The sequence below is a fragment of the Saccopteryx bilineata genome, chromosome 4 (genome assembly GCF_036850765.1).
Source record: "Saccopteryx bilineata isolate mSacBil1 chromosome 4, mSacBil1_pri_phased_curated, whole genome shotgun sequence".
In the NCBI taxonomy this organism is placed as follows: Eukaryota; Metazoa; Chordata; class Mammalia; order Chiroptera; family Emballonuridae; genus Saccopteryx; species Saccopteryx bilineata.
Window position 1 is genome coordinate 48,949,264 of NC_089493.1, and position 104,566 is coordinate 49,053,829.

The 104,566-nt window shown below is 43.8% G+C and overlaps 2 protein-coding genes across 3 annotated transcripts; one reads left to right on the top strand and one right to left on the bottom strand.

Moving 5' to 3' along the window:
* Positions 1-993: 993 nt before the first annotated feature.
* Positions 994-47,274, top strand: PYGL (glycogen phosphorylase L). 2 transcript variants are annotated; one of them, XR_010731479.1, is made up of 22 exons: positions 994-1,452; positions 5,911-6,012; positions 9,324-9,402; positions 13,438-13,541; positions 20,195-20,326; positions 23,701-23,812; positions 24,250-24,332; positions 28,926-29,069; positions 29,295-29,387; positions 30,168-30,314; positions 30,638-30,801; positions 31,273-31,387; positions 31,961-32,062; positions 32,730-32,877; positions 32,980-33,038; positions 33,144-33,285; positions 34,720-34,927; positions 36,732-36,866; positions 38,391-38,457; positions 40,994-41,166; positions 44,231-44,751; positions 44,805-47,274. XR_010731479.1 is itself a non-coding variant. In XM_066278435.1 (21 exons), the coding sequence occupies exons 1-21, from the start codon at positions 1,210-1,212 to the stop codon at positions 44,244-44,246; spliced, it is 2,568 nt and encodes an 855-aa protein (XP_066134532.1). In that variant the 5' UTR covers positions 994-1,209; the 3' UTR covers positions 44,247-47,274. The 2 variants fall into 2 exon arrangements, 1 of the variants encoding a protein (XP_066134532.1); XM_066278435.1 differs by having other exon boundaries at positions 44,231-47,274.
* Positions 41,186-68,083, bottom strand: ABHD12B (abhydrolase domain containing 12B). Its single transcript, XM_066278436.1, has 13 exons — positions 67,913-68,083; positions 63,157-63,284; positions 62,197-62,299; positions 60,058-60,177; positions 58,103-58,133; positions 53,719-53,764; positions 53,486-53,615; positions 53,016-53,053; positions 49,440-49,519; positions 43,977-44,059; positions 42,700-42,778; positions 41,980-42,098; positions 41,186-41,866 (listed from the first exon to the last, which is right to left on the bottom strand). Exons 1-13 carry the CDS (start codon positions 67,972-67,974, stop codon positions 41,839-41,841), a joined length of 1,047 nt encoding a protein of 348 aa, XP_066134533.1. The 5' UTR covers positions 67,975-68,083; the 3' UTR covers positions 41,186-41,838.
* Between the last annotated feature and the right edge of the window lie 36,483 nt (positions 68,084-104,566).

Sequence of the window (104,566 nt, forward strand, 5' to 3'; positions counted from 1 at the left end):
TCCCAGTCATCCTGAAGATCCCGCTCTACTAACCAGTCTCTACAGATGCTCATTAAAGTGCTTTGGACAAGGCAAATGTGAGTCTGAGGAGCCGGGGAACCGAATGTTTGAGTCCTCAAAAAATAAATGAAAGGAGAGTCAGCGCAGGGGAATTCCTTTCTGAGGGCTGAGATCCAACCTGTGCCAATGTCAAGGGCTGACAAGGGCGGCAGGACAAATAGGTAAAAGTGTACTGACACTCCAAGATCCCTTCCGATGCTTTTATAAACCCCTCCCAGGTGAGAAATAACAATAATAATGGCACAGCAAACAAACAGCTGTACAATAAACGTTTGCCAGTAAGGTAACCAACTTTTTTACAATGAAAAGGACAAAAATAAATTGAAGAAAACAATATCATAAATAAAAGAAACATTTTATTCATTGCAACAATAATACACTATAATATGATAAATGCATAATAAAACATTTATAATATTTTATATTATAATTATGCTTACATGCTTGTTAATTTTTAATAATAATTATAAGAAAAAAGTACTCATTTAGATACAAATACGTCACATCACACGCAATGGATCAACTCTGCATTGATCAAATATGGACATTTACAAATTAGTCTTCCAATAGCAAAAAGGAGGACATGTAGGAGGACACTTGGAGGGAGGACGGAACTTACAAAAGAAGGACTGTCCTCCCTAAAGGAGGACGACTGGTCACCTTACAGTAACGTGCTTTCACACAGAGACATCCTCCTAGAAACCAAAAGCCTAGAGTTAGGAGTGGGGACTAGGACAATTGCTGCCCTCCCAGGTTCCACAGATCCCCAAGGGACCCTCTGAATGGCTACGTGACTTGCCTAAGATGCCACCTTCAACCGCCAGGGGGGCTCAGCCCGGGCCCTGGGCCGCTCCCGCCCCGCCCCGCCACGCTCCATCCGGGCGCGTTGGGTGCGCACACTCGCCGGCAGGGGTCTCCCTGCGCGCACGCCCGCTCCGTGGCCCCAGGTCCGGGGAGGAGCCTGGTCGGACCTTCGCCACCCCGGCCAGTAGCCCCGAGCCGGGGTGGCGCCGCGTCCAGGGGCGGACCCTGAACTTCCCTTCAACTCAAAAGCGGCAGTGGCGAAAGCTGTGGAGCCTCCTCCAGCCGTGTCCTGCCGCCGGGCTCCTCGGGCCTCAAGTCCCGCTCGCTGCGCCGCCCGCCGCCGCCATGGCCAAGCCCCTGACCGACCAGGAGAAGCGGCGGCAGATCAGCATCCGCGGCATCGTGGGCGTGGAGAACGTGGCCGAGCTGAAGAAGGGCTTCAACCGACACCTGCACTTCACGCTGGTCAAGGACCGCAACGTGGCCACCCCCCGCGACTACTTCTTCGCGCTGGCGCACACGGTGCGCGACCACCTGGTGGGGCGCTGGATCCGCACGCAGCAGTACTACTACGAGAAGTGCCCCAAGGTACCGGCCCGGCTCCTCCAGCTGCCGCGCGGGGGGAGCCCCCGTGGTGACCCTCCCCCACCCGGTTCCTGCCCCGCGTGAGGGGCGCTCCCCGAAATCCGGGGAGGCGTGTCCGGGCGGTGGACGGGCCCGCCCGGCCCACCAGCCCCTCCCAAAGCAGACCGCCCCTGGGGACCGCCTGGTGAGCACAGGCTCGGGCCTCCCTCGCCTGACCACTTATTTCACAATTTTTGGAGCATTGACCCTCAACTTGTAATCAAGAGCTGTCCGGCGCCTACTGTCTGTATGCCAAGCACAGCTCTGGGGCCCTGGTAGTCGGCCCTGAGCAAAACGGACTAAAGCCTCCGAGAAGCTTAATATTTAGGGAAGGGAGACAAGGATATAGAGTACGCCAAATGATAATAGGTCGGGGCGGGGGGAGGGAGTTGGAGGAGCATCACTGCCTGTAGAGCCTTTGGAGGCCTAGACTAGAGGATGCTCGACCGTCTGGGGCTTCTAGGGAACTGTCTGAATATGGTGGAAAGGTGGATAGAGGTCCCACTCCGAGGACCGAGCTCTGCCCGCCCCTCCCTGGCTGCGATGAACAGGGTGTGGCGCTCCTGGACTTCCTGATTCCTGTGGGATGGAGGCCTTCTCCCAGGGCATTCTTTGAACTCTAGGATCTACCTGAGAGCTGCTGAAGAAGGGCTCTTCACAGAGCAGCCCTGTCCACTGCGCAGGGGCTGATGGAGGGTTTCTTAGGGGGCTTTTGGGCACACAGAGGGACACTGCCTCCCCCTGCCAGTCTGGGAAGGTGGGTCGGAGAGAATTGAAGAGGACAGCAGGGAGAGGGGTTGTGTTGTGCAGTGAGGGTGAGAGCAGCTCTGGCTGCTGCAGAGAGGTGGGTGTGAGTCTGTATCGGGAGAGGAAAGCTGGTTGGAGGCTATTGGAAAAGGTGAAAGATTGATATATCATGTAGGCAGTGAGAAATACATTAGGAATTTTTTAATATGTAAAGGCATGAAAAAGAAAAGGATAGTCCACAGTCACAATGCGCCCCCCCCCAAAAAAAGAAAAACCTGAGCAAAAGAAAGTAAGTTCTCAGTAATAAAGGAAACTGTAACAAAGCTTTCAAATGGAAAGTAACTTCCTCACTCCAGAGGCCTAGGCCTCTATCCCGAGGTAGCAACTGCTGAAAGATATCCTCAGAAAAGACTTTGTGTATAAATATATTTACTATATCTTTTTTAATTTGCATGAGGGGACTGCCCCTTGCATTGGAAATTATTTTTTTAAGTTGTTAAACTGGAGAGTGAGATGATGAGCCATATTTTAGGACCTGACCTCCTCCTCAAACCTCCCCCTCCTTACACACACTCATCTGTAGCATTTATCGCCAAGCGTCACAGAACACACTCGCCTGTATGTTTCTCTGGCTAGTTTCTTCCCTGGGCTCTCCATCCCTGCTTGAACGCTGGTGTAAACCAGGTTTACACTGCACTGGGGTTACAACAGTGAACAAGATTCAGTCCACACGTTAATAAAATAATCTCTGTGACAGCCGTTCACCTAAACAAGAGGGCCCTGCTCCCCAGAGCATGGTCTAGATACAGTTGATGTATCTAAGCTCTCTAGTAAAAGTGCGGATGAATCCCAAATCTGGATCTCTAGTCTGAATTCTTTTTCAAACAACATCCCTGCACTTCTGAATGCTTTGTGAACAGGCCTAGATCTCCTGTTTCCTCAAACTCAAATCATTATCTCTCCCAGTCCTGCCCCAACTTCTGTGTTTCCCATTCTAATGGCCTTGCAACCCTGACAGTCACCGAGACACAAAACTTCCGTCTCACCTTTGACTTCCTCCTGTAGTCCCCACTCAACAGGTTGCGAGATGCCAATGATTTCTTCAGGTTCTATTGAAATTACTCTCCTGCTGTCTCACTTCTCTGCCTAATTGAAGCCCTGGCTACTAGTCTATCCCAGAATTGGTACAACTGGCAGCATGTAGCCAAATATGTTTATGGCTAGCAGACATATTTTGTTCAGCAAGCAAGACATCTTTAAGCAATTTTTAGTGCCTTTGGGCACAACCTGTACACTCCAGTGTACAGGAGTACTGTACTTGGCTGAGTACTCCTCATTGTTTTATGTGACTTCCATTACAGAGGTGTTTTCTCTGCCTGGCTCCTGAAGGTATCTGAGTCAGCAATCCCGGCTCATTCTGTGCATTTTAGTTCCATTAAGTTGACAAAAAATCTTGCCTTTTGCTCAGGTATCATTGGCTCCCATTGCCTGCCACCATCCTTAATCAAGCACTTAAAGTCCTTCTCAGTGCAGGTGAACCTGTCTTTCCCATCTTCCATTACCCTCCTGGACTACCTTGCTGTCCTGCCAAACCAATGTGCTATCCCATCCATGCCTCTCTCCACATTTCTAGGCTTCTTCCCGCCCTGCACCCTACACCTGGGATGACCTTCTTGCTACTGTCTCTGCTCAACTCTTGCCTCTCCTGCAAATCTCAGTTTTGTCAACTGTTCCCTGTGTCTTCCCAGAAGTACCCAAGTCCTGTGGTTAATGCCAGGAATAAAATTTAAATTATTTTTAAAATCTTTGTTATTGGTATCTCATTTATCTTTGCATGCTTTTTGAAAATGTCCACTTCCTCTAAAATATATATAATTATTAGTGATAGCAATGCACGCATATAATTTTTAAGGTTTTTTGGAGATGCTGTATATTTTACTACTAGGAGTGTGTAATAAATGTTTAGAGACCACTAACTAAGAGGATGAGGGAGATCTATTTTTCAAGGTCTTATACATCCTCAAATATAAAGTGAAGTCCCTCCAACTATTACTTTTATGAGGAAATAGGAAATACACCTTACATACATGTCTTTGTAAAGTCAGTTGTGAAGTCTCTAAATTATCTTAAACAGCAACATTTTCTAGAGACCTTGAAATGTCTTAAAATATCTTAAGTCCATTTTAGCTTGGAATCATTAAAGGAGAGGCAAAGAAATTTGACAGATACAGTCATTACTCCTGGGGGTGTAACTTCTCAACTGCCAAGTGTGGGATTTATATACTGTATTTATAAGCAATCTTTTTATACATCACTAGTAAGTAAACAAGCAATACGTAGTGGTTATATTGAGATCATGATAATACAGAGAAAAATGAAGAGAAAAAAACTGCCCCCGATGTTATGCAGATGGATATCTGGCTTGAGATACTCTTTCCCGTGACAGTGGCCTCATGTACAAGGGCATCAGCCATGTGAGCCGTACCCTGCACTGCTCTGGCCTCTATCTGCCCAGAAAAGATACCTTCCCCAACTCTGGAACATAGTGTGCAATGAACAACCCACTAACTGTGGATGTTGACTATTCACATGAAGGCTTAGAATTCAGTTGTTTCATAAAACACAAGTGGGGAAAAGTAAAATTTCTACATTGACATTTTCATATATTTTAAATATATGTATAACTAATGAGTTACATATTGTAATAGACATTGTTGTATTGAACTATATAACTTATTTATATTTTTGGATTGATCGGATACTTTTTAGGGTTTTTTTATTGAGAAATGGGGGGGGTGTCCCTAAAATTTTAGGTGACTTTATATTGATGCATTTACATATTTTTGTTGTTTTGTGTTTGGTGAGAAAAAAAGGAACTGATAGGGAGAAAAAGATATTTTAAAAAGGGATGATGAAGTTACTCACTGATCTGTTCATTAGAAAGAAATCAGTAAACTGAACTTGTATTTTAAAAGGTAAGTCTGACCTTTGCCCCTTTCACTCAACTCTGATAGCATTTACCTGGCTTGTACTATGTCACAGTCAGTTTCTAAGTTGCTAGAGAAATTTCCCATTTCATCAAGAACAAACACCAATAAACCTGAGGTAATCTTTTGTTATTGGCAGTTCATGACTTTCTAGAATAATTTAATTCTAAAATAATTAATTGTAATATTATTTACAGTAATCAGTCAAGGAAGAATACTTTCTAGTCACTGGGTATATCTGGAAGGAGTTATTCTCTATTTCTTGGATGACTTGGTCACAGCCAACCCTATCTGACTCTCATCTCAAAAATTTTACAAATGAATGATGAGCTATGGCAGTCTGACTTCTGTTTGTCCAAAACATATACTTAATTTATGAGGCTCATGAACAGGAAGAAAAAAAAACCCCATAGAATCTGATGTGTAGGATGAGTTTATTTTTTTTCTCCCTGGGGGTAAAAGACTCTGAACTACTTTGCCATAAATAGGCTATAAAATGGTTTTCTTGGCCAAAGCCACTTGTCAGTAATGCTTTTATTTAGAATTCTGTACATCTATAGGAGTTTTATTTGAACCTGTGCCAAAGTAGTTCTGTCTGTTTGCTTTTTATTGTTGACCAGATGTGTTTATGTTGACCAGTAAGGTTGGCCTCACAGAATTAGCATAACCTCTCTTTTCTTTGTTTCAGAGGGTTTATTACCTTTCTTTGGAATTTTACATGGGCCGAACATTACAGAACACCATGATCAACCTTGGCCTGCAAAATGCCTGTGATGAGGCCATTTACCAGGTACATTGTCTCTGTATTTCTCTCATTCTCTCCCCTTATAATTCAAGTTCAACTGAGGAACCTTGGGGATGTAGCACTTCCCCACCCCCAAAAAAGGTGAAAAGTTACTTCTATAGACATGGCTATTACAAACTATTAAAAATATAAACTGAATATATGTATCCTGATTTATTGATGTCGCCCCATTAAAAAAATAAAATTATTTAAAAATATATATATATATAAACTACTGGTGATTGCTGACTCAAGAGAAACAAAGCTAGAGAACTAGTTTTGCCTAATGAGAATTTTCTTTTGTAATCAAAGCTCCTGACAGCATTCCCCAGCAAATTACATCTTACAAATTAGCATCTGAGCATGCCTTTTATTCTTTTTTTTTTTTTAATTTTTTGTATTTTGCTTAAGTTGGAAACGGGGAGGCAGTCAGACAGACTCCCACATGCGCCTGACCGGGATCCACCCGGCATGCCCACCAGGGGGTGATGCTCCTCTGCCCATCTGGGGCATCGCTTTGCCGCAATCAGAGCCATTCTAGCTCCTGAGGCAGAGGCCACAGAGCCATCCTCAGCGCCTGGGCACACTTTGCTCCAATGGAGCCTTGGCTGCAGGAGGGGAAGAGATAGAGAGGAGGAAGGAGAGGGGGAGGGGTGGAGAAGCAAATGGGTGCTTCTCCTGTGTGCCCTGGCCGGGAATCGAACCCGGGACTCCCGCACGCCAGGCCAACGCTCTACCACTGAGCCAACCGGCCAGGGCCTTGAGCATGCCTTTTAAAAGTGCATGAATCCCTGCTGTCAAAATCACAAGCTTTACTTTAGGCTCCTATTTATCTTTTAAAAATGATCAAAGTTTGACTATTATTTGTATTTCAAGGCAACGTGAAAATAATAAGCTTTTAAAATTTCATAATCATACTTTATCTATTGCTAAATGAGATGTAAAATATACCTCCTCCTTAAATGAGGAGCTGAGGTCTTAAACCTAATATGCTAATTTGTTTTTATGAAGCTCTATAACTGTTTCTCCCCTGAGCTTGCAGGATCCCCATACCAAGAGCAAGTAGTCCTTGACCTTGGACGTGGTTGAAAGGAGGAATGGGGAGTTGCCGTGGCACATGCTAAATGGGAGGCTATTCAAACGGCTCCTTTCCCTTGGTGTGGGCTTGACCCCTCTCGTGGTCAGCTGCTTGTCACTAAGGGCTGCTTTGCTTCACCTGAGTTAGGTAGAGTATTATCTGTGGAAGAACCATTGCGGCTCCCCTTCACTGCCTTTTCTTGCTTTCCCCTTGACAGTAGCTGAAATAATATACCTCCCAGGGCCTAGCGTATAACCAGGTGGGATGAAGTGACCCCTGTCTATTTGGTCAAAATATATATCCTACTTTAGACTTACTTTTTTAGAATTTAAAAAATCCTCAATGTTAGCATTAGCAGTTAACTTGTACAAGGACCCCAGTAAACTGCTCACACCAGGGAGCAAATTTGAAAGTCCCTTCAACAATGAACAGAAGCAAAGCCATTTTTGAACGTGTGTGACAAAGCAATTTTTGGTGTAAGGGTAGGGATCCAAGTAGGTGGCCATGGAAACGGGCATCAGTTTCAAGCATGGTTGGTTCTTCTGCATATATTTTCAAACTATGTTTCCATCTTAAACATCTCATGTCATGGATTGCCTCACTTTCAGATGAGAATGCACTCATTTTACAACAGGCCATCATTAGCCAATCCTGGGCTGAATTTTTATCTGGTCAGCATAGGACAGGTCATATACTGTATCTGCCATCAGTTTCCTCACTGTGAGATGACCAGTGCAAAGTGGTCTCGAGGGTTCAGCAGTGCTAATGGCCTCTGGCTGTGCGAATCCCAGCACTTTGGGGGCGGGAGCTGACTGGCAGTCCCCAAGGTCACCAATGCTTCCAGGACCCCACAGCCTTTTATTCAACCCAGAGAGAAGTAGAGGATTTTAGCTCCACACAGCTAGACCAGCTATTTTTAACCAGTGTGCCACAAGAATTTTTAAAGTATGTGATACCTGACTCTTTTCCCTTATATTGTGAAATAAAAAAAATAACAATAGCCAACAGAACAATAACTGGCATAAGTCAATCAAAATTATACCTATTTTTTTTGTCAGATCAGCAAAAAGTATATTTTTCGGTGTGCTTCAGAATTTTAATAATTAGTTTTATATATGCCATGAGATGAAAAAGGTTGAAAATCGTTGAGCTAGTCTGCAGGGCTGAGGTTTCCGTGTCGGTGTCTGGCCCAGGTCTCATGAGCAGTGACTCACTAACTGGTTTGGGGTTAACAGCCACTGACCCTACTGAGTAAATATGCTGTGGTCCTGAAAGGATGAACTTTACTCCATCCTGGAAAGTTTGACCTCATACCTTTTGATAGTTTTTAAAATCCTTCAGCCTGGTTAGTGTCAGCTTGGTACTGGACTGTTTCTTAGGTTTTTACCCTGACAGCACACACAGACACACACACAAAAAAAAAAAATCAAAAAATAATAATAGGTTAACATTTAGTGAAGAACATCTGCCCAGGAATAATCTAAATGGTTTGTTTGTATAATCTCATTTAATTCACAACAATCCTATATGTGGTACATATTGTCGTCCAATGAGGACTTATCTTTTAAATAAGAGAAGTGAGGCATAGAGAGATTTTTTTTTAATTTATTTTTATTTTTACAGAGACAGAGAGAGTCAGAGAGAGGGATAGACAGGGACAGACAGACAGGAATGGAGAGATGAGAAGTATCAATCATTAGTTTTTCGTTGCTCATTGTGACATCTTAGTTGTTCATTGATTGCTTTCTCATATGTGCCTTGACCATGGGCCTTCAGCAGACCAAGTAACCCCTTGCTTGAGGCAGCGACCTTGGGTCCAAGCTGATGAATTTTTGCTCAAACCAGATGAGCCCATGCTCAAGCTGGCGACCTCAGGGTCTCGAACCTGGGTCTTCTGCATCCCAATCTGACGCTCTATCCACTGCACCACCGGCTGGTCAGGACATAGAGAGATTTATTAGCTTGCCCAGAGTCATATAGCTAGGAAATGACAGAGGCAATAATGGACACTGAGAGCCCACAGTTCTCTACCAGCTGCTGCTACGCCATCTCGTCGGTTCACACTGCAGTCACCAGCATCTGCAGTGGGCATCCAGTGCCAGAACAAGTTGCGGGAAGGTGGTAGGATTGAGTACACAGATAAACCTGGATACCTGACCCAGAGCTTTAGGAAATGATCATTCTCTGCAATGGCCTGCATCTGTATCCACATCCAGTGATGTTCCCCTTTCCTCACCAGCTTGGCTTGGATATGGAGGAGTTAGAAGAAATCGAAGAAGATGCTGGGCTTGGCAATGGTGGTCTTGGGAGGCTCGCTGGTAAGTGACATGGTTGGTATGTCATAGTGTCTGGCCAGTTGATGCCTTCTCAGGTGCCACATGGCCACACTGCTAAGAACCAAACAGGCTTCCTAGAAGTGCAAGATGTGACCTGGTTATAGATGTACTTGTTTTTGAGTTTGCACTGTGGTTTGATCAGTTCTACACAAACAGTAGAGAAGGGAACTTAAACAAAAGAGACATTGCTTAAAACTCTTAGAGACATTGCTTAAAGCCTTAAGGTTAACCAGATCCTTCCTGCACACATAAGGGTTTCCCAAGTGGCCCCTTTACTTCACTGTTATGTTCACAGCTACTCAGTTCACATACCTGTGTGGTGTGACCTAAGTTTTTTTTGTTTTTTTGATTTTTTTACAGAGACAGAGAGTGAGTCAGAGAGAGGGAATGACAGGACAGACAGACAGAAACGGAGAGATGAGAAGCATCAATCATTAGTTTCTCGTTGCGTATTGCAACACCTTAGTTGTTCATTGATTGCTTTCTCATATGTGCCTTGACCACGGTCCTTCAGCAGACAGTAGCCCCTTGCTGGAGCCAGCGACCTTGGGTTCAAGCTGGTGGGCTTTTGCTCAAACCAGATGAGCCCGCACTCAAACTGGCAACCTCAGGGGTCTCGAACCTGGGTCCTCTGCATCCCAGTCTGACACTCTATCCACTGCGCCACCGCCTGGTCAGGCAGACCTAAGTTATTTAACTGTTGTGGTGTTGTCTTGTGTACTTGACAGTTTGCTTTTTGATTGACTGGTAAGTAATGATACACTTGTTATAGTATTAATATAATCTAGTTCATTAATATTCTTTTCTGTAGGGATGCTATTTGAGTTCTTTGCTTCATTCAGGAAATGGTTTTTCAACAAATATAGAGGAAAACATTAAAAATATAATATCAGCTCCACTAAGTTAAAAATATACATCCCTCTGAGCGACAGTTCTACTTCCTGTTATCTGCTGTAAAAAAAACAACACTCAACCATGTATGTGTACAAGAAGGCATGTGAAAAGAAATTGTTACAGTATTGTTTTTAAAAGCAAACTGTTAGAAATAACCTAATGTCCCTCAATAGGAAAATATGAAATAAGTAGTGGAACAATCCATATTATAGAATAATATGCAGCAATCAAAAAAATAAAAGAAAATTGATCTATAGGGTAATGCCCTGGTTAGACCTCTGGGAGCAGGGGGAGAAGCAATTTGCATTAAAAGCCATATAGCATGCTACTATTTGTTTTTTAAAAACTAATATTTTTCATACAATACAATATACAAATGATGTATTATAGAATTGTACACCTGAAACCTATATAATTTATTAACCAATGTTGCCTCCAATAAACTCAGTTTTAAAAACTAAAATTAAAAGATAATTTTAAAAAACTAGTATTTCTGTGTACATTTTTATGTAAATTCATAGTCTGGAATTTGAAACACTAAATTCCTTATGATCTTCCATAGAGAGGAAGTCAGAATTAGGGGTGGCAATCAAGGTCGATGCTAGTCCAGTTTGTAACATTTTAATTTTTGTTTTTACAAGGAGGATTATTCATTTATTTCTTGTGAAACTTAAATTTAACAATAAAAGTGTGCTACCATATATGTATGGATCAGATTGTACTCTCTGAAAAATAAATATCTATTTTCTCTTTTTTTAGAAATGGTTCCAAAATCTCTTCATTTTACACAAATCTCCAACTTACTGGAAATCCACTTGCATGTGTTTCATATTGTTTCATCCTTACTATGTTAGTTGCAGTGTGCTTTTTTTTTTAATTTTTATTTTTTTACAGAGACAGAGAGAGAGTCAGAGGGATAGACAGGGACAGACAGACAGGAATGGAGACAGATGAGAAGCATCAATCATTAGTTTTTCGTTGCGCGTTACGACTTCTTAGTTGTTCATTGATTGCTTTCTCATATGTGCCTTGACTGCGGGCCTTCAGCAGATTGAGTAACCCCTTACTGGAGCCAGCAACCCTGGGTCCAAGCTGGTGAGCTTTTGATCAAGCCAGAAGAGCTCGTGCTCAAGCTGGCGACCTCAGGGTCTCGAACATGGGTCTTCCGCATCCCAGTCTGACGCTCTATCCACTGTGCCACCGCCTGGTCAGGCTAGTTGCAGTGTGCTTTAATGTTGCCCTTAATAATAGAAAAAAAATGCCTTTGGGATACTTGCTACCTGGTGAAGTCATTTGTCAGCTAGTTTAGGAGGCTTTCCATGGGCTGTAGGAAGACCAGCAGAGCCAATGGCATGCACTTCTAAGAATGACAACCAGCCAGCCTTTTTTTAAATGTATAGCCCCAGACCTTCAATATTTGTTGACTGGGTTAACCCCACTCTACGCCTGACGTCACTTCTTCACTGGCTGGTAAGGTCAAAGAGTAAAGTGGCTAATGAGGTGGAGTCATTCTCATTAGATGGGCTCATCTCTTACCTGACTGAAGATGGTGGGACCCCATTCTGGTCAGGCTCTAAGGATAATTTGATGAAGACCCCGGAAAAGACAGCTAGCCACAGCTCGAAGAGAGCAGGAGCCGGAACAGAGCCAGGCCACATGACAGGGGCAGGAAAACCATTGTGCTGTTGCCGTAACCCGAAGGATTGGCCATTGACCTTTGCTGATCTCTGTTTCATGGCTCCACCATGAACCTAACTCAGTCCCTTCCTGGTTGATCTGCAATTCAGTGTTCTTTTCCATTTTAGATCCTACTGTCCATATCCTCATTCTCTGTATATTTCTCAGTTCAAATTCCTAAAGGAAAATCTGGTTCACGTAAGCCCTCAGGTTACACCTGGCCGCCAGGTAGATCCCTGCCCGGCCTGTAGATCGCCTGCTCTGGGTGAGGTGCTCTGTCATTAATGCTCTTGACAACAAGTGACAGAAAACTTAGCAAAAAAAAAAAAAAAAAAAAGGATTCTACCAACAAGGACATGTGTTATCACAGAACAAGAAGTCCAGAGTTCGGGCCATTCCAGGATTAGTCTATTCCGCAGGATAGTTCTGTCAGGACTGTGGATCTCTGGTTCTTTTGGTTTTCCCCCACGGAAAAACAATGGCAGCAGCAAGGAAAATCTTTCGCTGCACCCAGAAGACTTCCTGGTACCTCTCATTGAGAGTACCTCTCACAGTTGTGCCAAAAGCAGTGACTGGGGAAGGAAATACACGCACTCTGCTTGGCTTAGAGGCTTAGACTAGTCGAGCAGGATTCACTTCTAGTCCAGCCTCCCCATAGCGTAAGGCCACCTGATATCTGAACAGCATTGGAATTCCTTCACCCAGAAAGAGAAGCTGCCACAGATGTCCAGCTAGTCAGTCAGGTGGCCACGGGTAAATTATACTCTCTTGGGGCTGTCTTTTCAAGTGGGGAGCTACGGAGACAGCCTCCCTCAGAAAGGGCAGAGTGAGTGACAGGCACAATAATGGACATTTCTAATGCAGGCCAGCTTCCTTATCTGGTCTCAAATGAAATGCCAACAGGCATACAGTGGTTATTCCTAAATGGTGAGGTAATAAATGATACTTGTTTTCTTTATACATTTTTGTATTTTCTAACTTTTCTATTTTATAATTTAAAATGTTACTTTAAAAATTAATATTCAGCCTGACCTGTGGTGGCACAGTGGGTAAAGTGTGGACCTGGAATACTGAGGTCACCAGTTAGAGACCCCAGGCTTGCCTGGTCAAGGCACATATGGGAGTTGATGCTTCTTGCTCCTTCTGCCTCTCTCTCTCTCTCTCTCTCTTTCTTCTTCCTAAAATAAATAAAGTCTTTAAAAAAAGTAAACTGAAAAACATTAATATTTGTTTTATAATTTAAAATATTACTTTAAAAGTGAATACCCATTATGCAATAGTCTCTGCACTTTAAAAATATAAATGTGAAAAAAATAAATAAAATAAAATATAAATGTGGTTTCTCACAGAAAAATGTTTCATGGCTGTCATGTTTTTTAGTGAAAGACCTAAAAATTTAACTGACCTCGATGGCTCTGCCTCTTGCTTGTGTTTTGATTAATGCAGCCTGCTTCTTGGATTCCATGGCAACCCTGGGCCTTGCAGCCTATGGATATGGCATTCGATATGAATATGGAATCTTCAATCAGAAAATCCGAGATGGGTGGCAGGTATGTGAGCCATCTTTCTCAATTTTGTCGTTAAAATACTTCTCCTTTAGAGTGTTCTGGATTATTTATAAATTACAGGCATTTAACATAGAACTTCACTAATCTCCCTTGCACTTGATTGACGTCAGTGAACATTGTCAGTCTACCCCTTTTGGGAGGTACATTCCCTAATGGCAGAGAGCCTGCCAGTATCATTCACCACCGGCTCCATAGCATCTTCTGCAGTGCCTGACTCACCAGCTGCTCCAAAAACATTTATCAGTGACTGTCTGAATGTGGACCGCCTACAATGTGTGACATTCGTTCTCTGCAGCATGCAAAATGGAGATACTTATCATTTGATTTATGATCTCCCCCAGTACTCTACCATGGTAGGAAGCATGTGGCTGTTTTATAGGTGAGAAAACTGAGGCTCTTAAGAAATGGAGTCACCTCAGATCACACTGCTGGCAAACATGGGTCCATCCCCAGGTTTCCAGGGCCAGGTTTAGTATTCTTTTCTGAGTTCAGTCTTATCTTCTTTAACATGCCTATCCTACAAGATACATAAGCTCCGGACTCTAATTTTTTTAATAAGATAAAAGCATGCAATCCTGTTAGTTGTTACATCAAGTAAATCGGGCACATTTAATAGGTATCATTATAGTGCTGGGTAGATTTCCACAAGTAGTAATCACTCCACACAAATGACTCTAATTTTACTTTTCTATAACCAAACCAGATTCTTAGGAACTTGCTTCTTATATCTTTGAGAACTCTTTGAATCTACAATTTGCCCTAGTGTGGACAGTTTTCCCTGATGCTAAGTATGATTTAGGCTTTCTCTCTCTCTGCCTTTGTCTCACATACATACACCATTGACAAAAAGATGCTGGATTAGTTTTCCAAAAAGCCCGAGTTCTCTAAGCCCTTCCCATTGTTCCAAGAGTCAGTCTGAGGGAAGCATGCTCAGGGACTGAATGGGGGATGGAGGCTGGAGCTAACCCCAGGGGAGAGGAAGAATAATGAGCCGAGACTTCCCACTGCCACCCGCTTGCCCTTCTCTCGGTATTTGGACGCTGTCTGGGCCGAGCAAGGAAGGAACTAGAAGATAGGGGATGGTGAGAGACTGCACCAAGGAAAAAGGCTCAGAAGGACAATACTGGGAACCTGTTAAAGGATAAACTTCCGAATTTTGCCAAGGACCAGTGTACCCTCATCTACTTCTAAATAAATTAGGAGGCAGCACTGTATAGGAAAACGGGTCAGAGCCCTAATTTGAGATTTCATTTCTAATTGCAACTCATTACCCTGACGAGGTGTGCCACCTCGATGAGGTCACCGAACTTTTCTGAGCCTCAGTTTTCTCATCTGCATAACAGAGATACCAGCTTCACTGAATTATTATGAAAATATGCAAAATGTCCAGCACACAAACAAGCATTGGATAAAATGTTAAGTTTGCTTAAGGAAAGGAGGATGATTTAATAAGTTGTGGTCTTACATAATAAAATATTAATGTAGCCATTAATATTATATTTTTATTAATTTTAATGAAATGGGAAATTATGTTAAAAAAAAGGAGGTATAGAATCATGTGGATGGTATGAACTCAACTATCCAAAAGCAGCCAGAAAGATTAAGTGCTAGAAAAAAAATACATTAACACTTCAACAGTCATTATTTTGGGGAGGTAAAATTACAGGTGACTTTTACTATCTTATATTTATACTTCTATATGTCTCATTCCATGAGAAGTATGAATTTTAGAGTCATAAAGAGCTGTAAAAATGAAATAATTGGTTTTCTTTCCCAGTAAAATAATGTAGCATTCCATGGAGAGAAGCTTAGCTAACTAAACAGGCATTTCCAGTATAACCAACATTTTGATGCAACTCACCAAGCAATACAAGGTATCCATTCTCTTTGAAAGTATCTTACATGGTATTCATTATACCCCAGAATGTTTAAGGATTTCATTTCTTATCTTTTAACTACTCTCGTGTAAAGATTTAAAAGAAACTCAGCAAATCAATTTTTTTTTAATCTTTTTCAGTTTATTTACCCCAGAATTTTACAAAGGGTCACTTACACCTACTACCTTTGTTACTTTGAAATGGTTTTTTTTTCCAAGAAACCATCCCTTTTTCTACTATCATACCAAGGAAGTATACATCTCTCCTATCAGACCCAGGAATTATATGTTTATTACCCAGTGTTGTTTAAGAAAAGAGACCAAATGGCTTTTGCTAGTCTCCAAAACAAGCCTCACTAGCCACTATCACTTCTTTTAGTATGATTTGAAATTGAGTCAGAAGCACGCAAGATTTCACTTGCCACCTCCTTTATCTACCAGGGTCGGATTTTAGAGAGCGTACATAAAACCCGTCATCCCAAAAAGAAACCGTTTCCATAAAAAACAAAAAGTATTTTCCAGAAAAGCAGCTGCATCTTCAGGGTGTGGTCACATCCACATCAGATATGTCCTTGTTCTTACAACAGCAGATAACAGAGAAGACTGGTGAAAATTATGCAAGCTGAGAAGATTTTTAAAGGTTGATGGGCTTTTAATTTTTAAAGTCTCTTTTCAAGGAAGATTTGCAGTTATAATGTGTTCGTTGTGAAATTTTATTGCTAAAATTCCTGGCTTACCTTCAACTCTAATGGGGATCAGTAGTAGTCCTCTATAAAAATAATTGGTCTCTGGGAGGAAGAGGGGGAAGGATCATTGCAACAACCTCACAGTAAGTTGAACAGCCACATGCCAAAGTTCTGAGTAGAAAGGCACCCGCAGTAGGTATCTTGTAGTTGAACCAAAACTGCTGGACCGTTCTCTCCCTTAGACCCGTGCCAGACCTGCAATAACTAGTCATGCAAACTTGCCATTAACTGGCAATCTTTTGGTTACTATTGTTGAATTCTTGGCGTTCCTAGAAACAGTTTTTCAATTATTTGTACCATCAGACAGCCAAGTTTGTTGACTGCTCCTAGTGTTTGCTCCCTGGATCTTCATGTCCTGTGTATCCCACAGTTGAGGGGGAAGCATTTCCTAGAATTCAGTCACTGACAGCCCCCTGAGCTGACCTCTGCTTCCACACTGGCTGGAACATAGATTGCATTGAGTAATTCCCCGAGGGAGGTGCCAAGTGCTGGCTGCCCCACCCCCGCCACAGACTGGCACACTGCTCCTCACTCCGCAGAGCCGTGCTGGCTTTGTCTCAGCTCTTTCAGCTGGGCTGCTCAGGTCCTGCAGCCCACTTAGCTGTAAATGAAAGCTCTCCTCCTGTCCTGCCCCTCCCTTTGTATGGCTTGGCATGTTAGTGCATTCAGTGATCGCTGGCTTCATGGAAATCTCAATTTACAGACCACTTTGTTGATTCTCTGGGAAAAAAGCAAGGCAGAAAAGAGGTTTATCACCCTCCAGCAGCATCTGTGGATTTAGTGAGGGCAGTGGGGGGTGGGGGGCACTTCTCTCTTCCTCTGATCTGCTCAGGCCAGCTTGTGGTTACGAAATACCTGTTTTTTCAATTTACCTTAAAAACAAGCTTTGTAAAATTGCAGGACTTATTAACTGATTCCTTGCTGAATCAGAAGGAGATTAAAAATACAGAACAGCTAGCTTAGAGCTCTGTTCTCCTACAGAGCTCATTAACCTAGTGAAATTAAAATCAGCCATTATTTGGCAGGGAAAAATAAGACCTACATTGGAGGGCATTAGGAGTAATCAGCTGACTGATTACTGATCACCCTGTCACAGAGTGAGAGCAACCTCAGACTCCATAGGAGTCTGGAGGGGGCTGGCGGTGGGACAGTGGGAGCCCGTCCTCGCTTCTGGGAGCCCGTCCTCGCTTCTGGAAGCCCGTCCTCGCTTCTGGAAGCCCGTCCTCACTTCTGGAAGCATGTCAGGCAGCTTCAGGGCAGGCAGGACAGCGTGATCCTGCTGCAGTTCTCAGCAGAAAATATGTCGTTGGTTCTCTTAGGCACTTGATTTTTCATTGGACAACTGTTCCTGCCTCATCATCTTCCTGTTTTCTATAAAACCTTTAGGTGTGTTTTACAACAGTCCTGAGTGCTGAAATGAGGCAAACGGGCCTTACAGTTCTTTCCTGTTACAGGAAGCAGTGTACCCATTGCCCAGAATTTAAAAACCCCAGACCTGCCCTTGCCTAAATGCAGCATAGAGTGATTTGTAACTCAGGATGTTTTGATCCTTTCTGGATATCCTCACTTAATTGTCTTAGACTTCTAGTTATTAACACAGTTCCTTAGCAGCAGATAAAATTCAGTTGTGTCCTTATTAAATTTTAATTTTTATCTCTTTATTACTGGAATAGTGGAAGTCTAAATTCTGAATTATAGCTACTGAGTTTACATCACCTTGTATCTCCTGCTGCACCATGTAACCCTTGGGGAAGTGTTAAAAATGCCAAATTTCAGACCCCACCGCAGATTGACTGAGAGTCTGCGTTTGAACAAGGTGCAGTTTGCCCATTAGCTCAGATCTAGCTCCAGCCTCCCCTAGGCTTCAGTCTGCATCTGAAACATCCTCCTGACCCTGCGGCTCTCTAGCCCCCAGACCTTCCACCCAAGAATGTTGTTCATGTGAGTCCCCTTTTCATTCATCATTATGCTCATAGTTAATGGGTGGCTTTCTTGCTATAAAGTCATGAGCAGTGTTTCAATAAATGATTATGTATTTGCTTATCTGGTTGTTGACATTAATATTTTGTGTCATAGCTCAAAAAACAGTAACTGTATTTGCTTCTCTCTCCACGTTGTGCCTGGGACAAGCATTGAATTCATATTTAAGTGATCATGAGGCATCCAGTGATGATGTGTCTTAATTCATAAACAGTATCTTCTTAAACTAAAGCTGAATAAATAACCATATTCTAATCTCATTGCCAAGGATACTTTGTACTAAAAAATAAAAACCTTACTGGCAGAACATAATTCCATTTTTTAAATATATGTTATATATATTTTAAATCTCATAAATTTAAATATATATGTTATAAATATTTAATGTAAATAATATCTTTACATTAAAAATAGACTCCCCCAACTTGTCTTTTGTTCTTGATGTTTTTGTTTATTAAAAAACAAAGTTCATTTGATATTTAGATATCCCAAATACCAATTATGATTTTTAAATTTTTATAAGAATTTTTGTTATAATTAACATAAATAAATGGTAAAATATTGAAATTTTCAAAATAAATTTCTTACCTCTTAGTATATGTTATTTCCAAAATGAACCATAATTAATAATCATTATTCAATCAAAATTATATAAGGATTAAATTAAATAAAGACAACAAAATGTAATAGTCTTCTGTACCTCTACTGAAATCAGCTTTATTAAGGGAGCTTTCTATGAGTAGCATTTCTTAACTGATTCTGTACATAACAGGCGCAGAATCTTGACTGAAACCATCATGTAGGACCCGTCATATCCAGCTCTCCCAACTACGAACATCCCTGGAGGGCTCTCTCTTTCACTAAAGCTGGATACTTGTATTCACCAAAGTTAAGACTTAGGCTCTAGAACACATTCCTAAGGTCACATTTTAGCTGTATCATTTACTATCTGTGCAACTTTGAGCAAGTTACAATTTTCTTGTTTTTAAAAAAGAAATCAGCCCTGGCTGGTTGACTCATCAATAGAGTGTCAACCAGGTATGTGGATGTCCTGAGTTCGATTCCTAGTCAGGGCACACAGGAGAAGTGACCATCTGTTTCTCCCCCCCCCCACACACACCCCTCTTCCTTCTCTCTCTTTCTCTCTCTCTCTCTCTCTCTCTTCCCCTCCTGCAGCCATGGCTCAATTAGTTCGAGTACATCAGCCTGAGTGCTGAGAATGGCTCCATGGAACCTCCACCTCAGGCACTAAAAATAGCTCAGTTGCGAGCCTGGCTCCAGATGGACAGAGCATTGGCCCCATGACGGGGATTGCTGGGTGGATCCCAGTCAGGGCGCATGTGGAAGGAAGGCTGTCTCTGTATCTCCCCTACTCTCACTTGAAAAAAAAGGAATCATAGTGTCCTCCTGTAGGTTTGCTATAAAGATTAAATGAAAAAATTCATATAAAACATTTAGAGTAGTATTAACAAGTACTGTTTTTGTTGATTTTAGTTGTAAGACAGTAACAGCCATGAATTGAGATTGACAGAACCAACACTGTTCTTGCCAACAATATTCTCAAGTTGATTTAGTTAAAGATATCTTTTTTTATATTTTTCTGAAGTGAGAAGCAGGGAGGCAGAGAAACTGAGTCCCGCATGTGCCCAACCAGGATCCACCTGGCAAGCCCACTAGGGGGCGATGCTCTGCCCATCTGGGGCATTTCTCCATTGCAACCTGAGCCATCCTAATACCTGAGTTAGAGACCATGGAGCCATCCTCAGTGCCCAGGCCAACTTTGCTTCACTGGAGCCTTGACTACAGGAGGGGAAGAGAGAGACAGAGAGGGGGAAGGGTGGAGAAGCAGATGGGCACTTCTCCCGTGTGCCATGGCCAGGAATTGAACCTGGAACTTCCACACGCTGGGCTGATGCTTTACTACTGAGCCAACTGGCCAGGGCCCAGTTAAAGATATTTTTAATTTGATATAATGAAAACAGCAAGGTCCCCATCTCCTGAAATATACTTCCTAAAACATATCTTCTTTGCAGGTAGAAGAGGCAGATGATTGGCTCAGGCATGGAAACCCCTGGGAGAAGGCCCGCCCCGAGTTCATGCTGCCTGTGCACTTCTACGGAAGAGTAGAGCACAGCGAGGCTGGAGCCAAGTGGATCGACACCCAGGTATTGAGAGCGTCTGACTCGGAGCATTTTGTATAGTACAGCACAGTGAATATGTAGCTAGAGTATAATGTGTCTATAATATTAAGTATAATGTGTTGTATATTGAATAATATATTTTTATAAATAAATATGTTACTCCTCTTGGTGTAACCCACTCATTTTGGAGACAGGAAGCTGAGGCCAAGAGATGAGTGACTTTCCCAAGGTCGAGTGATTCACCAGGGTCGTTTTACAATCAGCTTTACCAGAGATTAATCAATTCTACAATCGTAGTATGTTCAGCTCTACGGGAAGTTGTTGATACCAAGATTGAATAAATTGAAGAGTACTTCCTCACCCCACCACATAGATACATTTATTTACTTATAACTTCTCAGGGGTAAATATTTTAAAACTAAAGTAATTATTCAAAGAATTTCCAAAGTTCCTATTCATTGAGATGTCAAAGAATAATGCAAAATATTGCAAAATGTTACTTTGTTATTTGTGCCAAATCATTCCTAGAGAAAAATGTTGATGTCAACAGAGTGTACTTACTTCATGACCACTAGATTTGAGTGTTACTCTGTTGCTGAACAATTCAGTTTTCGGCACCCCCAGTGGTGGCTTGTGCTTTGCTGGCTTCATACTTCCTGGTAAATAACTGCTAGGTATACAGGGCTGCACTGTCTACCTCCACATGAGATATTTGTTTAGCAAATATGGCCTTAGACTAGAATAGATTTATCACTGGTCATTCTTTAAAAATTAAAGAAAGTAGTAAAGATCAAGTAAATGTTGTTATTACTGGAAGGGAAATTTAGAATTGTAATGCTGAGTTCAGTTGGTTTGTGGATTAGTCTCCATGAATAAATGCTTCATTTTTGTCTTAGAAGCACTTAAATCCATGTTATAACTAACTGACTTATTAAACCGATGGTCTGTTCTGCTGATTCATGTAACGCTAGTCTCTTTTTAAAAAGTTTTCCTATTAAACTTGAATTTATTCAGCATATGAAGTAACATATTAGAAGCTAAAACTAGGTCATAGTATATTGATAGAATAAACTCATATGGTGATTTCAAGATAGTCTCTCTTTTTTGTTTTGATGAAACAGATTAAAAGTTGCAATTGGTTATAAATATGATCAGGAGAGCTACAAACAAATCAATTGTTAATATGTCCAAAGAATTCATACATGTATTTGGTATTAAACTAACAAGCACTTGGTATAGATTTGATGTCCAAAACTTCCAGTGACTTCTGATCTGTTTAAATATGTGCTCTTGACACGATCAGTCCTGGAAGCATTCTGTCTGCACTGTAGGTCCCAGTGTTAAGCTACCTTGTATTTATAAAACACCTCTAAACATTTTCATAATATGTATATATCCAGAAATTCAATTAGGGAGACTGTGTTTTCTGTGCCCACAAAGGCAAGATTAGGGGGCAGATGTAATAGAAGATGAGTGACCCAAACAGTGCAGAACTTTGTAGACTTATGCAAATCATCACCGATCAGCCCCAGACCTGTAGCAGGTCGGGTCAGAGGACATGAGGTCAGACATGGTGTATGCGTGCTGTGGGCAGCTGCCAGTACACTGAGCAGTTCACGGCACTGTGTCAGGACAGGTCCTCTGGAAGCAGGCCCCAGAGAAGTAGAAGTGCAGGTGATATAGTGGGCAAATTTCTGTGGGAGAGGGAGCCGGAGGAGGTGGGAAGTCTGTCAGACTGCACTGTAGGTGTGACACCTTTGACAAACACAGGGGGAAGGAGGGGGATTCTCAGGAAGAGCCTCAGATAGCAGCGCAGTTCTGAGCAAGCAGCCAGGCTGATGGAACCTGAGAGTCAGGATTGCTCCCGAGAGGCGTGCCAGCTCTCATTCTCCACAATGGTAGCATGGCAGAGAAAGATGGCTTCGGGTGGAGCCCAGAGGCAGCACTTCTGCCTGAAGTTCTCTAAAGGGACTTCCGAGCCATGTGCTTCCCCAGCTGCCTCAGTTATGCTCCAAGAGTCAGAAGGACAAACTGTGTTTGAACCCAGACTCAACCCACTCTGTAAACAACTTTTCCTGATTGATCACAACTTACTTTAAAAATCACCAGAGACCTTTATTGCCTAGTGAAAGATAGTCAAGGAAGACCGATGTATTACTATGAGGTTAATGGCATTCATGAAAGCGTGACTGAGTATGTATGATTGATTGATTGATTGATATAGGCTATAATGTTTCATTCATTCATTACTCAGCAGACTCAATTAAAGAGATTTGTGTTTCAATTTCAACCCTACCATTGACTGTGACCTTGGACAAGTCACTTCTCTCTCAGCCTCATTCCCTTCAAGTCCAAAATGGGTGGGTTGCACTAAATGATCTCCAGCATCCTCCCATGTAATTAACCTGTCGTTCCTCTTTGTTAGAGCTTGACTCTAAGGCAGGGAATAGAAAGGAGTCTTAGGCTTTTCCAGTGTAAATTTTAAACTCACATGAAACACAGTTTATCTTTCTGTTCTCTGTTTCAATGACTGTCACAAAGATTGAGCTAGATTTTTCCAGAGCTTACTTAGACCCATCTCAGCTAATTATCAGCTGATTTATCAGATCACTAAAATCACTCTTCTTCATGCAACTTTGAAAACCTAGCATAGCATTTTATTTTTTTATTAAGTTTATTAGGGTGACACTGGTCAATAAGGTCATATGGGTTTCAGATGTACATTTCTATGATACATGATCTGTATGTTGTATTGTGTGCCCAGCACCCTAAGTCAGATTATCTTCTGTCACCATATATTTGGCCTCCTTTTACTCTTTCCTACTTCCTCACCCCCTTCCCTGTGGTAATCAGCATACTGTTGTCTGTATGAGTGTCAGTTTTATAGCATTTCAAACACCATAAGTAATCTATCTTCATAAATTTTTCGTTCCACTGATTTTTACCATATTTGAAATCAGATCATTTAATAACCTACACTAAACTTATCTTGATTACTGTTTTTTAATGGGTATAGATTCACATTTGTCACTTTGTTTGCACATTATATTTTATTATTCTTCGAACAGTGGTTTGATCTGAAACATAAAAGACCTGCATCCAGATCCAGACAGGGAACACAAGAGAGACGTCCACAGGGAAATGATACAGGGGACCTGCGGTCTGGATGGTTCCAGCCTTCCCGATGGGTCTGATGGGAGGAGGATTCGCAGTGGCCTCTAATACAGCCCGCATGCCTGGCCCAGCCCAGGGATCCTTGTCTTGGTTTAGGCCTCACACAGTTTGAGTTGGTGATAGAGCTAGGAACAGAATTCCAGTTGCTGTCGCCCAGCCCATTGTTCAACCCACATCATCATGCTTGGGAAACAATGAACAGCTGCTTTGGTTCAATCCCACAGGTGGTCCTGGCCCTGCCATATGACACCCCAGTGCCTGGGTACATGAATAACACTGTCAACACCATGCGCCTCTGGTCTGCTCGGGCGCCCAATGACTTTAACCTCCAAGACTGTGAGTATAGCACGGGCTCTTGTTTCTCTGTGTGTGTGCTTAATCTTTTTGATCTCAGAAGCAAGTCAGTACACTGCTCTAGAAAGATGACACAAAGCAAGGATCTTGGGGACTAGGACATAATGGTTTCTTTTTTATTGCTGGTTAGAACCAAACTGAGCTTGAGAAAAAAAGCCTTGAGTTTCTGATCTGAACTTCTCAGTGACTAAGCAGCCATATGAAAGAGCAAGTATGGAGGACATTTTTAAAGCAGTCCTTGAGTCTGGCCTTCTTAGACTCATGTGAATCAAAACATAAAGGTTTATTGAAATCCTTTTGGAGTTTTAGGAATTGTAGGAATCCCACATGGCACGCAGCAAGCAACAGATGTGATCAAGGGGCTTCGATTAACAGCTGCTGGCTTGTCTGTTTATTCATTGTTCTGACGTTCCCCTCAGTTAATGTTGGAGACTACATTCAGGCCGTGCTGGACCGAAATCTGGCCGAGAACATCTCACGAGTCCTCTATCCCAATGATAATGTGAGTGATCAAGCTTGCCTTCTCAGTGGAAACAGAAGCAGCTTATTTTAGAAGCGCCTGTTCAGTAGCCTTATAAAGCACAGCTTTAATATTGATTTTGTTTCTTCAGTGCAAACTAATTTCCATATCTCTTCCTGAATTGTCTAGATTTCCCCTCCCCCTGAGTAAGGAAAACAAATTTGTGCCATTCATGTAATCAAAATTGGCATTTGCCCTTGATTAGTGACCCCCTGACTAACTGAGAAGCTCTGTTCATGTATTTCCAAACAAACCTGGATATAAAAGATGAGTTGAAGCACTACTTACTTTCCAGACAGAAATTTCATTCGTCCCTTCTCAGGGTCCCTGGAGGCTTCCTGCCTGGCCTCTTTCCCGTGATGATGGGGCTCTTCCAGCCCTCTGATCCCCAGTTAGGTGGGGTCATGGACCTCGGTGCTGACCCAAGAGCAAACACTTGTTTCTTCTGCCTCTTATTTATTTCTTTACACCTTTTCTTAATAGGCTATTATTCCTAATTCTACACTAAGAATAACTTTAGCTTAAAAAAAAAAACACTTGGAACTGAATCTCAGATGACTGTATGGGTTTTATTGGGTTTAAATATACCTAGCTCTAACTGTTATATGAGTAAAATCATTTTCTTGAAGCTGTAATGATTTTTTAAAAAATAATACGCCCTGGCCGGTTTCCTCCGTGGTAGAGCATTGGCTGGAAGTGTGGATGTCCCAGGTTCAATTCCTGGTCAGAGCACAGAGCAACAGGAGAAGCGCCCATCTGCTTCTCCACCCTGCCCCTGTTGCCTCTCTCTCTCTCTCTCTCTCTCTCTCTCTCTCTCTCTCTCTCTGTCTTCCCCTCCTGTAGCCATGGCTCGATTGGAGTGAGTTGGGCTCAGGCACTGAGGATGACTCCATGGCCTAAATTTATTGAGTAAGAGGTAGCTTATATTTAAGTACAAATTAAATTGTTTTTGACGAGATTGGGCATGTTCAGGGTGGTATGGCCGTAGAAGCCTATTAAATTGTTTTTGTACTGTAATTACAAGAATAAACTCATTCCTTCTCCCTAACTTGGGAGAATCTGTCCTCCCTCTACAATGAGTTAGATAATTTTTTCTTGCTTAAGGATCTTTAAAGACTTCTGAGCACCTGTAAGAGAAGCACAGAATCTTAGATGTGCTAAGTCTTCATTAACATGGTCATGATCGTGCCCGGCAGTGAGGTCCCAGATGTGCAGGACGGTTTGCTCTGGCCGTTCTTTCTCACCTGGCTGCTTTCCCAGGCTTCCCTGCTTCTGTGCCCATCTGACAAGTTGCTACTCATCTTTCAGGGCTCAGATAAAAAATTACCTGAGGACCCAGGTTCCCAAAGTACTGCGTATATGTACTAAAATATAACATTAACTTTTAAAAAAATCATCACTATTTAAAGCCTTGTTTACACATCTCTGCCCACTAGGTTGAACTTCTTGAGGTCAGCGATTATGTTTAATCATTTTCTTTCTAGGATATTAAAAATTCCCTAACTCAATAAATGTTTAAATTCATTTTGGATGGATTTAGAGTACTTTTAAGAATGATTTCTTTATCATTTTTACCATGACACATGCCTTTAGAAAAAAGTGTAAGCAATATAAAAGAGTGCCAAAAGGAAAGTTAAAAAGATTCCAAATTTCACCTATAAATTCTCATTGGTGATATCAATCCAGTTTCCTATTAATGACTTTACATTTTTTAATTTAGTTTTTAAATTTTGGTCAAAGTTACACACACACATAGTTTAAAGAGAAAACCAGTTCTGTGAGGTTTATATAAAAACATAGTCTCCCATTTTCCACTTCCCAGAAGCAACTCTCTCCCCTTGCTTTTAACTGATTTTCTGGATTCTTACCTCCGTATTTCTAACAGCATGCTGTTGCTTCTTCTTAGTTTGCCTGTTTTTACAGTTCTCGACTCCCACTGTGGAAGATGCGAGTCGAGCTCACTGCCTCGCGTTCACTCCTTCCCTCACCACACAGAGGCCTGTTTCCTGCCCCAGGCCTCTCAACGTGGTACATGTCATCTCCACTAGCTCCGTAGTCCGTGTTTAAATTATTATCATCATGTAAATGCTTCAGGATGCTGATCTGGGCATATGTGTGTCGTCATATAATGACACACTTATCTTTCCTTTGCTTAAAAAGTTTTGTTATTCCTGGAGTTAATAATTTTTATTATTTTGGCTTGGTTTTCTGAGTACTTTTCCCTAATTTACCCTTCACTCTCCCTCAGCTGTAGAAATTTCCTCTCGATATATTCAGACACATTAGGTAGGTGTTTCGTTAGCTCAGTTATTGTAAAAAAGCCTCTTCTGGACCTCTGCTGGCCGACTGCTCCCCAGTCATCTTGGGATCTTCTTTCCCTGTTATTCAGAGGACCCTGTGCTCATTGAATTCCTGGGGTCATCTGTTTTCATGTTTTTCTTTTCCTTTGTTTACTGCCTTGTTTCAGTAGTACACATGCTTCAAGGGCTTCCTGGGAAAGGTTTTAGAAATGGTTAATTTTTTTGAGACCATGCATGTCAGAAAATGTCTTTATTCTGCCCTCACATCAATAGTTTGCCTGAATGTAGAACACTCAGATCTTTTTGTTGATGTTGTCTTCTAGTTTGCAGTATTGCTGAGAAGTACAATGCAATTTTGACTTTTTTTAATTATAAAAAAATTTTAAGTTACAGTCGACACAATTCTAGTTATTGACCTTTTGTTTGAATCCTGCACTTTTTCCCTTTTGAAAGCTTTTAGTCTCCCTCTGTCTGCACCTCCCATCTTCTCTCCATCCCTCCTTCTTTCCTTTTCTCAACCACCTACTTCCAAGTATACTAAATTTGGGAGGATGCTTTGGTATGAGTCTGTTTTTATCTGTCGGGTCTGGGTATCCGTTTTCTCTGGAAGCACTACAGTTCTCTAAGAAATGATCTGGAACTAATGAACATCCTCATCTGGTCCTTTAGATTTTTGGAGTTTTGGGGGTTTTGTTTTATTTAATGGGGGGGCAGAGAGACAGACTCCCGCATGTTCCCCGACTGGGATCCACTCAGCAAGCCCACTGGGGTCAATGCTCTGCCCATCCGGGGCCCTTGCTCCATTGCAACCGGAGCATCTAAGCTGGAGGCCATGGAGCCATCCCAACACCCGAGGCCAACGCTCTCCAATCCAGCCACAGCTACAGGAGGGGAGGAGAAGAGAGAGAGAGAGACATAGAGAAAGAGAGAGAAGCAAGAGGGGAAGGGGTGGAGAATCGGATGCTTCTCCTGTGTGCCCTGGCCCGGACTCAAACCCGGGACCTCCACACACTGGGCCAATGCTCTACCACTGAGCCAACCAGCCAGGGCCTTGGTCCTTTAGTTTCTTTTCCTGTCTTCTTATATTTATCATTCGTTTGTCTTCTTGCCCAACTTTCTGGGTGATCACAACTCTCTCTTCTAGTTCTTCTATTGGGTTTTTCATTTCAGTTATCATGTTTTAATTTCTAATCAATCATTTTTTCTCTAGATATTTTCTTAAAGCATCTTAATCTTCTCCAATATACTATCTTTTCTAATCTATCTGAGGATATTAATAGTATTTTTATAATTTTCTTTTTTCTAATATCTTTGTCCTCTAAGTTGTTTTTGTTTGTTTATTATTTTGACCTCTTTCTTTTACAAAGTTTTCTTAGATGTCTATTGATTCTTAGTTGGCCACTAAAGTTTAAGGGAGTGGGACCCACAACATTGGGGTAGCTCTGTACTTGAGTGGGGTTTGCTGTTAGGGCTTCCCTCTGTTGTGATCTGTTGGGGCTGTTTCCTTGGGAGCACTTCCAGCCAGTGTCTTAGGCCTCCCCTTGGCTATTCAAATTCCCTAGAGAAGCCTCTTATAGCCTTAATATTGACTGCCTGTGTTCTGAAGTTTGTTTAAGAGAGAATGTCTCAGTATTCAGTACGTAAACTTTGACTTGACCCCCTTCTTCCCATTTTCAGTATGGGGTGGTACCCCACGTTCCCCTTGCCTGGTGCCCCCCAATCCAGAGGCTCTGTTCCGCCATCTTTGCAGAAACACCAACAGCTTCTGCTTCCGTTGGGAGAGGAAGTTGCTTAGCTGAGGGAATTGGGGTGAGGTCTGAGGCTCCCGCTTCTTAGGCTCTCAGCTAACCTTTTAGCCCATCTTCACCCCTGCTTCCTTAGGCGACACAGTGCTGTCATCTCCTGAACCTTTGGGGGCTTCGAGGTGAAAATTGAGTTGCTTTTTGGCCCTTTGCCAATACTAAGTCAGGATTCGGCTTTCCTGGGTCTTCTGGCTCAGTTACCACTGAGCCATTTTTCAGCTTCTAAAAAATTGTTGCTATTGTCTTCTCTCCAGTTCCCTTCATTCTTTATCAGTATGCCTTTCTAATGTCCTCCTACTGTCATTTACATGGAGTGTCAGGGAAGAGCAAGGGGTAACGCTTGGTGTCCGACCTGCCATCTTCCACCAGGTGTCCATTGGGCTTTAGCCTTAAAGTTCTCTGGCAGAGGCACCAATCAAGTTGTAGCCACACTTCGTAGTGTGAGCCACTCACTCAGTCTCTCTGGCTTAAAGTTTTTTGAAGGGAAGGAGCTAAGATTGAAGCAGGAGTACTTTGTGGTGGCGGCTACCTTGCAAGATGTCATTCGACGTTTCAAAGCCTCCAAGTTTGGCTCCACGGATAGTGCCGGAACTGCGTTTGATGCCTTTCCGGATCAGGCAAGTATTCGGTCTGTGGACACTGGCAGGGACAAGTGAAGGGACGAGGACTTCCTATCAGATTTACTCCTCTACTTCAGCTAAAAACGTCAAGTAGGTATAGCATGCTCTAGTGCTCTGTGGATGGTGGGCATGTTGCTTGGTCTTTGCCTGGCACGTATGAGGTCAGGGAAGCCAGACCTGAGCCATCAGCTGCCTTCACGTTGGTGCTTCTCCTCCACACAGGTTGCCATCCAGCTGAATGACACGCACCCTGCGCTCGCCATCCCTGAGCTGATGAGGATCTTTGTGGATATTGAAAAATTGCCCTGGTCCAAGGTCTGCATAGTTTGGTTTCCTTTTCCTTCAGTTAGCCAGGGTATTTTTGGTTGGGACATTTTGCCTAAAGCTCCGTTTGTGGTTTTTAGAAATAATTATAGCCCTGGCCAGTAGCTTAGTGGACAGGGGGTCATCCCAGTGTATGGACATCCCAGGGTTCGATTCCTGGTCAGGGCACCCAAGAAAAATGACCATCTGCGTCTCTCCCCCTCCCTCTCCCCTTCTCTTCCCCTCCTCTCCTCCTCCTCCTTCTTAAACTTAACCTTAAACTTGAAGCCAGCAACCTTTGGGCTCAAGCCAGCAACCATGGGGTCATGTCTGTGATCCCCCGCTCAAGCTGACAACTTCAGCCAGATGAGCCCATGCCCAAGCCGGCAACCTTGGGGTTTCAAACCTGGGTCCTCTGTGTCCCAGGCTGGGGCTCTATCCACCATGCCACCATCTGATCAGGCAAATTTTGTTTATTTAATACATAAAAGACATGTTAAATAGTGGGGACAATTTCTCAGCATGCTTTCTTAAGTTTTATCAGTCAGTTTTAGAACCAGCTGCCCTTTTTTGCCCCATAAACATATTCCTGCTCTCTGGAGCAGTCAGGGACCTAACGGAATCAAGTATGTCTCATTGCACACAAGCAGTTAGAATTGTTCTCTTGCAAATGACTTGTCCTGCTACAAATAGGCGGGAATTGAGGGCCTGTTCAGCCCTGTGGGATGAGGTGTGTACCTGTGGGCAGCCTTTCTTGCACAGGAAACCTGCTAAGCCCCGCCTTCTCCTCAGGCATGGGAGATCACGCAGAAGACCTTCGCATACACCAACCACACTGTGCTCCCAGAAGCCCTGGAGCGTTGGCCTGTAGACCTGGTGGAAAAGTTGCTTCCTCGACACTTGCAAATCGTGTATGAGATAAATCAGAAGCATTTAGATGTAAGTCATGTTGAAAGTTTCATGAGAATGAGGTCTTGAGAGGTTTCAAGAGGCTGCAGTGTTCCTCTTACCAAACTTGAGACCTACACTCTTTGCATCGTTGATATGTCAAAAGTATCCAAGTTTGGGTGGGACTCTGGTGAAGACATCTTTGAAAATACTAAAATAGAGGGATGGCATCTCCCTCAGGCTAACCAACCCCTCTCTGTAGACGTGAAGTTTTATGTTTGCTCCATCAAAGATTTTGTTGGGCAAGTGAACATTGTTCCAATGTTGTTTTAAACATTGAGTGATCAGTGCGGCCTTTCTCTTCCTTTGGCTAGAAAATTGCAGCGCTGTTTCCTAAAGACATCGACCGTCTGAGAAGGATGTCTCTCATAGAAGAAGAAGGAGGCAAAAGGATCAACATGGCTCATCTCTGCATTGTGGGCTCCCACGCTGTGAATGGCGTGGCTAAAATCCACTCAGACATCATTAAGACCGAAGTGTGAGCTTCCATTCCTGTGGGAGTGGGTCTGACGTTGCTCCAGTAACGAGACAGTGCTAGTAAACCAGGGTTGCTTTGGATGAGGACAGACCCCATCAGAATGTCTCAGAGTGTTTCTCTCTATACAAAGTGCCCATCTCTTAAACAAGAAAAGGCTTTCGTCTCTGAACCATCCTAATTTGAGACTTAGGAGCCTCCCCCCAAAAAATTATTCTGCTGAAAAATCTGGTTTATATGTCAGTGCCAGGAAATCATATGGCAATGATTAGATTTGGATTTTTTTCTTCTAACTATTTTGAATTGCAAATGGTTTCTATTTAGAATTACAGCCATAGCTGCTGTCAGCCTCTCCCTCCACCCTTGATCTTTCTAAACCTACCCTTGGCTTTCTGACTCTAACTCTGAACTTCATGCTGCATCAGGAGCCTGCTGTTTCAGCCAGATTCAGTGATGTGTCTCTTCTGTCTCCAGATTCAAGGACTTCAGTGAGCTCGAACCAGATAAGTTTCAGAATAAAACCAATGGGATCACTCCAAGGCGCTGGCTCCTGCTCTGCAACCCCGGGCTTGCAGAGCTAATCGCAGAGGTGAGTGGGAAGTGCTGAGACTGAGGGAGGGCTGACCGGAATGCGAGAGGCCTGAGTGCACTTGTCATTTGCAGGTCCAGTCTGTAGCAGCGCCGCTTCCTCCACGTGTGGCCTGTGCAGGCCCACAAGGCTCCGGGTTTGACTCAGTTCTCTGCTGCAGTTATCTTGACATTTTTAATTTTTGAACAAGGGCCCTCGCAAATTATGTACCTGGTCCTGACTAACAGTATTCATATGGCACACAGATGAAAGATTGTAACCCTTTTTTAGTAAAAGAGGATAACAAAGGCTATTTAAATGACTGGTGGAATCTGGGTTCTTCCCCCCCTCCCTCAGGTAGATTTCCTGTTTTTAACACTGAGTGTCACTGACACTACATTTAAGATACTAGCAAAGTGTTCTTCCCACACAGCATTGCTGGCCTCTTCTGTGAGTGAAGCCGTTCAGTGTATTGTGTGGTTGTTGAGCTAGCCAACTGTAGGAGAGTGTGAGCACTCACCTCAGTGACAGAAACTGCTCGTTTGGGCTTGATCACCACTCCTGACTAAAGTCACCTCTTCCTTTAAATGAAAGAAAATTGGGGAAGACTATGTGAAAGACTTGAGCCAGCTGACGAAGCTACACAGCTTCCTGGGCGACGACGTCTTCCTCCGGGAAATTTCCAACGTGAAGCAGGTGAGGCTGCCTGCCTGGTGTGGATTCTTTCCCCAGCACTCACCGGGAGGGTTTACGCTGCACGTTTCAAAGAGAGACCACCTGATGCTTCTAAGTCAGAAGAACCCCTGCAACCTGACCTGTGGTGGCGCAGTGGATAAGGCATCGACCCGGAATGCTGCGGTCACTGGTTTGAAACCCTGGGCTTGCCTGGTCAAGACACATATGGGAGTTGGTGCTTCCTGCTCCTCCCCCTTCTCTCTCTCTCTCTCTCTCTCTCTCTCTCTCTCTCTCTCTCTCTCTCTTTCTCTGGTTAAGGCACATGTGGGAGTTGATGCTTCCTGCTCCTCCCCCCTTCTCTCTCTCTCTCTCTCTCTCTCTCTCTGGTCAAGGCACATATGGGAGTTGGTGCTTCCTGCTCCTCCCCCTTCCCTCTCTCTCTCTCTCTCTCTCTCTCTCTCTCTCTCTCTCTCTCTCTGTCACTGGTTAAGGCACATGTGGGAGTTGATGCTTCCTGCTCCTCCCCCCTTCTCTCTCTCTCTCTCTCTCTCTCTGGTCAAGGCACATATGGGAGTTGATGCTTCCTGCTCCTCCCCTCTTCTCTCTCTCTGTCTCTAAAAATGAATAAATAAAATATTTATAAAAAAGGTGTAAGACAGGACCCCTGCAGTGTGCACTGTCTCCACAGGAAAACAAGCTGAAGTTTTCTCAGTTCCTCAAGAAGGAGTACAAGGTGAAGATCAACCCCTCCTCCTTGTTCGACGTGCAGGTGAAGAGGATCCATGAGTACAAGCGGCAGCTGCTGAACTGCCTGCACGTGGTCACCATGTACAACCGTGAGTCGGCCTGTGCCACCAGGTCCCCAGGAGGGGGACGCCCCGCTCCGTCCAGGTCTCACCATCCGTTCTGTGTTCCACCCACTTCCCCATCTTTTTCAGGCATTAAGAAAGACCCTAAGAAGTTATTCGTGCCCAGAACAGTTATAATTGGTGGCAAAGTAAGTCGGTTCCGTTCACTGGGGTTGTGGGGGCTCTGATCTCTTGCCATTTCTCCACTTCCTCGTGGCTGCATTCTGTCAGCGTGTGCGACCTTCTTCCCCAAGGCTGCCCCAGGATATCACATGGCCAAAATGATCATAAAGCTGATCACATCCGTGGCAGATGTGGTGAACAACGACCCCATGGTTGGAAACAAGTTGAAAGTCATCTTCTTGGAGAACTACAGAGTGTCTCTTGCTGAAAAAGGTAGTGCCTTTGTTGCAAACCATTTGAGCCAGGGCAAATTCTAAGGAAAGAGTGTAAGATATGGAAAAATGGGGCAGCTGAGCTCAGGGAGCCAGTAACTTGGGTTCGAAGATGTCACTCTCGGGCAGAATAGGAGCCTAAGCTAAGAGCTTTTAAAGAGATCCAGCTAACAATGAGATAGCTGTTCCTAGAGTCAATTCACAGTATACCTGTCACAGCATCACAGTATACACTTGCAAGAGCATTTTCCTCCCAGCTGGTCAGAGCTGAGGGGTGGAGGAGGCCCTGAGGTTTTGGTAAAGTGCAGACTGTGCTCTACAAAAGAAAGGAAAGGTCTACAGTTCCCAGCAGCTTTGCAATAGGACACCAGTTCCCCAGTTCCCAGATAATCCTCTGGTCCCTTCCAGGAAGGGCTGTCGTTGGTTCATGTGGCCACAGGGAATGACAGACATCAGGCTCCCAGAGCACAAGGCTTAGATGTGCCCAGATGGGCACTCTGAGATCAAGCCTTGAGCTCCCACGTGGTGATAGCCCTCGTGGCAAGGAGCCAGCATCCCTTTCTCTGCCACCGGGACCTTTGCTTATTTGCATCACGTGCCCACAGAGCACCATCCACATTCAATTGCCAACTGTGTATTCACCCGTTTTCCAAGTTGAAAAGGGATCTTTCTCTTTTTGAGGTGTTTGTGGGTCCTCTGATGTTACTGTTTAAGAAATAGCTACACAAAGCAGAGCCAGGTCCCTCTGGATGCAAATGAGGATTTATCTAATTTGCAAATAAGCTCTCAAACTGCAGCAGAAAATTAGTCCCAACCTTTATAATCAAAGGGGGTGGGGAGGGTAGGCAGCACTAGTTTGTGTATGAATCAGGCTGAAAGGTCAGAGGCGTGGTATCTAGTGCCTGGCCCCAGACGCACCTCAGCTGCCTGTGGCTGATTCCCCTGCAGTGAAGGTGGAAGGAGGTGGGAGAAGAGTGAGAAATGAAGACCATCCAATTTCCTCAGGTTGCAAAAAAAGGGTCAGGAGGGATTCTGAATTTTAAGGCTCAGGAAAGAGAAGTTTCAATATGTTATTTAAAATTATAAAGAAAAACAATAAGAAAACCACAACAAAAATTGAAAGTAAGAAAATGGAGAAATGTGTCACTTTATAACAGTCAGTAGATGCTCTGAAGTTTATAGACCAAGAAACATTAGTATAAGCACATCGTTATTTAGCACTGTGGCTGTAACCACCAAGATAGCACATCATAAATGGACAAAATAGTTGCCCAAGGGGAAGAGTGCTTCTGTCCTTCCCCATTTGAATGTTTATCTTGATGGCAGGAACTCCTTCAGTGATCAGGACAGGCTAGCTGAATACATCCTTGGATATAGTGCAAGTAGATCCAGAGAGACAGAATCGCTCGTTTTAACATGCCTGCTTGGCTTGCAGTCATTCCAGCCACGGATCTGTCCGAGCAGATTTCCACCGCAGGCACTGAGGCTTCAGGGACAGGCAACATGAAGTTCATGCTGAACGGGGCCCTGACCATCGGGACCATGGATGGGGCCAACGTGGAAATGGCAGAGGAAGCCGGGGAAGAGAACATGTTCATCTTTGGCATGAGAGTCGATGATGTGGCTGCTTTGGACAGGAAAGGGTGAGAGAGCAGCTCTCCCAGGAGAGGAGGGGACCTGCCCCCCCTGGTATCCCATTGAGGCCAAGTCACATGAAATGGGCAGCAGACATCTCCCCGGAGTCAGAGGAGCCTCCTGGGCACAGAGTAGTCTTAGGAAACCCAGCAGGTGAACGTAAAGGGGCGTGGGCCCCGGCGCACAGGGCCGTTGCTCTCTGCTATCAGCCATTGCAGAGTTGTCCTGATGAGCTAGTCACTCCTCTGCATACTGTGGGTTTTACTTTGATCAAAAGATGAACCAGCTTTTAGTTGAAGTTTTTGCCTATAATTCAAACCATCTAGTCCTCCTTTAAGATTGCAAAGAAATGATTGAAATGTGGGAGACTGCAGTGGATAAAGCATTGACCTGGAATGCTGAGGTCAAGGTTAAAACCCCAGGCTTGCCCAGTCAAGGCACATGCAGGAAGCAACTACTCTAAGTAGATCCTTCCTGCTCCTCTCCCCCCCTTTCTCTCTCTATATTCTCTCTCTAAAATCAATGAATAAAATCTTTAAAATATGGGAGAGAATAGGTATGGATGTACAGAAGCACCCAGGAATGCTTTTGCCTTTAATATGTGGATAGGTTTAGCCTGACCAGGCAGTGGCACAGTGGATAGAGTGTCAGACTGGGATGCGGAGGACCCAGGTTCAAGACCCTGAGGTCGCCAGCTTGAGCGCGGGCTCATCTGGTTTGAGCAAAGCTCACCAGCTTGAACCCAAGGTCACTGGCTCGAGCAAGGGGTCACTCGGTCTGCTAAAGGCCCACTGTCAAGGCACATATGAGAAAGCAATCAATGAACAGCTAAAGTGTGGCAACGAAAAACTAATGATTGATATTTCTCATTTCTCTCCGTTCCTGTCTTTCTGTCCCTATTTATCCCTCTCTCTGACTCTCTCTCTAAAAAAAAATATGTGGATAGGTTTATTAACTGGATTCAAACAAGAAATCAAGAGTGCTGGACAGGAATCACAAAATTTGGAGGGTGTTGGGTATAGTCCCTGACCCTTGGAAGTAAATTTTAACTCACCAGTAACAAATTTAGGGATCTGTGGGTCCAAAAGCAACTGGGTCGCTTAACACAGTGCTGTTTAGGGCCATATAGTCTGCTTTGAAATGAATCTTAGTTGTATTTTACCAGATTAGAGGATCACTCTATGACTAGAATTTTTTTTTTTTTTTTTTTTTTTTTTGTATTTTTCTGAAGCTAGAAACGGGGAGAGACAGTCAGACAGACTCCCACATGCGCCCGACCGGGATCCATCCGGCACACCCACCAGGGGGCGATGTTGTGCCCCTCCGGGGCGTCGCTCTGTTGCGACCAGAGCCACTCTAGCGCCTGGGGCAGAGGCCAAGGAGCCATCCCCAGCGCCCGGGCCATCTTTGCTCCAATGGAGCCTCGGCTGCAGGAGGAGAAGAGAGAGACAGAGAGGAAGGAGAGGGGGAGGGGTAGAGAAGCAGATGGGCTGCTTCTCCTGTGTGCCCTGGCTGGGAATCGAACCCGGGCTTCTGCATGCCAGGCCAACGCTCTACCACTGAGCCAACCGGCCAGGGCTGACTAGAATATTTTTATGTACTATCAGTGTCTTCCTTTACAAGGAACTAATCAAATTTAAATGGGAAAAATAATGTCAGGATATAGTCAAATATTGATACCCATATTGAACTTTATAATGACTTCTATAAATGCTAGTATTTCTGAATGCATTCTTCATAGCTGATGTGGTATCTAGTGTGTTAACCACAAACACTAACATAACCTTTTTCTATCACACTCTCACCCCACAGGTACAAGGCAAAAGAATATTACGAGGCCCTTCCAGAGCTGAAGCTGGCTATTGACCAGATTGACAATGGCTTCTATTCTCCCAAGCAGCCTGACCTCTTCAAAGACTTGATCAACATGCTCTTTTATCATGACAGGTGAGTTCTCCCAAGAAGATGATGTTATTTGGGCTGTGAAAAGGAAACAAGAACATCTTAAGCTAACTACAACCCAACTCTGTAGATGGGCAGAGATCTGTGATCTGATAAACTAACCTAGGCTTGGAAAGAAAAATTAAATCTGGGCCCTGGCCAGTTGGCTCAGTGGTAGAACATCAGCCTGGTGTGTGGAAGTCCCTGGTTCAATTCCAGCCAGGGCACACAGGAGAAGTGCCCATTTGCTTCTCCACCACTCCCCCTCTCCTTTCTATCTCTCTCTTCCCCTCCTGCAACCAAGGCTCCATTGGAGCAAAGTTGGCCCAGGTGCTGAGGATGGCTCCATGGCCTCTGCCTCAGGCACTAGAATGGCTCCAGTTGCAACGGAGCAACGCCCCAGATGGGCAGAGCATCGCCCCCTGGTGGGCATGCCGGGTGGATCCAGGTCAGGTGCATGCGGGAGTCTGTCTGTCTGCCACCCCACTTCTCACTTCGAAAAAAATACAAAAAAAAAAACCCTGCGCCTGACCTGTGGTGGCGCAGTGGACAAAGCATCGACCTAGAAATGCTGAGGTCGCTGGTTCGAAACCCTGGGCTTGCCTGGTCAAGGCACATATGGGAGTTGATGCTTCCAGCTCCACCCTCCCCCTTCTCTCTCTCTGTCTCTCCCTCTCCTCTCGAAAATGAATAAATAAATAAAATAAAATAAAATAAATGTTAAGGCCCTGGCCGGTTGGCTCAGCGGTAGAGCGTCGGCCTAGCGTGCGGAGGACCCGGGTTCGATTCCCGGCCAGGGCACATAGGAGAAGCGCCCATTTGCTTCTCCACCCCTCCGCCACGCCTTCCTCTCTGTCTCTCTCTTCCCCTCCCGCAGCCAAGGCTCCATTGGAGCAAAGATGGCCCGGGCGCTGGGGATGGCTCTGTGGCCTCTGCCCCAGGCGCTAGAGTGGCTCTGGTCGCAACATGGCGACACCCAGGAGGGTCGCAACATGGCGACGCCCAGGATGGGCAGAGCATCGCCCCCTGGTGGGCAGAGCGTCGCCCCCTGGTGGGCGTGCCGGGTGGATCCCGGTCGGGCGCATGCGGGAGTCTGTCTGACTGTCTCTCCCTGTTTCCAGCTTCAGAAAAATGCAAAAAAAAAATAAAATAAATAAAATAAAATAAAATAAATGTTAAAAAAATATTAAAAACAAAAAAAAAAAACAAAAAAAAAAACCCTGCACTGACAATGCTAGGATTGCTAGGGAACTTTAGGAATAAGACACACAGTCTGGTATTCTGTTTCTCCTTCCACTGGTGTGCACCACTCTCAAATGTATCTATATGATCACATTCATACATGTGGGAAGAACCATAAAAAGATTGAGGGCTGTTTAAAATTCTTCTGACTAGAAATATGAGTTTGGTAAACCAGCCATGCCTGACATTAAGTGAAGGAGGATTTTAAATGGAATCATAACACATATCTGTTAACAAAGCATTGTGTTATTTTGATCTTTCCTTTCAATCAAAAAAAAAACAATCCAGGTTTAAAGTGTTTGCAGACTATGAAGCATACGTCAAGTGTCAAGAAAAAGTCAGTCAGCTATACATGGTGAGTACATTGATAAGACATAAAGCAAACCAGTATACTATGGTTAATTAACATTTTGTTTCTTTGTATTAAATCTTAATAACAGGGCCCCAGTGACCATTCAAAAAAGGGAGTGAGATAACTGTCTAGGCTGTTCAAATCAAAGCTTGACTTTTCCCAAGTTTAGGCAGAGGTTGGGACTTGACGTTTCAGTAGCCATAGTAAATTTTTTAACATCCAAGTAAAAACAAAATCACAAATAATTTCATATTTATTGTGCACCAGCCATGTCCTGGAAACTGAGGATATAAAGACAAATTAATAGTCATTGCACCCACTCATTTATTCAGTGGAGAGGCACTGGGGCCTCCTCCATGGCTGGCACTGCGCTGGGCATGGAGACCCCAGCGTGGACAGTCAAGGCCCCTCCCTGCCTCCCCTCAAGGTTAGTGCATCAGAAGCACCAAGGTGGCTTATTAACTACAGGTGCCAGCCCCCTTCCGAGAGACGCTGACCTAGTAGTGGGAGGGGTCAGCCTCAGTGCTTTAAAACCTGCTTAAACAGTTCTAAGGCTGACTCTTAGTGTATTGAGATAAACACTGACCACCTATTCTTTAAAAATTTCATGTTTGAATTTCTTTTTAAAGTAAGAACAAGAAAAGCTATACTTGTATAAAAGAAGGAAAGGTAGGAAAGGTCAGAGCCATGTACATCTTTATCAAACAGCCCAGACCTCTGGGTGCATTTAGTAAACACATGGAAGATTGATTATTTCTGATAGAAAGGACTTTTTAGTGAATTGCAGACACCACTGAAGAACAGATACAGGAGGGGTTGGCTCTGTGCCAAGACTCTAGGATGGGTCTCTTGAGGTCGATGTTGTTCAGCCTTCTGGGCATGTCCCCATAGTCTATTCTTGCCCTCCAACTTAAAAAAGCATACAGCAGAACAGCGAGGATCCAAAAACTCACCACCTCCTGCCCTTTGGACACATCAGTAACTACATCCAACAGAGACACCCTTCACTAATGTGTCTTTCTATTCCTTTCCCAAAGCAGGTAACAGGGTGGTTCCTCCAGTCATCACAGGTATCCCATTGAGGTTTTCAAATAGGATCATTCAAGGCTCATGCTGCTTCATAGCCCTTATCTTCTGGTACAGTCATAGCCAGTTCCCCAAAAGTGGACCAACCAGAGTAAATTCAAGTTAATGGCCATAAGCAAGCAGGGGCAGTACTAGAGTTACACTTCGTGGCTCCCTCCCTGCTCCCTGAGCACTGGAGAGAGCAGCCACAGGCAGCCTTCAAGAACGCACAGACAGAGAAAGGAAAATGGCCACATCTAGCTCTCTCCTCTTTATTTCAACCCATGCTTGTCTGTAGAGAGACTGCAGGGGGAAAGAAACAGAAATAAAACAGAGCAGGAAAGGAAAATGTGGTCCAGGCCAAGCACAAATGTGAATGTTGAATTTGCACAATGGGTCTCTTCTGTTAAAATGATGGCCCTCATCCAAAGGATGCCCATCTAGAAGCCAAGTATTTGGTTCAGTCATTATTGTTCGTTAGTGCAAATTGCAGTTTTTACTCTTAACAATAATTGTATTGTTGAGGCTTAGTGAGCAGACTTCCCAACTACGTGAGAGTGTCTTCTGAGCCTCAACAATACAAAGAAAGTGAAGAGAGGAAGCTTTTATTCTCATACCACAGTACGTTTCCAGAATGTGAACAAACTAATTTCAGGTTCTTTTCTGCAGTACCATAAGGAATGATGGTAGTTTTAGGGTTTGTTTTTTCTTAAGGGTTACAATGAATGCATTGCTATTGGTTTTGAATAGTGTTCTGGTTGTTTTCAATGAATGCCTAGAGTTCTTTACAAAATCACGAGGCTATAAAATAAATACTTTCTTATATCCTCATTTGTATAAGAAATTATGGGATTTGGTTATTACATATTTTATTAGATGAAGCTTTAATTGATCCTGTTTTGAAGCCCCAACAGAGTATTTGAGGTACAGTATAATGTACTGGGGCACCTACCTTCAGAAAAGAACAGGAAGAGAAGTAGGTCAGTCAAGTCCCTCTTTGGATTGTGTGCCTGAGAGCTAGCATCCTAGTATAGTGCTTTTCAAACTTTGTGAGCCACAGGTTCAATCTCTTGACCTGTTATCTAGCAGATAATGAATGTTAGTGTCCCTTCCTTTCCCCTGTAGTTTAAAGGAAAGTTATCTTTTTCCATATAAAGCACAGGAAATATGATTTCTGTGCCAAGACATTGTAACTATATGCAAAAGTTATCAATTAGGTAATTTATATCCATGGTTTCTCTGAAAATGAAAAATACATCTTTTTCATTCTTAAGAGAAATTGATACTCTAAACAGGAGGAAAGCAGTCTGTCCTATTTAGCTTTCAACTGTGAAACAAATGTATTTATGATTCACAGCAATTTACTCCTGACATTTTCTCCCTGACACGGGCTACACTGTGCTTGGCCTGATGTTTGTTGTAAAGCTCAGGGGGCAGTCAGGCCCTGGGCCATATATGTCTGTGCTGTTTACAGAATCCAAAGGCCTGGAACATGATGGTGCTCAAAAACATAGCTGCCTCGGGGAAGTTCTCCAGTGACCGAACAATTAAGGAATACGCCAGGGACATCTGGAACATGGAGCCTTCAGATATAAAGATTTCCCTGTCCAGTGAATCTAGCAATGGGGTGTACAAGGCCAATGGAAAGTAAGTTGTAAGATGTCTCTAGAAAAAAAATGGCTTCTTATTGGACTTGAGCATTTTTGCAACATTCTTTGATTTTGTTTTGTTTTTGTAAGCTAATAACCCCGTTAAGTATCTCTGGGAATTGGGAGGGAAAGTGTATAACTGTATTAGGGCTAAAAATAAAGTGTGGATTTCCAAGGCTACCTGAGTGACAAAAGGTATTATTTTATAACAAATTCATTAGCACACTAGGACTCTTCCTGGCCTAATCAGAAATCCAGAAAGCTGCTTGGGACTTTTTAATGCCATTTAAATTAAACTAAATTACAAATTATTTAACAACACTGGGATACCTTTCTTACACTGCTATCTAAGACCAAACCAAAGATCACCTTATTTACAAATAGCCCAGGATGTTTGATAACTACACAATTTTGTAGGGGGCCCAGTTTTTACCAAATTCTGATCCTCCACAGTGATGTTTCAGCATGTCCCACACTGTAGATTATGATAAGCTAAATGGGAACATGCCATATTGCCCAGCTTCTGTGCTTTATAGATGGCAGTGACTTGTAGAAATGCCGATGACTTTAGCTCATCCAAGCAGCCCAGTACAATTTTACACAAAAAAATACACATCACAGGTGGTGTTTGGACCAAATCTTCACTGAAGATTTCTGCTGCCCTCAGACCTCATGCCCACTGCTGGCTCAGGAAATCTCTGTAGGAAAAGAACATAGATCAGGTCACATGCTTCCCCCAGCTCGTGGTCCAAAGGCAATTCCCTAATTGCCTTTAAGAAAAGAAAACCACATTTAGCAAAGCTACTCTTACCTCACAATTTTTACCAGTGTGGGGTTTCTACACAGCAGGTTGTGTTGGAAGCCGGGAGGGAAGATCGCCATCTTGACCCTTTCTTTGCACCTGTACGCATTGTGTGCAATTTCATAGAGCTGCAAGGGGACCCAAGGACAGAGAATCAAAGGCTAACAATCAAAGCTGCTGTTTTTCCCGTCTCATTACTTAAATGGGTACAGAAACAGCCAGTTTGAGACATTAGTCCCATTAAGTCAGAGACATGGGGACTCGACACATTCCCAACTGGCTGCCCCTACAGCTAAGGAACAGACGCTGCACACTAACAGAATACTAGTACCACCTTTTCTTCAGCTGCCCACACCTCCCTGCAAGGGCGTGAGGAGTTGTGATGGGTGCACTTTGTTTGGTTAACAGAAAATAAACTGCATCCCCTTTTTTAGAGCCACTACAGAAAAAATTACATGGAGGGTCCCATAGTATTCTAGGATTTTCATGACACTTCCCAGTTCACAGACCCCAAATGAAGAACCAGGGCCCGCCATACATGCTCCTTTGAGCTGAGTGGCATAGGACATGGATGCTTACTAGATACCCCAGGCAGCATGGCTGCTTAGGGGTGTAGAGAATCCTGAGAATGTCAGAGACCTCCTTCAGGCTCTAATCCCAGTTTGACCAGAAGAGAATGTGGTGAAATAGGGACAGTAGGTGTCAGTCAGGACTGAGCTCTTCGTTTACCTGTTTTCCGATCTGCAAAGGCACGGTACGGTCATCCTCGCCATGGAGGATGAGAAGAGGAGAAGACAGGAATTTTACACTAGAAACAAGGAGAAGAAAAGCATTCAGTCCAAGAATTATACTTTAGGATTTCTCCTCTTCCTCCAAGTTAAAGCTTTACCAAAACATGAGGTTTGCTCAAAATACAAGAACTCTCTTTCCTTCCCTCCCAGGAATAACAACTTCATATATAGATAATAAACTTCATATAGTCACTTATTTTTTCCTCTGGGTAAGATTCTCCCTCTTCTATTTACTCATACAGTTTAATTAGGTTTCTAATTTAATCTATTTCTATGTAGTTTTTTTAAATAATGAAGAAAAACACTGAAATACTGAATTAATACAGAGTTAGAAGAACCTCATCTTTTTTCTTACTCCACCTTATATCATAATATTTGGAATGCTGTAATTAAAAGACTGTAATGGAAAAGAAAATAACTCAGAACCCCAAAATAACAAGAACTAACACAGGACAAGGTAGAACTCTTGGTAGCAATTTATTTACTCTTCCCCATAAATATACACAGTGAACATGCAATTAATATAAAATAGATTTGATTAGCTTTCTGGTCAACCTCACTTACTTTGGTCATTCAGAAAGGATATAGCATGAAGAATGCTTGTTCTTGATGCCAATAACACCCTCAAACAAGACTTCCCTCTCACTCCCAATTTTGATACCCATCCATCCATGCCACAGTGGCCTGCTGTTACTCCTGAGGATGTCAGATCCCTCAAGTGTGTTGTAATAAAAAAAATACTGATAACAACTGCCTATTTGCAAGTGCTCTAATTTTCAAACTATAAAGTGTATACCTTGCCAAGTTCTAGTCCTTGGACTTACTATCAGGTTAGTAAGCTGGATAGAAGGTGGATGGGTTTGGTTACATGGGGAATAAGGTCTAGAAGTCAAAGGACTCCCCCCCCCTAAAAAATGTTAGGCTAGCTAGATCCTAGAGGATCTTTAAAAGGTCCCAGTAGGCCCAAAATCTGTAACTCCCTCTATGACTTTAGAGAAATCACTGAATCTGTGAAGTCATCAAATTAGTCATGAGGAAAATGTCAAATACTAAAAATCTATAGCTACATTACCCTAAGTCCTAGTGCCCACCTAAGACTTCTCTCATCCACTCTTTCAGACTTCTCTGCTGCCCATCCAGTAAGTCACATGATAGTTGCCCACCGGGGTCCTATTGACATAGTAATGTAATGAAGGATGTTTTTTGTTAGCTTACTTTTCATCATTAGGGAAGACTATTTTGTCTTTTCTCAGGGCATCCATAAGTGTTTGTAAAAATCCTGGAAGTTTCCGGTAAATCTATTTTTTTAAAAGGAAAAAGAAATTAAAAATGTGCTCGCAGCTATATCATTTGTTGTAGTTTTCCATCATGAACTATAGTAATAAAGAGAGTAATAACTTTCTAAATATAATAAACTTTCTTAAAATACAAAACTTTTATGATTGTAAAAGTAATTCGTATCATTGCAGGGAATTTGGAAAATAGAGAAGGAAAAGCAGAAGAAACAAACCTCATATCATCTCACCATCCATAGACCATCACTGTCAACATTTGGTTGTTTTTACTTCTTTCTTTAAAATACAAATAGCACCACTAACTTATGTCTTCATATTCTCAAAGGAGCAATGATATACATAATCTAAAATTTGCTTCTACAGGGAACAGAGTTAACTGGTTTAGTTTGGGAAACAGAATATTCTGATTAGTCAAAAATTCTGATGAAAGTGTACAATACATAGATAATTGGTTTTAAAGGATTTGAACATTATAAACTCTGTTGCATTCAAACTTCAGGTTATTTTTTTGGTTTTTTTTTTTTATTCAGCGAGAGGAGAGGAGGCAGAGACAGACTCTTGCATATGCCCCAACTGGGATCCACCCAGCAAGTCCACTAGGATGTGATGCTCTGCCCATCTGGGGCTTTGCTCCATTGCTCAGCAACCAAGTTCTTCTTAGCACCTGAGGCAGAGGCCATGGAACCATCCTCAGTGTCTGGGGTCAACTCACTCCAATTGAGCCATGGCTGCAGGAGGAGAGAGAGAGAGAGAAACAAGAGGGGGAGGGGTAGAAAAGCAGATGGGCACTTCTTCTGTATGCCCTGACTGGGAATTGAACCCAGACATCCACACACAGGGCCAACACTACCACTGAGCCAACCAGCCAGGACCCATACTTCAGTATTTTCAAAGGCATTTTAGGTTTTAACAATGAGCCTTGGCCAGATAGCTCAATTGGTTAGAGCATTATCCCAAAGCTCAGAGCTTGCTGGTTTGATCCTCAGTCAGGGCACATACAGGAACAGATCTATGTTCCTCCCTCCCTCTCTCTCTCTCTCTCTCTCTCACACACACACACATACACACATACACTTTTAAAAAATGGCCACAGAACTCCAAATACAAGAATTACATTCTAAACATACTGAATTTCCTCTCTAATGGCAAATCCCAGTAAATGGAATTCTAGTTAAATCAGCTTTACCGTACTTTGATGAAATCAACAGATGAATTGGTTTATATGCCCTGAGTGCATTTACTTCATCTAAAAATGAAGGACAAAAACCCTGTGCAATACTACACCTCCCTCACACACTTTGATCCTGCCTCCAAACTCTATCCCAAATCCACTCGTTTCTCTGCATTTCCACTCTCACTCAGCCTACCTAAGGTGCACACCTTCCATCTCTTGCTTAAATTACACCAGCAATTCCAAGAGGCTCTCTGCTTCCACGCTTGCCCTGCTGGAATCCATTTCCCACACGGAACGTGATCATTTTACCGTGCTAATCACATCCTGTCACTCTTTCGCTTCATTTCATCCAAAGCGACTTGGATTTAACCCAAGTGTCATTTGGCCTTCAAGGCCTGACACAGGCTGGCTGCTGCCTCTGCCTCCAGCCTCATATCCTATCACTGAGCCCCTTCCTGTCCACCCTCAGGCCCTGCTGCCTTCTGCTCCTGGAACAGCCTTGATCCCACCACAGGGCCCTTGCCCTTGCTTGTCCCTCAGCCCTAGTCCTCCAGATTTTTTTTTTTTTTTTTTTTTTTTTTTGTATTTTTCTGAAGCTAGAAACAGGGAGAGACAGTCAGACAGACTCCTGCATGTGCCCGACCGGGATCCACCCGGCACGCCCACCAAGGGGCGACGCTCTGCCCACCAGGGGGCGATGCTCTGCCCCTCCAGGGCGTCGCTCTGTTGCGACCAGCGCCACTCTAGTGCCTGGGGCAGAGGCCAAGGAGCCATCCCCAGCGCCCGGGCCATCTTTGCTCCAATGGAGCCTCGGCTGCAGGAGGGGAAGAGAGAGACAGAGAAGAAGGAGAGGGAGAGGGGTGGAGAAGCAGATGGGCGCTTCTCCTGTGTGCCCTGGCCGGGAATCGAACCTGGGACTTCTGCACGCCAGGCTGACGCTCTACCACTGAGCCAACCGGCCAGGGCCTAGTCCTCCAGATTTTCCCGTGACAGCTGGCTTCTTACCAGGCAGATCTCAGCTCGGGGCAGCTTTCCCTAAGCAGCTATGGAACCTCCCACCACCCCGCCGTTCACCGTCACATTGTGTGACTATCAGAGCACTTCTCCCTATCGAAAATCCTCTTATTGAGCACTTGTCTTCTGTCTCTCCAGCAAGTATATGAACTTCACAGGAGGATGAACCACAACTTTCTTATACTCTGTGATACTTCCAGAACCTAGAAAAATTCCTGGTACCTAATGAACACTCAATATTTGTGAAACATGAAATGAGTCTATTATGTAAATATTTCTGGCATACACTTTAAGCCATTCTCAGTCATTTTCATCTTATGACTGAATTTCATTCAGATTTTATTCCTTAGAATAGAAAGAAAAGGTACCCTGGCCGGTTGGCTCACTGGTAGAGTGTCGGCCCAGCATGTAGATGTCCTGGTTTTGATTCCCAGTCAGGGCACACAGAAGAAGCGACCATCTACTTCTTCACCCCTCCCCCTCCTCTCTCTCTTCCTCTCTCACAGCCATGGCTCAGTTTATTTGATCGCTTTGGCCCTGAACACTGAGTACGGCTCCATGGAGCCTCTACCTCAGGCACTAAAAATAGCTCTTGTGCAAGCATGGCCCCAGGTGGGAAGAGTATCATCCCCAGACAAGGGTTGCTGGGTGGATATGGTCAGGGCACATGCAGGAGTCTATCTCTCCTCCTTTCACTTGGAAAAGAAAATAAAAAAGAATAGAGAGGAAAGGGAGTGGGGTTGTAAATGCAGTAAGTGGGGCATTGCCTGGAGAAGGAAATGGGTACAGAATAGGCAGGCTGCAGCCAATAAATATAAACTTCAGCTCCACAGTTTTAAAAAGAATTGTGTTCACTGTAGAAGCAATCTTTAGATTATGCATATTACCGCTCCTTTATGAGTATAGAGAAATTAGAGTTAGTTGCTATAATATGTAATTTGTGTAGTCTCCCACTATGAACTACGGTACTATAAAGAATAGTAACTTTCTAAATATAATAAACTTTTTAAAAAACTTCTAATTTGAAAAAGTACTTCATGCCCTTGTAGGAACTGAGGTGAACTGCGGGGAGTTGGTAGGAGAACGGGTACGCGATCTGCAGGCTGGGCCACAACGACACACCCCGCTGCACGGTCCGGCATCAGCCGCTGTCTCCAGGAGCCGCCGTGGGCTCGTGGCGTGCGTCTGCCCTGCATGCTTTGTCTGGCCTTATAGCAAATGATTTGCATTCAGGTGCAGTCTGGAGATCCCAACACTGTCTCTCCTTCTCTTTCTTCCTTTTCCTGCCTTTACTCATACTGAGAACAAGATTTCTTGTATTATTTTCTTTGTCTTCTGATTCTACCACTCCTGGAATCAGGAACTCCTCTGAGGGAAATTCAGTAAGAGAAGCCCTTCAGCAATTCATCTTAAATTCCACAGGAGTAAGAAGAAAGCCGGCCCACGTCAATCTACCCCTGCGTTCCTCACCCTCCCCAGCCCTGCTGCCCCGTGAGACTCAGAGGTCATAGCGTCCCCTCCAGCTCAGAGCGCAGAGCACTGGGCTCCTAATTGGTCTCCCCACCTCCTCTCTGTTCTGGAATACCACCAGGTAAATATTCTTAAAATACCAGTTACATGAAATCTGCTGTTACAAAGCTTTAGGAGTGCCACACCATCTGCTTGACACAAAAACAAAACTCCTAGCTTGGCTGCAAGCCCATCCACCTCTGGCCACAGTCTCTCACTGTAAAGGCTGCACACTCCCATCTGTCTGCCCAGGGTAAGAAAATGTAGGGCTGGGTCCTCTTTCCTCTTCTGATCAGGCCTGTGGCACGGGGCAAGCCCCTATGGCTCCATTACCCTCAACTCAGTGGAGGCAGTGATGCCACTCAGTGTTCTGTGAGGACGTAAAAGGATAACGAGTGTGAAAGATCGTATGTGGAAGGCCCCCGTGAGTCTTGGGTATCTTATAACATAGTTGCCCATTGCAGCCATGTGCCTGGATGTGCATTCTCCCCCCTCATTGTGTGGCCTAACGGCTCCCCCGCACTTTCCAGAAAGAAGCATAGGTCCTAACAGTCGGTAAGTCTTCACTGACCACACCTGCACACAGGCCCTTCTCTTCCCTGAGTTCTCCTTCTCCTGAAGTTACTGTTCTGGGTCCTCTGCTAACACTTACGCTGTCTGCTTTGTAGCAGAAAGAGTGGGAAGAGAGAACATGCATTTGCTGAGTGCCTGTTAGCAGCTGGGGACTTTGCATAGATTGTTTTACTTAATTTAATCTTTGCAACAACCCTGTGCAATAGGCAGTTATCAACCCCATTATATGAAAATGGCGAATTCAGAGAAGAAAAATAACTTCCCTAGGTCATAATTGGTCAGTGGCAGAGGTCAAGTTTGAATTTGAGTATTTCTAGTTCCATAGCCCACGCTCTTTCCACGGACATGCGCCCTTCCTATTCCTATTCTGAGTACTGGCAGTTGGGTAGAAGTACTCCTAAGATGCCTTCTAGTGTTTGACAACAATTTAAATTTTGGGGCCATGTATTCCTTTTAAGAATCTCTCCTTTCTCTCCCTCTCTTCTCTCCACCGGCCCCCACCCTCCCGCTCTCCCTCGCTCTCACTCATTTGCTAACATTTATATGAATGTATGACTATCATCAATTAAGTACTGGGCTTGAAATGAATTTATAAAATTAGGATAAGCTACACAACAGATTTTAAAAAACTACATCTTGTTGCCCAATTATTTATACCTTTTCTCCTCAGAAAGATTATCCTTTATGTGTGGGATACTGTATAAAATATTTTGACAGCTTCCTTGAATTCGCTACAGGCGTTTTTATCATAAAATTATGAAAGACATATGGCTGATAGTCATAGGACTAAAAATGATGTATGAGAGGTTTGTTTTCACTTTTAGAAAGAATAATAATAAATAAACAAACCTAAATCAAATGTATTAAAAACTTGTGAAAAATATAAGAGTTAAAGCTTTGGCTATTAATAAGCCACTCAAGCTATTAGAAGAAAACAAAGGACTACCAAATCCAAAAGCCACCGTGCCCTCCTTCATAGCAACTAGCTAGTAACCTGTCTCAAGTGAGAGTAACTTAGAAACATACAAAACTAGTTAAGAAAAAGAACGTGGTTCATAAACATAAGTGTGTGGAAACACTTTGACATCTTCAGAAGCTGAGTAAGAGACTCACCTTTAACAGGGGATAATTGATACTTGCATCCCACATGTTGGTAAATGGGGCTTCTAGAATAATAGCATCAACTGGGGATCCTTGAAAATAATAATAAAAAGAATAAGTCCCCTATCATATCTAAAAATGAGGACATTTCTTCCCTGAATAAGGGGGATTGAAGATCTTGTACATGAATTACCAGCCTCGGAATCATTTGTGAAGCTTGTTAATGATGCAAATTCCTGGACCCCACCCCCAGACTTACTGAGTCAGAAGTCAATCTCCAGGGGTTTGGGGGTGTCAGAATGTACATTTTTAACAACTCCTCCACACACACAACCAAGAGATTTCCATGCATACGGTAGTTGCAAACCACTACCTTCTTCTAAAACACAACCATATTTTCACAGCCTGGATAATTTAAGAAACAAAGTACTATGGGAAGGGAAAGTGTTCTTCAGTCCATGGTTAAGAGTGTGCCATAGGCTGACTAGGTGATTTTGGCCAACACTTTCTCAAAGAACAGTTAGAAAATATGTCTCAGATGAGGGTATGTGTATATATGTGTATGTGTATGCGTATGCATATGCATATGTATATGTCTGAAGGTAGCTGGGGGCTACTAAAGCAGTGAGATTTTGAAGAGCCAATACCAAAAGCAAAAGACCGTGAGAGTTTGAGCTGCCTTCCCCCTCAAAGCAGCTGAAACTTCAAAAGCAACAGTGGTAGCTTAGAAGCTTAGAACTTTCAGCATTCTCACAGGACCAAAAGGACAAAATTAGAGTTCAAGATCTGACAAGGAGGAGGGCCTCAGTTATTTTCTCAGGCTTTGGGTTTGACTGCAAAGGATGACACCTTGGGAGTAATTGTGAACTAGAAATAGACCAGCCCTCATAAAGACTGCCCAGCTTAAAATCAGCTCTATCTCTGCTTGGATTTAGGTGATCTCTCCTTACCATAACTTCCTTCCAGGAGAAAAATAAATTCTTCCTAAACTTAGAGAACTTACCTAGCTTCAAAATATGTCTACAGGTTTCCATAAACAATGTCTAGCCCATAATTAAAAATAACTAGCACAAAAAAGGATAAAAAAATAGCCTTCTCCCCAAAATGAAAAAAGCCAATAAAATATAAACAATTTTTAATAATTATTAAAGCATTACTATGTTGATATTAAAGTATTAAAATTCTCAAATTTAAAGTTATTTACACATACATACATGCACAAATAATTTAAATATATCTTTAAGTGATTAATACATTCAAGAAATCAATGACAAGAAATATTTTTAGTAGAAAACTATAAATTCTATAAAAAGTGATCAAATAGAAATTCTAAAACTGTAAAAAATACAATTTAATTGAAATTAAGAAATCAACAGACTGGTGAAGTACCAGATTAGAATCTGCTGAAAAGAATTAGTAAACTGTATAATAGAGCAAAAGAAAATAAATTAGAGCACAAAGAGAAAAAGGTCTGGAATACCCAGAAAAGAATGTATGGGACATAGAAACAGATAAAAATACATATACATGTAAGTATAGGCCCAGAGGGAGAGAAGAATGGGTCAGGCACAATATTTGAAGATAAAGGACCAACAATTTTCCAAAAGAGATGAACATCAAGCCACAGAGTTCAGATGTGTTATGAACCCCAGGCAGAATAAATACTAAGAAACCCATACCTGTGAAAATCATAGTGAAACTGCTGAAAAATCAAGACCAAAAGAAAATCTCAAGAATAAAAAAAAAAGTAAGCATTATCTTCAAAGGAGCAACAATAAGACTGGCAGCTGACTTCCTAATAAAACAGACAAAGCCAGAACAAAGTGTTGAAATAAATTTACTGTCAATCTAGAATTCTATGCCTAGTGAATATATCCTTCAAAAATGAAGATGAAGGCCCTGGCCCGTTGGCTCAGTGGTAGAGTGTCGGCCTGGCGTGCAAGGGGTCCCGGGTTCGATTCCCGGCCAGGGCACACAGGAGAAGCGCCCATCTGCTTCTCCCCCCCTCCCCCTCTCTTTCCTCTCTGTCTCTCACTTCCCCTCCCGCAGCGAGGTTCCATTGGAGCAAAGATGGCCCAGGCGCTGGGGATGGCTCCTTGGCCTCTGCCCCAGGTGCTAGAGTGGCTCTGGTCGCAACAGAGCGACGCCCCTGAGGGGCAGAGCATCGCCCCCTGGTGGGCAGAGCGTCGCCCCCTGGTGGGCTTGCCGGGTGGATCCCGGTCGGGCGCATGCAGGAGTGTGTCTGATTGTCTCTCCCCGTTTCCAGCTTCGGAAAAATACAAAAAAAAAAAAAAAAAAATGAAGATGAAATAAAGACATTTCAGACCAAAATTGAAAGAATTCTTCAAAATAGGCAGGCAGAACAAAAATTCCAGATGGAAACAGAGAAATGCTGAAACTAACAAGAAAAGATTAAATCTAAATATTGACATAAGAGTAATAATGTTTTATGGATTGTGTATAGCAAAATTTAAAATACATGATAGGAAGAGTTCGTCAGTTAAGGATATAAATGGAGTTCAAGTGTCCCAAGGTTATTGCATTGCCTAGGAAGCAATCATTTATGTGAGAATTTAGTTCAGATTGCATAGCATTGTCAACACTGGGAAGGAAGTGACAGAGCTCTGAGAGCTCAGAGGAGCATTGAAATAATATTCAGTTTATTTACATAAGCAGTTAAGATTATGACTAGCAGGTGACTTCCTTTAAAATGTTTACGTAACTCAGCCTGACCTGTATTGCCAAGTAAAGTTAAAGATATGATGCAAGAGATTACCAGCTTTCAGTGGACATCAAAATCACCTTGTGCTATTCACAGAGATTCCAGTGCATGAAAATAGATCCAAGGAACTTGTGTGTTAGAAAAGCACCCGCAGGAGGTTCTGAGACGAGCAGTTCTCTGCCCATTAGGAGAAATGCTGATGTGAACATTATGTAAGAAGGCCTGCGGAAAGCAAGCCCTGCCTATTATTTCATACATATTATTTTTCTCTCCTGTAATCCAAATTACTCCATAATAACATTTATTATCTCTTCACAAGAGTTCTTTCCAAGGTAATTTTAACTCTTAGTATTTATTTTTAACTCCATAATCTTGAAAAACAGCTATTGTTTTATATTAAACAAAGGGAGTTTGTCACATTAGCAGAAACTGCCTAGAGCTAAGGTGCTGTAGGTATCTCTGTGTTCCAAGTTTGCACAACAGCCTGTGTGTGTGAGAGAGAGAGACAGAGACAGAGAGAGGGACAGAAAAGAGGAGCATCAATTCTTTGAGGCACCTTAGTTTCTCATTGATTGCTTTCTCATAGGTGCCTTGCCTTGATGTGGGGGGGGGGGCGCTACAGCAGACCAAGTGACCCCTCATTTTAGCCAGCAACCTTATACTCAAGCTGGTGAGCCTGTGCTCAAACCAAATGAGCCCGCGCTCAAGCTGGCAACCTCGGGGTTTCGAACCTGGGTCCTCTGCGTCCCAGTCCGACACTCTATCCACTGCGCCATCGCCTGGTCAGGCTGCACAATAGTATATTGACTGTTTTCAGTTTCCCACCTCAAGCCAGGAAATTATACCATATAAGCATTTTATAGTACCTTTCTCTTCTAGTACTCTTGCAGCATTTGTCACAACTCTGTAAAGCAATGAAAATTAGCATGTATGTGAAGCAGTGACTTAACAGTCAAGTAAATAACACAAAATGCAACACGCAGTCTAAGCATCTGATGAAAGTTTTGGGACCTCTGGATAGAAAGTGCACATAGACACAAAATTTTGCACAGGATTTCAAGGGGTCCCACTGACCCTAAATTTGCAATGCTTTTCTTTAAAACGCTCAAGGAGAATTTGGGGATGGACTTCAGTGTCACAAATAACCACAGAGCTGATTAGAGCCTCTCTTGTTATACAAACAGGCACACTGAGAAGGCCAGGTCTCTAACCACATGTGGGAAGTAAGAGAAATCAGGGAAGAGTCCCTGTCTCCTAGGTCATTGCTCCTTCCAGAGCTCCCTGCTGCCTAAAGCCCCAAGGACCCACCTAAGGACCCATCTTCAGAACAACTTACCCTGTACCCAGAGAGTGGCCCCAAAGGCACACAGGGGTGGCACCACTTCTTGCCTTGGTCCACTCATAGACACAAATAGCATCCGCGGTCAGTCCCTCCTCTGTGGGCTGACCCGTGGAGTCCCCGTAGCCTGGCAGCAAGGGAAGGCAAACACGGTATACCATCTCCAAAGTGACAGTCATCAGAACCTCCTGCTTCTGGAAAAATCTTTGTATACTGTTCTTAACACATACCTCTGTAGTCAACAGACAAGACATGAAAGCCACCGTCACTCAGCACCTAGATGACAAAGGAGCTGTTATCACTTTAATTAGAAGAGTCAAACAGAAAAGGTTATGATATAACTTCCTCAACATGCTCATAACCCTAGTTGTGACCGTTTAATAATAGAGAAAAGATGTGTTTTTGAAACCTGGTGTTTGACTTCAATCTCAAGAAGGTCAGAATCCATGGGAAGGAAGGAAAGCAGCGGGCAGAGCTAGCTGGGTCTGACAGCCTGGGTCCCGCTGTGGCTCTGCCCCTCACCAGCTGTGTGACCTTGAGCAAGCCATTAACATTTAAATATGTAAATATCATTCTGAAAAGTGAAAAACAATAGCAGTTGTCTTCAGAATTGTTGGACAATTACATGAGATGACATGTTAAAATATCTTGCTATGCCATAAATGCCTTTTTTAAGAATTTCCTTGAGAATAAGAACTCTTCACAGAGTTGTAGTAGGGGCAATCAGATAATGGGGAGATCATTATATTAAATATAAGCAGATAAAGAATTAATAAAAAAATAGATCACTGGATTATATACTGCTCACAAAAATTAGGGGATATGCCCTGGCCGGTTGGCTCAGTGGTAGAGCGTCGGCCTGGCGTGCAGGAGTCCCGGGTTCGATTCCCAGCCAGGGTACACAGGAGAGGCGCCCATCTGCTTCTCCACCTCTCCCCCTCTCCTTCCTCTCTGTCTCTCTCTTCCCCTCCTGCAGCGAGGCTCCACTGGAGCAAAGATGGCCCGGGCGCTGGGGATGGCTCCTTGGCCTCTGCCCCAGGCGCTAGAGTGGCTCTGGTCACAACAGAGCGATGCCCCGGAGGGGCAGAGCATCGCCCCCTGGTGGGCAGAGCGTCGCCCCTGGTGGGCGTGCCAGGTGGATCCCAGTCGGGCGCATGCGGGAGTCTGTCTGACTGTCTCTCCCCGTTTCCAGCTTCGGAAAAATACAAAAAAAAAAAAAAATAGGGGATATTTTATAGCTTCATGTTCATTTTGAAATATCCCCTAATTTTTGTGAGCAGTATATTAAACCACTGCCACGCCCTATGTAGATAAATAAGGAAAGAATATGAAAACATAACATTAAATGAATTACAAAGACAGACAAAGAGAGAGAAAAAGACAAAATTTACTGTACAGACACTTTCACATCTAAATCCTTACAACAGTCATAAGGTAGGTAGGTATTTTCCCCACTTAATGGATAAAGAACCCAGGCCTTTGATAGTTTAGGTAATTTGTTCGTGATCAGTCATTCAAATGGCTAGAGGCAGAACCAAGATTCACACCTGGGCCTGCATCTGTCCAAATGCTGTGTGCTTCCTCTCCCACAGTATACATGTGGGCAGTTGAATCTCATTAGGAACTTTTAAATACAAATTGAACTAGCCTGACCTGTGGTAGCGCAGTGGATAAAGCGTTGACCTGGAATGCTGAGGTTGTCGGTTCAAAACCCTGGGCTTGCCGGTCAAGGCACATATGGGAGTTGAAGCTTCCTGCTCCTCCCCCCTTCTCTCTCTCTCAATCTCTCTCTCTCTCCTCTAAAATGAATAAATAAATAAATAAAAATAATTTTAAATACAAATTGAACTAAAGAAGAAGAAAATCGTACCCTTTGCGACAGCATGGATGGACATGGAGATCATTATGCTCAGTGAAATAAGCCAGTCAGAGAAAGACAAGTACCATATGATCTCATTTATATGTAGAATCTAATGAACAAAACTAAAAGCAAAACAAAAACAAACTCACACATAGAGAGCTGGCTGACAGCTGTCCAGGGGCAGGGGTGGGTGAGGGAGGTAGAGGGATAGAGTGAAAAAGGACCAGAAAATACTCATGGACACAGACAACAGTGATGTGATAGCGAACCAAGGAGTATTGGGGGAATCAATGGTGATCTATGAAGACTTACCGTATTCCCCCATGTATAAGACTCACCCTTTTACAAAAATGTGGGGTCTAAAAACTGGGTGCGTCTTATACAGTGACTATAGATTTTTTTACTTGCGTTTCCTGCTTTTTTGCACTTGTTTACGTGCTCCTTGTTGAAGACAGTGATGTGTTATCAGATACAGATGAGGACAAGCTAATGGATGGGAGTTTTGACAGTGATGAGGACTTGTATGAATTTTATGATGAATAAAACTTGAGTTCAATAACTTTATGTAATACATTTTTTTTTTCAAATTTTGGGCCCCAAAATTAAGTGCATCTTATACATGGGAGCGTCTTATACAAGGGGAAATACAGGTGACTTGGGGTGAGAACTCACAATACAGTGCACAGGGAGGTGTTGTAGAGGTGGGCACCTGAGACCTGTGAAACTATGTTGACCAGTGTCACCCCAATAAAATTCAATTAAAAAATAAAATAAATTGGCCTTGGCCAGTTGGCTCAGTGGTAAAGCGTCGGCCTGGCGTGCAGAAGTCCAGGGTTCGATTCCCGGGCAGGGCACACAGGAGAAGCGCCCATCTGCTTCTCCACCCCTCCCCCTCTCCTTCCTCTCTGTCTCTCTCTTCCCCTCCCGCAGCAAGGCTCCATTGGAGCAAAGATGGCCCGGGCGCTGGGGATGGCTCCTTGGCCTCTGCCCCAGGCGCTAGAGTGGCTCTGGTTGCGGCAGAGCAACGCCCCGGAAGGGCAGAGCATCGCCCCCTGGTGGGCATGCCGGGTGGATCCCGGTCAGGCGCATGCAGGAGTCTGTCTGACTGTCTCTCCCCGTTTCCAGCTTCAGAAAAATACAAAAAAAACAAAAATAAATAAATAAATAAATAAATAAATTGAACTAATATTGAGAAAATAAATGTAACTTTTTAATATCTAGATATTTAAACTGCATTCACTCAAAAAAAAGTTATCGAAGAAACAAGACAATTAAGCATCCAGGGAAATGGAAATATTTGTGTGTTGTTTGTAACATTGTAAATTGAACAACAGCAAGCGATTTTCTAAGAATATATCTCCAGGAAAAAAATCCCAAAGAAGAATCAACTAAATGCTTAAATTTTCTGTAGCAATTCTTTTTTTTAAAAAAAAAAAAAGCATCAGCTATCCAAAGGAGAAAATGGAGAGCTAAGGAAGTGCAGTCAGGCTGGGCGATAATGTGTGCGCCTCGCCTCGCTCGTATTGATCGAGTCTGCCTGGGGAAGGAGTCTTCTCATACCTTCCCCACCCACACCGACTACCACAGTGATGACCAGCCACTTTTCACACCCACCCCTCCAGCTCCTCTCCCCTCTGTGCACATAGAGGACATACAATTCAGCTCTGCCAAGAGTGGGAGGAGAAAAAAATACATGTTCTCACGAACATTCGCTTCACCCCCATCCCACGTGGGAAGTGCAAAGAGAGGGAGGGGTGCCAGTTGGAAAACAGACCTAAAAATGAATAGGTGCCATCATCCCAGGCAAAACTGTGTCCAGCCCACCACTACTCCACCAGTCAGCTCTGAGGCAGTGGTGAGGGAGGAGCTTCCTGCATGGGGGGGGGGATAAAGATGGGGTGAGGTTCTGGGCCCCACTAACTGTTAAATCAGGAAAGAGCTGAGGTGGGAGCTGGCACAGGAGAGGTGAGATCGGGTCCCATGATCAGTCACTGGACAAGTCACCAGGTCACCTGCTGCAAAAATTACCCAACTGGAGTGTGGGCAGGATAAACAGCTTGCTTGACCAGCTGAGTCAGAAGTTAGAGATGGTGAAGTGGAGAGCCTGCCCTCTCCCTTGCACTTGGCAATGCAGGGTCTGCCCCAACAAACTGAAGTCATGGAGCAGGCTTGTGAGGACAGCAATGTGCAGCCACCATCCCATCCTGCAAACGCTTTAATGGAGCTGAAACCAGGGCCTGAATGACTTTGAATGCAGATGTTCTAGCCCTTGCTGGATAGCTCAGTTAGAGCTTCCTCCCGAAGCACAGAGCTTGCTGGTGTGATCCTTGGTCAGAAACATATATACTCCTATCTCTCTTTCTCTCTCTCTCAGATCAATTGTAAAAAGTAAAAAAATTTTTAAAAAGTATTTTGTAGGAGTGACTTTTGCGCTTCATATAGTCTCTCGACCCATCCCCCAACCCTCAGAGAAAGCAAATAAACACATCTTAAACTCCAGCTGCTAATGAAGGTAATACATTCATGAAAGGGTTTTGGGATCCAGAAATATTCCCATCTATTTTGATCCCCCATGGTCAAGGCAGGAGAAAAAGTCCACCCATGGAACTTTGGGTCCCAGACACCACACCCATCTGGGGAGCTCCCAATAGATAAATAACCATGCTGGCGACTGAGGAAGCACTTCTGGCCAGTGTCCAGAAGAGAATAAATGGAGACATAAAACTGGTGCTTCGCGGCCCCTTCAGACATACCTTTACTAGATTAAGCCTGTGAGGAGCAGCCCTGTAGAAAAGTTTTAGGAAAAAACAAAACAAAACAAGAATTAGGAATTGTGATGACAAATTCAATAGAAATCACTATATGCAGCCGGCATCTGATGTCACACCTTTCTTTTCCAGGTTAGAGAAATAATAGCTAGGAGAAGGAGAAGTGCAGTGTCAGGGTGCATGATTGACAGCTCCCCGGTTCCTCTGAGTGACCGCTGGGTCCCAGATCCCAGCTCCTTGTCATAAGCATTTGATAAATAAGCATGGTGACATTGAATCCATCTCCTTACACTTCTACACAGAAAAATTTATTTCTACAAATACTTTTAGAAGCTAAAGGAAAATAAGTCCCAGAAAGTGGCTTTTTAGAACAAAGAATCATATAGTCATGTTCGCTCAACTTAAGATCTGCCTGGACCCGGTCCGTTCTTCCACAAGGTGCAAGATGAAGTGAAGGACAGAGATGCACAGCCCTGGAGGTACAAGAAACATTCCCCCCCCCCAAATAACCATATTGCTACACTCTATCAACTGCATTAATGGAAGAGAGATGAAGATTATTCAAAAGGCAGAGAATTCTTTAAAAACCATTTGAATTTTGTCTTACAGCCAAGTTTCTTAAACTTTAATGGCTCACAAAGCCTTTTGAACATGTAGTTAAAGCTATGGACCAGAAAAAAAAATGTATTTACACTTCAAATTTTATGTACAGATTTGGTGAGGGAGTTTACGGCCCCTCTAGGGCTTTTATGGATCTCAAATCTAGAACCACTGTTCCCAGCAAGGTCCTTCATAAGCTCCCATCTGGCCTCTCTTCAGCTCAGTCCTACTGAGAGCAAGTTGAGACTTCTGGGCAGGGGACAGGAGGAAGCTGGGCCAACCACAGAGCTAGTGAATCTGCAGTAACCATGGGCAGCAGCAGATCCACACAGAGGGTATGTGAACCTGTGATCCAAATGATCCTTTAAATAAGAACAGTGTAATACCATGCCCAAGCCTGCACTCCCAGAACAATGTTAGACAATGTTCAAAAGTGTTAAATTCACAGGCAGTCTCGGTAAATGTGACTCTAAAATGGATACTTCAAGAAAGCCCCTTAAGGAAAGACAAGTCTTGAGAAAGCCATCATCTGATAGAAAAAGACAGTGAAAAGAAGGCAGAGGAGCCAAGGGGCAGATTCCAGGGCTTGTCACTTAGTTTGAAGTGTCCCTCCAGAGACAGAGCCAGGTCAGTGGGTCTGCAAGGCCCACCACCCCTCCCCCAAGCTGCCGAGGCACAGTCAGAGCTGATAATCATCACCCACGGTAATTACAGGCCCTCCGAAAGCCCTGGCAGCACAACAAAGGAGAGCCAGCCTTCGGGGAGGCGTTCTTTGTTACAAAGCAAGGTTGGGACCAGAGAGCAGAAGCTGAGGCCTCAGTATTCTCGGCTAGAATTGGTCAGATGGTCCATCGTCCCTTCGGTCAGAATTCCAGGCTATGTCTCATAGGGAGTCCACACCTCTGATTAACAGGATTCATGTTAAATAAAAGAATCTTCGCGTATTTTTGTGGAAAGACCATCGACATGAAAATTGCTCTTCCTGTCGCCGTATCTCATGACTATTCCCTCTCCTGTCATCCACGGGTTCAATCCGTCATTTCAGACACTTTTAGGGAGCTAAAGGAACCACTGCCTTCCTGGAAGCCAATATCTAAATTTTGGAAGTTAGTGTCCATCTCAGTTAAGGATTCACATTATTCTACATATAGAATATACGAGTTTTTAGAAGAGAAGCCTACTGCCAGAACATGGTCAAATTCCTGTAGAGGAATAAAGTATGTGGAGGCATGCTTACAGAGTTGAAAACTGAGCCCTGCCTCTCACTATCCCATGGGGCTGAAATGCTCTCTGACTCCCTGGTTAAAAAAAAAAATGTCCAAGCAAGGGCACGGACTGACCTGTGTTCTGCACTGCCATGAAGGTAAACAATAATCGGGTTGCCATCATGAAGGGCTGCTTCGTACCAACAACGGTCCTTCCCCTCAGCATCTTCTTCCCGGCAGGTGGGAACTGTATGCCTGAGGAGCAAGGAAAGTTTTTAATAAACATGGACAGAGAGAATTCTCTTGCCATGCCAAAGTCTATAACGCTCCTTAGCTTAGTCAGATAGATAGATAGATAGATAGATAGATAGATAGATAGATAGATGATAGATAGATGGTTTATATATATGCAAACTTACGAAAATATATAAACGTTTATCTAGGTAGTATATGCACACGATAAACATTAAAATATGATACTACAAAGCATCCTATAATGAAAACCACTATTGCTCTACCCCATCTCCCCCATGCATAGAGAAGACCCTTTTTAACTATTTCTTGTTTTAGTTCTTCTGACTCCCACACCTAATAACTTCCCAACACTGCAATTTTTAGATACAGTCCATCAAAATGCAGTTTGTTGAGTGGAAACAAGTAAACGACAACAGATATTTGCCGCGTGCTATTGGTTTGGCGGAATAGACAGGTTGCAAAGAATTTAAAAGGAAATCAGTGTAGGTAGGAGAAAAGAACTTCAACATGAACTGAGCTATCCTACTCAAGAAACCCAGTGACTTAGTGATTTTATACACCCGTCAGCATCAGTTCCTCCACCTCGTTACCCCAGTGAATAAACCCTGAAAATATAAATACTGATATACAATGTGTCATAAGGTGACTTGGAAAACTAGACACACGATGACATGCTGAGAACAGGCATTGCTGCCAACTACATAAACCAAAGAGACCGCTGACTCTCCAAACCAAGGACTGATGGGGTAAGAACAAGGAATAAAAAGGTTTTCAAATTCCAATATTCTTAGCTGAACTGTACGCTGCCGTTTAGGACAAAGTTATGATAATCCACATTGGTTCCTAAACATTCTATGATCACAAGTTTAAACTCAGGGAGATGAAATATAAAACAGCTCTGGAAAACTTGGCAGCCAAGAACAAGCAGTAGAACCAAACAGAAGATGATACTGAGATTAGCATAGTAGCAAAGACCAGCGAATGTTCATGACTTCATTTGACAGATATGTACTGCATGTCATCTCGGTGCCAAGCACTATGCTAAGCAATGAAAACCCACCAACAAAGTCACCTATGAGAGATGTCATTTGTAAGGAAGACAAACACCAAATAACTGCGCCCACATTTATTTAATGACAGTGGGAATAAATGCCGTAGGACAAGCAGAGGTTGTTGTCACTAACGTATGCCTAAAATGGGGATGAGGAAAGGCTTTCCTGAAAATTACGATCTGAGATCCAAAGGATGAGTCGGCAGTTAGGTAGGCAGAAGGCAGGAACAGAAGGAGCAGAGAGAAAGAATTGTTACAGCCCTGGCCGGTTGGCTCAGCGGTAGAGCGTCGGCCTGGCGTGCGAGGGACCCGGGTTCGATTCCCGGCCAGGGCACATAGGAGAGGCGCCCATTTGCTTCTCCACCCCCCTCCCTCCTTCCTCTCTGTCTCTCTCTTCCCCTCCCACAGCCAAGGCTCCATTGGAGCAAAGATGGCCCGGGCGCTGGGGATGGCTCCTTGGCCTCTGCCCCAGGCACTAGAGTGGCTCTGGTTGCGGCAGAGCGACGCCCCTGAGGGGCAGAGCATCACCCCCTGGTGGGCAGAGCATTGCCCCTGGTGGGCGTGCCGGGTGGATCCCGGTCAGGCGCATGCGGGAGTCTGTCTGACTGTCTCTCCCCATTTCCAGCTTCAGAAAAATACAAAAAAAAAAAGAGAGAGAGAGAAGGAATTGTTGCAGACAGAGAGCGTGGTGTGGAATCAGTCAGGAGAAGGGGCCAGCTCCAGGCCTGGCAAAAGACCCAAAGCACAGGGCAGCACCTATCCGTTGTCACACTCCAAAGTCAAGTTCCTGAGAAGCAAAGTGAAGCAGCTCAGAGATCAGGACAGAGGGAAGGTGTGTGGATAGCTTCCAGGTGCCTCCCAGGAACCCCGGCCTCTCCACAAGCAGGCGGCCAGCAGGGCTCACCCTTGCCCTTGTAACATGGAAACCAAGTCCGCTGCAGAACCCAGCGCCCAATCACTGCACTCACCAGATTCCCAGCATCACCCCAGGTTCAACTTTGATATAGAAGTTCACTGTGTGAGCTATCTTTAACTCTGGTTTCTTTAAATCCACGAGAAATGGTGCTTTGACTGGAAAATAAAAATCATTATCAACTCCCAGAATCAAATTCCAGGTTTTTTTTAATTACAATAAAAATATAAATAAAAGTAATTAGCCTTGTGGTTAACATGTTTCTCAGCTGCAAACTACTGCACTAAGTTTTTAGCAAAGTATTTTATTTTATAAACCAGGACTAGCCTATGGAAAAGTTGGCTAAAAAAAAAAAAATCTAAAGCTAGTCTTTAAAATAGCACGTGTGTTGTAGCTCATAATAGAGTTTTTTCATCTTTATCTTTGTGTCAAGCTACAATAAATTCAAAGGAGACCATCTCCTAAAAAGGTAAGAGGACCTAGAAACAGGTAATGAGCGCTCTGCTACTGTCAAGTGTTACTTTTTAAAGTGAAAGCTAGTTATTAGCCATAAGCCGTGAAATGTCCAGGATAAACATAGACCTGGGGGCGTGCAGGGGAGAGCATTACCCATGTACTAGAAGGACATTGACTAACACAGCACGCGGTAGAAAAAACATGGGAAAATAGAGTCCTACCATCAGCCTCTCTCTCTCTCTGGTTATAGGTATGATAAGGAAGTAAAAAAGAGACTACAATAGGCTATAAAATATCCACATCAACAGCTCATTTGAAAACTGAGCTTCCAAATTGGAGCCCTATCCACAAGATCATGTTTTTGTATCTATTTCCAACAGATTGCAAGAACTCCTGCTAGACCCCAAAGCCAACAGTAAATTGGTTTCAGACCATTTAACTCTAGCCACAATTTTATAACTGATGTGTCTTTTTCATTGTACCATAACTTTAAAGGCAGTGGGTTATTTGGGGGGAAAAAATACGTATATAGGCAAATGCATAAAAGGTATATACTTACAAAAATTAAAATAAATTAGCATGTCCATCAGAGGAGGAAAAATGTGTTCTTTTAATGATTTACTGGTAAAGCTGTTGTACTGAGCAGCAATTTTTCTTTTGAGTATTTCACAGCGTTGTGGAACAGATCTGCAAGATATTGTGAAACAAACAAGGTAGTCAAAAATCAGTCCAGCCCTGGCCAGTTTGCTCAGTGGTAGAGCGTTGGCCCAGTGTGTGGATGTCCCAGGTTTGATTCCCTGTCAGGGCACACAGGAGAAGTGCCCATCTGCTTCTCCACCCCTCCTCCTCTCACTTTTCTCTCTCTCTCTCTCTTCTTCTCCCCTCCTGCCATGGCTCAATTACAGCAAGTTGGCCCTGGGCACTGAGGATGGCTCATGGCCTCTGCCTCAGCTGCTAAAAATGGCTCCAGCTACAAAGGACCAAGGGCCCCAGATGGGCAGAGCATCTTCCCCTAGTGGGCTTGCCAGGTGGATCTTGGTTGGGGCGCATGCAGGAGTCTTCTCTGCCTCCCCTTCTCTCACTAAAAAAAAACACAAACAAACCCTGTCCAGGCTTTGTCTTGGTTAGTTTTTTCTCTTAAGGTCCAAATCAAATTCCAGAGACTAACATAGAATACAGGTAACTTGGCATTTAAGTATTTACAGAGCTGTATGTAACTAGGGCAGATCAAGACTGGGCAGGCACTACGGGAGAAACAGGTAAGGAAAGCAATAAGGCGGAGCCCCAACCAGCTGCTGAAAAAGCCCAGGAGGGCCAGCACAGGAGGGGAGGGGACACAGATGCACCAGAGTCAGGCCTGTTCCCTCTCTGTAGCCCCAAGGAAGGACCCCAAAGTCGTCAGGAACCAGTATTCAATTTAACAGTTGCCACAGTGTTTAATTACATCATAATTCAGTGCTGTATATGTCAGCTATTTTATTATTATTAATAATATTATTATTTTTCTAAAGCATTGAACAAATAACCGTCAGATCACCACTCCTCTGACTGGGAGAAATGAACCAATAAGAGAAAACTCAGACTGCGATGTGACATCCCTGGTGAAAGGGACCATAGGAGCAGGGTGGGGAGCGGGGGGGGGGGGGGGGGGGGGACGGGGGGGGGGGGACGACGACGACCTGGAGGTTGGAGGCAGCAGGGATGGAGCCTGGTCAGGGAGGGACATAGTGGGGCTGGCACATGCTGTTTGTCCTACGGTTCCCTGTGACACAAACCACCTAAACTGGGAGTCATCAGCAGTCAAATTATAATTTGTCTACAAGGGATCACTAATGTCACTTCTGTCTCTACTCACACCTCTCATGAGGGTTGAGTATCCTTTACCTTTGAAAAATAAGGGATACAGGAGGTCAGTGTCAACACCTTCTGCTGCCAATTTTCGTCCACATTATCCATTCAATAAACCCCTTCCCCTATTGTGAGCTGTCAATGTAAAGCCTGCTCAGTGTAATCAAAGGCTGGGGGCTGAAAAGCATTTTTGATGAACTGCTTCCCCTCCTTGATTTCTTTGCTAGACCAGAGGCAGTTTAACAGGTAACTATTATTAGCTGTACTTTGCAAATGAGAAGACTGAAAAGTTAAGTAGTCTTTCCAAAGTCACACAACCAAGGAATAGCAGAGCCACGTGTACCCAGGTCTGTCTGACCCCAGAGTTCTACAGTGATCTCCAGTGAGCTGTCACACTCCTGGTGAGTTCATCTTGCCACCCGTGCAAGCAAAAATGAACCCCAGGGACAAAGCTGGTCTCTGTCACAATTCAGCTCTTGGAGAGGGCTGTTTCAGGACCCCCCTTCTCCCTTTCCACACTCTTGCCCCCTCTCAGGGTCCCTTCCTCCTCCCACTTTCTCCCCTCTTCCTGTTCCTGTATTCTCAGGAGCCTTCTGATAACAAAGTACAAAGAAAGACCTCTAAAAAAGAACTTTTCCTGGAGTGTTAACAACTTAAAAGTCAGAATGCTTATATATGTTTGAAAGAGGCATGAAGGGAGAAGATAATGAATCTCTGATGAATTTCCAGCAATTTTGCAGGGAATGGAAAAGATATATGGGCTAAGGGTAATGTATAGCTCTTCAGATACATCAGATATGGGCAATTGCCTACTCATGAAATCAGCAAGAAAGAAATAAAAATAACTGTTGCATAATACTTTTAAAATAGCCTCCGTGAAGGTGGTAGGAAGGAGAGGGCATTGTTGTTCTGATTTTAGAGATAAGACATCAGAACAGAAGCCACTTTGAGCCACAGATCAAGCCAAAATGGACAGAACTGAGCACAGCCTGAATTCTTGTGCCTCCGTCCAGGTGGCAGGCCCCAGCTTTCATTCTCCTAACTCTCTGAACTCAGGCTACCCCACCTGTTAGGCTCCTGCTAAGTTATCTTTTGAAGGTCGCAGGGCGCTTGGGAGGCAGAGGCAGTAGAAGGAAATATGTTCCTGTTTATAAAGAATAATTCATACAAAACCCTCTCAAATAGCTCAAGGCGCTTCTGTAAGAAGAGAACAGAGTGACCGAACCCACTGGAGCATGCACAGCGGCGTCTTTTAACTAGGGGATTGTCAATTTGACTTCCCCTAGAACAGTAAGAAATCAAAAGTCACCAGTGGCTAATAAGCCTTATTTCAGCAGAGGATGCAGCTTCACGCACTTCCCACTAATGGCCAGCCACATCAAACAGCCACCTCGATGCTCTGGTGATCCTTCGACTGCCCTTTGCTTAGATGTGGCTGTAACTACACAGCATCCCACGGGGGCCACAGGACCTTACTGGTGTTTCTTACTGGTGGAGCCTGAGCTGCTACAGGGTATATCATGCTTGCTGCATGCTCAGAAGTGTCTACAAACCAGCTTTGGGACACCCAAGTCTAACCACATTTGGCAAGACAACTCTTTCAAATATTAAGACATGCAGCACATTCACCGTCTGTGCCCATTCATTTCGCCAACATGTATTGGTCACCAAGCAGCAAGTAACAGCTATGCTTTCCTTTATTCTTTCCTCCCAGCCAAATCTTCCCCTCCCTTCACATCCACTTGTGTCTTTTTCTGTCTAGACTGATCTTCCAATAGTGACTTTCCTTCTCCCCTCCCACTAATTATAATCAGGGCCTCCCTTAGACCCTTAATTGTTGTCTGATTGTTTTGTCATCATTAGCCCTGTCTTTCCAACACTGTGCCAGGCCCCAGGCGACAAGAGCCACATGGCATATAATGCTTCTATTACATTCCACTCTGTCTAGCACAGGGCTAAATATTTGTTGAGCAACAGGAGGAAACTGAAAGAAAAGGCCCTCCGTAAGCCCTCCATGATGTGCGCTGCCCTGAACTAACCTGGCTCCCAGACACAAAGGGATCCAGAATGCTGGGTACTGGTCTGAGCCTCAGCCTCAGCACAGCTTCAATGAGATCAGTAATGTTCTGCTTGGACAAAGAAATGCACTAGTATTTTATTCCTTCAGGAAGCATCACTTGTGACTTATTTTTTAGTAATTAGTAAGGCTAGTAATAGAGGGTCCCCAACTCCCCCATCTCTCACCCCATTATCAACAAAGTGAGTTGTTCTCTAAAAACATGAACTGTAGCTTTGATTCTCCACCAAATAAATGTGAAATGAGCAGCCATCAGCTCTACAGAAGGCACAAAGAAGATTGTCTGTAAATGCTGGCTTTCCCAGAACTAACCCGATTTGGAGATCGGAGATCAGGGATCAGGGAGGTAAGGCCGGTGAGTGCAAAGTTTGAAAAGAGCTGTCAGGATATGCTGACTGGTGCTCAGATCCAGCGCAGAAGGGGGCGTGGGCCTGCATGCTGGGACAGGGGAGAACTGCTTTCTGCTTCCTGCCTTGAGCTACAGAGGACTAGAGACAGAAGACTGGTGTTTGTCTTCACTGCTCAGACATTCCAAAATGAAGTCTCCTTTGTTTGCATGCGACTCTTGGATATTTTGTAATGAGCAAAAATTAAGTAAAAACAAGGGTAAACAAAAATGCCAATACCTTCCCACACCAGGAAAATAAAAAAGTTACCAGCGTTCCCGAGTCCAGGCTCTCCAACCAATACATTGCTGGTGAATTCAGGGAGTTTGAGATTATTGTTTAAGCCACGGATTCATGGGAGGAAGAAAAACACGTGTTGGCATCGACATTTCAGATTTAAAGAATGGAAGAACTTGGCACAGGAGCTGCAGGCTATGGTTTCGGGGTACTATTCATCTTCAGCGTGGTGGAGGGGTGTTTGTTCTTTAAACACATGCCGGAGAGCCAGCTGGCTTGCCCATGCTCCATCTACCAGGTAGGCCCTTGACCTAAAAGGATGCCACTCAAGACTACAGCATAGATTATTATTGTCACTGTTACTACTTTTTAAATCCATCCTGCACATTAGTAAAATGGTCAAGGCAGCTAAGAGATTGATACAGGAACCTGAACCACTCTCTGGAATGTCTATTTCAGAAGCACCAAAGGGATACATGGGTTCCTAAAAAACTCAACCTCAAGAGTTCTGCCGGCCTTGGTAGGGGCTGAAGCTGAGGTTAAGGCGTCATCCAAAGAGCCGCGGGGTTCACAGAGCTCTGGGGTCTCCGATCCCCCCGCCCCCAGGCGCCACAGCACCTGCCCGCGGCCCGGGGCGAGCCCACGCGCGCGGGTCACCGCCGGCCTTGCTCTCCCCTCTCCCCTCCCTCCGCCCCATCCCGGAGCAGCCCGAGCGGCCCCGGCGCTCCCGGGGCACACGTCGCCCGGCCGCGGGCGCGCGCACTCACCGCACGTTCCGCACGACCATGTGCCACCAGGCGGCCACGGAATTCTCCTCTTCTGTCTCCATCCCGCACGGTATCCCGTCCTGACACCGCGGGAGCTACCGCAGGGAGCCCCGGGCGCGCCTGGCCCGCCCCCGCGGTGTCCAGCCCGCCCTCCTGCCCCGCGCGGAGCCGCAACCAGGCTGGGCGGCGACAGCGGGGCTCGCGGGCCGGGGAGCAAGGGCGCCTGGCCTCACCGCGGGAGCGGACGCGACCTGAGCGGGGTTTCAGGGCTGCGCGAGGGGGCACCCTACACAAACACACACACAGAGCAACATAGAAACAAGTCTCCGATACTTATAATTAACTGCGCACAATTTTATTTTCTATTTTATTTTTATGCATCTGTGTATGGGTGTGCCCGCCCTTTCTTGGTAGTAATAAAACAGAATTGTGATGGTCACAGCTGTGATAGATTTTCATGAAGAATATAAGCTTTCTTCTACTTTGACTCCTTTTTAGTTTTTCTCCCTTTTGTTTTTCTCTTTTCCTGAAACATCGGCATCCCCTTACCTTCTCCTTCTTCTCTCTCTCTCTCTCTCTCTCTCTCACACACACACACACACACACACACCTGTCATTACTATACAAAGAATTTCTTTGTCTCTCTTCTGTGGAATCATGGTTTATCTGTCCATGGGTTATGAACTGCACAAAAGGTGTTCAAAATGAACACCTTTTCAGTGTTTTGTTTATTAAATAGCATGTGGCAGAACCCCCCCCCCCTTGCACTAGGAGTTCACACTATGAATAGTTTAACAGGATTTGGGTCCACAGAATGCATTGTCACGTAGGAGCACAACCCGTTCTCCAGAAGAACTGCTGGATTCAGGGAGTTTAAGATTATTGTTTAAGCCGAGGGTTCATGGGGAGAAGAAAATAAAGAGACATTGACGTAGACATTTCAGATTTAATGGGAAACCACAGGGCAAAGTGCGAAGTAAATGTAGATAAGAGAGGATGGGGTTCTGTTTTAATATACTTGGAGGCAAGCTGCAACCACCCCAGAGAGAAAATGTGAGGTTTCCTGGTGCCCGTACAGTTTGGGCTTTGCCAGGTGGGCAGAGGACACAGCAGGAGACTGCCAACCCACAGAAAGCACACAGGGACCCATCTGTGTGCAGTGAGTAGGCCACTCTGGAAGAAAGCACCCACACACTTTTCAAGAAAGGGCAGTTTTCCTAAGGACTAGGCTATTTGACACAACTGGTCAGGCAAGGGGGAATTCTGGTCACTGCCTCTTGTAATTGCTCGGGGAATGTCAACTTTCTGATTCATCTCAAGATAAGAAGAGGAATCAGAACAGGAAGGACCAAGGGGATCTAAACCTGACTGATGAACCAGCTGCAGGTGGGTTTTCACAGGGCCGCACCCCACATGATGAGAGAGGTTAAGTTCCAGCTCCAGCAGGTGTCAGGTTCCACCCCTGGAGTTGTTTATAAAGTGGGTCTGGAATCCCACAGAACATATTCAGGGAAGCCTTGAGTGAGACCCTGGGGCCGGAGAGAGCAGCAGCTGTGTTTGGTCCCAGATCCTATTTCCATCTGTGTATTCAGATTGAGAGGGTAGAGGCTTGCCTGCTGGTTGAGCAAATAAACAAACCTGTAAGCCCCAAGTCTCAGGAAATATTTGAAATGCTCAGAAAAACCTCTGAAGTTGGAAATCACTATGGTCCTTTAAAAAAAAAAGATTGCATAAATTAAAACTTTAGGAGAAAGCTTTTCCCGACGTTAATAGCTCCTTTCCAAATAGCACATCATAGGAACCAGAGAGCAAGGTCCCAGAAATGATTTGGCCACATCTAAAAACCAAGTGATTCCTTCATTTATTCACCATGTATTTACAGAGCAACTTTTAGGTGACCGTGCTGCATTAGGCACTACACCACAGGGACACAAAGCCTGATCCTGCTTGATAGACAGACAGACCTCAGGATAAATCATGGAAACATAAAACAGAAATTGAAGAGTACCCTAAGGGCGAGGATCAGATTGGCAGCTCAGGGACTGGATGCAGGGAGAGGGGACAGGAGGGAACATTTCAGGGTGAAAGAAATAGTCTGTATCTCAAGTGTGCTGGAGGATACGTGACTGTAAACTTTCACCAAAATTCATAGAATTGGAAACCTTCCAAGGGGGAAAATTTGACTGAACTTAAACTATACCTCAACAAGCCTGACTTTTGGAAAAGTGATCCAACAAATGTACAGATAAACTATATAAACAAATGTGTCCTGGGTTGTAAAAACGTCAAGACAGACCTCTACATGGGTACAAATATGTCACAAACCAAGAGTTGGAGGTAATTTCAAGTAGAAAAAAAGATCTTGATTATGACAACATGGATGGACCTTGATAACATTATACTGAGTGAAATAAGTCAGAAAAAACTAAGAACTGTATGATTCCATACATAGGTGGGCACAAAATTGAGACTCATGAACACAGATAAAAGTGCAGTGGTTACCAGGGGGAGGGGAAGGGCAGAGAGGGAGAGGGGAGGGGAGGGGCATAAAGAGAAACAAATATAAGGTGACAGAGGATGATTTGACTTTGGGTGATGGGTATACAGCATAATCGACTGTCCAAATGTGGAAATGTTTTCTCTAAATCTGTATACTCTGGTTGACCCATGTCACTCTGTTAAATTTAATTGTCTAAATAAAAATAATTTTTTTAAAAGCCATATTAATTTTTCCACCTAAAATGATTCTGAAGGAAAGGAGTGGGAGTGAGAGTGGCCATCCTGCAGCAGCCACAAGGCTCCGGCCCGGCTCTGGCTCCAGCTCCACTCTGGGGGTTCATAAAGCAGCTGAGGAACCAGGAAGGAGCAAGCAACAGCTTGCTGACTGCTTACTATTTGGAGAACATTTCATCATTTAAAAAAAAATTTTTTTTTGTATTTTTCCGAAGTGAGAAGTGGGAGACAGACAGATGGCCACAAGCGCCTGACTGAGATCCACCCGGCATGCCCACCAGGGGGCGATGTTCTGCCCATCTGGGGCGTCGCTCCATTGTGATTGGAGCAATTCTAGCGCCTGAAGCAGAGGTCATGGAGCTGTCCTCAGCACCCAGGCCAACTTTGCTCCAATGGAGCCTCGGCTGTGGGAGGGGAAGAGAGAGACAGAGAGGAAGGAGAGGGGGAGGGGTGGAGAAGCAGATAGGTGCTTCTCCTGTGTGCCCTGACCAGAAATCAAACCCAGGACTTCCACACACAGGGCTGATGCTCTACCACTGAGCCAACCAGCCAGGGCCAGAACATTTCATCTTGAAAGTATTCATCCCCCTGGCCTTTTCTTCTTTTTAAATAATGGCTTTATTAAAATGTAGTTCACATATCCCAAACTTCACCCTTTTAAAGTGCACGATTCAATAGTTTTAGTACATTCGCAGAGTTCTGCATCTGTTACTACTACTTAATGTTACAACATTTTCAGTACCCAAGTGAGAGCCCCATACCCCTTACTGCGTTATGGGGTGATGTGTGTAATTTTTTTTGAGGGGCTGCTAAGCTGCTTTCCAAAGTGGCCATCCCATTGTACATGCTCTCCCACGGCCCAGGCCCTGTGAAAATCACCACTTTGCATTTCCTTTGCCCGTCCTTTTCCACCATTTTTTAGCTTTCCACACACAAACAGGGAATTTTTAAAAACTGCTTCTGTTGAGACTGAAATGAAATATTAAAGGGAAGTTTGAGGATACTTCCAGATGATGGGGCATGTGTAAGGTGACTTTTATTTCTTCTATGCTGTTAAGGTTTTGTTTTGTCTTTTCCTATATCAGGTCTAATTTAAGACAATTCATTATAGTGATGAGATTGGATATCGAATATTCTTAGGTGCTTGAACCGGAGAGTGTTCGTATACTGTGGGCTTTCTTTTGGTAAAAGGTGAACTCCTTGAGAAGAGAGGATGATGAGAGTTGAATCTGGAAGTGCTTGTGAGTGCCTTTCTTCCAAAGAACTCTGCACAGTCAAGACGTGGCCCGTGGGCCCCCGTTTTCCACAGGAAGAGATGGGCCCTGGTTTTTCTCTCTTTCAGTGGGAAGATGGGGCCAGGATTAGAGCTCAAGGGTTAGTGTGCCCTCCTCCTCTGCAGGCTCCTTTTCAAATTGTTTTGGCCCTTCCTTAAAAGCTACCTTAATTGTTCTGCAGCCTTCTGTCCTAGCCCTGCTTTTATTCTTATGTTATATCAGCATTTCTCAAACCATGTTCCATTATTTGGGGACTTTTGGGCTAACCACAATAAATACATTCGTTTGGCCAGGATCTCATTTCTCAAAATCATGAGTTGGCTGATGTTCTTTGAAAATCTCCCAGCTTTTCACTAAATTCACCTCCTGTCCTCTTTCCTCCAAACCTGTCTCACCTGCAGGATTCCTTGTCATAAAGAATAGCACCATCAGGCACCAAGTGTCCCAAACCACAAACTTGGGGTTCACCCTTGATCTTTCTGCTTCTGGTAAGCCCAAAATTCCCTCTAGATGGAATTATGGCTGTTTCTTGATACAGTATTTATTTACTTAACAAATATTTATTAAGCACATTTTGTATAGTATCTGGCTTGGGAAGCTTACACACTAATGGTAAGGACAGAACCCACACAGATGAAAAGCTTAATAACAACCTGAGATGTATCACCAGATAACAAGCACATGTGCATTACAGATAATACAATGCTGCAGGCTCAGTGAGAAACATCTCTGTGGGCTGAAGAGGTCAGGCAAGGAGTCCAGGGAAATACTGTTCTGTTGCTTAGAAACAGCATTGGAGATGGGAGATAATTTTAAATGGCTATCTGAAAGGATCCATGGAATGTTAAGACTAGAAAAGATAGAAGCAGTCAATCATTTGCCACTACTCCCAATTTACATAGAGGAAACTAAGACCCAGAGAGACCAATTGATGGACGGTAAGCAGCATTCATACAGTATTCATTGAGTGCCCACTGCTTGCAAAACACAGCATGGGCTACACTTATTCAAAGGAGCAAGGTGAGACCAACTTTCAAAGGGTACCTGGTATCTACCAAAAAACTAACCTGTGCCAAACATCCCAGGGGCAGGGCTGGGCTGGCAAGGTGGTGGGACCGACTGGTAGTAAATTGGGTTACTAAGAAAAGAATTAAAATAATCACAGGTCGGCCATTTCTGCTTTGTGAGTAATCAGGGTGGAAGAATTCACCGCCTACAGGGTCTAGTCATCTCAGATATCCAGGTAGGAGATTCTGAAGCAACCTCTGCAGTATCCACTCCCCAGCAGGCGACACAGCCTGAATATTTGTGAAGTGGAAACACAGTGGTTGGTTTTAGAACAATAAAGACAAGGAGGCAGGGAAAGTGTTACCATCAAGGATTATTTTTTTTCTTGACTTCTACTTGAGTTATTGCTTTCAATGCGCCTCTAACCAAGTCAGAGTACGGTAAGGGCACTTCCATAGTCCACAGTCCAGCCTTAGGGAAAACACTGAGGTTCTTTTGTGTGTTTTTTTACTCTAGAGGAAGTCAAACAGGAAAAGTTAAAGATTCTGTGACAATAGATAAAAATATCTTTCTAAAAATGAAGGCATCCGCATGGAGCAATTGTAGCAGACAGGAAGAAAGTCACAGCTGTAGATAAAGTAAACAGGAGCTGGCTTTTCAGTCCCAGGACAAGAAAGGTTCCCAATTCTGGGCTTTCTGGATGCCTGACATTAGTTTGAAGTAGTTGATTCCTCCTTGTTTGAAGAATGTCTAAAGATGTTCCTGGAAGTCATCTCGGTTTTTTAGTTCCCCTGTTCATGACCTGAGTGTCTGTGTGCTCCCAGCACGGCTTGAAATTAGTGTATTTTTTTCATCTTTGCCTTTAGTTTTTAAACAAGCAGGGAGAGACCCGGGGGGACCTCCGTGGCGATGTGTGGGCTGGACCGCCTGTGAATGAGGTTGGGTAGCCTGAGGCAGGTCCTCATTATCCTCACCCAGCCTGGATTTGCATGCATGGGAAGACCTGCCCCTAGAGAGGAGTTTTTAAAAAATAATATGTAGTGTGAGGTGAGATCATAGATATAAAAGCTCTTCTTTGAAGTTAAAAAAAATGTCAGCCTACAAATGTACAGTATTGATATTATTTATTAACGAATTTGTTTGATACTGTCGTTGTCAGGCTCCTTGCCAAACTCATTTAAAAAGACAATCATCAGCATTATGGCTTATAGATTAACATAGAAGTTTCATTGCCAGTAAATTATAGTACACACACTAATAATGTACCAAGGAGGCCACTGTCTTCTACTTCACCGCCAACCAAAAAGAATTAAAAATTGATATCTTCCTTACAGTGTGAGAGACAAAGGAGCCTGGGAGGGTGGGAGTGGGGATGCTCTTCCCTCTCCTGCCTGCTAAGCGGCAAAGAGGCTAGAGCCCTCCCAACCCAGCTGGTACCAATTACTTCGCAAACACCAATTCATTAATCCAGCGAGTATTGAGTAGCATTGCGAGGTAACCTGCTAAACAAGTAAGTAGAAGGGCTATAGTGTTGTTGACCATGCAATACTTTAGTCTTGCACTATATGAACCAGGAATCCTTGCTGTGTCTGGTGCTACTTTCCAAGTTTGGGAGAATATTTCATACATGCAGGAGATGTGTATCCTAGTATAATGCCTGGTATGTAGCAGGTGCTCCATATGTGTTTTGTAGGATGAATGAATAATGGGAAAGCATGAATGTACAGCAGCCAGTCCAGTGACACAAAATTCCAACCTAGAAGCCCCTCTGGCATTTTTCTGATTCACACCTATAAAATTACAAAGTGCATAACGATAGGAAAAAAGAGCACACAGAGAGCGAAAGTGCCGGAAGAGCTACCGTGGAGGCCTGTTGTGGGGCCCACTGGCCTGTTCTCACTTTTTCCACCCAAAGCCAAGCTCCAAGCTTGGTATAGCCATCATGCCCTGTCTAAAGTTGGATCTTACTCTACCCTTGACCCATTCGAAGATTAGACAAGTATCTTTTTTCTTGTGTGATTCCATTCAACACACACTCATCAAATGTCAATAGTATATGTTATACCATGCTAGGCACTTTGGAGGAGCGTAGAAATATAAGACATGGTTCCTGGTCTCAAGAATTAATTGTTATAGTTAGAGAAATTCCATATTATTCTACAAACATGTTGAACATATGTGCTAAGTGCTGCTATTCCAAGTGCTAGAAATTCATTGTTAGCCAAGACACCTAACTTCCCTGCTCTCATGATGCTGACATTATAGAGGGGAAAGAACAAAAAAAATCATATAAAATAAAAAAAGACATAATACAAATTCAAATAAGTGCTATTAAAATGAAATCAAGTAATAGAAAAACTATTTATCTGAGTTATTAATGACAAGACTTAAGAGTAGAGCTCCAGGCAGAGGGGATAGCAAGTTCAAAGTCACCCATGGGAACACACGCTTAAAGTGGTAGAGACCCAGCAGGAAGCACAGGGAATGAGGGGAAGAGAGATAGGACACAGGTTGGAGAAGGGCCAGGTCATGCAAGGTCATGTCCCTTGACACCCAAAGGGTAGTCCAAGGAGCAGCAACATCAGCATCACCTGAGAGTTTATTAAAAGTGATGCCCAATCTTTATTTTCCTTCTACAGCCATAGGACTATCAGAAATACATCTTCCTTCAATAAAGGTTACTTCTCTAAGCCTCCCTTGTGGATAGTTATGGCTATGTGACATAAAGAAAGTGATATATGTGACTTCCCAGAATTATCCTTAAAAGGACAGCCTTTCCTCCTTTCTGCTGCCTGGAATACAAGTTTAAAGGCTACTTCTCCAGTAGCTATTGTACCATGAGCTGCCTTTGAGAATGGGAGCTACTCAAGGCCAAACAATGAACAGAAGAGGCTGTGTCCTTGACTCCATGGAAGGCCTGACCAGCCCTGAACTGACTACCTCTCAAACTCCTGAGTATAAGACAAAAAAGAAATGTCCATTTTCATTAAGCCATTGACATTCTGGGTTTTTCTGTTACAGCTGAGCTTAATCCCAACTGATTCACACCCTATTACATATCATTATTTCTCTTATAGAACTGTACATTTCCCCAACCTTTCAGTAAAACCAATAATTCAAGAAGATATGCTATACTTATCTTGCAGCTTCAAATAAATCCCACTGCTCTCTGACCCTCACCTTTCTTGATCTATTCAGTATGGAAGTGATCTTCCAAATTCTGTCTCAGACAACCTGATATTCTGTATGGTCTCAGTTTCTATGAAAGAAGTAAATCAGAGAAACTACATGAATGAGCAAGAAACAGGAAGAATTGGCAATTAATACAAACCCAGAGGCAGCCTAGTTTCACATCGAATTGGGGATTCAATCTACTCACTGGAAAGAAGGTGCCAGGTAAGTACAAACAAGGAAGTGGCACTTTGATGTGCATTTGTTGAGCCATGTAGCAGAAATCATCTCACATCAGACATTCTTTGTGCAAACTTTCAGTCATTCTGAACACAGGATTTTTATCGACTGCTATAAAATAAAATCCAACGCACATCAATAAATAAGTCATGGTTTCTCTGGAAGGTAGTCTCATTAGTAGGACTTACATCACTAATGCAATCATAACCATTCCTGCAAAGGATTAAATTTTAAACCACTCCCTTTAAGGATTAAATTGATCCTTTCAGCAAAGGCACAATGAATTGCAAAACAAACAACAAAAAAAGTGATATAAAGATGTCTTCTAAAATGAAAGATTTGGTAGAAAACTCACCTAGGTCATACAGCTCTCACTAACAAGCTAAAACACTGCTTTAATTCTATACTGTTTATTGTCTTGGGAGCTAATAGACTGATGGAGGTTTAACCTCCATTTCTTTCCCAAGCAGAAAATGCCAAGTTCTTCGTTGTGGTTTTTAGACCAGACACTTGGGGGCAGCAGTGAGCCAATGAGGAGCATAAACAATGGTGATGACAACTTTGAGCCTGAAACTTTGACTCTAGTCATTGAGATGTCAGCTAGCTCTATTTAAAATTATTCAAACCAAACAGAACTAATTTCTTAAACCTTTAAAAATTAAATGTTAAAAGTATTCACTCTTTTAGTATATGCTTCCTTACTTCCCAAAATGTTTTTGCTTTTCCTATTGACAATTTTCCTTTTTAATCCATTTAGGAGTTTGATCATGTTCAAGTTGAGAAATCTCTCCCTGACCAATCCAAGTTGAAGACGGGGGAGAGGAGCGAGAGGCGCCAGCCCCAGGGCGCAAACACTAGCTCTGCGCGGTGCAGAGGCGGCACCGACCGGCTCTGCCGAGAAGCCAGGGTGGCCGGGCCGGCGCTGCCGGAGCCAGGGTTTCCCAGGCCTTCTCCTCTCCCCCCACACCATCCTCACATTCAGTTCATCGCTGCCTGTCTGGAAAGCCTAGGAACAGCGTGGGCGGTGCTGGGTTGGCTTTCACCGCGGGCAGGAGATTTTATAAACAAAGGAACCACAGCCCATCCATCATTAAACCACCAAAACGAGGCTGGGGGCTGGCGACTGAAAAGGTGTCACTGAGGGCAGTGACCCACGGAGAGGGAGGGTCTGGGCTCACTCCCACGGGGTGGCCCCCCGGAGCCTGGCAAGGAGCAGCCAGGACAGCCCCTCTTGCTGCTCGCGGCTGAGAAGAGGCCTTTGTTAGGTTGTCAGGCCGGGTTTATTTTCAGACCCAGTCAGGGCTGCCCTCCTGCTCTGGGCTTCCCCTCGCACAGCTGTTGCTCCTGCTTTCCAAAGCCCTAGCCTACAGGTGCTGCGCTTGCCTTGCCTTTGTTTGGCAGTGACAAGTTGGAACAGTGAGGACTGCTTTAAAGAGAGGAGATGGGGGAGGGGGAGGGGGAGGAGGGGGAGGAGGGGGGGAGGGGAGGGGAGGGGGAGGGGGAGGGGGGAGGGGAGGGGAAGGGAAGGGGAGGAGTAGATTCCTGCTCTGCTCTCCCCAGCCCAGTCTGCTCTCCAGTCCGAGCCGCACCACAGGCCTTCCCTGATAAAAAGCGGCCCTTGTATGCATTGTATTTTAAATAGCTTCTTTCTTTCACTATACACAATGTGTGTTTATTGTAGTTATTTCCATCTAGTTTGTCTCTCTGGACACAGCTCGGCATAGTTGCATGATTCCCACGTTTTAAGCATGGTGGCAGCCCTACTGGACAGTGACTGCCGTCCTTCCTGGGTGTATTTTAAAATCTGCCCCAAAGCAAAGACTGTGTCGGGGTGTAGGACTGGGGTATGAGTCAGTTTTGCATTTTACTCTCTACCTTCCTGTATTGTTTCATCCTTTCCCAAGAAATGAATTGTTTTGCAATGGTTTTTTTTTTTTAAAAAAAGAAGAAGAATGAGGACAGCTCTGACTAAAGTCAAGGCCATTGCCACACTGGACACACCCTCAGCCAAGACTTCACATAGCTGGGCTTTCTCTTCGGTCCTTAAAGATGTATTTACATCTGCTCCTGCTGTTGCCCTCCTCTTTGCTCACAGAGTATCAGGGGGCTATGGTGTCCTTGGAGACCTACTTCCCGAGGAAGGGCTGAGGGCTCCCTTCCCCCACCAGCACCCTGCCTGCCCTCCCACCCCACACACTCCCCTTTTCCTCTCTCTTCTGGAAGCATGTTGCTGTCAGGCCCAGGAATTGGTCAGGAAAGGACTTGATACAGACAGGACCACTCAGAACAGCAGTAAGCGATGTCCAGATATTATACAACACTGTTGAATAGCAAAACGACTGGAGAGTAGATGAGGGCTGACTCCTCTTTATTTTAACACTTTGTCCTTTGATGTGTGTTCTCTCTTTAATATATTCAGCTTCTAAGCACTTGCTGAATGCCTGCCCTGTGCAAGGCTCTAGGTGGGTGCTAGGTTGTAAAGGGAGGTGGCCCCCGTCCACCACCAGGACTTGAACTGAGGTGTATCTAGTCCATACACTATGGACTAGATACCTTGAACAACAGACATTGATTTCTCACAGTTCTGGAAGCTGGAAGTCCAAAACCAGGGTGCCAGCTGGGTTAGGTTCTGGCGAAGACCCTTTTCCTGGTTTGCAGACAGCCACCTTCTCACTCTATACTCACATGATTGAGAGAAAATGAGCAAGCTCACTGGTCTCTTCTTATAAGGCCACTAATCCCATCATGAGGACCCCACCCTCATGACCTTGTGCAGAGGACCACACATTCTTGTGCAGGACACAGCTAAGTAAATGGTGAGCTTTCTGTGAGATGAGCAGACAGCCGCCCCCTCCCCCAGCCGCACCAGCGCTAGCCCAGGTCCGGGAAGGTTCTCAGGAGAAGGAGATGCCTGAGCCGAGTCTGAAGGACAGGTTGGCCAGGCAGAGAACAAGGGAAAGGAAACACAAAGTAATGTCCTTCTGCTACTGAGCTTTCCTATTTATATTGTGGCCCTGTTCTGAACATTTCATGTATCCTATCTCTTAGTTCTCACAGTTCTGCAAGAGTGCTGTTATTATAAAGCTGAGGTCCCTGAGGCACAGAGGGGCAGTGGTTTCTTCCAAGGTCATGCAGTTAAGAGTGGTGGAGCCAGGGCCCTGGCCTGTTGGCTCCATGGTAGAGCGTCGGCCTGGCGTGCAGGAGTTCCGGGTTCAATTCCCGGCCAGGACACACAAGAGAAGCGCCCATCTGCTTCTCCACCCCCCCCCCCCTTCCTCTCTGTCTCTTTTCCCCTCTCGCAGCCAAGGCTCCATTGGAGCAAAGTTTGCCGGGGCGCTGGGGATGGCTCTGTGGCCTCTGCCTCAGGCGCTAGAATGGCTCTGGTTGCGGCAGAGCAATGACCCAAGATGGGCAGAGCATCACTCCCTGGTGGGCATGCCGGGTGGATTCCGATCAGGCGCATGCGGGAGTCTGTCTGACTGCCTCCCTGTTTCCAACTTTGGAAAAATACAAAAAAAAAAAAAAAAAAAGAGTGGTGAAGCCAGGACTTGAACTGAGGCAATGCGGCTCCCCGGTGCTTGCTTCTAACCCCTCACCTAACCTGTAGTTTGGGTGACTCAGGGAGTGAGGGCTAAGAGACACAGAACTGGGCTGGAAAGGTTGGCAGGAGCCCCATGATACTAAGGAGGCCGTTTCATCCTGAAGACTTGAAAACAAAGGAAAGCCGTGATCAGATTTGGTTTTCAGATTAATCTGTGCCTCTGAGGTGGTCAAGGTGGGTGGAGAAGGGGGACGACACTGAGCTCTGCTGAGGAGACAAGGCTGGGTCCATGACACAGCGTGGAGAGAGGAGGCTGGTGCTTGGCACCCAGGTTAGGTGACTGGGATGAGGATGGCTCTTCTCAGGTATGCTGGGAATGCTACAATAACAGCACACTTAGCCCTGGCTGGATAGCTCAGGTGGTTAGAGCATAGTCCCAAAGCACAGAGGTTGCCAGTTCGATCCCCGGTCAGGGCACGTATAGGAACAGGTCGATGTTCCTGTCTCTCTCTCTCTCTCTCTCTCTCTCAAATCAATAAAAAAAATTTTAATATTAAAAAAAATGCTTAGAAGAAATGGGAGAAGTCAGTGAGGTGCCCATGGGGATTCCATGTGGACATAAAGTCCCTAACAGGTCAGCAGCAAGAGGAAAGGATCCCATGTTCTGTCCCACATAGCCAAGTGTGGCTGACCCGAAAAAACTAGGCTCTTCCTCAGTCCTGTTTCCTCCACAGAAGTGGGTCTTGGGCTTATGGACCTGAAATGTATGCAGTTTAGGAGGAGGGTCTGCTTAGGGAAAAGAACACAAAATTTACCAAATCAAAAGTAGGGACAAAGTGAATAGAATTAGAAAAGAAATTGCACAAATTTTTAAAACGCAGACTAATACTGCAAAGCTTATAAAATTCTGAAAATAATGAGATTTATACTCATCAAGTAGCACACTCCTCTCTACAATGCTGTCTTTTCTCTACATATTTGGCTATAAACTCTGATCATTGTTAAAATTACAATAATGTTTGTAATATTTTCTGAAGAGAGTGCAGAAGGGTAATTCAGTATTTTTTCTAATGCAGTTGGTTGAGGTTTGTTTTCTAATGCTGATGCAGTATGCGCAAAGCTTACAACTTCACACACGGACTTACCTCCTTTTTGTAGTACTGCTATAGTATTCTGCTCTGCAAACACAGGAACTGTATAATTCTATCTAATGTGATTCCCATTAAAAAAGAAAAAATGTATAATGCATGTCAGCTTGGGTTGCTATAGCAACATACACTATGGACTAGATACCTTGAACAACAGACATTGATTTCTCACAGTTCTGGAAGCTGGAAGTCCAAAACCAGGGTGCCAGCTGGGTTAGGTTCTGGCGAAGACCCTTTTCCTGGTTTGCAGACAGCCACCTTCTCACTCTATACTCACATGATTGAGAGAAAATGAGCAAGCTCACTGGTCTCTTCTTATAAGGCCACTAATCCCATCATGAGGACCCCACCCTCATGACCTTGTTTAAACACAATCACCTCCCAGAGACCTTTATCTCCAAATATCATCACATGGAAGTTAGGGCTTCAACATATGAATTGGCAGTGGTATACAAACATTTAGTCTATCATAATGTGTTAAAAATTAATTTTAAATGATTATTTATTATTAAATAATTATTTAATAATTAGGAAATAAGTAAACAATTGTTGAAAAGACTTCCGTTTCGACTATGTCCTGAGAATCAAATATTCTACTTACAATTTTATATATCAGAGGATCACAAGAACTTCCCACCAGCTAACTGCTGGTTCTGTATATTTGAAACCCTGTTTTCCCCTCTTCCCCTCTGCCTCTGCGGCCAGGCTCTGCGGGACACAAATCCGCCACCTTATTCTGCCCTGCACCTGGGCGCAGAGGACAGCAGGAGTCCTGGGATGACCAACAATAACTGAAATCTAGTGGACAAGTGACCAAAAGACACAGATGTTTTCCACTGAACCCAAACTAAATGTGTTTCCAACTTAAATTCCTCTTAACTAATCCCCCAAAATTCCGTAGCCACTTCATTGCTACCTGATACAGAGGGAACATGTGGAAACAGATGATATCTTAACCAATAGTGATTACAATATTTCACTTTTGCGAATTCAACAAAAGCACCACGTGAACACATTGCGAGGCCCCGTCTCAGGGCCCGGGAAGTGATGGGCTCCTCTACATGAGGGTCTTTCCCTTCACGGCCATTCTATCTCTGCCTCTAGAACATGGGCCACGAATGTGAGGGTGGGGCCATATGAGACAACTTTTGAAAATAAAATTGTTGAAAATTATGTAGTGCTTACCAGCAGAACTGCTATGTCTGTATTGAGTTGCTTAATCGTCATAACAACTCTAGGATGTTGATAGTCTAAAATTCTTTATTTACAGGTAGGGAAACTAAGTCACAGAGAGGTAAGGTAACTTGCCTGGGTCACACATGCAATAAGTGCCAGAGCTGGGATTTGAACCCAGGCAGTCTGGCTCAGGCTTGTACCTAGTACACAGAGCAGCCTTTTCCACAGGACATGTCACAGGCTTCCACCACCGCTCCAGGACTCTGCGGTCCCACCTATTAGACTTAGTATCTATTTTACTGATTTGCCTGTTTTCGATCCCTTGCCACTCTATGAGGGTGGCGCTGTTTATTTTGTGCACTGCTGTATCCCCAGCTCCTAAAGCAGCGGTTCTCAACCTGTGGGTCACGACCCCCGCTGGGGTCGCAACCCACAGGTTGAGAACCGCTGTCCTAAAGAGTACTTGGCACCTTGTAGGTGTCTTGTCAATATTTTGTGATTATCTTAAACTCTAATACACCCCTAAACTTTTGTTACTCCAACAAGTAATCTATTTGGAAAACTGCAAAAAGAGAATGAAAATAAAAGGAAACACATACCAAAAAATGGGAAAAGTTTGTCCCTCATGAAATCCAAGGGGAAAAAGGAACTTGATGTATTTTGAGTGAGATAGTTTCGCTCCATCCAAGTGTCTGTAATTCGTGTGATCTGGTCCCACATATCTCAGATCAGGTAGATTACACAGGGAATTAATTAGGAATGATCAAAGAATTTCAGATAGTCCTGAGTGTCCAGCTGAAGTCTAAAATTCAAAATTTGTGTTAGCACCTGGCTGCATGATTATGGGCTATGTGACGTTCTCTTGTAATGATCAGGGGCCAGAGAGAGCACGTGAGTGGCCGGGTCCAAGACTGAGGATTGGTTGGTTGGCTGTGCCTGCAAGTCAAAGGAGGAAGGGGGTTGTGTCCAATGATGAGAGTATGTCCTTAAACCCAAGACTGCTGGGGGCTGTTAGACGGGGAGATTGAAGGCCAATACCTTAGTGACATGAAGATAGGTGGGGCGAAGGTATAGGGGAGAGAAGGGGATATGGTTGAGGTCAGAGTGGAATTTCAAAGTTCAGAATTTCAGAGGTGAAGCAGTCCCAGGTGATGACAAGGTCTTGTAACAGGATAGGTGATATTGATGGCAAGTGAATAGAGCTCTCAGATGAGTCATAGGACATGAGAAAATTTGATATTATGTGGGTTAGGCACTAATGTATACATTCATTGGCTTGAAACATGATTTGTAAACTGTAAAGCCAGCTTTAAGTGTCACATGATATTTAAACATTAAACAGTGCATTTTGTTTTAAAATACTTTATTTATAATAATTCTAAAATAATGATCCTCCACAAAATGAACAAACCAGGATACTAACATCATCTCGATTCAGTAGAGGTTCATAGAGTTGAGGGCTGTGAATCTTGCTTATTGAAGGTTTGATTCTATTCACAAGTGAAAGAAGCGTCACTTTATACCTCCAGCTTCAAGTCTCTTTTGAGATGATATTGAGGAATCCCTATTTTACTTGGTGCTACCCACCTCATAAAAGATCTTTAATCTCCAGAAGTCCACATTCTAAGGCTACAAGACACTCAATAAATACGTAAGTATTACATTAAACAATGGTAGGCCAGATAAAAGCACTTAGGTCTCCCAGACACCCAATTCATGAAGTGCTCTAATTACAAATATAACCGGCTGATTTTCAGAAAAACAAAAAACTTTACTAGGTATTCTCCCATGGCTTTCAAAAAAAAGATAAATAGAAGCTTAAAATTGGTTGTAATGTCCAGTCAGGAGTAAGATTTCAGCTCCTTTCACTGTCAGGTGCAGCTGGGGATAGGCAAAGAAATGTTTTGTTTTTCAGATTTTTTTTTTCATCCAGTACTTAGCCTGAAACAGGAAAGAGGGGTATCAGAAATCCCAGATCAACTGTAGACAGCAAGTAAATCAATTATGTTCTTTTTAAGTACATTCATAATAAAAGAACCAATCTGTGGGTCATTAAATTCACCTGAAATGATAAGACATCTTACAGAAGTCTTTCAAAGAAGAGGTTGTGCAAAAAGGCTTTCAGCTTTGGAAGCTTTCTAACCAGGGACTCCCTGAGCAGTTCCTCTCTCCCTGCGGCGGACGCCAGGTTGACAGGCACCTATCAGGGTAGTGACCGTCATGGGAGGCAGAAGGGAAAGAAGCCCTGTCCTAGACCCTACACGTGAAGGAACTTTTAGTCATTTTAGGAAACTAGGGGAACAAGTCTGCCCTTTCTCTTTTTCCCTAACCGAGCCTTCCACATCGCCAAGACAGATGGAACACATGCAACAAAACCGGTCGAAGGCAGAGAGGATGCAATCTGGGATATTAAAAATGAAATCTTTTCCAAATCTTCAGAAGCTCTTTTAAAAACACTTCCCCTCAAGTGTTAAGGCAGCTCACAGAGGCGTCTAAATATGGAAAGAAGGAGAAGAGGTGCCCTAAGAGTTCCTTTTTCAAAACGATGAACATTAATATTTACTTCTCAGAGAGGGCTCTGTATGACCAAATTTAGCCATATATGTGGATTGAAAATGACTATGTTTCTTTCAGAGGGCTCCTCAGTAAGGATCTTTATATATATATAAATGTTGAATCATATCCAGAAATAAGACAAATAGGCAAATGTAGTTAATACTGAGGTAGAATGTTAATATTGCAAAGGATTCCAAATATTTAGTACCAATAAATTATTCAAAGAAATCAGTACCAAAAAAATTGTGTTAACTAGATTTTGATATTGTATTCTTTACCCTTACAATTATGAGCTTTTTATTATAGAAACATTGTAACAGATTTTACATTTTTGCCACATGTAAAATTTTATATTTTCATAATATTTAAAAACAGGAACCTATCAATCATGGCTCCTGGGTATAAATGTTTCTATGTAAAAATAATTTATTCTGAGCCAAATGTAATTTCAGGTTTTCCAGGGGTAGATAACCTCACAAAATTGCGTTCAGATGTCACTATCCCATTGCCATTCTCCAAAGAACACATCAATATTCAATTAAATGTGAATGAAATTAATTTTTTTCTCCTTTATTCCACTGGGACACGTATAACTAAACTGTTTGAAATGTATTACTGACATAAATTAAATGTAAATTACTTATTTCTTAATTTATGGAACGTCCCTGCGCTGGAAACTGATCTGGGTTCTAGGGATACAGCGTGAATAAGGTAAACAGGCCCAGTCAGGCTCATCCGGGGACAGCGCTTTAAATGGGCAAATGAACAAACAAGACCACTTCAGATAGCCCTGAGCTCCGTGAAATAAAGGACATCTGCTAATGGCATAGAGAGTGGCCAGGAGAGAGGGTGAGGGGCAGGGGACAGGGGATGGGGAAATCGGATCGGAGGAGGTGCTGTTTGGATCAAGACCAAAGGAGGAGAAGGTGCCAGCTATGTGAAGAGCCCAGGAAAGCATTGCAGGCAGCGAGCACAGCTAATGCAGGAAGGAGCTCAGTGCGTTCCCCTAACAGAGAGGAGGGCTGCGGGGCTGGCCTGGGGAGACGCAGGGGAGGGGGCGTGAGTAAGACAGGAGAGCCAGGCGTTAGGCAGGGCCAGATTGTGTAGTGAAGACTTAAGGTTTGTTCTGAGGGTGAAAAGAAGCCACAGGAACTGACTCTGTTTTTAAAAAAGATCACCTTGTCTCCAAGAGGCAAATGGACAGATGGGGGCAGGGACAAGTGTGGAAGCAGGGAGACCAGTGAGCCTGACTTAGGAGTCCAGGAGAACCACACTGGTGGCCAGAAGTAGGGTGTGGGCAGCGGCCACAGCGGGGACGGTGAGAAGTGTTCGATTTCAAAATACATCTTAGAGATACAACCTGCTGGTAGTTAACTAACTGCATTTTCCCAAAATAAGTTCTCTCTCTTGAGCTACTTTCTAAGGTTTTTTGAAACAGTTTCAGATCCAAGTTCTTTGCCCCTCACATCCCTACTCATATGCAAAAATCTCTGTACCCTCTTGAAGACCTCAGGAAAATGCCCCAAACTCTCTTCTTAAAAAAATTTCAGCCCTGGCCGGTTGGCTCAGCGGTAGAGCGTTGCCCTGGCGTGCAGGGAACCTGGGTTCAATTCCCGGCCAGGGCACATAGGAGAAGCGCCCATCTGCTTCTCCACCCCCCCCCTCCTTCCTCTCTGTCTCTCTCTTCCCCTCCCGCAGCCAAGGCTCCATTGGAGCAAAGATGGCCCAGGCGCTGGGGATGGCTCCTTGGCCTCTGCCCCAGGAGCTAGAGTGGCTCTGGTCGAGGCAGAGCGATGCCCCGGAGGGGCAGAGCATCACCCCCTGGTGGGCAGAGCATCGCCCCTGGTGGGCAGAGCATCGCCCCTGGTGGGCGAGCCGGGTGGATCCCGGTTGGGCGCATGCGGGTCTCTCCCCGTTTCCGGCTTCAGAAAAATACAAAAAAAAAAAAAAAAAATTTTAGTTGCAGTTTATATTCGATAGTATTCTGCCTCCAACCCTCTAAATCACAGTTGGTCCAAATGGCTTACCCAACCATCCTGTCCAGGATGTCAAGTGTGTCTCAGCTACTGTTGTGTCGACAGATCCCAGAAGTGACTCTCCAGACAGCCTTTCCCAGGTCCTATTGTCACCTTGCAATCTGCACCCTCCTACAAACTCTCAGAGAAGTTTCCAAATGGTCATTTCGTATTTGGGCATGACTCTTCACATGACCAACACTTCTGCACCCTTTGGGGGGAGTAGGGGTTCTGCCCTAGATTGCTACAGCAGCCTCAATAATATTACCAAAACCCAACTCGAAACGAAGGTGCTCACATGCCTCAGTTACTTCACAGAGCACAGAACCACCAGCAGCAGCATCTTCCATTGAAGAAACCGGGACATAGACATGTGTTGCGAATTATGAAATAACACCCGGTTAGGCTTTAAGTCAGGCAAAGCTCAATTAGGCTCCTAACCTGTTGCTTCCTTAAAAACTGCTGCCCAAGAACACCCCCCCCCCCAGCCTCTCTTGGTTAAGCATCGTAGTTAGAACATGACCCTGGAGCCAGATTGCCTGGAATCAAATCCAAGCGTCACCACATTGTCATTGCACAACAACATTGGACAAAACAGTTGAGCTCTCTGTGCCTCTGTTTCCTACTCTGTAAAAGAAGGAGAATAATAATACCTGCCTCATTAGATGAGGGTTAAGTGAGTTACTATATGTCAAGAGCACAGAATGACACCCGGTATAGAACAAATGTTATGTAAGTGCTACCTATCACCATGGTCATTCTCCTGCGCCCCTCTCCACTGACGCGTCACCCTCACTTCACATTGGTACAACAGAAATTCAGCTATATGACCACTGAGCTCTTACCGAGCTACACCCCCTCAGTAGGTGTCTAGGTAGGTGGGTGGTTAGGGGGGTGCACAATGAGGTCATTACAGAAACAGCTTGGGGGGAAAAGGGATGAGGTGAGTGTCAGCGATACCAAAGGGACACTTAATGAGTTGTGATCATTTACTCTGAATAATGCATTGACGTGAGAACACTTGAAAAGTATTATTTGGATTAAATGACCTACCGCGCTGAGGCTCATCTCCTTGACCCGGGAGTGCGTGCAGTGGGCAGAAGGGCCTGTTCTTTCTGGTAACTGCTCAGTTGCTCCGAGTCAAGGTTCTGCATCTCAAGCTCTCGCTTTCACTTCATTGTTTTTAGTCATTACAGCTTTTAGGATGTTTTTCAGTTTAAACGGACTAGATTTATTCGTGGTAACAACAATAACAGGCCCTGGCCGGTTGGCTCAGTGGTAGAGCATCAGCCTGGCGTGCAGGAGTCCTGGGTTCGATTCCCGGCCAGGGCACACAGGAGAGGCGCCCATCTGCTTCTCCACCCCCCCCTCCTTCCTCTTTGTCTCTCTCTTCCCCTCCCGCAGCCAAGGCTGCATTGGAGCAAAGTTGGCCCGGGTGCTGAGGATGGCTCTGTGGCCTCTGCCTCAGAAGCTAGAATGGCTCTGGTTGCAGCAGAGCAACGGCCCAGATGGGCAGAGCATCGCCCCCTGGTGGGCATGCCGGGTGGATCCCTGTCGGGTGCATGCGGGAGTCTGTCTGACTGCCTCCCCGTTTCCAGCTTCAGAAAAATTAAAAAAAAAAAAAAAAACAACCAACAATAACAACACATTTCAGCAGCTTAAAATGATAAAGTTTATTTCTTGTTCATGTCACAAGTCCATCATGGCAGGGACAAGAAGTCCTTTGTTGTCATGGAGAACCAGGCTGGCAGAGGCTCCATCTCAACATGTTTCCCTGGTCGAAGGGGCAGGGCAGAGGGAGCACCGCAAACCATATACTGGCCTTTGAAGCTTCTGCCCAGAAATGCGCCATCGTGTTGCTCACGTGTTTTTTTATTTTTTATTTTTCCACTGATTTGAGAGAGACAGAGAGAGAAAGCATCAACTAGTTGTTCCACTTAATTGTGCACTCATCAGTTGCTTCTCATATGTGCCCTGACTGGGGGGTTGAACCCATGACCTCAGCACACAAGAGTGATGCTCTATCTATTCAGCCACGTGGCCAGGACCTGCTCACATTTTAGTCAAAACAAATCATATGTCCGTGACTGGGCTTAAAAGAAAGAGTATGTACAATTTGCCTGCAGAGAAGTATTCCAAGGTACTGTAGACAAGCTAACCACAAGGAGTTAACTGAAAGAAAAACCATCTAAAAGCAGCATGAAGAACTAAGGGGTTGTTTTCTCATACAACAAGTAGTCCAGAGATGGATCAAGGCCTAAATATGTGAACCAAGCAGCTTAAGGAATCCAGCAGCTCAAGGATTTCCTTTTTTTTTTTTTTTAAGCAAGTGAAACAGACAGACAGATAGTAAGGGAGAGAGAGATGAGAAGCATCAACCTGTCATTGTGGCACCTCAGTTGTTCATTGATTGCTTTCTCATATATGCCTTGACTTGGGGGCTCCATCCAAGCCAGTGACACCTTGCCTAAGCCAGCGACCTTGGGCTCAAGCCAGCAACCTTGCTCTTCAAGCCAGCGACCATGACATCATGTCTATGATCCCATGCTCAAGCAGGCAACCCCACTCTCAAGCTGGTGAGCCCATGCTCAAACCGGCAACCTTGGGATTTCAAACCTGCATCCTCAGCATCCCAGTCCGATGCTCTATCCACTGCGCCACCGCCTGGTCAGGCGCAAGGATGTCTTCGGGGACCCACATTGTTTCCATCTTTCTACTTTGCCATCCTTAGGATGTCAGTAGTATCTCCTTGTATGGTCACAAGGTGACTGCTCATGTGCCAGCCATAGCATGCAGACCAACAAAATCCAGAGAAGAATAATGATTTCCCTCCCATTAGTTTCATATTATTGAGAAAATCTTTCCAGAACCCCCAGCTTACTTTGGTTGCCATTGGCCAGGAAAAAAAATCATATGGCCCTGACACAGGCAGTTCCTTGCAAAAGGAACAAGATCACTTTCTGGGATAAGAAAGGGCCTGTTTTCCCCTTTGCACAAACAACTCTGATTTCTATAAGAAATATGCCACTAAGCATAAGAAATCAGGAAAATGTAACCCAGTTTCACCTATTATGGTAAGCTCCTTTATTCGGAGTGTAAATAAAGAGGGACCACAATGTCCCTTCATAACAAGCCTTCATTTGTGCTTACGTAATTATTCACAGTGGAATAACTATGGGCAAATAAAGCAAGCAAAACAGGCATTTAATAGGGAAGGATCATTTACCTAAGGGTCAGGGAAATAAGAAACTACTTTGGATTGATATTACATCCGTCTCAAAAGAGTTGATCCAAAGAATTCACCACTCCCTTCTTTGTGAACCCCTCATGATAGTATAAACATTCTTTCTTCATTTCATCCACCACACTTTATTGCTTTTATCTGTGTACCTGTCTGTCTCCACTTGCAAGACTATAAGTGCCTCAAAAGATATGATCTGTTTCATCTGCTTATTCCTCTGCATGACACAAATAATAGTGAGTAACACCAATTGATCACTCACTGTGTACCAGAGCCCGTTCTAAGTTCTAAACGAATTCATTCTTGAAATACTCAAAAACTGTCCTATGAGGCATGTGCTATTATCATATGTTTTATAGATAAAGAGACAGAAGATCAAAAGGCTAGTCACAATTATTAAGTGAGAGAGTTGGATTTAATGTGCAGGCAGCCTAGCTGGGTTATGCCTAGCACATTTGCCAGACAAATGGGTGAACCCAATATGCTTTATTACACATGAAGGTGAGAGAGAACAGGAGCAAAAAACAAGTGATATTATCTTTTATTTATATGTAGAATCTGAAATCAATTATGATAGACTTAAATTCCCTAAATTTATGTATTTTCTTGGAGAGATCATGTATGTGTTCTCTTACTCCGTATGTTATCTCTTAGCCCTAGTCCAGTTCCTAGCACACAGTGGATTCTCAAGTGTTCCTGGAAGTGGGGTGGGAGGAAGGGAAGGAGTGAAGGAGGGAGGAAGAAGGATTGAGTGAATCAACACAACTAATGTCCTCCTTCTCTTGCCCCTTTGGTTTTATATCTTCTCTTCCTCTATTATTTCTATGGGTAAGTTGGCTTTTGAAATCTACATCTTACCTTAGGACAGGAGGAAGTGTTAGTTTCTAAGTGTGCTCAGAGAGAAGAACTAACTTGCAACATTGATACAGAGTAGTAAGGGCTCTCTGCTACCCTATAATTCACTTGGCTTTCGGAACAATGTGTCTTGTGTAAAGTAGACTTTCCCTCAAACTGAAACATTTTTAAAGAATTTGGACTTGTGCTTTCTCTTCTAATTTGTGTGCAGCTCCAAATGTCAACGCATTGCAGGGATGCCAGTTTTTACATGGACATATTGATTGATTTTTTAAAAAATCAATCCAAAGCCATAAGCTAGTGAACAGCAATAATTAAGGCCTAGGGAATGACCACTGTCAGTTGATGGATTTATTTTTCCAGCAGTCCCTCCACCAGCAATGTGTTACATTAGTCAGATAATAGGCTGCAAATACTAAAGGTGCTATTTTTCTTTCTTTCAGCACCATTGTCAAAAGACTCTGCTTTCATAGAATGCTCCAAATAACCAGACAAATTCAATATATCAGATATAATCTTTAGATCATATAGATGCTCCACTCTAGTTTTAATCAGTAAGATAAAACCATAATGAAACTGAAGACTTTCACATTGTCATAAGTAAATTTTAAATGTTCTTATTCCTAAAGGGTGTTCAAGTTCCTGTGGTTGGTTTTGTTATTTGATTCCATTCCAGAAAGCTACTTTTAGAAAGTGTCTCTCTCTCTTTTTTTTTTTTTTAAAGGTATTTCTCTTTGGTTTAACTTTGAACTAGAACTTCAGTGTTTGAACATATTATATTTTTCCTTCTTTGTTCTTTATTATCAGACTTTAAGTTTCTTTGAGTTATTAGAGATTTTTTTCAGGTATCTCTTTCAATGTCAACATATCCAAAAATGAACTCATTTAATTTTCTGGCTTTGCCTCCTGGTTCTCTCTCTGGATGATCCCATCATTCACTCTCTGATCCAACCCAAAGCTTAGCCCCTTTTTTAAATTTTTCTTAAGTTAGAAACAGAGAGGCAGTCAGACAGACTCACACATGCACCCGACCAGGATCCACCCGGCACGCCTACCAGGGGGTGATGCTCTGCCTATCTGGGGCATTGCTCTGTTGCAACCAGAGCCATTCTAGTGCCTGAGGCAGAGGCCATGGAGCCATCCTCAGCACCCGGGCCAACTCTGCTCCAATGGAGCCTTGGCTGCAGGAGGGGAAGAGAGAGACAGAGAGGAAGGAGGGGGGGTGGAGAAGCAGATGGGTGCTTCTCCTGTGTGCCCTGGCCGGGAATCGAACCCGGGACTCCTGCATGCCAGGCCGATGCTCTACCACTGAGCCAACCGGCCAGGGTTAGTCACTTTTGATTACTCTCGTTTTCCCACCTCCATTCAGTCAGTTGACAAGTGCATTCATTCACTCTGTAGATCCACCCTTTCCTTTTCGCTCGCATGCCCAGTGCCCTAAGCCAGTCTTTCATCATCCTCACCCAGGATGTTGCACTGACTCCCCAAATTGGCTTCCATTGTTTATATTTTATCTCTCTGACCCATTCTTTATGTTTTCACTTAATTGTTTTCTCAAAGAGAGATGTATCATGTTTCTCCCCTGCTCAGAAATCCATAGTGGTTTATTATTGCCTATTTATAAAAAGCCCAAATTCTTTAACATTTAAGACTTTGGTTAAACCCAGCCCAACTTTACAGCTGCTTCTCCTATCACTTTCCACAATCGCTGGCATTATCCCTGCACATATGTATATGTATTTCCCCCGATTTATTATGACATTCCTCAATTCCTTCTGCCTGGCAAAATCCATATTACCCTTCACGGCCTGGTTCAAATAGCCTTCCTTTTATGGAAACTTCCTTGATCTCTGGGCAGAATTAGTCACTCCTTCTGTGCTCTCCTAGCATTTTTTTTTTTTTAATAGTCTTATTCCACCCTTTGTCTTAGGTCAAGTTCCCAGAAGCTGATTCTGAGTGGAGAATTTGTAAGGAAGTATTTTATTAAGGAAACGCCCCCAGAAGAGACAAGCTAGTGAATGTGGGAAGGAAAAGAGGGAAGGGAAAGAGCTGAGCAAAAGTGAGTTTAGGCAAAGTCCCAGAGGGAGTAGCTCTGCCTGGTTCTCTAGTGATATCAATTGGTGTCCTGTGGTCAGGTTAAAGACCTACGCTTCCTTACTCCCACACTGAGCAGCCAGTGGCCTGGAACTAGGCTCTAAGCATTTCTGCTCTCTGCATATGTACACAGCACCCAAGGGCCGCCACCAAAGAGAAGCTATAGGCCCACGCATTGGAAGCAAAAGCACGTCAGAGCCAATGGAGCGGCACACGGAAGAGGTAAAAGGCATCCGAGAGCGTCTGGGCGGTGCAGACAGTGTCAGCCTCACACCTTAGGGGTCTGTCTGCCTCGTTTCCCCAGACCTCTCCCAGCCACCAGGGGGTGCTCCACCTGCCTGCAAAGACCCTTCTTAGTCACCGTTATATCCCTGAGGCAGCGACTTCCAACTTTTTTTGTTAATCTCATGGCACACATAAACTAATTACTAAAATTCTTAGGCACACACAAAATATATCTTTTGCCAATCTGACACACAAAAAAAATAGGTATTATTCTGATTTATTCCATCAGACGGTTATTGTTGTGTTGGCTGTTGTCTTTTTTTTTTTTTTTTTTTTTTTTTTACAGAGAGAGGGATAGATAGGGACAGACAGACAGGAATGGAGGGAGATGAGAAGCATCGATCATTAGTTTTTTGTTGCGACACCTTAGTTGTTCATTGATTGCTTTATCATATGTGCCTTGACTGCGGCCTTCAGCAGACTGAGTGACCCCTTGCTCGAGCCAGCGACCTTGGGTCCAAGCTGGGAGCTTTTTGCTCAAACCAGATGAGCCCGCGCTCAAACTGGCGACCTCAGGGTCTCGAACCTGGGTCCTCCGCATCCCAGTCCGATGCTCTATCCACTGTGCCACCGCCTGGTCAGGCGGCTGTTGTCATTTTTTTATTTGACAGTCTGAGGAAACAGAGGCCAGTGCCTCGGACTAAATAGTCAGGTACTGCATGTTTTTAAAAATCTTGTGCCACCCCAGTGTGCCTGCTGTGACATAGCAGTTGGAAACTGCTACCCTAAGGCATGGAGGATATCACTTTGCACCCAAAAAGTGCTTAAATAGCATTTGTTGGTACAAAGTGAATACTCCTTTTCTAGGTCTTGTGTGACATTTTACTACTTCTAATCATACTACTGAGATTTTATTCCCTAACTGGTTATAGTTTAATAATAACAGCTCTGACTTCTAGGGTTTCGAAACCTAAGGTTCAACTTTTCACCTCGCACTTTTCTTCCCGGGGCAACAACTTGCTCAACACATCTCTTCCTAAATTTCAAGACAGGCTTCTTGCTCTGTTCAGTCAAGACTGCCAACCCAAGAAACATTTTTGAAAGATCACAGTCAACATCATTGCCAAGAGAAAAAGTTCTTGGCACACAAAGATCCTTCTTCAATATGAGATACCAGATGGTAATTTCAACTGCAGCTAAATTCCTGCTGGAAAAAAAAAAGTGTTTGAACTGCAGATGAGAAAAGCTTCAATGACAAATTTCCAAGTGTTAGAAGCTTAAGAGGGAAATGGCAAGTGTTGATGCACCCCAACCCCCAGCCACGGGCACACATAGAGCATAGAACTACATACCACCTGCACCTGGGAGCTGAGATCCCCACAAAGATGCCTTTGCTCCTTAAGGGTACTATCTGCTCTGATTTGATTTTTACTGAAAATAAAAGCAGCCTGACCAGGCGGTGGCGCAGTGGATAGAGCGTCGGACTGGGATGTGGAGGACCCAGGTTCGAGACCCTGAGGTCGCCAGTTTGAGCGTGAGCTCATCTGGTTTGAGCAAAAAGCTCCCAGCTTGGACCCAAGGTCGCTGGCTTGAGCAAGGGGTTACTTGGTCTGCTGTAGGCCCCACAGTCAAGGCACATATGAGAAAGCAATCAATGAACAACTAAGGTGTCACAACAAAAAACTAATAATTGATGCTTCTCATTTCTCTTCGTTCCTGTCTGTCTGTCCCTATCTATCCCTCTCTGTTTCTGAAAAAAAAAAAGCAAATACTATTTAATTATGTGCAGTGTTTTTTCAAAGAGTGTGTGCCTTAGAACCTGCTGTGAGCTTTTTTGGTACCTGGAGGTAATTCTCTTTCCTCTTCACCAATAACTCCATTATTGAGCCAATTAATAACCAGTGTGTCTCCTTCCCTAAGTACTTTCAAATTACAGGGGATATGTATGAAATATAAATGGAAGGTGCTTGGGCCCTGGCCAGTTAGCTCAGTCAGTTACAGGCTGTCCCAAAACACCAAGGCTGCCGGTTTGATCCCCAGTCAGGGCACACATGGGAAGTGACCAGTGAATGCACAACTAAGTGGAACAACAAATGAATGTTTCTTTCTCTCTCTCCCCTGTCTCTGTTTCTCTAAAATCAATCAATAAAAATATTTTTAAAATTAAATTGATGGCGCTTGGCTTGGATACCCAGGGGCCCTGACTTACTGGTGCAAACTCTGAGGTATAGTAGATGCCCCAGAGCTACACTTAAGATACAGCCAAGGCTGAGGCTTTGTCTGAAATTGCACCTTTGCTGAGTACTTCCCTTCTGCCTTCTCTGTCTTGCTTCCCACCTCCTCTTCCTCCACCACACCCCCTTGCAGGTTTCTCCTGGGAGCCTCTCTTTAATAAAACTCTTTTTTAAAAAAAAATAGAGAACTTTTTTTTAGATTTTATTTATTCATTTTTATGAGAGAGAGAGAGAGAGAACAGGAGGAGGAGCTGGAAGCATCAACTTCCATATGTGCTTTGACCAGGCAAGCCCGGGGTTTCAAACGGCGACCTCAGGATTCCAGGTCGACGCTTTATCCACTGCGCCACCACAGGTCAGGCTCTTTAATAAAACTCTTGCACACAAATCCTCATCTCAGGATCTGCTTGTGGGAACAAACCTAAAATTCTGAACAACAGAAAAACCAAGGTATTTTATGCTAATAGAGAGAAGGACCATTGTTTCTGGATCATGGAATGTATGCATAACTACTTTATCAATCAAGATCCTAGAAGGAGGCCCTGGCCAGTTGGCTCAGTGGTAGAGCTTCAGCCCACCATGTGAAAGTCCCAGGTTGGATTCCTGGCCAGGGCACACAGAAGAAGCACCCATCTGCTTCTCCACTCTCCCCTCCACTCTCCTTTCACTCTATCTCTCTCTTCTTCTCCCACAGCCAAGGCTCCACTGGAGCAAAGTTGGCCCTGGGAGCTGAGGATGGCTCCATGGCCTCTGCCTCAGGTGCTAGAGTGGCTCCGGCTGTGGTTGCAATGGAACAATGCCCCAGATGGGCAAAGCATCGCCTCCTAATGGACTTGCCAGGTGGATTCTGGTCGGGTGCATGCGGAAGTCTATCTCTCTGCCTCCCTGCTTCTCCCTTCAGAAAAATACAAAAAAAAAAATCTTAGAAGGAAATAGAGGATACATTCAAATTAGGTATTTGGAGAATAGCTAATAAAGGGACTAATTATAATGGGGTGGGCTGAGCACAGAGAAACAAGGATAGTACCTGCCTGGAAGTTGATATCATGGGGTTATTCCTAATTCTAGGCCTCATTGGTAAGAGGAGAGCTGGTGACATATTGGTAAGAGGAGAGCTGTGATCTGAGATACAACCAGCTTAGAGAACCTATAGAGACCCAGCTGGGTGAATAAATGCCCCAATCTCATGCCCTTTTCTCCTTCCAACCTTTTGCCAGTGACTCCATCAGCTGGGCCTAATGGAATGCCAGGGCACAAGGGAGCCCCTTAATGCAATAAATCTAGGTTGGCCTCTCAGCACATAGAGCAGGCGGAGAAGTGCAGAGAGGACAAACAAGCTACCAAGCACACCTACCTTCTCTCTCTCTCTCACATACACAGTTTGACCTGGGATCAGTGACCCATAAATAGACACTGATATTTTTTTCTCTGCTGATCTTATTTCCTTTCATCCTGTTTTCACTGTAGGGGACCCAGAAGTAGGCTGCATGATGTAGGTGAAGAAATCTTAATAATCAAGAATTGGACAAAGTACATTTTTATTAAAGCCTGAGTACAGCCTCTGAGCATCTCAGCATCAACCCACAACCCTCTGCCTCACTACCACAAGATTTGCCATCACTTTGACCTCATTATTTTTGGTGCAAAGAGACCTAAATTATATCCTTAGAGAACCATGTCCATTCTCTCCCAATTGAAAACAAAATGAGAATCAAAGATTTAGGTTGCTTTTTGTAATGATGTATGTTTTGCTTTCTCATCAATCCAGATGCAAAGATGACCTCCTCATTCAGTTTATTCCCAAATGTCCTCATCATCAGAAGCCATGCTCTTCTTATTGGTCTCGTTTTCTGTTTTCGAAGTGGTCATTTCCCTGAATTCAGCTTTGGCTTGGTTCAGAAAGCACTACAACACGTGCAGAGTGGAAGACAAAAAGTCACTCAGTTATGTCAAGGTCTTTGCGATTACTCGTGGAACACAGCAAGGGTCCTCAGGATGGCGGCAGGAGTGGATGTGGATGGGATGAAGGATGGAAGACGGAGAAGCTCCATGCCCACAGGTCCCTGGAGGACAGGCATGGCACCACCTTCTTTTCCTCCAACCTTCTCTCCACTGGGTACCCTGCAGACTCAGGTACAGCTGAGTAGAAAGCAGGTAGGCTGTGGGGCAGGTCTTAACAGATGGCTTACAGGGAGGGTTGTCATTTCTAAGTATTAAAATAGTACGTATTGGGCTATTTTCTTCTGAAATTATATTTGCTAAAATACTTACAGGACTCCACAAGTCCTATTTAGAGGGAGGTGCATTTTAAAGTATTTTTAAACACTGTGTTTCATTCTGAGACAGCTGTTTGCATCACCCATGAGCCCTCACAGGAGGTGAATGCTGGCATGGATGGGCCCAGCCTAGAGCTCTGATGCAATCACTGTGTGAGCATCTTGAGCGAAGGCACCAAACACTCCTGAACCCAGGTTCCTTGTAACAACAGGGAGTGGGTTAGGTGACACTGGAATCTCTTCCCTGTTCTAACATTGCACTGTCTGAGCAGTAGCCACTGGCCACATGTGGCCAGTTTGGATTGAGACCTGCCATAAGTGCACAAACACACCAGATTTCAAGGACTTCCTACAAATACTGATGTAAACGATCTCACTGATACTTTTCATATTGATTACATGTTGAAATCATACTATTTTAGGGTATATTGGGTTAAATAAAATATAAAATGTTTATTTTTTGGTTTTACTTGTTGAAGTGTAGCTAACAGAAAATTTTGAATTACACATGTGGCTCACATTGTATTTCTATTGGACCGAATTGTTTTATTTGCTTATTTAATTACTTACCTATTTGAAGAACTTTTAAAAAATATATAAATATATTTCTGGGTTCATATTTATTTTTTTTAATAATTTTATTTTTAATGGGGCAACATCAATAAATCAGGATACATATATTCAAAGATAACAACTCCAGGTTATCTTGTCATTCACTTATGTTGCATACCCATCACCCAAAGTCAGATTGTCCTCTGTCACCTTCTATCTAGTTTTCTCTGTGCCTCTCCCCCTCCCCCTTTCCCTCTCCCTCTCCCCCCTCCCCCCGTAACCACCACACTCTTATTAATGTCTCTTAGTTTCACTTTTATGTCCCACCTACGTATGGAATAATGCAGTTCCTGGTTTTTTCTGATTTACTTATTTCACTTCGTATAATGTTATCAAGATCCCACCATTTTGCTGAAAATGATCCGATGTCATCATTTCTTATGGCTGAGTAGTATTCCATAGTGTATATGTGCCACATCTTCTTTATCCAGTCATCTATTGACGGGCTTTCGGGTTGTTTCCATGTCCTGGCCACTGTGAACAATGCTGCAATGAACATGGGGCTGCATGTGTCTTTACGTATCAATGTTTCTGAGTTTTTGGGGTATATACCCAGTAGAGGGATTGCTGGGTCATAAGGTAATTCTATTTTCAGTTTTTTGAGGAACCACCATACTTTCTTCCATAATGGTTGTACTACTTTACATTCCCACCAACAGTGGATGAGGGTTCCTTTTTCTCCACAGCCTCTCCAACATTTGTTATTTCCCGTCTTATTAATAATAGCTAATCTAACAGGTGTGAGGTGGTATCTCATTGCAGTTTTGATTTGCATTTCTCTAATAACTAACGAAGATGAGCATCTTTTCATATATCTGTTGGCCATTTGTATTTCTTCCTGGGAGAAGTGTCTGTTCATGTCCTCTTCCCATTTTTTTATTGTATTGTTTGTTTGTTTGTTGTTGAGTTTTATGAGTTCTTTGTATATTTTGGATATTAGGCCCTTATCTGAGCTGTTGTTTGAAAATATCATTTCCCATTTAGTTGGCTGTCTATTTTGTTATCAGTTTCTCTTGCTGAGCAAAAACTTTAGTCTGATGTAGGCCCATTCATTAATTTTTGCCTTCACTTTCTGGGTTCATATTTCTTTGTGTATGCATCAAATTCTAGCAAACTTAGTTTTGTTTGAGGGAAAATGTTACATAATTTTCTAGTCAAAGGTCCTTTTTTTTTAACAAGAGGGTGATTTCATGTCGTGTTGGTTAAGTGTTTAAGAAAGTATAAGGGGAAGGAACACCAATATTTCTTAAAGTAGAATTTCATTTCCTTCTACTTTGAATGGCACTGTGTTGTTCATCTTTAGGCAGTCTTTAGAATAGTGGAACATTTTCAGATTCCAGCACATGAAAAAGCATAGTTCCAAAAGTGATGATCAAGGAGCACCCCCATCTTCTTATGCACAGATGTGCAACATCTCTTCTCCATGAGAGTGCCAAGTATTTGGAAAGCACCTAAATGCTCACCCCATGAGCTTCCCAAAACACATATTTTTTTTTTATTTTTTTTTTATATTTTATTTATTAATTTTTAGAGAGAGAGGAGAGAGAGAGAGAGAAGGGGAGGGAGGAGCAGGAAGCATCAACTCCCATATGTGCCTTGACCGGGCAAGCCCAAGGTTTCGAACCGGCAACCTCAGTGTTCCAGGTCGACGCTTTATCCCACTGCGCCACCACAGGTCAGGCCCCAAAACACATATTGAATAACCACTTCCTGATGTGCATGAACTTCTGGGTCAAATGAACAGGGGGCGGGGACAGGGCATCAAATATACCTTCAGGCTGATGATCTGGGTAGGAAGAGTAGCAGAGGGAAGACTCAGCAACACATATGAGCAGAGGGGAAGGAAGATAGGTTGTCTGGAAACACTAAAGAGACATACATTTGCATGAATCAGTAGGATACTCGAATTCCTTAAATGTTAGGAAGGAGATCTAGGCCCTGATATAACAAGAAATGGGGGCCTGCCTAATCTGTGGTGGCGCAGTGAATAAAGCATTGACCTGGAATGCTGAGGTCGCTGGTTCAAAACCCTGAGCTTGCCTGGTCAAGGCACCTATAGGAGTCAATCCTTCCTGCTTTTCTCCCTTTCTCTCTCTCTACTCTCTAAAATTAAAAAAAAAAAAAAAAGCAATGGGCTCCATGAATCTCGTTTGTATATCCCATCTATGTGTAAAATCATGTAGTGCTAGGTTTTTCTGATTTACTTATTTTACTTAGTATAATGTTCTCAAGGTTTATCCATGTTGTCATAAATGGCAATATGTCATTATTTCTTATGGCTGAGTAGTATTCTATTGTATATATATGTACCACATCTTCTTTATCCAATCCTCTCATGGACATAGATAAAAGTGAAGTGGTTACCAGGGGGATGGCGTTGGGGTGAGGGCAATAAGAGGAACAGTATATGGTGATGGAAAATGATTTGACTGAGCGATAGGCACACAACACAATCAACAGATCAAATGCTGTAGAAATGTTTACCTGAAACCTATACACTCTAATTGATAACTGTCACCCCATTAAATTTAATTTTCTAAATAAAATTTTTAAAAAAGAAAGAAAGAAAAGCAGTGGGCTGAATGACCTGATAGAAGCCATGCTTCTAGGAAATCAGTCCTCTCTTCTCTGTCAGACTGTGGTGTGTGTGTCCCCCAAGTGGAGGACCTGATTAGAATCCAATGCACCTCACGTTATTCCCTTACTGTCCTATGTGTGCTTATTTTTGCTTCCTCGAGGGATAATGATACATTCCTCAAGGGCAAAATCCAAGATTAATGTTTCTTTTGAATATCTCGTGACTTTCAGGATAGCAGTAAGCACAGAGTAGGTGCTCAATGCTTATTGTAAAAATTAATAAATTGTGGCCCTGGCTGGTTGGCTCAGTGGTAGAGCATCGGCCTGGCGTGCAGGATTCCTGGGTTCGATTCCTGGCCAGGGCACACAGGAGAAGTGCCCATCTGCTTCTCCACCCCTCCCCCTCTCTTTCCTCCCTGCCTCTCTCTTCCCCTCCCGCAGCCAAGGCTCCATTGGAGCAAAGTTGGCCCAGTCGCTGAGGATGGCTCTGTGGCCTCTGCCTCAGGCGCTAGAATGGCTCTAGATGCAACAGAGCAACACCCCAGATGGGCAGAGCATCGCCCCCTGGTGGGTGTGCCGGGTGGATCCCGGTCAGGCGCATGCGGGAGTCTGACTGCCTCCCGGTTTCTAGCTTCGGAAAAAGCAAAAAAAAATAAAAAATAAAATAAAAAAAATAATAAATTGTGCCAAATCCATTTCCTCTTACTTCATGTTTTTTATGAGGGAAAAGGAAGAGAAATTCCTAATTCCTAATGAAAGCTTTTTTAGCTCAGTTGGTTAAGAGCATTGTCCTGAAACAACAAGGTTGTGGGTTTGATCCCTGGTCAGGGCACACACAGGAAGCAACCAAAAAAATGCATGGCTAAGTGGAACAACAAATGCTTCCCTTCCCCTCCCCCCTCCCCCTTCCTCTTTCTGTCTTTCTAAAAAAAAAAAAAAAAAAATCAATAAAAATTAAGCTCTGGCCCATAGTTCAGTTGGTTGGAGTGTCCTCCCAGAGTGCAGAGGTTGCCAGTTTGATCCCCAGTCAGGACACATACCAGGAGCAGCTTGATGTTCCTGTCTCTCTCTCTCCTGCCTGTCTCAAAAAAAAAGAAGTGTAGAAGGACATCTGGGAGTTACTACAGAGTGTCAGGTAAGGTGGGGGTTTTTTGGGGAGGGGAATTATTTGTTTACTATTTTGTACATGAGAAATAACTTATTGATACATTCAACCGCAACTTTGCGGGGTTGACTCAGTTTGGTTAGAGCTACAGGCTTTCCCTGACCAGGAAATAAAAGGCAACTCTAACTCTGGAGACCCTAAGAAATTTACAAAGCTTGTACTTGCTTTTTCTCTCTCCTTTCTTATTTTAATATTCATTTTTGTGTTGTCCTGACTCTAAACTAATTATTGCAAAGTTACTTTCAGGAAAAAACAAAGAACAACTTTCTCTTCATTGGATTACTCTTTAGGTAACTTCTTAGAGCTTTTAATCATTTGATAAAGCCAGTTTAATATTGAAAAATGTTGCAGAAGGCCATTCAAAAATGTCTTCTACAAAATACTTGAAGAATCCTGGGTCTCAGAACAAGGCTCTTTGTAAAGTGAGAGTTTGTATCAGAGGCAGATGAACTACAACAGATCAGAGTGAAATGTGGTTTGGAAAAGATATTAACACGGGGTAAATGTTTACATTTTTTTTTCATTTTTCCTAATATTGCATATAATGTGGAGCTGGAGCTTGGCTACTATTTCTGCTGTGATCTTCATTTTTGATTTAACAGAGAGAAAAGTTCTCTTAAGTGATAGATTCTAAGGTAAGTCCTGCTTTCTTCCAGTGACTTGAGTGGACTGAAGTCACTTAACCTTTTACCCTGTTTATCCTAAACTGCAGGAACATTGTGTTCAAGTATCTACCTTAGTAGAAATGCTCTTACAACGCTATTCCACGAAGTCCCCATGCTGCGCCTCCTCGGCTTTTGTACCGAGGTTGGAGGCTGTTGAATGTACTTTCTAGTTCCTAGCCTCAGCACTAGCTCCACACCGGTCACTCCTCTCCAGAAAGAGTATCTCCTGGTTTTCCAATTATATAACTTTCACCAATTCTGAACTTCCTCCATAGGGAGTGAATGCTGGTTCCAACATCTCTGGCCCCCAAGAATCACTATGCTTCAAACACATGAGCAGTTTCATCCTTAAGGATTCTTGCAGCTTCATACTTAAGGATCCTTAAGTATGTTTGGAGAGAAAACCAGTAAGGTGAGGCTCCCATGGCAGAGATTAGGTAAAACAAGAAAAACATGTCTTTATTCTTACCTTCTTAGACTTTGGGCTGTATTGACCCCTGGTGAACATTATTCTCTTAGTATATTAAATGACACTTATGGAAGCATTCTGGTAACAAGTTAGGTATTTGCTTAAGAGTTTGTATGTGTGTTGTATAGTTATTACTGGTCTGAACAACCATGCATAATGTATACACATGTGGATGTGCACATGGAACACAAACTTCTCTTACTCTCCAAGCGTACTGTGTTCAAGAAAGAGAGCTTGGTTCTAAAATAAGACTGATCTACCTGTTTTTTTTTTTTAACTTTCTTCTTTGAAATAACTGTAGATTCACATTAAGGTGAAGAAATAATACAGAAATTCTTTCTATACCCTTTACCCAATTTCCCCCCCAGTGATAACATCTTGCATAACTAGTACACTACTACCACAACCAGGCCACTGACATTGATACAATCCTAGGGCCTTATTCAAATGATGGCAGTTTTACATGCACTCATTTGTGCGTGTTCTTAGTTTCATATAATTATATCACATATGTGATCTGCTTTTGAATCCCAGGTCTGCCAAGTACTAGCTGTGTGATTCTGAGCAAGGTCCTTAACATCCTTCACTGTAAAATGTAATATATAGTATCTGTCTTCTAAAGGTGGTGTAAGGATTAGGTAAGATCTTTCTGTTGAGTTTCCAACATAGTGGATTGATTCTCACATGCTAGTTTTCTTCCTGTCTATCCCTTGTTCTTCCGGTAGCAAGGGAGCTTTCTCCAGTTTCTTGTTGAAATAACCAGACTTCCTTTTTCAAGGGCAACGCATTTAACCTTGCAGCTCAGAGAGTCTTGAGTATCTCCCCAGCCCACAGCTGCCACCGCTCATGGCCTGGTCTTGGAATCCTGTTTGCACCCAGATCAGAAGTGTAGGGATGGGAGAGTGAGGAAACGAAGGCTTTGCGTGTGTGGGGATGGGGTGGGGGGTGGGGGGTGAGGGGAATGGGAGAAAAGTGGGAGGAGGTGGTAAATACCTAGCAATTGTTGGCGGGAAAACTACCAGCTCCAAGGAGTTTCCGGTTGCGTGGCTAGTGACCGAACGCTGGGTGTACCCGCGGAAGACTGGATAGGGAGTGGAGCCTATGATGGCATGGGGGGCAGATGCGGAAGCCGGTCTAGATCTAGTAGGTGTGTTGAACTCGCTGTAAAGGGGGTTCACAGTCGAGTCTAGAGCCCTTTGGCCTCCGGGACATTTCTTCCAATGACGACCAATGGGCGCTCGAGAGCTGAAAACTCTAGGGCGAGAGAAGCACCTACATCTTCACCTTATAGTACCGCAGGCTGAGGGCGGGGCCTTTCCTCTACACCTAGAAGTGGCCGCCGGGTGTCCGGGGCGCAGCGGGGTGTGTGAGGACTTATT

Excerpts from the sequence above, each read along its gene's own strand:
- PYGL (XM_066278435.1), top strand. The coding sequence starts at position 1,210 with ATGGCCAAGCCCCTGACCGACCAGGAGAAGCGGCGGCAGATCAGCATC. Across the intron at positions 6,013-9,323 it reads GTGATGAGGCCATTTACCAG|CTTGGCTTGGATATGGAGGA; the intron begins GTACATTGTCTC and ends TTTCCTCACCAG. Across the intron at positions 33,286-34,719 it reads AGTGTCTCTTGCTGAAAAAG|TCATTCCAGCCACGGATCTG; the intron begins GTAGTGCCTTTG and ends CTTGGCTTGCAG.
- ABHD12B (XM_066278436.1), bottom strand. The coding sequence starts at position 67,974 with ATGGAGACAGAAGAGGAGAATTCCGTGGCCGCCTGGTGGCACATGGTC. Across the intron at positions 42,779-43,976 it reads GTCTTCCCTAATGATGAAAA|TGTAAAATTCCTGTCTTCTC; the intron begins GTAAGCTAACAA and ends CCTTGTTTCTAG. Across the intron at positions 42,099-42,699 it reads CTTTGCAGATCGGAAAACAG|CTCTATGAAATTGCACACAA; the intron begins GTAAACGAAGAG and ends GTCCCCTTGCAG.